General features: G+C 31.5%; 9 protein-coding genes, 1 long non-coding RNA gene and 1 pseudogene across 28 annotated transcripts in view; 6 read left to right on the top strand and 5 right to left on the bottom strand.

Annotated features, from left to right (window-relative positions):
- LOC111309409 (putative disease resistance RPP13-like protein 1) overlaps positions 1–9,874 on the top strand; it is a 17,001-nt gene extending 7,127 nt beyond the window's left edge. For 3 of the 6 annotated variants that reach the window (XM_089748862.1, XM_089748864.1, XM_089748866.1), the window contains exons 5-8: positions 3,397–7,637; positions 8,629–8,957; positions 9,345–9,534; positions 9,691–9,874. In XM_089748862.1, coding sequence (XP_089604988.1) covers positions 3,407–7,606 — 4,200 coding nt within the window. In that variant the 5' untranslated portion in view covers positions 3,397–3,406 and the 3' untranslated portion in view covers positions 7,607–7,637; positions 8,629–8,957; positions 9,345–9,534; positions 9,691–9,874. Of the gene's footprint in view, positions 1–2,944; positions 7,638–8,628; positions 8,958–9,344 lie in introns of those variants that run through there. The other 3 variants (XM_022908475.2, XM_089748861.1, XM_089748863.1) reach the window with 2 other exon arrangements.
- Positions 9,875–14,254: 4,380 nt separating this feature from the next.
- Positions 14,255–37,036, top strand: LOC111309407 (putative disease resistance RPP13-like protein 1). 2 transcript variants are annotated; one of them, XM_089748859.1, is made up of 8 exons: positions 14,255–14,415; positions 16,305–16,440; positions 16,564–16,707; positions 29,757–34,090; positions 35,064–35,378; positions 35,792–35,910; positions 36,321–36,426; positions 36,519–37,036. In XM_089748859.1, the coding sequence occupies exon 4, from the start codon at positions 29,767–29,769 to the stop codon at positions 34,057–34,059; it is 4,293 nt and encodes a 1,430-aa protein (XP_089604985.1). In that variant the 5' UTR covers positions 14,255–14,415; positions 16,305–16,440; positions 16,564–16,707; positions 29,757–29,766; the 3' UTR covers positions 34,060–34,090; positions 35,064–35,378; positions 35,792–35,910; positions 36,321–36,426; positions 36,519–37,036. The 2 variants fall into 2 exon arrangements, with proteins under 2 accessions (XP_089604985.1, XP_089604986.1); XM_089748860.1 differs by lacking the exons at positions 14,255–14,415; positions 16,305–16,440; positions 16,564–16,707 and having other exon boundaries at positions 29,689–34,090.
- Positions 37,037–63,870: 26,834 nt separating this feature from the next.
- Positions 63,871–67,750, top strand: LOC149513557 (putative disease resistance RPP13-like protein 1; annotated as a pseudogene). The gene is made up of 2 exons (XR_016330469.1): positions 63,871–64,392; positions 65,167–67,750. The product of XR_016330469.1 is annotated as a putative disease resistance RPP13-like protein 1 (transcript).
- Positions 65,407–72,010, top strand: LOC149513556 (uncharacterized). Of its 4 annotated transcripts, XM_089748857.1 has the most exons (6): positions 67,779–69,352; positions 69,770–69,854; positions 70,344–70,658; positions 71,089–71,200; positions 71,425–71,507; positions 71,636–72,010. In XM_089748857.1, the coding sequence occupies exons 1-2, from the start codon at positions 68,069–68,071 to the stop codon at positions 69,773–69,775; spliced, it is 1,290 nt and encodes a 429-aa protein (XP_089604983.1). In that variant the 5' UTR covers positions 67,779–68,068; the 3' UTR covers positions 69,776–69,854; positions 70,344–70,658; positions 71,089–71,200; positions 71,425–71,507; positions 71,636–72,010. The 4 variants fall into 4 exon arrangements, with proteins under 4 accessions (XP_089604984.1, XP_089604983.1, XP_089604982.1 ...); XM_089748856.1 differs by lacking the exon at positions 71,425–71,507; XM_089748855.1 differs by having other exon boundaries at positions 71,425–72,010.
- Positions 72,011–73,196: 1,186 nt separating this feature from the next.
- Positions 73,197–75,545, bottom strand: LOC111309645 (cytochrome P450 83B1-like). Its single transcript, XM_022908644.2, has 2 exons — positions 74,601–75,545; positions 73,197–73,961 (listed from the first exon to the last, which is right to left on the bottom strand). The coding sequence occupies exons 1-2, from the start codon at positions 75,495–75,497 to the stop codon at positions 73,350–73,352; spliced, it is 1,509 nt and encodes a 502-aa protein (XP_022764379.2). The 5' UTR covers positions 75,498–75,545; the 3' UTR covers positions 73,197–73,349.
- A 2,132-nt stretch (positions 75,546–77,677) lies between these two features.
- LOC111309971 (putative disease resistance RPP13-like protein 1) lies at positions 77,678–92,577 on the top strand. Of its 9 annotated transcripts, XM_089748852.1 has the most exons (7): positions 77,678–77,874; positions 80,807–80,906; positions 85,898–90,002; positions 90,419–90,503; positions 90,904–91,223; positions 91,649–91,766; positions 92,192–92,577. In XM_089748852.1, the coding sequence occupies exons 3-4, from the start codon at positions 85,908–85,910 to the stop codon at positions 90,422–90,424; spliced, it is 4,101 nt and encodes a 1,366-aa protein (XP_089604978.1). In that variant the 5' UTR covers positions 77,678–77,874; positions 80,807–80,906; positions 85,898–85,907; the 3' UTR covers positions 90,425–90,503; positions 90,904–91,223; positions 91,649–91,766; positions 92,192–92,577. The 9 variants fall into 9 exon arrangements, with proteins under 9 accessions (XP_089604978.1, XP_089604979.1, XP_089604975.1 ...); XM_089748853.1 differs by lacking the exon at positions 80,807–80,906; XM_089748849.1 differs by lacking the exon at positions 90,419–90,503.
- Positions 92,578–95,748: 3,171 nt separating this feature from the next.
- Positions 95,749–98,025, bottom strand: LOC149513555 (cytochrome P450 83B1-like). Its single transcript, XM_089748854.1, has 2 exons — positions 97,089–98,025; positions 95,749–96,453 (listed from the first exon to the last, which is right to left on the bottom strand). Exons 1-2 carry the CDS (start codon positions 97,980–97,982, stop codon positions 95,842–95,844), a joined length of 1,506 nt encoding a protein of 501 aa, XP_089604980.1. The 5' UTR covers positions 97,983–98,025; the 3' UTR covers positions 95,749–95,841.
- A 3,722-nt stretch (positions 98,026–101,747) lies between these two features.
- Positions 101,748–103,330, bottom strand: LOC149513554 (uncharacterized). The gene has a single exon (XM_089748844.1). The coding sequence runs from the start codon at positions 103,125–103,127 to the stop codon at positions 102,717–102,719; it is 411 nt and encodes a 136-aa protein (XP_089604970.1). The 5' UTR covers positions 103,128–103,330; the 3' UTR covers positions 101,748–102,716.
- A 3,464-nt stretch (positions 103,331–106,794) lies between these two features.
- On the top strand, positions 106,795–113,708 carry LOC111309422 (putative disease resistance protein At3g14460). The gene is made up of 8 exons (XM_089748709.1): positions 106,795–106,856; positions 107,838–107,896; positions 107,995–108,144; positions 108,351–109,234; positions 109,391–111,031; positions 111,449–111,533; positions 112,022–112,334; positions 112,759–113,708. The coding sequence occupies exons 1-6, from the start codon at positions 106,795–106,797 to the stop codon at positions 111,452–111,454; spliced, it is 2,802 nt and encodes a 933-aa protein (XP_089604835.1). The 3' UTR covers positions 111,455–111,533; positions 112,022–112,334; positions 112,759–113,708.
- A 2,732-nt stretch (positions 113,709–116,440) lies between these two features.
- LOC149513553 (cytochrome P450 83B1-like) lies at positions 116,441–118,773 on the bottom strand. The gene is made up of 2 exons (XM_089748843.1): positions 117,807–118,773; positions 116,441–117,168 (listed from the first exon to the last, which is right to left on the bottom strand). Exons 1-2 carry the CDS (start codon positions 118,698–118,700, stop codon positions 116,557–116,559), a joined length of 1,506 nt encoding a protein of 501 aa, XP_089604969.1. The 5' UTR covers positions 118,701–118,773; the 3' UTR covers positions 116,441–116,556.
- A 14,320-nt stretch (positions 118,774–133,093) lies between these two features.
- On the bottom strand, positions 133,094–133,781 carry LOC149513552 (uncharacterized). The gene is made up of 2 exons (XR_016330212.1): positions 133,490–133,781; positions 133,094–133,425 (listed from the first exon to the last, which is right to left on the bottom strand). It is a non-coding gene; the product is annotated as an uncharacterized LOC149513552 (long non-coding RNA).
- Between the last annotated feature and the right edge of the window lie 10,398 nt (positions 133,782–144,179).

Genomic DNA, 144,179 nt, shown 5'->3' with positions numbered 1-144,179 from the left:
GTTTACTCACATAGAAAATTTTTTAAAAAATTCATGCTCATAAATTTCTTAAAATTCAATAATCAGTCAAATTCGCTACTTATTCCCAAATATATTAAACATTATGTGATAAAATACATTTATAATTATCTATTACATTCTTAACTCTTTTATCCTTTTTTATTTTATCAATTAATTTTCTATCAATTTAATTTTTAGAAATAAATGAAAATTCTTTTGTTGATTAATTTTTTATCAAATTAATTTTTTCATTTATATTTTTAAAAATAAATGAAAATTCATAATATTGAAATAATTTTTTAAATTCTACAATATTTTGGTGAAATTTAGAAAAATTCTCACTTAAAAATTTTTTAGAAAATTGCTCACCCTTGAATTTCTTAAAATTTCATTATTAGATTAAATGATGTGTCTATAATTGCTAGTTTTATTTTTTTCACCATAAGAGTATGCAAAAAAAATGTTTGTTTCGTTAAAGTAGTTTGTCATTGAATTAATTAAATTTTTTTAGAAATAATTATTTTATTTTAAAACTATTAAAAATAATATTAATTTATATTTAACATTATTTAATCTTATGAAAATAAAATTTTAAAATTTTATTTTTGTCAAATAATTAAAATATATATTTAAAAATTAAAATTTCAATATGCGTAAAAATAAATAAGTAACAAAAAAATAACAAAAAAAAAAATAAAAGAACTACATGAATTGCTTATTCGGCTTAGTTAACGGCTTAATTGGCTTGTTACACAACTCGGGTTACATATGATCCAAGTCTCTCTAGGTTGAGGCGTGGGTTGTCATGAGTTGGGCACCTCTTAAATGACTCAATTCAACATTTAGTATGGATAGTAAAAAGCAAAGAATTTTGTCAATTCATCAATATTTTTTCTCTTTTCTCTTTATTTTCTGTTTTTATCTCTCTAAAGCTCTCTTTTTTCAAGGGCAATAAAAATAGGACGTCAGAAAACTCAAAGTTTTTATAGATTTCGGCATCGAAAACTTCAATAGTTTGCAACTTTCGACCATAGTATAAATGTTTGGTGTTAAAAAATTCAATCAATCACCAAAAATGTTAAAAAATACCCCAAAATCATAAAACCCAAAACAAGTCATTGAAAACTTGATTGGTGCTGTTGTCCGCCATTGTACGCTAGTGATAAAATTTCCCAAAAATCCTCTCTTGATTTCTTATGATCTCCTCTTTCCTTATTTTAAGTTAGATTTTACAAAATATTTATCCAAAAGTCTAAATCTGTAACCCAAAATAGGCCTCCAAAAAACCTTTCCTTTTCTTTTTATTAACTTAGAAACCCTAAAAAAACCCTAAAAATTAATCAAATCTAAAACTCTAAACACTTGGTGACTGAAAATGTTTTGCCCTATTTCTTTTGCTAATTGTTTGTTTCTTTTGATGATTCTTGTTGTTTTGTGTTCATTATCCATATTGTGATTGCTTGTCATTTGTTTAAATATGGAACTAATCTTCATTGAAGTGGAATTCCAGATTAGAAAAAAATTGCTTCAAAAAATACTTTGCACTTTTATCTCAATCTCGAAAATTTAATCATTACAGGAATTTAATTTGATTCTTTTCCTTTAGGATATTTCTTTAAAAATTTTATGATTTATATACTTTTGTTTATCTAGATTTTCATAATTATTTTTTATTTTTCAATTTTTTGTATTTATTTTATTTTTATTTTTGTTTTGATTGTTTAAAAATAATAAAATATATAAAAAATTTGATAAAAGAAATAAGAGGGGAAATAAAATAAAATGATTTATCATAAGAAGGGAGAATGGACTATGGGTTAGCCCTATTAATCAACTAAAACCCAAAATTAATAATTAGAGACAAATAATAATTCGAACTCAAATTAATTAGTTTATAGTCCAATTAAAAGTTAGCCAAAACCTTCTAAAATTTAAAATTTCAGATTAAATGGGATACTTACAATATTTGATAATAGAATGTTATAAAAAGTGGTTTTTCTTTTTAGATTTCAGAGTTCCGATTTGTTTGTTGTATGCTGGTAGATCAAAATTTTTACCATTTTAATGATTTTTAAAATTTGCTTGATAAAAAAAATTTTCTGATATATGGTCTACCTTTTTTTTTATCAGCCAATTGCTAGTAGAAATGGATTTACCCTTATGTCAAATCAACACAGATACATTTACTTTAAGAAAAACAAAGTTGGAATTTGGTACAGGGTGGTTTTTTATAGTTGCCAATTTTATGTTTTTGATTAAATTTTATCATTTAATTAAATTTTAAAACGTGTTTTGATATAATTTTTTTCCAAAAATTTGAGAAGAGTAATTTATTAAATAAAGTGATTAAAATTTTAATTTGTAAGAAGATATGAGTTCAAATCTTATCAACAATAATTTTTTTAAAATTTTCAAACATCATATTTTTAATTTTATCGAGCATTATAATCGAATAGATGAATAGTACTTAATAATGTTGAAAGTATTTTCAAAATATTAGAAATATTTTTTTGGTATTTTGAATAGTTTTCAAAATTTTTTAAAATTTTATTTTTGGTTTTTAAAAACAACTTGCAAGTTGCAAAATACGGTTTTGGTTTTAATTTCTAAAAAAAATAGAAAAAATATACATATATTGTCTAACTTTTTTTATATTCCAATTTTCATATGTAGACAAACAAATAGTCTGATTGGAATAATAATAAAAACTTAAAGGCAAACGACACAACGGCGCAAAATTTAGGAATCCAACCATCATAGGATTAGGCAAATCATTAGTATGGGTGATGTACTTATGTCAACATCCAACAATTTAATCAATTTATAAAAAAGATATTAAAATGTTTAGAAGGTATATTAAAATATATTGAATGAAATGATAACAAAAAAAAAAAAAAACCAAAAACCCAGGTATACTTGTGGAACATGTACTCTTAACAGAATAGACTTACCATATCAATGAGAAGGAATTATTAGCCATAAAAAGATATCAATTAATGCTTTTGAATTATATATTGTACACACAATTAAAAAAACTAGAACTTACAGAATTAAATATGAATACAGAACAAAAACCAAGCATAGGATACATTAGTCACGAATGTCACCAAAAAATAAATAATCTAAAATTTGCCTAGCCTTTGTTGATTTTTTCTCGCAGAACCATGTGAACTTTAACAACTCACTAATAAAATAATCTTATTAAGGAGTCCATTAACTTTCTTAATTAGTAATGGGAGTATTAGAAAAAATTACCGCGGAGATATAAGCCACATAGAAATATACCAAGATCAGATTCAGTACTGGTGTGGTTGTTGGTTGTGTTCTACTTCTAGTTCAAATCTTTTTCAGTTTATCCCTATATCATTTTTACACATAGTCTTTCTGTTTCTGCAGGTCAAAAGCCATGTCCGTCGTTGAAGCTGCTTTATCTGTGTTCTTTGAAGGGTTGTTTAGTAATTTGGCCTCTTCGGAATTTCTCAACATTGTAACTGAGAAGGAAGTTTGCGGGGAGCTCAACAAGTTGGAAAAGACATTGCGCAATATTCATGCAGTGCTAAATGATGCCGAGGAGAAGGAAATGAATGATGGGCATGTGAAGAGTTGGTTGGTCCAGCTCCAAGACTTGGCATACGATGTGGATGACATATTGGATAAGTTTGCTACTGAAGCTTTGAGACTCAAGTTAACGAGGGAACATCAAGAACACCGCCCAAGGAAGTTACAAAAGCTTGTTGATGCTTGCTTTACCTGGTTCAGGGGTCATAATTTATCATTTAATAAGGAAATGATGTCCGAGATAAAAGAGATCACTGCTAGATTTCAAGATTTAGAAGCAGATATAAGTCTCTTGGCTTTGACGAAAAATGGTGGTGGGAGGCCCAAGAGAACATCGGAATGGCGATCAACCACTTGTTTGGTGAATGAAACTCAAGTCTACGGTCGGGAAAAAGACAAGGAAACAATCCTTGACTTGATTTTTGGGAGTGATGATAGCAATAAATTTTCTGTGATTCCCATCATTGGCAAAGGAGGGATTGGCAAAACAACGCTTGCTCAGCTTGTGTACAATGATAGTCGTGTAGTTAAGCATTTTGATTTTCAAGCATGGGTATGCGTTTCTGACGACTTTAAGATGGAGGAGATAACGAAATCAATTTTGCAATCAGTTAGTCCTGAATCTTTTAATGTTAGAGATGATTTGAATAACCTTCAAATAAAATTGAAGAGGGAGCTGGAGGGAAAGAAACTACTTCTGATTTTGGATGATCTTTGGCATGAAAACTATGATGATTGGACTCGTGTGATGTCCCCTTTTGGCATAGGAGCTACGATTGTTGTGACAACACGTGGTCAAAGTGTTTCATTAATGGTGGGTACTATCCCAGGTTACAAGCTGCCAGAGTTGTCAGATGGTGATTGCTGTTCTATATTAACTCAACATGCATTTGGAGCAAAAGATTTTAGTCAGCATCCGAACTTCGAAGAATTTGGTGTACAAATTGCGAAAAGGTGCAAGGGTTTGCCTTTGGCAGCTAAGACCATCGGAGGCCTTTTGCGCAATGAGGTGGAAATTGGTAAATGGGAAGAGATACTAGGAAGTGAGATTTGGAATTTATCAGAAGAGAGGAGTAACATAATTCCAGCTTTACGATTAAGCTATCATCATCTTCCCGCAGATCTGAAGCGATGTTTTGCTTACTGTGCCGTACTCCCCAAAGACTATGAATTTACCGAGGAAGAAATTGTCTTATTGTGGATGGCAGAAGGCTTTCTGCGAGTGGAAGCTACAAAGAAAAAGGAAGATTTGGGTCATGAGTACTTACAAGAACTTGTACGGAGGTCATTTTTTGATATATCCAACAAGGATGAGTCTCGATATATAATGCATGATGTGATTAACGATTTGGCTCAATCAGTTGCCAAAGATATATGCTTCAGAGTGGAGGGTGACAAGGGTCATGCCCGCCATTCATCTTACATTGGTGGTGGGAAAGACAGATTTAAAAATTTCCAAGTCTTCAAAGGAAAGAAGGGTTTAAGAACCTTCCTACTGTTGAAGATGCCTGAATGGTGGTCGAATTTCTATAATCAAGTTCTCAGTGAGTTGTTGCCAGAATTTAAACACTTAAGGGTGTTATCTTTACAAGGGCGCTACCTGATGGAGGTTCCCAATATTATTGGAGATTTGGTGCATCTGCGTTATCTAAATTTTTCTGGCACTAAAATCAAAACTCTACCGGATTCAATATGCAAGCTTTACAAGTTAGAGACCTTGCTGTTGCGGGGGTGCTATTTGCTTGAAGAGTTTCCTTCTGAAATGAGATTTTTAATTAACCTAACGCATCTTGACATTACAGGTGCAGATTCAATAGAAATGATGCCAATGGGAATCAGTGAACTAACCAATCTCCAAACATTGACAAATTTTGTTGTGAGTCAAAACACTGGCCGTCAGATAAGGGAGATGGGAACTTTGTCTAATCTTAAGGGTAGACTTGTTATTTCAGAATTGCAGAATGTTGTCCAAGCTCAAGATGCATGGGTGGCTGGGTTATGTTATAAGTCGAACCTTCGTGATTTGGCTTTGGAGTGGAGTTATAATTCTGCAGGAGAAGAAAGTCACAAGGACGTGTTGGATTCACTCCAACCTCCTAAAATGCTTGCAAGTCTCACCATCAAATATTATGGAGGTGAAACATTCCCAAATTGGATTGGAGATCCTTCATTTGAAAACCTATCGATTCTGGATCTGGATTACTGTCCAAATTGCACATTATTACCAGCTGTTGGAAGATTACCGTCGCTAAAATCGCTTTCTATGCGGTGGATGAGTAAGGTAAAAAATGTGGGTGCTAATTTTTTTGGAAAGGATCTGTCGATTAACGCATTTCCCTCACTAGAGAGATTACATTTTGAGCACATGCCAGAATGGGAGGAATGGGATCCCTGTGAAGTTGATGAAAATGTAAGGAGTTTCCAACACCTCCAGGAGCTCATCATTCAAGGTTGCCCCAAGTTGTTAGGAAGTTTACCTAATCGTCTTCCTTCCTTGAAGAAGCTAGAGATTATTGGGTGTAAAAAACTGAGAAGTTTACCTAATTGTCTTCCTTCATTGAAGAAGCTAGTGATTTGGTGGTGTTACCAACTGAGAAATCTACCTAGTTGTCTTCCTTCATTGGAGGAACTTGTGATTCAAGAATGTGAGCAGTTGGTAGTTTCACTATCAAGCCTTCCAAAGTTGTCTGACTTAATAATTTATGGGTGCCAAGAGGTGGCGTCTACAAATTGTACAAATTCTGGCTCATTCATGAAAAGTGTCTCTCTTTCAGACATTTCAAAATTCACTTCTCCAATGGAGGGGTTGATAAAAGCAGAACGTCTTTGTATAAGTGGATGCCAGGAGCTGATTTCTTCATGGCAGAACGAGGAAGGACCCTCAACACATTTGAGGCCTATTCGCTTTTTGGAAATTGACAATTGTTCAAGACTTGTTTCCATAGGGGCAGAGGACGAAAAGGAAGAGCATATGCAGTTAGGAATCCCTTGCAATATTGAAGATTTGAGCGTAAAATATTGTGAAAGGCTAGAAAGGCTATCAGAAAGTCTACACAGCTACAGATCCCTTACGGTGCTACGAATTGAAAGATGCCCAGGATTGATTTCAATTTCAAATGGGCACTTGCCTCCAAATCTAAGACGTTTAACCATTAGAGTGTGTGAGAGTTTGCAGTATTTGCTGGATGGAGTAAATAACAACATCAAAAGCACGCCTCTTCTAGAGCACCTGGATATTAAAAATTGTAAGTCTCTGATATCTTTATCCTCAAGGGGCGAGTTACCTATTAGGGTTCAACATGTTGACATTTATGATTGTAAAAAGTTGACATCCTTGTCATCCAATGGCAAGTTACCTATGGGGCTTAGAAACCTCGATATTGGTAGTTGCGGAGCACTAGAGTCCATAGCTCAAGAAATTGAAGAGAACTCTTCCCTTGAATTGATAGCTATCCGCAGTTGTGATAATTTGAGATCTTTGCCTCGTGTATTAACCAAGCTCAGAAAGCTTAGCCTTTCTCAGTGTGAAAAACTCCATGCCTTACCTAACTGCATCCACAACACTGTCTCGATGCGAGAATTGTTCATATATAATTGTCCAAGTGTGATATCATTTCCAGAGGAGGGGTTCCCTCCCAATCTCACTTCACTTGCAATCTCGCAACCCAATATTTGCAAGTCAGTGATCGAGCGGGGTTTGCACAAACTCACCTCCCTTAAACATTTGTGCATCGACGGTGCTTCTCTTGATGTGGTGTCATTCCCATGTGAGGATATGCTTCTGCCCCTCACTCTCACCTTCCTCTCCATCTACGGTTTTCCAAACCTAGAAACTCTATCCTCCAAGGGCTTTCAAAATCTCAAATTTCTTGAATCGTTGGAAATAAAAAACTGCCCCGGTCTCAAATTCCTCCCGGAAAAGGAGATGTTTGACTCACTTTTTCAACTTCATATTGCTGACTGTCCGTTGCTAAGAGAACGATGCAGGAAGGATGAAGGACAAGAGTGGCCCAAAATAGCCCACATACCTTGCATTGATATTTTTTAATTTGTTACCGGAAGAAACGCCCAGAAATCAGGTATATGTCACTTTGCAATTATATGCTACTTATTTGAAGAACATTAAGGCACTATTAAATCAAGTGCTCAAGTGTTTTATATTCTTGATTTTTTTTTTTTATATTTCATAATAAAATGTTCATTAGTTCAATCCATTACATACATAGCTTTTTGTTTAACAATGAAATGGAAAATATATATAAAAAATCTATTTTTAATAAAAATACATGGACTAAATTCATTAAAATTGAAGTTGGACTAAACCGATAGGATTGAGGTAGTAAAGGAATCAAATTCAGACTTTGACCTTTTAAGTTTAACCGTTGATAAAATCCTGCTTGTTAAATTGGGGACAGGTATTTTTGAAGCTCATTTGTTAGAAACGGATGTATCTCTTTTATGCAAAACTTTTAATTGTAGTGTAATCTATATTTGCAGAATTGAGAAAGATGTTCTTCCTTCCATCTTGGAATATAATGGTTTAATTTAAAAGTTATTGTAACTTGCAGATGGTCCTCTCCAAGTTTGATACACAGATTCAATGTTTTCCTACCATTTGAAAAGAAAATTTCAGAATAGTTTCAGAATGAGTAGGTCCTATAGCTGATTTCTATATATATTTTTATCTTGTGTTCATGAATCATTCATGATATCCTTATGTCTTTGGCTGTTCTTTATGTGTATTTCCTTTCTGCCTTGCCTATGATTGATCACAGAAAAGACTGAGTAAGTATGGCATTGGATTGTTTACTAGAAGTTAGAAAATTTAGAAACTTCTTTTTTGTAATCTATGAAACATATTTCTTTCAGTCGTTTGGTAAAAATTCCCTATAGGACAATTTCAAGAACGGAACAGATGTGTTAAATGTTCATATCTATTAATCATTTTGTTTCATTGACTTCTGAGTTTTTTTTTTTTTGCAGAATCATTCAAGAATGGTTTCAATTATTAAATGTTTGTTATCTTCTTATATGCGTGAAGATTAATTTGATATCTAATTTTGGCTTCAGTCAGTTAGAAGTTGCAGAGGCTAGTGAGTAGTGCCTTCATAGGAGCACACAAAGTGGTTTGCAAAAGCAGATGGAAAGACCTGAAAAAGAAGAATGCTGTTTACTTAGCTGAAGTATGCATTGCCTTCACTGCGGTCAAATTGACCATATGGCAGCCTGAATGGGTCAATACCAAAATCTCTGCCTCAATTCCATTGAGAACTCAATTTCTGATGAATGATGAGATATTAAAGATTTATTGCCGGCAATAGCAGTGAGGACTGAGGAGTGACGACAGTGTCAGTGGCGCTAAAATTCCCCCATGGGAAACATTGTTTCCTATGAAAGAGGTAATCTTACTACTATACACAGGCTGCAAAGAAAAAATAGTTATTTAAGAAAAATCAATTATATTTTATGTTTAATGTACCATATTTATGTCTTTTAAACTGAATAAGGTTCTCTTCCAGAACCAGCAATAAGTGCCTTGAACATTCCATATCCGTGAATCATGTTCCACCATCCATAATCCATATGTTATACTCTTGAGTATATAGATTCCTTGTTTGTGATCAGAAGCCATATATTATAAGAAATCATCGTACTTAGCATAATGAAAACTTCCAGCCTTGTTAGGATTACTTTCTCCTTTTTTTTTTCTTCCCTTTTTGGTGCTACCATTTTTTATCTCAAATGCTTCAAAACAAAACTCTGATGTTGTGGAACTTGTTTGACAGGACGAAAGAACTTCAATTCATTGGTGGTTTCCAAGTTGTTCTGGCAGCAGCTCCTTTCCTACAACAGAAATCTTTCCTCCTCCGTGTCAGGGGTGCAAGCAGAAATGATAAGATAGGGTGAGAACTGCATCAAGCAGGTAAAATTAGCTGAGCTGGGAACGTGTGTAAAAGCCAAATTGATATTCTAAATGTAAGTATTAAAATTCTTTATAATATTATTCTGTTGTGCAATGATGTTGGAAGTTTCATTCCACTGTAGCTCAATTCTTCATATAGATGCATAACATATCCTTTCCATAAAGCATTGATCAACAGCCCTTGTTTTTCCGATGATTGTATCTTTCAGCTCGGTGTAGCCACAAGTTAAAATCTTTGCCTGGATTGAGCTTTTGAAGAATCTGAGGTTGTATGATAAACAATGTAAAGCAGCACAGCTTCATGTCGTTTTCTTTTATAGTTGCTTTGAAAACTGTTTGCCTTTATGTATGAAGTTTTAACTATTTATAATAGTGACTAAACATTTTGATATGCTTCGTAGATCTTTATAAGCATTCTGGCTGGGCATAAAGAAACATCTACGTCGATTGAGACAAAGTGCTTCAGCTGCTGAGCTGGAGTATTGGTTTGAGTGTTGGAAAAATTACCTCAGTTTTGATACCACTTTTTAAGTTAAAAAGCTTCAATCCAATCATATCAATAGAAGTATAATCAAACAATGAATCAAATAAATAAGAGATAATAACTTAACGTGATTCAGTTTAATTAATTTACATTCACGAATGAGAAATAAGATTTACTAATTGTAAAGAATTATAAACATACAAATCAAATTTTTAATCTCACTCAGTAATTAATACTTATAAGATATTTTTAATTTTTTTTTATTTTATGAAGTATTATCAATCTAAATAAACACATATTCATGTGTATCTTTTTAACAAAATCAAATACATATCTATATGTACTCATACATCATACTTATATGGATCTTTCAGTCTTTTTTAGTTCACTCACAAATAAACATACATATTTATAAGACGTAAAGCCCTAATGCTTCTTTGGGATGTCTATTTTACAAAATCCTATAACTCTCTTACATATTTTTCTCATACCTAACCCTGTAAAGACTTTATTTATTTATAATCATACAAACTTGCTTATTAAAAATTTATTTTCTTTTAGAATTCTTCTCTTGCAAGTTAAACTTACCGATTAAGAATTTTTTTTCTCTTAAAAATTTTTTTTTATAAGTTTTATTATCCATCAAACAATATCTGATCAATCTCAAAAAAATCTATTATAGGATTTAAGTCATTATTCTCAATATTGAGGAGCTCATTTCAATCATCAAATCAGGGGTGTGTCTTGTCTTGACATGAAAGAACACAAACTCAAGCATCCATTTATTCTGCAGAAGCTTATAAATAACTATTCTCAATTTATTCTGCAGAATTTCAGCTCAATTTCAAGTGAAAGGAGCTTGCGAAAAAGGCCTGTTTCCAAAGGAGTCTAAATTGAATCAGAATGCTACTCCAATAACTGTCTCATACATTATGCAAACCCTCAATAATACTTCCTTCAAAATGAACGCAAAAACATCAAAGATTATTTTAGGCAATTTTTGGAGCTTGAATTTCTAATGCAACCCATAATTATTGCTATGTTCAAACAACTGAACTCGGGATATCAGTATTTGTCAACTGGCCACAGTGGATCACAATTCTAGCATGTATCATGCTTTTATGGAGGAAGACCATCCCTTACTAGCTTAAACTTTTCCCATTGTATCATGCTTTTATGGAGGAAGACCAAATGACCTCTCAAGACAACCATAGTTAGTAGACGCTATAGTTAGTAGACGCTGCATAAAACAGATGGACTCAATCATTTTCTAATTAAATATCATTTTGATTATAACAATACAATCATTCCCCAAGATTGGATTTTATCATTTTGTCAAAGTGAATGCATATAATCTATCAATTAAATTATAAAGTGATAATACACAAACACAAGTACAAACCTCTCTTCCATAAGCCATATATATTCAAATATATAATTAAGATTAATATAATTAATGTAATTAATTTTTTCGCTAGGAAACATATATTATTTTTATGTAATTAATTGAATTTGAATATTTTTATAACTTATCAATTTCTATCAGTCATCTTTGGGATTCATATTTAAGAGTGATTAAAACTTTAGTATGTTTATTATATTGTATCAGTTTCTATTTTTTTAGTATAAAATTAGCATAATTAAGTCTTGCATATTTATTTAATCGAATTTTATAATTTTAAAAAAGCAAAATTATTTTTAAGTGAAAAATATGTCTGATTTTGTGTTTAAAATAAATAGACTAATTTAGTAGAAACTAAAAGTTTGGGGTAGAAAAATAGAATCTGTAGCAATTCTAAATAGTTGAACTAAATTTATTTAATGCTGAGTATTTGATTTTAATTATATAGTTAAACATTTAAATTGAGTCAAAGAAGATGATTTCAATCAATTTTCCATTTTTTTTTACGACCTACCAACAAAACCAAGGTAATAGTTGGAGTAGGTGAGTCACAACCAAAGCCCCTTAGGTCCTATTTAGCATAGCAATGAAATTCACTGTAGAGAAAATAAAAACAGTGGTGATATTGAGATTGATCATCCAACGATGATTATGAGAGTTGATGGATAAGATTCAAACTAGTGATGGAGCAACTTCGTCAAAAACATTTATGGCAGTGAAATGAAAGAAAAAAAAATATCATTAAAGACTTTAAAGTTTTTTAATAAAAATAATAACATAATTATTTATATATTAATTAATAAAAATAATTAATAGTTACAAGTTATTAAAGAACAATTATTTTATATGTAAAAAATTTTCTATGAGAATTATTACATACTTTTTCTGTTTCATTTTCTTTATCCATATTTTCTTTTTGTAATATCTTAAAATTATATTCTATTTTTAAAATATTTAAAATATTTCCTTTTTTATATTTAAAATTTACTTTTTTACTTTTTAATATTAAAAATCATGAAACTTTAATTTTATAAAAAAATTTATTTTAATATTAGATACATTAAAATCAAATTTCTTTTTTTAAATTTTCAGGAAATTCAATACCATAAAGCAATTTGGGATGGAGGGAATATTTATGAATTTATATAAGAATTTACTTTATTTTTGCTTTTTCACTATTAATTATTACAAGTTATTAAATAAGGATTGGTTTTGGTATTTCTTGGACTTCTTAATATCAAGTAGCACCAAATTTTAGTGTGAATTTTGTTTCGCACCTTCAAAATGAATTCTTGAATGATTATGCCATTAATTTTTTTTAAAATTTTTTTATAAGGGTGAGTTGTTGGAGTCTAAAGGCCAAATAATGTGATTTTTTTAGTAAAAAAAATACAGTTTGAAAATAAAAAATGTATAAATATTAAAGTTTGAATTTGATTTATTAAACTTAATCTCATAAAATAATTGCATAAAAGAAAATCAAATGAATTAAATTTAAAATTTTAAAAATCCATTGTTAGTCATCCACAATAATTCAATTAGAATATAAAAATATAATTAAATCTATGGGCCTTGTCACTCTGTGTGGTTAATATAATTTATATGCCATTAAACAACTTTTACTATCAAATTAATATGTTCTAAGTAAAAGTGTTTTTCTTTCTTTTTTTTTTTTTTCTTTTTAATCAAGTAGCATAAAACGTAGAGAATATCGGTATTCTTGGTGTGCCAACTGTCAAGGACTGCTTAAGGAAGAGGTGAAGAAGCTACTCACAATTAAAGAAGGTCAATTCATAGCAATTATATTGTCAACACACGTTCTTCCATTTTTCAAGAAAACACAGTCTAAGCTGTTTTCCATCCATGATTTTTCTCATGATGTTACATGCCTTAGTTTTCTTATATACCCTTTAAATATATTGTATTAGAATGGGGTTGTCACACTTCAGGTAATCCACAATCAGCTGCAGTGTGATTATTTTATTTTATATAAAAAATAACAGTATAAAAATAAAAAATTATAAATATTAAATATTAAATATTAAATTTATTAGATATTTTTTAAAAAAATAATAATATATTTTAGATTCAATTGTCTTCTGCATTTTAGAATATAAACTACAATTGGCCTACCTCCTAAATTTCACCAATTTTTAATTGGATGACCATATGTAATTAATTGATTATAAATTAATTCAGTTGACAGAAACTTTTCTTTTGATTCTATAAATAAAACTGATAGAAGTACATTTTGGTTATATTATTTTAATGAAATTGTTACAACTGGAGGTATATGTAAATATAAATTAAGTGTATAAATGTCAATAAAATTAACACAAGTGATTAAAATTTAAATTTTGAACTTAAAATATTCAGATTTAAATTTTCATAATTTTTTATAAATAGATAATTAATAAATTCAAAATTTTTTTAAAAATTTATAAGTCTCTTTACGATTTAACAACTTATCATGATGTTAAAAATAAAATAACTTTCTCTATTCTTAAATTTTTTTTCAATCAAAAAAATTAACTGCATAAATTCAAAATATAAACAATGATTTTTTTATAAACAAAGTTGTAGTTTGAAATAAAAAATATTATAAGTATTATTTTTTAAAAATAATTTTATAAATTAATTAAATTAAATTTTAAATTAATATTTTCGTTTAAAAATAACTTTTTACATCATTACTTACATCAGATATTTAAATAATTGATTCTCTCTTATTTTCACAGCTATATGTCATTATAAACGAGTGGTTCAAGGAGCTCGAAAATACCTTTTTCTTTCTGACTAATCTTTTTGCCATAATATTTTCAAACTAATTTGTTGAAACTTTATTAAAACTTTTTATTAATTTGCAAAGACCGCAGTCCAAGTCTTTGAACGATAAACTTGTCCGTACTTTCTTTGCTTTGACTCTTTCTTTCCTTAGCTCTTCTTTTTTCTACCTTCTCCATCCAAATCCTCCATAAACCAAAGCCTTTACTCATTCTTCCGTAGTTCACCATTTTCCCTTCGTTCGACCTACTCTCATTAGCAATTGTAAGAAAAATTTTCTCTTAAGTCTCTTGAAACTGTAATTGCTTCTCTCTTTTTCTAGCTTCATGTATGTTTTATTTTTTTGTTTTACAATTTATTTTAAAATAATATATATTTTTCTAGGTATAATAGTAAAACTTGCTTGAAAGCATGTGATACTTTCCATTTACATGGTAATTGCTAGTTATTAATTTTTTTTTTTGTTATTTAATTGATACCTTTCTATGGTGCGTTGGAATTTTTCTAGTTAGCAACGTTTCTTATTTACAGTTTTCTTTATCAACTTAGTAGAAATTGGGTATCATATCATGGTTGAAAGTTTTGCTTGAAGAAGAGGTTTAATTTCTTTAAAGTTCTTAATGTTGCAAACTTTTCTAAAAATGTTTTAAAGAGGTGTTCTGCTTTTGTTGAAGTGAATAAAATATTAAAATGGAAATCATATGTTTGTAAAAAGATTTAAAATTGATAATCAATTAGGTGACTCTAACTCATTAGAATTGATATGTGAGCTAAAAGAACAATAGCACCTGCAATGACATAGCAGAGGAGGAGAGAGAGGAGAAGGGAGCGATCTGGTCTCACGTCTCATGGCTTCGCCCACTGTATGTCTACAAAGCATGGACGTGCGGCTACTCTTTTTGTATCGATGTTGTATTCGTGTTTGACACGAACACATTGTCAACACAGTAAAATACATACATACCAAGCTAGGACACGATAAAAAAAAAAAAAAATTTAGTTGCACACCATCTTGACAGGTTTTTTTTAGATTTAGCTTTTTTTTTTTTGAAAATCTTGTTAGATAAGAAGAAAAAAGAAGGTTAGATGCATTTACCGATAGTTTTTGAATAATTTTTCAATATCGATGGGCAATAGCCGATAGTGGTTATGATGACAAAGCGGTTGTCAAAAACTGGTAGGAGCTAGGGAAAGAAAATAGGAAAATAAAAAAAGCAAAAAAAAAAAAAAAAGAAATGCAAAAAAGAATGGGAAGAAAAGAAAAAGAAAAATAAGGGATAGTGTGGGTCTCTCATGGGAGGGGTAGGCATGTTTTAGTAGACCAAACATGATTTTTGGCTTTTTGTTTTTATACACCAAAAAGTAAAAAAAAAAAAAAAACCAAGCAAAAAAAAGAAATTAGAAAGTAATTTTTTGAGTTATATTGTTATTTCATCATTTTGAAATAATTAATATCTTGTATGTATTTAAAAATAATTTTTTTCTTATATAATTAAGAATTTTTATATATTAGAAAATATAATTTTAAATTGAAAAATAATGAAACATTTAAAAATTGATATTTACATATATATTGAGTATTTTAATGTAAAAATATATAAAAGAATTATTATTATTGTGTTTTATCATATTCATGTCTTTTTTTTTTTTTTTAAATTATTCTGCCATCTTATTCGTGTTTGTGTGGTATCTCATCCTTATTGCATGTTTGTGTTCCTGTTTTAAACTGTATAATATGTCATAATACTGAAGTTGTTGCCCATTATAGGGAAAGAAAAAAAAACTAAACAATAGACAATATGCCAAAAGAGAAATCGATTATACTTTATTTTAGTATATTAATCCTTATACCTATTTACTTATAAAAATTTTGAAGTCAATAAATCTTGCAATGAAGCACCAGAGCAAATGAATTAGCAACAATAAAACTTGGTTTCCTTATAACAATAAATTTTATTTGATTTTTAATACTTATAAATTTATTTTTGAATATATATTTCATTCATATTGGCTTTGTTGTCCATTTGCATGGTACTTCCATATTGTTAACGTAAGTAGGTCTAGTTATTTTTTTATTTTGTAATACTTGTTGAACATATATTTTGCTTCATGCTTTGAATACCTATCTCTGACTATTATGTTTCAATTTCTAGTTTATATTAGGTATTATTACAACCAGAAGAAGAGTCGTTGGCAACACAATCTTTTGAGTTTTTGAACTTAACTCGAAAGAGTTTTAGGGTTCATTATAGCAGGAGATTTAGGAGTTAACGGCAGAATTTCTTTTATGTGAGAAGCTTTTTTCCTCCTCCTCAAGTTCTTGTTACTGTTTTATTTTGTAATGCTTGCTGAACGTATATTTTGCTTTACGCTTTGAATACTTATCTCTGATTATTATGTTTAAATTTTTAGTATACATCAAGTATCATTGCTACCAGAAGAGGAGCTATTGGAATACAATCTTCTAAGTTTTTGAACTTAACTCGTGCAGCAAGAAATTTAGGAGTTGACGGCAAAATTTCTTTTGTTTGAAAAGCTATTTTTCCTCTTCATCAGGTTCTTCTTCTCTCTTTCTTTTTGGTTCTTCTCGATTTAAATTGAAGAATTTTATTTTAGTTTGCTATATGTTTTTATTTAGAATTCACAATGAGCCAATTACGGAAAGGTTAGATTTGCGAGATAGAAGAAATTAAAATCATTTTGTTGACATTAATATTTGAGTCATGGAATTGATGATTAGTTTAGCCCCTTACATCTTTTTAAGGTTGGAGAACTAGCTTACTAAGAGAGTGACCTTTAAGGAGAAGAGTATTTATGAGGTTATTATAAAAATTGATGCTAACCTTATTAACACCTCCAAATCTTTTCACTTTGGATAAATTAATTTTGAGACTAAAAAATCTGCATGAGAATCATATCAAACACATTTATTTTGAAGAAAAAAAATACTCACTAGATAAAATTTTTACCCATAAAATGGAGAAACGATAACTATTGACCCCATTCATGAGATCCAAATCTTCTTGCTTCAAAATCATTAAAGATCAGAATAATCACTTTTTCCATCTATATTGAGAAATTCTCTTTTTTATTAGTAAGCAATATTATAATTATTAAACCAATGATGATTATATCTGTAATAACATGTGAATTTGTGAATTTAATCACAAATATCAATAAAGTAATTATCAAGAATTTTTTTATTAGGTATGATTGATTACTTAAATAAATCTATTCTTTTAAAATGATTTTAAGTTTGACTAAGGGATCTTAAAAGAATAGGTTTTGGTTTACATTATAGAATTAAGTTTATAGGGATGGTGTTAACATTCTCATAGTGACCATTAAAGAATGATATTAATTAATCTTATATTATGTTTAATAGCCTTAATTAAATTGGTCTTTATTCTTAATATTTCTCATTACTTTATTTATTATTTAAATATAAAAATTTTTCTTATATTTTCTCCAACATTTTGATCGAACCTCTAAATAATTTTTTCACTTCAATAGTTTTCAAGAAAATACGTCCGTTTCTTTCAAAAGGCTTCATCATTATAGTAATTAAATATTTTACAAAATAATTCATTTTTATTTTTAAAACATTTTAAATTAATTTTAATATTTTTCCGTTAATTTTGTTATTTTGGAAATAAAGTGGAAATCTTTGATATTCTAATGTTTTAAATTGTTTAGTCACATAAAAAATTTTAAGAAATAAAAAATTTTTAAAAAATTTCACGCTCAGAAATTTCTTAAAATTTCATAATCAGGCAAATTCCCCACTTATTCCAAAATTTATTAAGCATTATGGGATAAAGTACATTTACAATTATCTATTACATTCTTAACTCTTCTATCCCTTTTTTATTTTATCAATTAATTTTCTATCAATTAAAATTTTTTTATTTTTAGAAATAAATTAAAATTCTTTTGTTGATTACTTTTCTATCAATTTAATATTCGTAATATTAAAATTCTAAATTCGTAATAGAAATAAATGATTTTTATTTATACCTAATCTATATGACAAGATTTTACAACACATTCTAGATATGAGTTTACATTGCAAAAATTGTCACCGCCTTTAACAAGAAAATAAGTCCTAATTATAACTAAATGGTATACATTACGCATGCCTAAGACTACATAATATTTGATCATAAAGGATATGTCACTTGCACATAATTTAATAAGAGCTCTATGATGTCTAAAGATTTTAGGAATTATACCTTAGAAGATTGTCCTAATACAAAGTCCAATAGGGCAACTAGAGGTCTGGGCTTGTGAATTGGGTTTAGTGTAGCTATGTTTCATCTTGACTAGGTTAAGATCGAGCTTTAGCTAGATTAAGCCTTTTGAAAGAATTTTAGTCTAACATGGACTTTTCGAACAAAATTTTGGTGTTGGGACTCTTTAGAGCGTTTTGGTGAAATAGTAACTTTTAAGGTTGAGTTTTGGTTGGATTAAGATCTTTGAGTACAGTTTTGATTTGATTGGGCTTTTTGGACAAAGTTTTGGTTGGACTTTGACCATTTAGACAGAGTTTTGGTTGGATTTGGAAAGATGATATGGTTGAGATGATGTGGTCGGATGATATGCCTAGTGATGTGGGAAGTGATGTGAATTTAGGTGAGAAGGCAAGGTGATGTGGTGAGTGATAGTAGGGTATGCTTATTGACTGACTATGACAGATTAGGTTTTTCAAGGTTTTCACAAAAAGTTAGACGGAGGTTTGTAATAAGTTGGAAGTTTTGATCGCGGTTTTAGGCTACTCCGGTGGCTATGGACTCATAAGAAAAGTGTTTTGGAGGTTCGAAATGGGAGAGATGATGAGATTTCCTCTAAAATTTAAGAAAAAATTTGAAGAAGGTTTAGAATTGACTTTCTTAAAGAGGGACAAGAGAATTACTTGAGGTGTGTTGAATGAAGATTTGAAGGACTTAGGCTTAGAATTCATTTGGGAAATAAATTATGCAGGAATTTATATTCAAACAATTGCAAACAAAATTAAGAGAACTAAAGATTTATTGCCTATAACATTAAAATGCAAACTTTAAAAAATATGGAATGTTCCTACAAATTGAAAGTTTGAGAGGATAATCCACACCCTCAAATTTCATAATGGAAATTTAATCTACATCAGGGCAAATTTCCTTTGTTTTATAAGTTCCCTGAGTGAAGGCGCAACTATTAATAGGTGCTTTAATCTTTTCTTTCAATTGGTTGTTTCTAATGTGATAATTGCATTTGTTATTTGGCTCATACTTATTGATGGATTTAGAGTTATTTTCAAAGGTACAACGTAAGGTATTGAAGTTTTACTAGTAAAGGCAAAAGATTAGGAATTGGAATTGAAAATTTTTCTTGAATGTTTCTTTGTCATCTTCAGTTACTCACTGATTGGATAATAGATTAAGAGATAAGAGTAAGTGTAATTATTTGAAAGCAAGGGTTTACTTGAAAGGTTAATTGTGGGATTGGTTGATAAAGATAAAGACTTTTGAAAGATGTTATATATGGTTTGATGGTAAAATTGGTTTATCTGATAAGAATGGTGTAGAGTAACAACCTACTACCCGTTGCCCTTCACAAATCATTGATTGAGCATCTCTTTCTTTTTAGATGCAACACCTTTTTTTGCCTCATCTTTTTCAAGTTTTTCACTCTTAATTGTATTTTCTATTATCTCTTTAGAAATTACTATTTCATTAGAATTAGTTTATATTATCTTTAATAGCCTGAGTTAAAATAATATCTATAATTAACATTTTTCATTACTTTTTTCTTATTATTTTATTATTTAAATATTAAAAATTTTTCTTAGATTTTTTTTAACACCTTGGTTGAATCCCTAAAAAAGTTTTTCATCATAAGAGTATTCAAAAAACATTCTTGTTTTTTTAAAGAAGTTTTGGCATTGGATTAATTAAATATTTTTAGAAATAATTTTGAAAAAAAATTTGAGTCATGGAATTGATGATCATTATAATCCCTTATATCCTTTTAAGGTTGGAGAACTAGACTACTGAAGAGTGACCTTTAAGGAGAAAAATATTTATGGCTTTCAAATCTTTTCACTCTGGATAAGTTAATTTTAAGATTGAAAAATCAGTATGAGAATCATAACAAACACATTGATTTTGAAGAAATAAAACTCATTGGATAGAATTTTTACCCATGAAATGGAGAAATGATAACTATTGACCTCAATGTGATTCATGAGATCCAAATTTTCTTATTTCAAAATCATTAAAGATCGGAATAATACCATCTCTTGTATCAATAAATTCTATTTTCTATTAGTAATCAATATTATATTTATTAAAGAAATGATGATTATATCTTTTATAACATGCGAATCTATGAATTTGACCACTAAATATCAATAAAGTAATTATCACAAATTTTTTACTTAGGTGTGATTGGTTACTTAAATAAATTTATCCTTTTAGAATAGTTTTAAGCTTGATTAAATGACTTTAAAAGAACAGATTTTTGGTTTATGTTGCAGAACTAAGTTTATAGGGATGGTATTAACATTCTCACAATGAACATTCAAATGATGATATCAATTAATCTTATATTATCTTTAATAGACTTAATGAAAATGATCTCTATTCTTAATATTTTTCATTTTTTATTGTTTAAAAATAAAAATTTTTACTAGGTTTTCTCCAACACTTTAGTCGAACATCTAAATAATTTTTTCACTTCAATAGTTTTAAAAAAAATACGTCCGTTTTTTTTTTCAAGAGGTTTCGTCATTAGATTAATTAAATATTTTATAAAAAATAATTCATTTTTAAAAATATTTTAAATTAATTTTAACTATTTCTTTTAATTTTATTGTCTTGAAAATAGAGTGGAAACCTTTTATTTTCTAATTTGTTTTTAACTTGATTAATGTTGTGGTAGAATCTAAAGAAGTTTACTCACATAGAAAATTTTAAGAAAATTTCATGCTCATAAATTTCTTAAAATTCCATAATCGGTCAAATTTGCCATTTATTCCAAAATTTATTAAACATTATGTGATAAAATACATTTACAATTATCTATTACATTCTTAACTCTTTTATCCTTTTTTATTTTATCAATTAATTTTCTATCAATTTAATTTTTGTCATATTTATTTTTAGAAATAAATGAAAATTCTTTTGTTGATTACTTTTCTATCAAATTAATTTTTGCATTTTTATTTTTAGAAAGAAATGAAAATTCGTAATATTGAAATAATTTTCTAAATTCTCCAATACTTTGATAAAATTTAGAGAAGTTCTCACTTAAAAATATTTTAGAAAATTGCTCACCTTTGAATTTCTTAAAATTTCATCATTAAATTAAATGATGTGTCTACAATTACTAGTTTTATTTTTTTACCACAAGAGTATGCGAAAAAAAAAAAAAACATTATTGTTTTCTTAAAGTAGTTTCATCATTGAATTAATTAAATATTTTTAGAAATAATTATTTTATCATTTTAAAAATATTTTAAATTAATTGTAATATTTTTCTCTTTTATTTTGTTATTTTAGAAATAAAATATTATTTTTTAAATACCCCAATATTTTGATGAAATTTTAAAAAGTTTTTTTGCCTTGAAATTTCTAAAAATTTACAAGTCCGTTAATTTTTTTTGAATTCCATCATTAGTCATATTCCCAATTTATTTGAAAATTTATCAACTATTATGGAGTAAAAATATATATACAATTGTCTATTACATTTTTAACCCTTTTATCCTTTTCTATTTTAACGATTAATTTTCTATTAATTTAAATCTTTTCATATATTTTTTAAAATAAATGAAAATACTTGATATTGAAATTATTGTTTAATTTCTCAATCATTTTGGTGGAATTTAAAGAAGTTCTCGCCCAAAATCTTTCAAGAAAAATTGCATGCCTAAAATTTTTTGAAATTTAATCATTGGTTCAATTTTTACTTATTTTAAAATTATTAAAAATAATATTAATTTATATTTAATATTATTTAATATTATGAAAATAAAATTTTAAAATTTTATTTTTATCAAATAATTAAAATATATATCTAAAAATTAAAATTTCAATATACATAAAAATAAATAACAAAAAAAAGAGAAAAAAAAAACTACATGAATTGCTTATTCGGCTTGGTTAATGGCTTAATTGGCTTGTTACACAACTTGGGTTAATTATGATTCAAGTCTCTCTGGGTTGAGGCGTGGGTTGTCATGAGTAGGCACCTCTTAAATGACTTAATTCAATATTTAGTATGGATAGTAAAAAGCAAAGAATTTTTGTAATTCATCAATATTTTTTTCTTTTTTTCTCTTTTTATCTCTTTAAAACTCACTTTTTACAAGGGCATTAAGAATAAGATGCCAAAACTTCAAAGTTTTTATAGATTTTGGCATAAAAAACTTCAATAGTTTGCAACTTTCGACCATAGTATATGTTGCGCCTGAAGCAATAATCACAACAATACAAAAGCAATAGACAGCAATCAATAATCAAATACGCAGGAAAAATAAAGCACACTAAGATTTACGTGAAAAACCCTCCAGTGTAGAGGGAAAAAATCACGGGCCACCAGAAAAATCTTCACTATCAAATAATAGTTATACAAAGTTCTTCTCTAGCTAAAACTAGAGCTAATCAACAACTAGAGAAACAATTGGAGAAATCTCACCAAATAAGTGACTCAACAAATACACCCTGAATTTATTCCTAGAGAGCTTCAAACCTGATCTTCACCGTTCAGAATGTAGAACTCTGAATCATAAACCTCCTGACAAGGTTCCAACTCAATCAAACCACGGATTGACTTCCGTTCAACCAACTCTCCCTTCTCTTTTTTCTCTCTCTGCTTTTCCTGGCTTTTCTTTTTTTTTTGCTTGGTTTTTGACACACACCTATAACAACCCCACCTCTTTTTTTTTTTAAGTAGCTAGGGCTCTGTGTAAAATAAAAGATCAAGGCCCATGGCCTTTACTTAGTTCAAAACCACTTACATGGGACTGGACCCCATTTTCCTAACAATCTCCCCCTCCAGTCCCATTAGAAGGAAATTCATCACCATAGCAATTTCATTTGGAACTTACCTTGGCTAGGGAACTCATTCCGGCCAAGTTACTGCAAAGCTCAAGCTTTTTCCTGAGAAGTATTTTCGTCAACATATCTGCTACATTCTTATCAGTATGGACTTTCTTCAATAACATCTGCTGTTCTTCAATCACTGAATGTAACCAATGATATCTAACATCAATGTGCTTTGTTCTAGCATGGTACATGGTATTCTTACTCAAATCTAAAGCACTCTGGCTATCACAAAATACCACATACTCTTTCTGATTCAATCCCAATTCAAGAAGAAAATGTTTCATCCAAAGCATTTCTTTACATGCTTCAGTTGCTGCAATATACTCAGCTTCTGTAGTTGACAAAGCAACATACTTCTGTAACTTAGACTGTCAAGATACAGCTCCTCCTGTAAAAGTAAATAAATACCTTGAAGTAGATTTCTTACCATCAAGATCGCCTGCCATGTCAGCATCAGTAAACCCTTTTAGAACTGGTTGTGAAACTCCATAAGTCAAGCACATTTTTGAGGTACCCCTCAAATATCTAAAAATCTATTTCACTGCTTCCCAGTGAACCTTTCCTGGATTAGAAAGAAATCTGCTCACTACACCAACTGCATGAGCAATGTCAGGCCTTGTACAAACCATAAGATACATTAAAGAACCGATTGCAGAAGAATAAGGAATGCTAGACATAACTAGTTGCTCTTCCTTAGACACTGGACAAGATTTCTTACTTAGATGAAAATGGTTGACAAGTGAACTGCTAACTGATTTAGCATGTTGCATGTTGAATCTACCAAGCACTCGTTCAACATACTTTTCCTGTGACAATCACAGCTTTTCAGCTCTCCTATCCCGGATAATGTCCATACCAAGAATCTGCTTTGCTGGACCTAAATCTTTCATATCAAAGGACTTAGACAATTGTTCTTTTAAACTGCAAACCATACTAGCATCTTGTCCTACAATCAACATATCATCAATATATAATAATAGGATAATGAAGTTACCATTAAGAAATTGTTTAACATACACACAAGAATCCGTTGCTGTTCTTTTATAGTTATGACTCACCATAAAAGAATCAAACTTCTTGTACCACTGTCGCGGAGCTTATTTCAAGCCATACAAGCTTTTCTTCAATTTGCAAACTAAGTGCTCATTCCCTTTCACTTCAAAACCCTCAAGCTGATTCATATAAATGTCTTCCTATAAATCACCATGCAAAAAAGCAGTTTTAACATCAAGTTGCTCAAGTTCAAGATTCAAACTAGCTGCCAATCTCAATACCACTCGAATAGAACTCATTTTTACAACTGGAGCAAAAATCTCATCAAAATCGATGCCTGATTTCTGAGAAAAATCTTTTACTACCAATCGAGCTTTGTACCTTACTAGTTTGTCACCATCTTTTTTCAACTTGAACACCCATTTATTTTTTAATGGCTTCTTCCCTGTTGGAAGTTTAACAAGATCATAAGTACCATTCTTTCGTAATGACTCCATCTCTTCTTTCATTACTTTTAACTAGTGCTTTCTATCCGGAGTAGCCTGCACATCTTGAAAGCTTTTTGGCTTCCCTTCACTGGTAACTAAAATAAAATATGAACTTGGATACCTGGTAGATGGCCTGCGCTCTTTAGTAAATCTCCTGGGCTGAGACTCTACATCACTTGATGCTGAAGGTAGCTCCCCCTGCTCAACACTCTCAGGTAGAGAGGATTGCTCCCCCTGCTAAAAAATAATAGCATCTAGCTCATCACCAATTGTGGTTGGCTCATTCATATCCCCAAGTTCTGTTTCTGGCTCATTTTCACCATCTGTGGCTCTTTCTTGTGAAATCTCTGTCGGTGTTGAAACATCACACTCAACAGTAACTCGTGTAGTCTTCTCATTTTTCTCAAGATCTGCTATGGTTTCTTTGTCATGAAAGACTACATCTCTGCTTCTGACTGTCTTTCTCTTTACTGGATCCCATACCCTGTAACTAAATTCTTCATCACCATATCCTACAAACACACACTGTGTAGCTTTACTGTCAAGCTTTGACCTCTATTCTTTTGGCACATGCATGAATGCTTTACACCCAAAAACTTTCAAGTGAGAGTATGAAGTATCTTTTCTTGTCCACACTCTTTCTGGAATGTCAAAGCCCAAAAGAACTGATGGTGACCTGTTAAGTAAATAACAAGTTGTCTTGACTGCTTCACCCCAAAATGGCTTTGGTAATTTTGCCATCCTCAACATACATCTGACTTTTTCCACAATGGTGCGATTCATTCTTTTAGCTATACCATTATGCTGCGGTGTTCCAGGTTATGTCCTCTCATGCCTGATCCCATGCTTTCAGCAATACTCTTCAAAATCTTTAGATGTATATTCCTCACCATTATCAGTTCGAATACACTTCAAGGGTAACCCTGTCATCTTTTCAACCATGGCATAAAATTTTTAAAAATACTGTAGTACCTGACTTTTGTATTTCAACATATACACCCAAGTCTTACGTGAAGCATCATCAATAAAAGTAACAAAATATCTGCTACCACCTAATGACTCAACCTCAATGGGACCACATACGTCAGAATAAATTAATTCCAATCTATTTTCTTTTCTCTGAGAACTTTTACGAAAAGAAACTCTATGATGCTTACCAAACAAACAATAATCACATGAATCGAGAGACATACCTTTGGTCAAGGGAATGAGAGAGTGCATTGCCAAAACCTGTAACCTCTTTTCACTCATGTGTACTAGCCTCCTGTGCCACAAGTTTGCTGAAACATCATTTTCAACGGTATTTACCTGATTATCGTTCAATTGCATCCATGTCTTATACATTGTGTACCATAGTTTTTCCCTTGCAACTACCATAGATCCTTTGAGAAGCTTCCACTGTCCATTCTTTTGTCGGCTTTTATATCCCTCCTTATCAAGGACATTAATAGCAAGCAAGTTTATTCTCATATCTGAAATGTGTCTGACATCCCTCAAAGTCAACATGCAGCCTGTACTAGTTTGTACAATAATATCATCAATCCCAACAATCTACGACACACTCTTGTTTCCCATCTTGGTACAACCAAAGTCTCCTGCTTTGTAAGTTGTAAACAACTCTCTCTTAGAAACACAATGATATGCCGTTTCTGTGTCAACTATCCACTTAATGCCGGGATCACTAACATGATTACAATCACCATGTGTACAAATCAAAGTAACTGAATCACTATCTGAATTCACTGCTGCAACATTGCCATCATCTGAACTCTTGCTTTTCTCATTTTTTCGCTCTTGCTTTAAGATTCTACAGTTTCGTTTTATATGAACCGTCTTACCACAATGGAAACACTTCACTTTACCTCTAGATTTGGATCTATGTTTAGACTTACCACGACTTTTTGAGTCCTGACCTCTGTCGATGTTTTTACCCCTATTCTCTATGACTAGAGCTTGATTCCCAAGGTCTACATCTTTTCGCCTCGCTTCTTCATTAAGCATACTATCATTTACCATCTCCAATGTCATCTTATAATCAGGAGCTAAATTAAGAACAGTCACAACTAGAGTATTCCAACTGTCTGGCAATGAACCCAAAAGAAATAATGCCTTCATTTCATCATCCATCTTAAGCTCCATAGTAGTCATTCGATTAAATATATCTTGAAAATCACTCAAGTGTTCTGTAACAGATCGTCCATCCCTGTACTGTAAAGTTGCAATCTTTTTAACAAGTATAGTTTTATTCATACCTATTTTTCTCATACAATGCTGCCAATTTTTCCCAAACAATGTAAGCATCTGATTCCTGCACTACTTGATGGAACACGCTGATATCAACCCATTTTCTGATTGTAGCCAGCGTTTTTCTACCTAGCTTCTTCCAGTTTTCATCTTTCATATCCGCTAGTTTAGCCGAATCTCCCAATACTGACTCATACAAATCTTTGCAGTATAGATGATCTTCTATCATAGGCTTCCAAATTGAATAATTCGATGCTGTCAATTTTATCATGAAACCTGTATCACCCTCCATGATCTTAAATAGAATTTACTTCTATCCTGGGTTGCTTCTGTATCGATGTCTCAAAATAACCCTCGCTCTGATACCACTTGTTGCACCTGAAGCAATAATCACAACAATACAGAAGCAATAGACAGCAATCAATAATCAAATACGCAGGAAAAATAAAGCACACCAAGATTTACGTGAAAAACCCTCCAGTGTAGAGGGAAAAAACCACGGGCCACCAGAAAAATCTTCACTATCAAATAATAGTTATACAAAGTTCTTCTCTAGCTAAAACTAGAGCTAATCAACAACTAGAGAAATAATTGGAGAAATCTCACCAAATAAGTGACTCAACAAATACACCCTGGATTTGTTCCTAGAGAGCTTCAAACCCGATCTTCACCGTTTAGAATGTAGAACTCTGAATCATAAACCTCCTGACAAGGTTCCAACTCAATCGGACCACGGATTGACTTCCGTTCAACCAACTCTCTCTTCTTTTTTTTCTCTCTCTGTTTTTCCTGGCTTTTCTTCTTTTTTAGCTTGGTTTTCGACACACACCTAAAACAACCCCACCTCTTTTTTTATTAAGTAGCTAGGGCTCTGTGTAAAATAAAATATCAAGGCCCATGGCCTTTACTTGGTCCAAAACCACTTACATAGGATTGGACCCCATTTTCCTAACAGTATAAATGTTTGGTGTTCAAGAATTCAATCTGTCAAATAATACCCTCAAATCATAAAATCCAAAAAAAGTCATTGAAAACTTCATCGGTGATGTTGTCTGTCATTTTATACTAGTGATAAAATTTTTCAAAAATCTTCTTTTTAATTTCTTATGATCTCCTTTTTGCTTATTTTAAGTTAGACTTCACAAAATATTCATCCAAAAGTCTACATCTACAACCCAAAACAGGCCTCCAAAAAACTTTCTTTTTCTTCTTATTAACTTAGAAACTCCAAAAAAACCCTAAAAATTAATCAAATCTAAAACTGAAAACACTCAGTGACTAAAAATGTTTTGCCCTTTTTTTTTTTTTTGCTAATTGTTGTTGCTTTTGACGATTCTTGTTGTTTTGTGTTCATTTTCTGTATTGTGATTGCTTTTCATTTGTTTAAATATGGAACTAGTCTTCTTTGAAGTGCAATTCCATATTAGAAAAAAAATTGCTCTAGAAAATACTTTGCACTTTTATCTTAATCTCGAAAATTTAATCATTATAGGAATTTAATTTGATTCTTTTCCTTTAGGATATTTCTTTAAAAAATTTATGATTTATCTACTTTTGTTTATCCAGATTTTCATAATTATTTTTTTTATTTTTTGTATTTATTTTATTTTTATTTTTGTTCCAATTGTTTAAAAATAATAAAATATTTAAAACTTTGATAAAAGAAATAAGACGAGAAATAAAATAACATGGTATATTATAAGAAGGAAGAATGAACTATTGGTTTGAGTCTTATTAATCAATTGAAACCCTAAATAAATAATTAAAGACAAATAATAATTTGGACTCAAATTAAAAGTTAGATAAAAACTTTTGAAATTTAAAATTTCTGATTAAATATTTAATAACAGAATGCTATAAAAAGTGTTTTGTTTTTTTTTTTTTAGATTTCGGAGTTCCAATTTGTTTGCTACTATTGGTAGATCAAAGATTTTCACCCTTTTAAAGATTTTTAAAGTTTGCTTGATAAAAAGAAAAAAATTCTGATATATGGTCTACCTTTTTTTTTTTTTGTTCAGCCAATTGCTAGTAGAAATGGATTTACCCTTATGTCAAATCGACACAAATACATTTACTTTAAGGAAAAAAAAAAGTTGAAATTTTGAAACAGGGTGGTTTTGTATTGTTGCCAATTTTATGTTTTTGAATATTTTATTTTATTTTAGTTTTTATCATTTTATTAAATTTTAAAAAGTGTTTTGATATAATTTTTTTCCAAAAATTTAAGAAGAGAAATTTAATAAAAAAAGTGATTAAAATTTTAAATTGTAAGAGGATATGAGTTCAAATCTTATCAAGAATAATTTTTTTTTAATTTTCAAACATTAGATTTTTAACTCTAACAAGTATTATAATCGAATAGATGAATAGTATTAAGATAATAATGTCGAAAATATTTTCAAAATATTAGAAATATTATTTTTGTATTTTTAATAATTTTCAAAACTTTTTAAAATTTTACTTTTGGTTTTTAAAAACAACTTGCAAGTTGCAAATCACGGTTTTGGTTTTAATTTCTAAAACACTTGAAAAAAATAAATACATTGTTTAAGTTTTCCGATATTCCAATTTTCATCTATAGTCTAACAAATAGTCTGATTGGAATAATTAATTAACTTTCTTAATTAGTAATAGGAGTATTAGAAAAAATTAACGCGGAGATATAAGCCACAAAGAAATATACCAAGATGGGGTTCAGTACTGGTGGGGTTGTTGGTTGTGTTCTACTTCTAGTTCCAGTCTTTTTGAGTTTATCCCTATATCATTTTTACACATAATCTCTGTGTTTTTGCAGGTCAAAAGCCATGTCCATCGTTGAAGCTGCTTTATCTGTGTTCTTTGAAGGGTTGTTTAGTAATTTGGCCTCCTCTGAGTTTCTCAACTTTGTAACTGAGAAGGAAGTTTGCGAGGAGCTCAACAAGATGGAAAAGACATTGAGCAATATTCACGCAGTTCTAAATGATGCCGAGGAGAAGGAAATGAATGATGGGCGTGTGAAGAGTTGGTTGGTCCACCTCCAAGACTTGGCATACGATGTGGATGACATATTGGATAAGTTTGCTACTGAAGCTTTGAGACTCAAGTTAACAAGGGAACATCAAGATCACCGCCCAAGGAAGTTACAAAAGCTTGTTGATGCTTGCTTTACCTGGTTCAGGGGTCATAATTTATCATTTAATAAGGAAATGATGTCCGAGATAAAAGAGATCACTGCTAGATTTCAAGTTTTAGAAGCAGGTATAAGTCTCTTGGCTCTGACTAAAAATGGTGGTGGGAGGCCCAGGAGAACATGGGAATGGCGATCAACCACTTGTTTGGTGAATGAAACTCAAGTCTACGGTCGGGAAAAAGACAAGGAAACAATCCTTGATTTGATTTTTGGGAGTGATGATAGCAATAAATTTTCTGTGATTCCCATCATTGGCAAAGGAGGGATTGGCAAAACAACGCTTGCTCAGCTTGTCTACAATGATAGTCGTGTAGTTAAGCATTTTGATTTTCAAGCATGGGTATGTGTTTCTGACGACTTTAAGATGGAGGAGATAACGAAATCAATCTTACAATCAGTTAGTCCTGAATCTTTTAATGTTGGAGATGATTTGAATAACCTTCAAATAAAATTGAAGAAGAAGCTGGAGGGAAAAAAACTACTTCTGATTTTGGATGATCTTTGGCATGAAAACTATGATGATTGGACTCGTCTAATATCCCCTTTTGGCATAGGAGCTACGATTGTTGTGACAACTCGTGGTCAAAGTGTTTCATTAATGGTGAGTACTATCCTAGGTTACAAGCTGCCAGAGTTGTCAGATGGTGATTGCATTTCTATATTAACTCAACATGCATTAGGAGCAAAAGATTTTAGTGGGCATCCGAACTTAAAAGAATATGGTGTACAGATTGTGAAGAGGTGCAAGGGATTGCCCTTAGCAGCTAAGACCATTGGAGGCCTTTTGCGCAATAAGCTGGACGTTGGTGAATGGGAAAAGATACTAAGAAGTGAGATTTGGAATTTACCAGAAGAGAGGAGTAGCATAATTCCAGCTTTACGATTAAGCTATCATCATCTTCCTGCAGACCTAAAGCGATGTTTTGCTTACTGTGCCATACTTCCCAAAGGCTATGAATTTTCCGAGGAAGAAATAGTCCTATTATGGATGGCAGAAGGCTTTCTGCGAGTGGAAGCTACAAAGCGAAATGAAGATTTGGGTCATGAGTACTTTCAAGAACTTGTACGGAGGTCATTTTTTGAAGTATCCAGCAAGAATGAGTCTCGATATATAATGCATGACCTGATTAATGATTTGGCTCAATCAGTTGCCAAAGATATATGCTTCAGAGTGGAGGATGACAAGGCATTGAACGTTTCCCGTTATCCTCGCCATTTATCTTGCATTGTTGGTGGGAAAGACAGAATTAAAAATTTCCAAGTCTTTAAAAGAAAGAATTTAAGAACCTTCCTACCGTTGAAGATGCCTGGAGGGTGGATGAATTTCTCTAATCAAGTTCTCAGTGAGTTGTTGCCAGAATTTAAATACTTAAGGGTGTTTTCTTTACAAGGTTTCTACCTGACGGAGATTCCCAATATTATTGGAGATTTGGTGCATCTGCGTTATCTAAATTTTTCTTACACTCTAATCAAAATTCTGCCGGATTCAATATGCAAGCTTTACAATTTAGAGACCTTGCTGTTGCGGGGCTGTTCTAGTCTTGAAGAGCTTCCTTCTGAAATGGGATTTTTAATTAACCTAAGGCATCTTGACATAGCAGGTGCAGATTCAATAAAAACGATGCCAATGGGAATCGGTGAACTAACCAATCTCCAAACATTGACAAATTTTGTTGTGAGTCAAGACAATGGTCGTCCGATTAGCGAGATGAAGAATTTGTCTAATCTTAAGGGTGAACTTTTTATTACAGAATTGCAGAATGTTGTCGAAGCTCAAGATGCATGGATGGCTGGGTTACGTCATAAGTCGAACCTTCGTGATTTAGCTTTGGAGTGGAGTTATAATGTCGCAGGAAAAGAAATTCACAAGGACGTGTTGGATTCACTCCAACCTCCTAAAATGCTTGAAAGGCTCACCATCGAATGTTATGGAGGTGAAACATTCCCAAATTGGATTGGAGATCCCTCATTTGAAAAGCTATCGATTCTGAATCTGTATGACTGTCCAAATTGCACATTATTACCACCTGTTGGAAGATTACCGTCGATAAAATCGCTTTCTATCCAGAGGATGAGTAAGATAAAAAATGTGGGTGCTAATTTTTTTGGAAAGGATCTGTCGATTAATGCATTTCCGTCACTAGAGAAATTACGTTTTAAGGACATGCCAGAGTGGGAGGAATGGGATCCCTGTGAAGTTGATGAAAATGTAAGGAGTTTCCAACACCTCCATGAGCTCATCATTTCAAATTGCCCCAAGTTGTCAGGAAGTTTACCTAATCGTCTTACTTCCTTGAAGAAGCTAGAGATTAATATGTGTGATCAACTGAGAAGTTTACCTAGTTGTCTTCCTTCCTTGAAGAAGCTAGAGATTATTTGGTGTCTACAACTGAGAAGTTTACCTAATCGTCTTCCTTCCTTGAAGAAGCTAGAGATTAATTTGTGTCAACAACTGAGAAGTCTACCTTGTTGTCTTCCTTCATTGGAGAAACTTGTGATTGAAGAATGTGAGCAGTTGGTAGTTTCACTCTCAAGCCTTCCAAAGTTGTCTGACTTGGAAATTTATGGGTGCCAAGAGGTGGCGTCTACAAGTTGTACAAAATCTGGCTCATTCATTGAAAAAGTCTCTCTTTCAGACATTTCAAAATTCACTTCTCCAATGGAGGGGATGATGTTAGGGTTGATAAAAGCAGAACGTCTTTATATACATGGATGTGAGGAGCTAATTTCTTCATGGCAGAACCAGGAAGGACCCTCAACACATTTGAGGCGTCTTCCCTTTTTGGAAATTGACAATTGTTCAACAGTTTCCATAGGTGCAGAGGACGGAAAGGATGAGCATAGGCAGTTAGGAATCCCTTGCCGTATTGAACATTTGAGCATACATCGTTGTGTAAGGCTAGAAAGGCTATCAGAAAACCTACACAGCTACAGATCCCTTAGGGAGCTACAAATTGAAGGATGCCCAAGATTGATTTCAATTTCAAATGGAAACTTGCCTCCAAATTTAAGACGTTTAACCATTAAGGAGTGTGAGAATTTGCAGTACTTGCTGGGTGGAGTAAATAACAACATCAACAGCAGGCCTCTTCTAGAGCACTTGGTAATTGAAAATTGTAAGTCTCTGATATCTTTATCCTCAAGGGGCGAGTTACCTATGGGGCTTAAATACCTCACTATTAATAATTGCCGAGTACTAGAGTCCATAGCTCAAGAAATTGAAGAGAACTCTTCCCTTGAATTAATAACTATCGGCAGTTGCAATAATTTCAGATCTTTGCCTCATGGATTAAACAAGCTCAACCATCTTGGGGAGATTGTTATTTGGGGTTGTCCAAGTTTGATTTCCTTCCCTGGAAGTGGGTCATTTACCACTAAACTCAGAAAGCTTCACCTTTCTAGGTGTGAAAAACTACAGGCCTTACCCAACTGCATCCACAATATCGTCTCTATGCGAGAATTGTTCATATTGGATTGTCCACGGGTGATATCATTTCCAGAAGAGGGGTTCCCTCCCAATCTCACTTCACTTAAAATCTCGCAACCCAATATTTGCAAGTCAGTGATTGCGTGGGGTTTGCACAAACTCACCTCCCTTAAACATTTGTACATCAACGGTGCTTCTGTAGATGTGGTGTCATTCCCATGTGAGGAAATGCTTCTGCCTCGCACTCTCACCTCCCTCACCATCTTCGGTTTTCCAAACCTAGAAACTCTATCCTCCAAGGGCTTTCAAAATCTCAAATTTCTTGAATCATTGGATATCCGAGGATGCCCCAGGCTCAAATTCCTCCCAGAAGGGGAGATGTTTGACTCACTTTTTCATCTATATATTATTAACTGTCCATTGCTAAGAGAACGATGCAAGAAGGATGAAGGACAAGAGTGGCCCAAAATAGCCCACATACGTTGCATTCTAATTGGTTAATTTGTCACCGGAAGAAACGCCAAGAAATCAGGTATATGTCACTTTGCAATTATATGCTACTTATTTGAAGAACATTAACGTACTATTAAATCAAGTGCTCAAGTGATTTATATTTTTTATATCATAATAAAATGTTCATTAGTTCAATCCATTCCACACATAGCTTTTTGTTTTACAATGAAATGGAAAATATATAAAAGAAAAGTCTACTTTTAATAAAAATACATGGACTAAATTCATTAAAATTGAAGTTGGACTAAACCGATAGGATTGAGGTAGTAAAGGAATCAAATTCAGACTTTAACCTTTTAACCATTGATGAAATCCTGCTTATTAAATTGAGGACAGGTATTTTTGAAGCTCATTTGTTAGAAACGAGTGAATCTCATTTATACAAAACTTTTAATTGTAGTGTAATCTAGATTTGCAGAATTGAGAATGAGGTTCTTCCTTCCATCATGGAGTGTAATGGTTTAATTTAGAAGTTATTGGAACTTGCACATGGTTCTCTGCAGGTTTGATACATAGATTCAATGTTTTGCTGCCATTTTAAAAGAAAATTTAAGAATAGTTCCAGAATGAGTAGGTCTTATAGCTGATTTCTGTATATATATATTTTTCTTGTGTTCATGAATCATTCATGATATCCTCATGTATTTGGCTGTCCATTATGTGTACTTCCTTTCTGCCTTACCTATGATTTTTCACAGAGAAGAATGAGTAACTATGGCATTGGATTGTTTACTAAAAGTTAGAAAATTTTAGAAAATTCATTTTTATAGTCTAAACATATTTCTTTCAGTCTTCTGATAAAAATTTCCTATAGGACAATTTCAAGAACAGAACAGATGTGTTAAATGTTTATATCTATTAATCATTTTGTTTCATTGACTTCTGATTTTTTTTTTCTTTTGTAGAATCATTCAAGAATGGTTTCAATTATTAAATGCTTGTTATTTTCTTATATGCGTGAAGATTAATTTGATATCTAATTTTGGTTTCAGTCAGTTGGAAGTTGCAGAGGCCAGTGAGTAGTGCCTTTATAGGAGCACACAAAGTGGTTTGCAAAAGCAGATGGAAAGACCTGAAAAAGATGAATGCTGTTTACTCAGCAGAAGCATGGATTACCTTCACTGCTGTCAAATTGACCATATGGCAGCCTGAATGAGTCAATACCAAAATCCCTGCCTCAATCCCATTGAGAACTCAATTTCTTATAAATGATGAGATATTAAAGATTTATTGCCAGACTTAGGAGTGAGGACAGTGTCAGTGACGCAAAAATTCCCCCAAGGGAAACATTGTTTCCTATGAAAGTGGTAAGTTATTACTTAGTTATTACTTATTTCCAGGGTTCTGATATCTTTGCAAAACGTTCTCCTTTTATAGCGAAGGAAAATCATTTGTACTTTATGTTTTATGTATAATATTTGTGTCTTTTACTCTGAATAAGGTGCTCTTCCGGAGCCAGCAATAATTGCCTTGGACATTCCGAATCCTTGAACCATATTCCACCCTCCATAATCCCTATATCATACTCTTTGAGTATATAGATTCGTTGTTTATGATCAGAAGCCATATATTAAAAGAAATCATCATTCTTAGCATAATGAAAACTTCCAAGCTTGTTAGGATTGCTTTCTCTTTTTTTATTCTACCCTTCTTTGGTACTACCATTTTTATCCCAAATGCTTCAAAACAAAAATCTGATATTGTGGAACTTATCTGACAGGATGAAATAACTTCAATTCATTGGTGGTTTCCAAGTTGTTCTGGCAGCAGCTCCTTTCCTACCACAGAAATCTTTTTTCTCCTCCATGTCAGCGGTGCAAGCATAAATGATAAGATAAGGTAAGAACTTTATCAAGCAGGTAAAATTGGCTGAGCTGGGACCTTCTGTAAAAGCCAAATTGATATTCTAAATGTACGTGTTAAAATTCTTTGTAATATTATTCTGTTGTGCATTAATGCTTGGAAGTTTCATTCCATTGTAGCTCAATTCTTCATATTGATGCATAACATATCCTTTCAGTAAAACATTGATCAGCAACCTTTGTTTTTCCGATGATCATTTCTTTCAGCTCGGTGGAGCCACAAGTTAAAATCTTTGCCTGGATTGAGCTTTTGAAGATGTAAAGCAATGCATCTTAATGTGTTTTTCTTTTATACTTGCTTTGAAAACTGTTTGCCTTTATGTATGAAGTTTTAACTATTTATAGTAGTGACTAAACATTTTGGTATGCTTCTTTGATCTTTATAAGCATTCTGGCTCGGCATAAAGAAACATCTACGCTGATCGAGACAAAGTGTTTCAGCTGCTAAGCTCGAGTTTGGTTTGAGGAGCTCATTTCAATCATCAAATCAGGGGTATGTACTGTCTTGACATAAAAGAACACAAACTCAAGCATCCATTTATTCTGCGGAAGCTTCCAAGTAACTATTCTTAATTTATTCTACAGAATTTCAGCTCAACTTCTTCATGTGAAACGAGCTTGCAAAAAAGGCCAGTGTTTCCGTAAGGAGTCTAAATTGAATCATCAACCTTCTCCAGTAACAGTCTCATATATTATGCAAATCCTGCATAGTAATTCCTTCAAAATGAACGCAAAAAACATCACAGCGTATTCTAGGCAATTTTTGGAGCTTGGATTTCTGATGCAACTCACAATTATTGCTATGTTCAAACAACTGAACATCTTAAGTCGGGATATCAGTATTTGTCAACTGGCCACAATGGATCACAATTCTAGCATTTGTCATGCTCAATTATGGAGGAAAACCTTCCCTTAATAAGCTTAAAATTTTTCCATTGTATCTAAACTTTTGTTTGCTGTTGGTAATTTTCATTTTCTCTCTTTATTTTTCATGTTCACGTTCTGTTTCAGCACAGAACTGGGTTCTAAAATGTCATTGAGTATCAAAACTTGAAACAAAAAGAAACCATAAATATTTAAATGCTGGAAAGTTATGTTGTCTCACAAGTCGTGCAACCTATCCGAATGCCTGTGAACCGAAATATATCATTTTTATAAACCGAATGCCTGTAAACCGAAACTTATCACTTTCATCAAGTGGACATAAAATAAAATGACAGAAAACACAGGAAGCACTCAACTTCTAAATGTACAAGGTAATACTTTATACCTCTTGCGTTTGAACTTCTTGCGTACTCCTGCTGTATTCGTGTTCGACACTTTAACGCTTCTGACATACATACCAGAACATGTTGGAATACTATTGAATTTGACCAGATACGGCAAAGATTAAGAAAGAAGAAAAAGAAAATTTCCATGCGGGTAACGGCATTCTATGTTCTTTTATTGCCATATTTACATTAGTTTTTCTTTATAAAGGTAATTGATTTTTAAAAATCATCCCAATATTTATCATGTATTCTTAACTGACGATTACAATATATAAAAGATATTTTTTTATTATCATGTCTTGCTGTATTCCTATTCTTATATTTTAGAAATTATCATGATGTTGTTTTATCCGTAACGTATCGTAAACATGTCCCTGCATAAGATTCCAAGCATTGCCTGTGAAATAAATCATAAGAACAACTTAATAAAAATCAAGAATAAATGTATGGATTTTTTACCCTTTAGAAAGAGGAAGGAAAAGTTAGTTATACTAGTCTTGATGATATAAGTGAAATTCAGTTTCAGGACACAAGGCATTGTCAGCTTTTTATTACCACAACTATTGCCTAATAGATAAAATGACCTCTCAAGACAACCAACTGCAAAAAACAGATGGACTCAATCATTTTCTAATTAATTATCATTTTGATTATAACAAATCAATCATACCCCAAGTTTGGATTTTATCATTTTGTCAAAGTGAATGCATATAATCTATCAATTAAACCATAAAGTGATAATACACAAACACAAGTACAAACCCCTATTCCATAAGCCATATATATTCAAAGATATAATTAAGATTAATGTAATTAATGTAATTAATTTTTTTGCTAGGAAACATATATTATTGTTATGTGTTCAATTGGATTTGAATATTTTTGTAACCTATCAATTTCTATCAGTCATCTTTGGGATTCATATTTAAGATCGATTAAAACTTTAGTATGTTTATTATATTGTATTAGTTTCTATTTTTTTAGTATAAAATTAGCATAATTAAGTCTTGTATATTTATTTAATTGAATTCTATAATTTTAAAAAAGAAAAATTATTTTTAAGTGAAAAATATGTCTCATTTTGTGTTTAAAATAAATAAACTAATTTAGTAGAAACTAGAAGTTAGGGGTAAAAAAACACTTTCTATAGCAATTCTAAATAGTTGAACTAAAATCGTAGTTTAATGGTAAGTATTTGATTTTACTTATATATAGTTAAACATGTAAAAAAAAATCATAGATACTTGTATTAAAATTAATTAGGGTTCTAGCTAGATATGAAATACTAAAATTGATCTTAAAAAGAGTATAATATATATATGAAAATAAATAAAAATATTATTGTTTAATTTAGAAAAAGCTTAATAATAAAATATTACAATTAAATTGATGGAGAAAAAATATGCATATAATGATGAATAAAAAATTTTATAGATTTTATATAATTTTTAATATTATTTTATATTTATTTACATCTATTTACAAATAAAATAATTTTTAAAAATTTAAAAATAATGTAAAATTTAATAAAATATAATTTTATTTGAATAATTTCAAATTTTACTCCATGAATCAAAAACCAAATCGAACAAAAGCATTCAAGATTAGAAGCTGAAACGAATACAACAAAAAAACTCATTTAAATTGAATCAAATAATATAATTTCAATCGACTTTTTTATTTTTATATTTTCAATCCTACCAATAAGAATAAGGTAATAGTTGCGAAAGTCACAACCTAAGCCCCTTAGATCTTATTCAGCATAGCAACGAAATTCACTGTAGAGAAATTGAATACAGTGGTGATATTGAGATTGATCATTCAACGATGATATTGAGAGTTGATAGATAAGACTGAAACTAGCGATGAAACAAATGCGTCAAAAACATTTGTGACTTTGAAATGAAAGAAAAAATATCATTAAAGACTTGAAAGTTTTTTAATAAAAATAATAACATAATTATTGATATATTGATTAATAAAATAGTTACAAGTTATTAAAGAATAATTATTTTATATGTAAAAAATTTTCTATTAGAATTATTACATACTTTTTCTGTTTCACTTTCTTTATCCATATTTTCTTTTTGTAATATCTTAAAATTATATTCTATTTTTTAAAACTTTTAAAATATTTATTTTTTTATTTTTTAATATTAAAAATCATGAAACTTTAATTTTATAAAAAAATTTATTTTAATATTAAATACATTAAAATCAAATTTTTAAAAAAAATTCCTGAAATTCAATACCATAAAGCAATTTGGGACGGAGGGAATATTTATGAATTTATATAAGAATTTACTTTATTTTTACTTTTCACTATTAATTATTACAAGTTATTAAATAATGATTGCTTTTGGTATTTCTTGGACTTCTTAATATCAAGTAGCACCAAATGTTAGTGCGAATTTTGTTTCTCATCTTCAAAATGAATTCTTGAATGATTATGCCATTAATTTTTTTTTATTTTTTATAGTGGTGAGTTGTTGGAGTCCAAAGGCCAAATAATGTGATTTTTTTAGTAAAAAAAATACAATTTGAAAATAAAAAATTTATAAAAATTAAAGTTTGAATTTGATTTATTAAACTTAATCTCATAAAATAATTGCATAAAAGAAAATCAAATGAATTAAACTTAAAAATTTTAAAATCCTTTGTTAGTCGTCCACAATAATTCAATTTAGAATATAAAAATATAATTATAATCTATGGGCCTTGTCACTGTGGTTAATATAATTTATATGCCACTAAACAACTTTTACTATCAAATTAATATGTTCTAAGTAAAAGTGTTTTTCTTTCTTTTTTTTTCTTTTTTTTTAATCAAATAGCGTAAAAGGTAGAGAATATCAGTATTCTTGATGTGCCATTTGTCAAGGACTGCTTAAGGATGAGGCGATGAAGCTACTCACAATTAGGAATGTAAATGATATATTAGTACTCGTAAGTTATTCGAATTTGATTTGAATAAAACTTAAATTCGACTTGATTATTATCGAGTCGAGCTAAAACTCGAGTAACTTAACTTATCAATTGAATCGAGTTCTAGCATTTTTATGCATGACTCGAGTTACTCGTAAGCCTAATCTAGCTTTTATATTTTAATATATTTTAATTATTTTAATTGATAAAATATTTTGCACTCGACTTCGCAGTACAAATAATTGAATTTTTGTCGAATATAAGAATCAAGCTTATTTTTACATATTAATCGAACCTAATCGAGTAAGCTTAAATAGCTTAATTTCTATCTTATATCGAATTCAAGCTAAAAAGATAAAACTTGATCAAGTTCAAGTCTAATTTTGAGCTTCAAATTTGAAATCGAGCTTGAACTTGAGTTTAATACTATATCAATTTGAACTTGATCAATTATATCCCTACTCACAATTAAAGTAAGGTCAATTCACAGCAATTATATGTCAACACACATTCTTCCATTTTTCTACAAAACATAGCCTAAACTGTTTTCCATCTTATAGGCTTTAGTTTTCTTGTATATGTCATAACGTCTAGATCTGGAGATCTATCGCTTGATATTGACTTGATGAGTTACCACTAATCTTTTTTTATTTAAGTGCGATTGGCCACTTGACTGAATCTGTCCCTTTTTAAAGAGAAATCATAAGTTTGACTTAGGTATCTTTAAAAGGTAGATTCAATGCCTATGAAACTAGAATTAGGTTCGGGAGTACGATTATATATAAAGAAGGTTATAGCACTCCCACACACCTATCGAAAGATGGTATCAGCTTGATTTTATGTTATCCATTAAGCCTTAAAACTTTATCAAGTAATTAATTATTAAAAATTATTCTTAATTGACTCCAATACTTTTGAAAGCAAATTAAAAAAATTCTCTCACTTCAAGAGTATACAAGAAAACTATCATTTCTCTTACAGAGGCTCTGTCGTCAAATTATTTTATACTAAAAATTTTCAAGAAATATTAGGACTTTCAACTTTTGCTCAAACAAACATTTCCTGAAAGTTTTATTTTAAAGGAAAATTGATACTTCCAACTTTCCCTCCAAAATATATTTTTTGAAAATTTTATTTAAAAAAAATTGATACTTTCAACTTTTCCTTAAAATTATTTTTTTGAAATTTTTATTTTCAAGAAAAATTGATACTTTCAACTTTTTCTCAAAAATCCCTTTTTGAAAACTTTATTTTCAAGAAAAATTGATACTTTCAACTTTTTCTCAAAAATCCCTTTTTGAAATCTTTATTTTCGAGAAAAATTGATACTTTCAACTTTTCTTTAATGTTTTTTTTGAAATCTTTATTTTCAAGAAAAAATTATACTTTCAACTTTTCTTTAAAAAATTTCTTTGAAGTTTTTAATTTTTTAAAAATCATTGAAAATTTAAGGATGTTTAATTAAGTAAATAAATTTTAATTTGATCAGTAAATAGATAAGCAAAAAATAATACTAATAATAATGTTAATAAACAAATAAATAATAAAACTAAATGAATAAAACCTTGGCATGTCTCGACTGGGTTCAGTTGAGACGCGGCTCCAAAGAGGGACATCGCTAGACCAGTTCAATGTGTAGTTCAGCTAGTGGCTCACTAGAGGTTGAGTGAAACGAGAAACGAGTTAATTCATTACGGGTCAGGTCGAACTTAGGGCGATATGCAGATCCTATCTGCTTTTGGCTTCTCAAAATGGCGTCATTTCACCCAAGTATAAAAGGTAAAAAAAAATTTTCTCATATGCTTCTTCTCTTTTCTCTCTCTTCCCTTCAATTTTCTCTACGTTTAGAGAACACCAATGAAATTCTCGTCGATTTTTGGGTTTTATCACCAAAAACTGGGTTTTTCATCGAAAAAGTCGTCGAAAAACTTGAATTTCACCAAAAAATTCATCTAATTTTGGAAATTTCTAAAAAATTCCTAAAAAATTAAAAAAAAAAACAAAAAAACCAATTAAACCACAAATTCCCCAAAAGCTTTCCTAAAAAAATTTTACTCGGATCATTCATGTTTTCTTTCCTCATTTCTTCTGTGTCCTTTTTTATGTGATTGCTGGGATTTATATAGGGCAGGGTACTAGGTTAAATGAAGGTTTTGAAAATCAAATTCCCTTTCATTCAATTTGTTTATCCCTCATTCAAAACCAAATCCTTGATCTTGTTTTTCAAAATTTAAACTCTTAATCTTAGAGTTTTACCAGGATTGAAATTTTACTTTTATTTATTAAATTATACTAACCTTATCTAAAACTCATCGAGAAACTAAATCCAAAAGTGGGTGTCTACAGTTGCCATTCTTTGCATATTTTTTGTGAAACAGAGATTATGCAAAGACGTAGACACCCATTATGACCTTATTTAAGAAAGACAACACTTTAGCATAGATTGGATCGAGTTTGAAATGGAATGACCCGAAAATAGATCAACACAAGTCAAAATCCAACATAAAATAACCTGGACCGAATTGTAATATGAAATGAATAACTTGATTGAGCTGAAGAAAGATCTGACATAAGTCAAAATTCGAAGACAAAACGACTTGGATTAAACCGAAGTCTGAAATGAATAACTTGGACTGAGCCAAAGAAAGATCAGGCATAGGTCAAAATTCGAAAACAAGATGTCTTGGATTGAATCGAAGCCTATCTTTACAGCAATTATGAATTTTCAAAACTTCAAAAGTTTACAATTTGAAGCATTCAAAAATTTCATTATCGAAAATTCCCAATGCAAGTTAAAGATCAAAGATTCGCAATTGAGCTAAAAAAAATCACAAATTTGGAATTCAAAAGTTTGCAATTCAAAGATTCGCAGGATTCAAAATTTTGCAAGAATTTCAAATTCTTAAGTTTTAGATATTCGTAAAACATTCAGATTCGCAAGTTTTAGAGATTGGCAAGACATTCAGATTCGCAAGAATTGAAGATTCGTAAAAACTTTCAGATTTGCAAGAATTGGAGATTCACAAAGCTTTCAGATTCGCAAGAATTAGAGATTCACTAAGTTTTTAGATTTGCAAGAATTGAAGATTCACAAAGTTTTCAGATTCATAAGAATTGAAGATTCGCACAGCTTTCAAATTCGCAAGAATTGGAGATTCGCAAAGTTTTTAGATTCGCAAGAATTGAAGATCTGTAAAATTTTCAAATTCACAAAAATTGAAGATTCACAATGTTTTCAGATTTGCAAGAATTGAAGAGTCGCAAAACCTTCAGATTCGTAAGAATTGAAGATTCATAAAATTTTTAAATTCACAAGAATTGAATATTCGTAAAGTTTTCAGATTCGTAAGAATTGAAGATTTGTAAGACTTTCAGATTCGCAAGAATTGGAGATTCACAAAGTTTTTAGATTCGCAAGTTGAAAAAACTTCTAAAGATTCATAATTAGAATTTCAAAGGTTCTCATTCAAAAATTTTAGAATTTCATCCAAAATTTTCAAGATTCTTATTCAAAAACTTTGAGTATTCACATCAAAAAAATTTTAAAACTCAAAGATTCTCATTTAAATTATTAGAGATACGATTGCTTTCTTAATGATGCCAATGCAACAACCCAAATTCTTACAACAACGTAGATGTCATACTCTAAACCATGATTCACATGTTCACTACATGATGCAAATGCATGATTAAACCATGATGCAAATGCGATATAATGCAAATGTCACTAAAATCAACACCATGACATTCTAATTGACTATGGTAATAAGGTTCTCAAGACTCCACCATTTCACATTTCCTTTTTAACTTCTCAGTAGTAACATTTTCAAAATTAATTCATCAATTTTGCTAACTGATCCATGTTATTTTCAGCATTTGATCACAACTCACATATTATAGCGGTTGATCCATCACCATATTCACCACTTGGGTACCACATTTGTCTTTTTAAATCAACTTCTCAGCCTTTCTTCATAGTTTTTATTTTTTCATTTTTTTGCCCCTGTCATCTTGGATTTTCTTTCAAAGAATCTTTTATGAATATTGTCATTCATTGATTATCATTTTAATTCATGACAAGCACAATGCAATCATATATTTTCTTGATTTATTCTGGAGATGCAAAAAATGAATGAAGATAAAGTGAATTGAGAGAAAAGGGAATCAATAAACAAGCCTGGTATAAAAATAAATGGATCAAAGAATAAATTCAAAGCATATCACTAGGGTAAGTGTTTAAATGGTATAATAATATCCAAATAATGAATATTCAAACAATTTCTAACATTAATCATGGATTCTTTTCCAAAAACTCATTCCATTGACTTTTAAAATCATTTTGAGCCCTCACACTTTGCCCTAATTTCAGAAGCTCTTCAAATGAGATTGATCTTCCATATATTAAGCTGTTATTGGTTTTCAGCTCAAATGTCTTTCTACCCAAATCGCCATTTTGGGTTTTCAATTTAAGTTTTCCTTTTTTTTTCATTTTCATCTTTCATTTTTTATTTTTCTTATCCTTTTATTTTCTCATTTTTCTTTTTTTTTTTTCATTCTTTTTCCTTTCTTTCATTCTTTCACCCATCATTGATATCTTTTTCACTTCAATCTCTAGAGTAATGAAACATAATTCTGTCATTCCATCACAAGTATGCCTTAGTCTAACATATGGTCATTCAATTCGAGCATTTACATTTGATCTAAATAGACTTTTAAAGGTTGTAATGTAGGCCATGGTGAGGGGTCATGAAAGAAATGAATAAAATAGACTTAAAACATGTGTTTAAGGGTTCAAAACCAAAGGATCATTTCTCATCATTTGATGCAATTTGGTATTTTACCCTATTTCTCATCATTTAACTACCTTTTTTTCATTTATCTTATTCTTCACAAAATGATTCTCACTATTTTACCTCGAATCATGTGTGACATTCATTTTCTTTTTTCTCTTTTTTTTATCTTTCTTTCAATTTGAGACCCTTTACGATCTTTTGCCTCCTTTCTTTTTTAAAAAATTACCCCTAGTGAAAAAGTTGATCCTTGGTCAAGGTTATTTAGGAAAAAAATCATAATAGGCTCAAAATGGATAGCAATGAATGGTTTTTCAAATGGTAAAAAGATGGCCATTTTTTATCTTAAATGTGAATGCCTTTTTTGAAGATCATATTTTGAACAAAGATAAACTAATTAGATGCCTTCAAGAAATATTTTTTTCATGAATGATATTTGCTCACAAATTACCTTTTTTGCTCAAATAATCTCTACAGATCAATATGAATGAGTTTTCAAAATTAAATCCTAGAATTATTGTTTATCATTGTCCAAGCATTCACCATTTGAAATTTGAGAAAAAGGATAAAATGGGCATAAAAGGTAACAAAAATAATGACTTAGATGGAAGAGAAAATGTAATGAAATGCATCAACTTGCCTTTTATTAAAATGATAAAAAGTGAAATCTTATTACATAAAAAAAATCTTAGCATTTCTCTAAAAAAAATCCAAGCAACTTTTAGCCAATACCAATATCCTTGTCTTCCCAAGATTATGCCTTCGTATGATCAAGTAAAGGATTTTTACTGTCATATGATTTTTCTCATTCATCGAAGCTTACCAAGCTTTTTTGGATCAAACTTTGTACCTTATGCTTGAAAGCAAGGCAAGTTTCTATATAATGGCCTACATTCTCATTATGGTAATCACATGTGATATTAGCATCATATCATTAGGGATATGGTGGCTTTAATGGTTCTAGAATAATATGAGATACTAAGTTATTTTTAACCAATTTTGGGAATAACTTAGTGTAAGTCATGGGGATAGGGTCAATGTGTGCCATTTCTTAATTATTTTGATATTTCTTTAAACCATCTGCTTGGTTATTAGGCATTGAATCTAGTGTAGTAGTAGGAGTGGGCCTATACGTGGGTGTTTGAAAAGTTGGTAGAAAGGCTGGGTGTGGAATATGATGGTAAGATACTGGTGTAACATGATTAATGGCCGGATAATAGGCAGGATATACTGGTTGTGGGTATAAGGCATAACTTTTGAACTGCTGTCTTTCAAACTCACAGCTTGAGCTTCACTTTATTTTTTTTTTGGACATCCCACCTTTCTTTATATTTGAGGTATCTTCCTCTTCAAGCTTGCCACTCTTAATGGCATTTTCTATCATTTCCCTGGAGATCACCATATCGATAAAAGTTTTAGTGGCATTTCCAATCATTTTATCATAATATGAAGGCTTCAGAGTACTTACAAATAAGATGATCATTTTTTTTTCAATGAAAGGTGATTGAACTTGAGCAGCTACATCTCTCCTCCTCTGTGCATTCTCTTTGAAGCTTTTAGAAGGTTTTTTTTCATATTTTATAGAGATAGATGATCTTGAGCTAACTTTATAACGTGTCGAATTGGGTGATGAATGCCTTTGCCAAATTATTTCAAAACTAGATATGGGTTCGGTCTAACTAGACATACAACCTCATAACTGAACTAGTGAGACTATCTTAAAACACATACATCAATAGTTTCTTATCATGAGCATGACCAACCATTTTATGGCAATACATGGTAACATAAGTTATCGGGCATTTTATCCCATTATATTTTTTAAATTCGAGGACTTTAATTTTGGTGGAAAGACCACATCTAGAACTAAGCATAGTTTAGCTGCATCTACAGAGCCAAAATAATCCATTCCTTGGATAGCTTGCACTCTCTATTTTAAAAGGTTCATTTATTGCATGCTCAGGTCTTTCATGACCTTAGAAGTCTTCATTTTCAACCTTTCTTTCTCTTTAGGATCATCAAAATTAGGAACCTTAATTGGGTTTGCTATCTTTACCCCAAATGTGGGGTTAGTATAACTACTATATGGCACTTCAAAATAGGTGTAAGCATATGCCCTAAAAAATGGTATGTGTAGGGTTTGTGTCTTTTGAGAAGATTGACCTTAGTTTGGACCGAACCCATGAAGGTATAAAAGATCCACAATATCTTGTCTTTCATTCAAATTAGGGGTCTCTTCTATTATTTTACCGTTATCCAATTTTTTCAACATTTCCATCATCTTGGTCAACTCTTTTTTTAATCTCTTCCTAAGCCTTCTCGATCTTGTCCATATGGGTATTTTGTTCTTGTTTCATTTATCTTACTCATGATCGAATATTATACGAGTGACGTGTAGGTTAACTTGAATTTGTCGACGATCGAGCTATCCTTGAACCTTTGATTATCATAAATTAAGATACTTGCATTACTACATGCTCATGTCATGAAAGAAAGACTATAAAAATAATCTCAATATGATTTCAAGCTAACATACGCGAAATGAATGCCAAAAATATATGCAGCCCAATGTTATCCTACTTTAAGTGAAAGAAAAATATATGAAAAAAGAAAAAATTAACTAACATGCATCTTATCATGACAATTCATAGAACATGACAACAACAGTTAATTTCCACTCAAGAAAAATCAATCATTGCAAAAATGTAACTTAGCTGTTGGATTTTTCTATAGAAAGGAAAAGTAAGGCTCTAACTACGGATTAGGTTCCTCATGCTTACTATATGTGGTTTAAAGTTGACAGTCTAAAGGTTCTCAAATTGTTTCTTACATCTTTGTCCATCAAAGACTAGTAAGGCACCCTAATCCTCACCCATTATAGGCTGCAAGCGAAAAAAGTTCAATTTGAGTAGGAGTATTTCGCTAGTCACTGCGAAGGTGTTAGAACTTCACAAAAAGCATAGGTACTTTACTTTTTCCTAGAAGGACAAAGCTCAGGTATAGAGCTCATGTTATGCATATGCATATGAATGGCATAGTTAGCAACATAAATAAATAAAATGAACGAAAAAGAAAAAAATTCTTACAAAGAATTTAGTTTTATTAGGCTTTTTGGATAACACGAATTTATTTATTGGCCTGACTCTCGACTTATCCCTAGTAGAGTCACCAAAATATCATAACATCTAGATCTTAGGATCTATTGCTAGACATTGACTTGAGAAGTTGCCACTAATCTTTTTTATTTAGGTGCGATTGGCCACCTGACTGAATCTATCCCTTTTTAAAGAGAAATCTTAAATTTGACTTAGGTATCTTTAAAAGGTAGATTCAATGCCTACGAAACTAGAACTAGGTTTTGGAGTATGGTTACTTTTGAGAAAGATTATAGCACCCCCACAATGCCTATCGAAAGATGGTACTAGCTCGATTTCATGTTATCCACTAAGCCTTAAAACTTTACCAAGTAATTAATTATTGAAATTTGTTTTTAATTGACTTCAATACCTTTGGTAGAAAATTAAGAAAATTCTCTCACCTCAAGAGTATACAAGAAAACTATAATTTCTTTTACAGAGGCTTCGACGTTGAATTATTTTACACCAAAAATTTTCAAGAAATATTGAAACTTTCAACTTTTCCTCAAACAAACATTTCTTGAAAGTTTTATTTTAAAAAAAAAAATTGATACTCTTAACTTTCCCTCAAAAATATATATTTTTTGTCATAACGTCTAGATCCGGGGATCTATCGCTAGACATTGACTTAAGGGAGTCGCTACTAATCTTTTTTATCTAGGTGCGATTAGCCACCTAAAGAATATGTCCTTTCAGGGGACACCTAAGTTTAAGGGTCCCTAAAAGATTAGGTTCAGGTCTGATAACCAGAACATGGTTCGAGAGTTCGGTTACGTGTGAGGAAGGTTATAGCACCCTCACAACACCCATCAAAAGATGGTACCAGCATAATTTGGTGTTATCCAATAAGCCTTAAAATTTTACCAAGTAATTAATTGTTAAAAATTATTCTCAATTGACTCTAATACTTTTAGCAGAAAATTGAAAAAATCCCCTCACCTTAAGAGTATGCAAGAAAAACTACTGTTTCACTTGCAGAGGCTCCATCGTCGGATTATTTAAAGAAAAATCAAAATCAAAATCAAAATAGAAAAGAAGGAAAGAATTATTGTTCTTGTGTAGGAAAAATTGATACTTTCAACTTTTCCCCAAAAATATTTTTTGAAAATTTATTTCTAAGGAAAATTGATACTTTCAACTTTTTCTCAAAATATTTTTTTTTGAAACTTTGATTTCCAAGGAAAATTGACACTTTTAACTTTTTCTCAAAAATCCTTTTTTGAAAATTTATTTTTTAAAGAAAATTGATACTTTCAACTTTTCCCTAAAAATATTTTTCGAAAATTTTGATTTTCAAGGAAAATTGATACTTTCAACTTTTCCCCAAAAATATTTTTTTGGAATTTTATTTTTTTTAAGGAAAATTGATACTTTCAACTTTTTCCCAAAAATATTTTTTTGGAATTTTATTTTTTTTAAGGAAAACTGATACTTTCAACTTTTCCTCAAAAATATTTTTTTTTGGAACTTTGATTTCCAAGGAAAATTGATACTTTCAACTTTTTCTCAAAAATCTTTTTTTGAAAATTTATTTTTAAGGAAAAATTGATACTTTCAACTTTTTCCCAAAAAATATTTTTTGATTTTTTTATTTAAAGGAAATAGAACAAAATAAAAGTGAAAATAAAAAAAATAAAGAAAAGTAAAAAAAAAATAAAAATAAGATAAAGATAAAAATATTAAATAAATCTAATATAATAAATAAATAAATAAAACAAATAAATAAATAAATAAAAAACCTGGAACGGCTCGACTATCGGCTCGGCTCGGCTCAAGGAAGAAAAAACGGCTCGAAGAAGCAGCTTTGGAGCGCGACTCGGCTCAACTCAGCTCGGAGGGGGGCAGATACACGCGAGTCAGATAACGGGTCGATGCCCGGGTCGGGTCGGATTTCGACAAAACGTGCGGATTCTCTGGTCACTTAAGGCCAAAAAGACGTCGTTTTGAGAGGGTATTTAAGGTTCTTCCCTCTGTTTTTTGACAGAAAGCTCCTTTCATCTCTCTCTCTTCTTTCCTTTTTCTCTCCCTTCTCTCTAAAAGCTGAAGAACTCCGGTTGAATGTTCACCAGATTCTGAAAAATGTCACCAGAATTTGGAAAATTTTATCGGAAGTTCGTCAGAAGTTAGTCGAAAGATCACCGGTTTCTAGGATTCTTCGTCGGAAACTGGGCAGGTCGTCGGAAACTTCAAAGTTGGAAGGAATTTTAGTTGAAAAATTCAAACTTCGTCAAAAAATTCAATCGGAATCTGGAATTTTCCAGAAATTCCCAGAAAAAAATCACCAAAAATCTTCAAAAAATTTTTGCTAGCTCCGAGAACACTCCTAAACCTTTTCTTAGCTTCCTATACGCCTCTTTTTCTCTCAAATCAGTAGCTTTGCTCACTGTTTTTTATTCTGTGTTCTTCATTCTGTTCCAGGAGGTCCCTTTTATAGGGATTGATCAGGAGTTTCTGATCAATCCCAATTCCTCTTTGGACGGGGATTCAATCTTTGAATTCAATCTGGACTCTTCTGATTGAATCCCCATTCCCAGTAGGATTCTTCAGTTTCAATCTCAACCTTCCAAAAGAAAAATCAAATAAAATAAAAAATAATAATAGATAATTAGAAAAGATAAATAAAAAAATATTATAGGATAAAAAAATAATAACAGATATATAATTAGATAAATAAAAATACAAAAATAAATAAAATATAAAATAATAATAAGAATAATAAATAAATTATAATATAATAATAAATATATAACTATATAAATAAAATACATATAAATATTAACAGAAAGAAAATAACTAAATAAATAAAAATATACATATATTAATACATAGTAATAATAAATAAATAATAAAATACATAAAATATAAAAGAAATAAAAATAATACAAAATAGGAATCGAATTAGGCTTACTCATTTGGGCCAGGCCCAATTGATCTGGACCTGGACCAAATTGGGTGTCTACAGCTGCCCCTCTTTGCACATTTTCTGTGAAACAAAAATTACGCAAAGACGTAGACACCCAATCAAGATTCAACTCAACATTTTCATTTTTTTGATTTTTTTTATATTTTTTTTGTTTGCTTTTGTTTTTGTTTTTATTTTTTTTTAACCAAAGCTCCTCTAAACAGAGGCTCAATAACTTTGAAAAAATAAATTGCTTCTCTAAACAGAGGCACCACAACTTTGGAAAAGTAAATTGCTCCTCTAAACAGAGGGACCACGACTTTGAAAGGTAAATTACTCCTCTAAACAGAGGCATCACGACTTTTGAAAAGTAAATTGCTCCTCTAAACAGAGGCACCACGACTTTTAAAAAATAAATTTCTCCTCTAAACAGAGGCACCATGACTTTTGAAAAGTAAATTGCTCCTCTAAACAGAGACACCACGACTTTTAAAAAGTAAATTTCTCCTCTAAACAGAGGCACCATGACTTTTGAAAAGTAAATTTCTCCTCTAAACAAAGGCACCACGACTTTGGAAAAGTAAATTGCTCCTCTAAACAGAGGCACCACGACTTTGGAAAATAAATTGCTCCTCTAAACAGAGGCAATGAAACTTTGGAAAAGTAAATTGCTCCTTGACAATCATGTCCAAAGGAGTTGAAAGTTGTGTTTGAAGGAATTTCAGGAGATTATGCCCAAAGGTCTTATAAATCAACCCTGATACCAAAAGACATCCTATTTCAAGGATTAGGAACTTACCTAACAAGCTTTTTCTTTTTCAATTTTGAAAAAATATCTTCATATCTGTCTTCTCTATGTGGGATGTTGGAACACCCCTGCTTCTTGAATTTGTACACTATACTTTTCTGAAAGTAGTGTATGCTATGCAAATGCATATGAATTTCAATGCATGCTATGCAAATGTTGGCCAATTAATTCCTGTTCAATGTATGGTACTCAAGTTTCTCAAGCTTTCTCTTGGGCATCAAGCCTTTTGATTCTTCAGAGATCCAATTACACTGCTCTTCTAAGATCGAACCAGTGTAGCTCTTAATTATTTTTTTTCCACTCACATTCTTCCTTGTTCAGTTTCTCAATACTTTGGAATAAGCTTCATCAATCGATCATCACTTGACCATCATTCAATGAATTTTTCAGCACTAACAAATTTCAAAATAAGTTCCATCCACTATCACTGGGTCATTACTCATAGGTGTCTCAGCATTAACCATTCCAAAACAAACTTTATCCACTGATTGTTCTCATCATTCAATCATAACTTGCAAATCATATCGACCAATTCATCATTGTACTCATCACTTGGTTATACCACTTTTCAAAATTTGCCCCATCATATTCTCTATTTGGTCACATCATATATCCTTCCAAATCATCTCTTTTAGGTCTCTACCATTTCTTCATTTTGTCTCCACCATCATCTTAGATTTCTTTTCAAATGAATACAAGACTCTTTTAAACACATATTCATTCATTCATTATCATTTCAAATCCTGACAAATACAATGCAATCAAGCATTTTCTCAATTCATTCTAGGGGTGAAACAATAAGAGAACACAAGGTGAATTATGGTAAAGATAATCAATGAAGATCTATTTTGGTACAAAATAAATGGGAAACGAAATAAATTGGATACATGTCATTGGGATGAATGGTATGTCCAAATGATGAATATTCAGACAATTCTTAACATTAATCTAGGATTCTTTTTCAAAAACTCATTCCATTTACTGTTGAAGTCATCTTGAGCTTGGCGAACTTTGCCCCAGTCTTTAAGGAATCTTTAGATGTCTTTGATCTTTCATTCATGTGAGCCATTTGACCTGGATCTTTTTCTACCAAAATCACATTTTCAGGTTTTCAATTTGAATCTCTTTTTTCATTTTTTCATTTTTTCTTCTTTCTTTCTTTTTTTTCTTTTTTTCATCATCTTCTTTTTTTTTCTTATTTTTCATCTATTGTTGATATCCTTCATACATCAAACTTTATAGTAATGTAGCATGATTCCATTACTTCATCATGAGCATGCCTTCGCTCAACATATGATCATTCAAGTTGAGTATTCACACTTGATCCAAATGGACTTTTCAAGATTGTAATGTAGGCCAAGGTGAAGGGTCATAAAAAAAATAGATATAATAGGCTCAAACATGTATTAAAAAGGTTCAAAACCAAAGGATCATTTGATACAACTTGGCATTTTGCCCCACATCGTTTCACTACTTTTTTTTTTCTTCACACACAGGATTCTCATTACTTTGCCCTAAGTCATGTGTGGCATTTATTTTATTTTTTTTTCTTTTTTATTTTTTTTTATTTTTGAGACCTTTTGTGAAAAAAATTTTTTTTTCAAAAATTGTCCCCCAGTGTAAAGGGTGATCCTTGGTTAGGGTTCTTCAGAAAAAAAATCATAATAGGCTCAAAGGGGTAGCAATAAATGGTTTTTCAAATGGTAAAAGAAAGATGGCCATTTTTCATCTCAATTGTGAATACCTTTCTTGAACATCATCTATTGAACAAAGCTCATAAATCTGTAAAAAAGGTTACATATCTTCAAGACATATCTATTTCACCTCCGGTAACAGCTTATTTTTGTTCAAATCATCTTCTCATATTAATATAGATGAGTTCTCAAAATTAAATCTCAGAATTATTGTTATCATTGTCTAAATATTCATCATCTGAAATTTAAGAATGGGAATGTAAAGTTATGAAAGGTAACGAAGCATGGAGTAATGGTCAAGTGAAATAGAAAAATGTAATGAAATGCATTGACTTGCCTTTATTAAAATGATAACAAGTGAAGTCATATTGCAAAAAGAAATCTAACATTATTTGAAAAAAAATCCTAAAATGACAGAAGAAACCTTCTACCAGCCTTATCTCCATTTTTTAAAATTGTCTCCCTATGCGATCAGGTGAAGAATCTCTATTGACATCTTGCCCCTCAATTCATTGTGACTCTCCAGACCCTTTCTGTTCTTGACTTTCACTCAGAGCGCTAACATTAGATGTTGTTGCTTTTTCTTGATCAAAACTTACCATTCCATCATTGATCAACCATTGTACCTTATACTTTAAAGCAGTGCAATTTTTAGTAGAATGGCCAGTAATTCCATAGTGATAGTCGCAGTGGGCTGTACGATCATACCACTTTAGGTAGGGTAGTTTAAGTGGCTCCACATGGCCGGAGGCAATCAAATGGCTATTATAGAGTTCTCGATATAACTCTGTATAAGTCATAAGGATTAGATCAAATACAAGTTTTTTTTCGAGTAGTTCGTTGTTCTCGTGAACCATTTGCTGGGTTAATAGGGCGAATTTGGGTTCTTGCAGAAGCTTGAATGTTAAGGCTGTATGTAAGATCTTGGGGGCTAAAAATTGATTGACGTGTAGATGAATAAGGTGGTTGTGGAGCTAGCTGGTATGGGTAGGATGAGGCATTATTCACAGCAAGATAGTATGGAGAATAACCTTAGGATGGATAGGGTTGATAACCCCTGAATTGTTGTCTATCAAAGCTCACAGCTTGAGCTTGAGCTTCTTTCTTTTCTGATGTCTTCTTGGTTTTTCCTCTTTTTAACTTGTCATTTTTTATGGCACTTTCAATAATTTCTCCAGAGATTACCATGTCAGCGAAATTTTTTATTGCATTCCCTATCATCTTTTCATAATAAAGAGACTTCAAAGTGCTGACAAATAACACTGTAGTTTTTTTCTCAGTCAAAGGAGGTTGTACTTGAGAAGCAACATCTCTCCACCTCTGGGCATACTCTTTAAAAGACTCGTTTACCTTTTTTTTCAGATTCTATAAAGATAAACGATCAGGGGCCAAATCGATAATATGTCGATACTGATCGATGAAGTCATGTGCTATATCGCTCCAAGAGCGAATGTGGGTTCTATCCAACTGAACATACCATCTGGCCGCAGAGCCAGTAAGACTGTCTTGAAAAACATGCATCAAGAGTTTTTCATCATGTGTATGAACTGCCATCTTCCTGTAATACATGGTGATGTGGGTTTTGGGGCACTTTGTACCATCATTTTTTCAAATTTTGGTACTTTAAACTTATGAGGGATAACCACATCAGGAACTAGGCAGAGCCCAGCAGCATCAACTGACCCATAAAAGCTAAATCCTTTAACGGCCCTTAGCCTTTGCTCTAGCATACTAATCTTAGAACTTTTTTCAACCTTCACTCTCATCTTTTCTTTTTTTTTCTCTTTTAAATCATCTAGATCAGGAATTGGTTCTGTTGCCTTTTCAGTGAAGATAGGATTTATATAGCTATTATACTACCCTAGATTGAAAGCTGATGGCATTTCAGGATATGTTGGATATGCGAAGTGTTGTGGCGGGACCTCTTGGGCAGACTGGGCTTGAGGTGGGCCAAAACTTGAAGGGTACAAAGGATCAACCACTTCTTGCTGACTTGTATTTCCTTCAACCCCTTTTCTTTTATTCATGTTATTAAGAGCTTCCAGAATCTTGCTTAGCTCACTTTCAATCTTCTCTTGTGCTTTTTCTATCTTTTCAAATCTATGGAAATTTTTTTGCTCTATTTACCTTGTTTTGGATCTTATGTTGAATCGATGGACAGGGTTTTCGCTAGATGAAGCTATTCTGGAACCTTGAGTACCATATCTTAGAATTAGTAAATTTGTATGATCATCACATGGTTAAAGTGTAATGAATGAGAATGCAATGAATGAAAAATGCATGTATGCAGAGAACATTTACCTTAAAATAATATTCAACTAAAAAATTTTATTTATTCCAAAAAAATTTTGATCTACATTGAGTTTATCATCCTAGAATTATAGCTATAAAATTGTTTGATCTGTTCATACTGGGCCTTGGCTTCTTCAATGAAATTTAACAGATGCTGTCCATGTTCTCCTACTGGGGCCACTACTTGTTTTAATGCCTCAGCCTCTTCCACCATCTCTCTTGCCTTATGCACCCCTTTATGAATTTGGGTTGTTAAGTGCTCAATGTATTTCTGTCTTCCTAGGTTCTCTCTTTTACCATACCAAACTTGGTATGATAATTCTCTGTGTTCTCTAACCAATACAGTGATGTGGTCTCCTTGTTCTTTCAACCTTTGACTTAGCCCGTTCAAATAACTGTTTAGCATGTTAATTTTTGCCTGTGCTTCAGTACTTTCTTCTTCCAACTCAGCATACTCTTGTTTCAATCTTGTATTTTTCTCAGTCAGCTCGGTAATGGTTATCCCTTTGGCTCTTTCTCTCACACATAGCCTTTTATGCTCCTGGTGTAACTTTGCTAGATCTTCAGTAGCTGTATCACGTTCTCTAGCAATCTTATGAACTTTAACTTCATAACTTTCAGCTCTATCTTTCCACTGGGCTTTTTTTTCTTGAAGTTCCTGAATCTCTTTCTTTAACTTGATCTTTTCAAACTCAAATTCTTTTGTTGCCAGCTCTAACTCTGATGGTGTCTCTTCAAGCTTTTCTTCTGTTGATGGTTGAGAGATTTCATAAGTGAATACCATTTCTCATCTTCTTTTTGCTCTCCAAACCAAATAACCTGGGGTGACTTTTTCAGTGAATGGTCCAGGACTCACTCTTTGGAGATTTTTTCATGCTTTGATCATTTCATTCATCCTCTGAAATGCTTTAGGCTCACTGTAAGAGAAATCTAACTGATGAAGCCCATAAGTCATAGGAATGAACTGTTCTTCCCCCAATTGCCTTCTCACTAGGAGTGGTGCATAATTCGTCACTGTACTATCCCCACATTGGTATAACATAGGCTCACAATTCATCTATGGGGCCAACCATCTCACCCTGGTACTTTTTAATTTTTGTAAGAAAGTTATCCATTATTGTTTAGACTTCCGCTTTGACTATCCACTTTCGTAGAATTCCTTGATTGGAAAACGATTACGGATGTAAAGCTTTGAGAAAGTGCTATTTTTTTGTTCAAAATGACTTTTCATCTATCAGTATAATAACTGTATACATCTTATGAAGTGCCCTCCATTCCGACGATAATAACTCAAAGATCTGATAGTCTCTGCTAATATCACCGTTGAAGGATTACAGCCATTGATCACACTTTCGAAGAAATCAACCACCGCTATCTCAATATGTCCCAAAACCTTTGGAAAGATTACCAGTCCGTATATAGCCAAGGTAAATATGTCTAACCCCCGTTCTTTATTGACGTGTTGCATCAGAAACTCATGAAAGAACTTTCAAGGTAGGCAAACCTGTTCTTATTTCTTCTTTGTATAAAAATCCACAACTTCTTTGTCTATCCTCATGAGTTGAGCCAGACTTTTACGAAATCTTGACTTATGCTTTTTGACATATATCTTGTCAGGAGTCTTGAGATGCAAACCTACCAAGACCGAATATTCTTCTATGGTGGGAGTCATATCAGCTTCATTAAAGATGAAACATTTGTATGCAAGATCCCAGAATTGTGATGCAGCTTTGATTAGTTGATCATCAACAATCACTGCTAGAAGGTGTGCTATATGCCCATGTTTCTGACAAAACTGTTCTTGTCTTGACGAACTCATCTTTTTCCAGATATCAACCAAATCTTCTAAATTATTCTGTTTGAGGAGGATATATGTTTCTTGAGACAGAATAGACTCATACCCAATTGGCAAGCAATCTCCCATCTTCAGTTGAGTCTTTTTTGACATGACCCTTACTTCATTAGGTGTCCCACAGGGTGCTAATATTGATGAAAAGCAAACTAAGCGTTTATTGGTGTCTATGAAAAAAATTGTTGAAGATCATTTTTCAGGCAAATTTTCTTTATGCAACTTTATGATATGCGCATGAACCAATGCAAAAGAAAAAAAAAAGGTTAGTATACCCAAAAAAAGAATAAATAACTAAATAAATTTAAACATCACACAAAGTAAAAGGGATGAATCTTATGCTTTTGGTTAATTCTATCAGGGAAGTGATGGCTCTATCTATGGGTTAGGCACTCTTAAGGTTCACTATATGTGGTTTTAAGGGTCAAAGTCTAAAGGTCCTCAAATTGTTCCTTACATCCTTGTCCATCACAGACTAGTAAGGCACCCTAATCCTCACCCATTACAGGCTACAAGCGAAAAAGGTTCAATTTGAGTGAGAGTATTTCGCTAGTCACTGCGGAGGCATTAGACCTCACGAAAGCAATAGGTACTTTACTCCCTCCTAGAGGGACGGAGCTCGGGTATAGAGCTCATGTTATGCACATGCACATGAATGACATAATCAATAAAGTAAATAAACATGAATGAATAATAATACATATATACAAAAGGGTTTAATTTTATTAGGCTTTTGGATAACACAAATTATTTGCTGGCCTGACTCTCAAAGTCCCCAGTGGAGTCGCCAAGCTATCATAACGTCTAGATCTGGAGATCTATCCCTAGACATTGACTTAAGGGAGTCGCCACCAATCTTTTTTATCTAGGTGTGATTGGCCACCTAAAGAATCTGTCCTTTCAGGGGACACCTAAGTTTAAGGGTCCCTAAAAGAATAGATTCAGGTCTGCTAACCAGAACAGGATTCAGAAATTCGGTTACGTGTGAGGAAGGTTATAGCACCCTCATAACGCCCATCAAAAGATGGTACCAGTATAATTTTGTGTTATCCAATAAGCCTTAAAATTTTACCAAGTAATTAATTATTGAAAATTATTCTCAATTGACTCTAATACTTTTAGCAGAAAATTGAGAAAATCCTCTCACCTCAAGAGTATGCAAGAAAAACTACTATTTCACTTGCAGAGACTCCATCGTCGGATTATTTAAAGAAAAATCAAAATCAAAATAGAAAAGAAGGAAAGAATGATTGTTCTTGTGTAGGAAAAATTGATACTTTCAACTTTTCCCCAAAAATATTTTTTAAAAATTTATTTCTAAGGAAAATTGATACTTTCAACTTTTCTTCAAAATATTTTTTTTGAAAATTTATTTTCAAGGAAAAATTGATACTTTCAACTTTTCTCCAAAAAATATTTTTTGATTTTTTTATTTAAAGGAAATAGAACAAAATAAAAGTGAAAATAAAAAAAATAAAGAAAAGTAAAAAAAAAATAAAAATAAGATAAAGATAAAAAATATTAAATAAATCTAATCTAATAAATAAAATAAAATAAATAAATAAATAAATAAAACCTGGAGCGGCTCGCTTATCAGCTTGGCTCGACTTAAGGAAGAAAAAACAGCTCGAAGAAGCGGCTTTGGAGCGCGGTTCGGCTCAGCTCGGAGGAGGGCAGACAACGCACGGGTCGGATTTCGGGTCGACGCCCGGGTCAGGTCAGATTTCGACAAAACGCGCGGATCCTTTGGTCACTTAAGGCAAAAACGATGTCGTTTTGAGAGGATATTTAAGGTCCTTCAGAAAGCTCCTCTCCTCTCTCTCTCTTCTTTTTTTTTTCTCTCTCTTCTCTCTAAAACTGAAGAACTCCGGTTGAATGTTCGTCGGATTCTAGAAAATGTCATCGAAATCTGAAAAATTTCACCAGAAGTTGGCCGAAAGATCATCGATTTCGGGGATTCTTTGTTGGAAACTAGGCAAGTTGCCGGAAACTTCAAGGTTGGCCAGAATTTTAGCCGAAAAATTCAAACTTCGTCAGAAAATTCAACCGAAATCTGGAATTTTCCAGAAATTCCCAGAAAAAAATCGTTAAAAATCTTCAAAAAATTTTTGCTAGCTCTCAGAACACTCATAAACCTTTTATTAGCTTCCTATATGCCTCTTTTTCTCTCAAATCAATAGCTTTGCTCACTGTTTTTTGTTCTGTGTTCTTCATTTTGTTCCAAGAGATCCTTTTTATAGGGATTGATCAGGAGTTTCTGATCAATCCCAATTTCTCTTTGGACGGGAATTCAATCTTTGAATCCAATATGAACTCTTCTGATTGAATCCCCATTCCCAGTAGGATTCTTCAGCTTCAATCTCAACCTTCCAAAATAAAAATCAAATAAAATAAAAAATAATAATAGATAATTAGAAAAGATAAATAAAAAAAATTTATAGGATAAAAAAATAATAACAGATATATAATTAGATAAATAAAAATATAAAAATAAATAAAATATAAAATAATAATAATAATAATAAATAAATTATAATATAATAATAAATATATAACTATATAAATAAAATACATAGAAATATTAACAGAAAGAAAAAAAATAAAGATATATATATTAATACATAGTAATAATAAAAAAATAATAAAATACATAAAATACAAAAGAAATAAAAATAATACAAAATAGGAATCGAATTGGGCTTACCCATTTTGGCCAAGCCCAATTGATCCGGGCCTGGATCAAATTAGGTGTCTATATTTTGAAATTTTTACTTTTAAGGAAAATTGATACTTTTAACTTTTCCTTTAAATTATTTTTTTGAAATTTTTATTTTCAAAAAAAATTGATACTTTCAATTTTTTCTCAAAAATCCCTTTTTGAAATTTTTATTTTCGAGAAAAATTGATACTTTCAACTTTTCTTCAAAAATATTTTTTTGAAATCTTTATTTTCAAGAAAAATTGATACTTTCAACTTTTCTTCAAAAACATTTCTTTGAAGTTTTTTATTTTTTAAAAATCATTGAAAATTTAAGGATATTTAATTAAGTAAATAAACGATTTTAATTTGATCAATAAATAGATAAACAAAAATAATACTAATAATAATGTTAATAAACAAATAAATAATAAAACTAAATGAATAAAACCTTTGCACGGCTCGGCTAGGTTCAGCTGAAACGTAGCTCCAAATAAGGACACAACTAGAGCGGCTCAGTGTATGGCTCAGCTTAACGGCTTGCTAGAGGTTGAGTGAAGCGAGAAACGGGTTGATGCACTATGGGTCGGGTCAGACCTAGGGCGACGTGCGAGTCCTATATGCTTTTTGCATCTCAAAACGACGTCGTTTTCGTCCAGGTATAAAAGGCAAAAATTTTTTTTTTCTTAAATGCTCATTCCCCTTTCTTTTTCTTCTGTTCAATTTTCTCTGTGTCTCTCTCTAGACGCAAAGAACACAGGTGAAATTCTTGTTGGTTTTTAGGTTTTATCGCCAGAAACTTGGTTTTTCGTAGAAAAAGTCACCGAAAAACTTGAATTTTACCAGAAAATTCATCTAATTTTGGAAATTTCCAAAATATTCCCAGAAAATTCAAAAAAAAATCTCAAAAAAACCAATTAAACTATAAATTCCTCGAAAACTTTTCTAAAAAAATTTTACTCGGATCACTCATGTTTTCTTTCCTTCTTTCCTCTGTGTCCCTTTCTATGTGATTGCTGGGATTTATATAAAGCTGGGTACTAGTTTAAATAAAGGTTTTGAAAATCAAATTCCCTTTCATCCGATTCATTTATCCTCCATTCAAAAACCAAATCCTTGATCCTGTTTTTCAAAATTTAAACTCTTAATCTTAAAATTTTACCAGGACTGAAATTCCACTTTTATTTATTAAATTATACTAACTTTATCTAAAACCCACCAGGAAAATAAATTCAAAAGTGGGATCTACGGTATACCTTTAAAATATAGTGTATTAGAATGGGGTTGTTACACTCCAAACAATCCGCAATTAATGTGATTATTTTATTTTATATTAAAGAAATGACACTATAAAAATAAAAAAATTTTAAATATTAAATTTTAAATTTTAAATTTATTAAATATCATTTTTTTAAAGTAATAATATGATCTTTTGCAATATTATCCTTGAATATTTCAAGATGATATTCTAAAAAGACTTATTAGAATGTAAGTATCCTTAGTTTAGTTTACAAGTACTTTTCATATCAGACTCTATCATAGTGGAATATTAGAAAAAATCAGAAAATAAGGAGACTAAACACAACACATGACATTCTTTAAAGGAAACAAATTAAAGAATTACTTTAAAAAAATTTTTTTTGGTCGAAATTACATGAAAAATTTCACTTTATGCTTAGTAAACTTCTTAGAGGATAATAAATAAAGCAGCTCATAATTTGGCCAGACGTGCACTTTAATTTCAAATAGAGAATTTTATATATAGCAATAGCAAGGATTTTTTTTTTCTCTTAATAACTTTTTTTATAGTAATGTAAGCATGAATAAGATCGAATTAAATTTGATTTTTTTAAAATAATATATAATATTATAAAATTTTAAAATTTAATTAGAATATAAATCAATAATTTTTTAAAATTGATTCAATTCGATTTATTAGTTTTTAAATTTAAATTTTTTATTTTTATATATTATTTGAATATAATTTTTAATATATTTAAATAGATTTATATATAGAATGATTCTTTTTATTTTATAAAAAATTTAAAATATGTATAAAATTTAATAAAAATATTTAATTTAATTTAATTTAATTCATTTTTTTATTTTTTTATATTCTGATTTGAAATTTAATCTAAATTTAATAAATACAATTAATATCTAAATTTATTTCAAACTGAATAAAAAAAATTTTATCCAAATCAAATCAAATAAATTCAAATCAATTTTTAATTTTTTTTCTCACCTCTTACTTTTTAATTATAATTCTTATATATTCACTTTTATTTTAGATAAAAATTATGACCCGAGATGGATCATGGAAAAGAGTTTGAAGGGACTTGCCCTCCAAAGTAAGTTATTAAAAAAAAGTAACATTATACATTAAAAAAGAGAAGCTGTTAAAAATTGATTATAAATTAATTCAGTTGACAGAGACTTTCCTTTTCTGTTTTAATGAAATTGTTGCAACTGGAGCTATATGTAAACACAAATTAACTCTATAAATGTCAATAAAATTAATATAAATGATTAAGATGTAAAATTTAAATGTAAAGTATTAGATTCAAATTTTCATGATCTTTTATTAATAGACAATCAATGAATTCAAAAAATTTAAGAAATTTAGTAAATTTCTTTATAAATTAACAATTTATTTTAATCTTAAAAATAAAATAATTTCTTTTATTTTAAATTTTTTCTACCATAAAAATTAATTGTATAAATTCAAAATATAAACAGTAATTTTTGTATAAAGAAAATTGTAGTTTGAACTAAAAATATATATAAATATTATTTTTTAAAAATAATTTTATAAATTAATTAAATTAAATTACAAATTAATATCTTCGTTTAAAAGATAACTTTTTACATCATTGCTTACATCAGATATTTAAATAATTGATTCTCTCTTATCTTCACAGTTGTATGTCATTATAAATAAGTGGTTAGCGCGAAACCACCTTTCTCTTTCTGACTGTAGGTTTGGTACGACTGTGAATTCTACTTTCTTCATTAGGTGGCACTAAATGTCCATAATTATGATCAAAGAAGTCAGATAATTTGATAGTCTTTGAAAAAAATTTAGATAAAATTATTTAAAATTTGTAAAACTTTTTATTAAAAATAATTAAATAAAAATTTAAATTAAAAAATTTTATTATATAGGTCAAATGTGCTCAATTTGATAAAATTAATCAATTAATTAATCCGAAAAACTCAATATTAAAATTTTTTCACTGTATTTCAATTTTATTATTTTTTTTATCATAATGCTTTCAAATTAATGTGTTGAAACTTTATTAAAACTTTTTATTAAATTCCAAAGACCGCCATCTAAGTCTTTGAGCAACAAACTTCCTCTTACTTTCTTTGCCTAATCTTTTTCTTTCCTTAGCTCTTGTTTTTTCTACCTTATCCACCCAAATCCTCCATAAGCCAGAGACTTTACTTATTCTTCCATATTTCACCATTTCCCTGTCGATCCATCTATCTTCACTGGCGATCGTGAGAAAAATTCTCTTAAGCCTCTTGAAACTGTAATCTCTTCTCTCTTTTTCTGGCTTCATGAATGCTTTTTCCTTTTCATTTACAATTTATTTTAAAATAATTTTAGATTCGCAAGAACTCTTCAAACAAAATTTGGGTGTTGGGACTCTTTTAGAGCACTTTGGCGAAACAATAACTTTTAAGGTTAAGTTTTGGTTGGACTTAAACTCTTTGATTAGAGTTTTGATTTGATTGGACTTTTTGGACAGAGTTTTGGTTGGACTTTGACCTTTTAGATAGAGTTTTGGTTGGATTTGGAAAGATGATATGGTTGAGATGACGTGGTTTGGATGATATGCCTAGTGATGTGGCAAGTGATGTGGATTTAGGTTCTTCCGGGTTTCCGTGAAAAGTTAGATAGAGGTTTGTAATAAGTTGGAAGCTTTAAGTGAGGTTTTAGGCTACTTCGGTGGTTATCGATGGATAAGGGAGGTGTTTTGGACGTTCGAAATCGGAGAGATGATGAGATTTCCTCTAGATTTAAAGAAAAATTTTGGAGAAGGTTTAGAATTGAGTTTGTCAAAGAGGGACAAGAGAATTGCTTGAGGTGCGTTGAATGAAAATTTGGAGGCTTTAGGCTTAGAATTGATTTGGGAAATAAGTTATGCGGGAATTTATATTTGAACAATTGCAAACAAAATTAAGAGAACTCAAGATTTATTGCCTATAACATTAAAATGCAAACTTTAAAAAATATGTAATGTTTCTACAAATTGAATGTTTGAGATGACAATCCACATCCTCAAATTTCATAATGGAAATTTAATCTATATCAAAGCATATTTCCATTGTTCTATAAGTTCTTTGAGTGAAGGGGCAACTATTGATATGTGCTTAAATCCTTTCTTTCAATTGGTTGTATCTCATATGATAATTGCATTTATTGTTTGGATCACAACTCTCTACTGATGGATTTAGAGTTATTTTCAAAGGCATAGGGTCATGTACTGATGTTTTACTAGTAAAGGCAAAAGATCAGGAATTAGAATTGAAAATTTTTCTTGATTGTTTCTTGGTCATCTTTAGTTACTCATTGGTTGGATAATAGATTAAGAGACGAGAGTAAGTGGAATTGTTTGAAGGCAAAGGTTTGCTTGAAAGGTTAATTGTGGGATTGGTTAATAAAGATAAGGCCTTTGAAAGAAGTTATATATGGTTAGATAGTAAAATTAGTTCATCTGATAAGAATGGCGTAGAGTAAAGCCTACTACCCATTGCCCTTCTTAAATTACTGATTGAGCATCTCTTTCTTTTTGGATGCACCACCTTTTTTTCCCTCATCTGTTTCAAGTTTATACACATAATCTCTGTGTTTTTGCAGGTCAAAAGCCATGTCCGTCGTTGAAGCTGCTTTATCTGTGTTCTTTGAAGGGTTGTTTAGTAAGTTGGCCTCTTCTGAGTTTCTCAACTTTGTAACTGAGAAGGAAGTTTGCGAGGAACTCAAGAAGTGGGAAAAGACTTTGCGCAATATTCATGCAGTGCTAGATGATGCAGAGAAGGACCGGCATGTGAAAAGTTGGTTGGTCCAGCTTCAAGACTTGGCATACGATGCGGATGACATATTGGATGAGTTTGCTACAGAAGCTTTGCGACTCAAGTCAAAGAGGGAACATCAAGATCACAGCGCCAGTAAGGTACAAAAGCTCGTTCATACTTGCGTTACCAGGTTCAGCAGTCATTTATCATTTAATAAGGAAATGATGTCCAAGATAAAAGAAATCACTGCTAGATTTCAAAATTTAGAAGCACAAAAAAGTGTCCTGGCTTTGACTAAAAGTGGTGGTGGGAGGCGAAAAAGAGCATTGGAATGGCGATCAACCACTTGCTTGGTGAATGAAACTCAAATCTGCGGTCGCGAAAAAGACAAGGAAGCAATCCTTGAATTGATTTTTGGGAGTGATAATAGCAATATTTTTGGAGCTTCTGTGATTCCCATCGTTGGCATGGGAGGGATTGGCAAAACAACGCTTGCTCAGCTTGTCTACAATGATAGTCGTGTAGATAATCATTTTGATCTCAAAGCATGGGTCTTTGTTTCTGAAGACTTTAAGATGGAGGAGATAACGAAATCAATTTTGCGATCAGTTAGTTCTGAATCTTCTAATGCTGGAGATGATTTGAATAAGCTTCAAACAGAATTGGAGAAGAAGCTGGTGGAGAAAAACTACTTCTGATTTTGGATGATTTTTGGCTTCAAAACTATGATGATTGGAGTTGTCTAATATCCCCTTTTGGCGTAGGAACTACGATTGTTGTGACAACACGTGATAAAACTGTTTCATCAATGGTGGGTACTATCCCAGATTACAAGCTGCCAACGTTGTCAGATGATGATTGCATTTCTATATTAACTCAACTTGCATTAGGAGCAAAAGAATTTAGTGGGCATCCAAACTTGGGAGAATTTGTTGTACAGATTGCGAAAAGGTGCAAGGGTTTGCCCTTGGCAGCTAAGACCATTGGAGGCCTTTTGCGCAAACATTGGTAAATGGGAAGAGATACTAAAAAGTGAGATTTGGAATTTACCAGAAGAGAGGAGTAACATATTTCCAGCTTTACGATTAAGCTATCATCATCTTCCTGCAGATCTAAAGCGATGTTTTGCTTACTGTGCCTTACTCCCCAAAGACTATGAATTTACCGAGGAAGAAATAGTCTTATTATGGATGGCAGAAGGCTTTCTGCGAGTGGAAGCTACAAAGCAAAATGAAGATTTGGGTCATGAGTACTTTCAAGAACTTGTACAAAGGTCATTTTTTGAAATATCCAACAAGGATGAGTCTCGATATATAATGCATGATCTGATTAATGATTTGGCTCATTCAGTTGCCAAAGATATATGCTTCGGAGTGGAGGGTGACAAGGCATTGAACGTTTCCAGTCATGCTCGCCATTCATCTTACATTGGTGGTAGGAAAGACAGAATTAAAAAGTTCCAAGTCTTTTACGGAAAGAAGGGTTTAAGAACCTTCCTACTGTTGAAGATGCCCGAAGGGTGGAGGTATATCTCTAATCAAGTTCTCAGTGAGTTGTTGCCAGAATTTAAATACTTAAGGGTGTTTTCTTTACAAGGGTGCTACCTGACGGAGTTTCCCAATATTATTGGAGATTTGGTGCATCTGCGTTATCTAAATTTTTCTGGCACTCTAATCAAAACTCTGCCGGATTCAATATGCAAGCTTTACAATTTAGAGACCTTGCTGTTGCGGGGGTGTTCTCGTCTTGAAGAGTTTCCTTCTGAAATGAGATTTTTAATTAACCTAAGGCATCTTGACATTAGAGGTGCAGATTCAATAAAAATGATGCCAATGGGAATCGGTGAACTAACCAATCTCCAAACATTGACAAATTTTGTTGTCAGTCAAGACAATGGCCGTAAGATAAGGGAGATGGAGAATTTGTCTAATCTTAAGGGTGGACTTGTTATTTCAGAATTGCAGAATGTTGTCAAAGCTCAAGATGCATGGGTGGCTTGGTTATGTTATAAGTCGAACCTTTGTGATTTAGCTTTAGAGTGGAGTTATAATTTTGCCGGAGAAGAAATTCACAAGGACATCTTGGATTCACTCCAACCTCCTAAAATGCTTGAAAGGCTTACCATCGAATGTTATGGAGGTGAAACATTCCCAAATTGGTTCGGGGATCCTTCATTTGAAAAGCTATCGATTCTGGATCTGTATTACTGTCCAAATTGCACATTATTACCAGCTGTTGGAAGATTACCGTCGCTAAAATCGCTTTCTATCCAGAGGATGAGTAAGGTTAAAAACGTGGGTGCTAATTTTTTTGGAAAGGATCTGTCGATTAATGCATTTCCGTCACTAGAGAGATTACGTTTTCAGGACATGCCAGAATGGGAGGAATGGGATCCCTGTGAAGTTGATGAAAATGTAAGGAGTTTCTAACACCTTCATGAGCTCATCATTTCAAATTGCCCCAAGTTGTTAGGAAGTTTACCTAATCGTCTTCCTTCCTTGAAGAAGCTAAAGATTAATTTGTGTCAACAGCTGAGAAGTCTACCTAGTTGTCTTCCTTCATTGGAGAAACTTGTGATTCAAGAGTGTGAGAAGTTGGTAGTTTCACTCTCAAGCCTTCCAAAGTTGTCTGACTTGGAAATTAATGGGTGCCAAGAGGTGGCGTCTACAAGTTGTGCAAATTCTGGCTCATTCATTGAAAGAGTCTCTCTTTCAGACATTTCAAAATTCACTTCTCCGGTGGAGGGGATGATGTTAGGGTTGATAAAAGCTGAACGTCTTTATATATGTGGATGTGAGGAGCTAATTTCTTCATGGCGGAACCAGGAAGGACCCTCAACACATTTGAGGCCTACTCGCTATTTGGAAATTCATAATTGCTCAAGACTTGTTTCCATAGGGGCAGAGGACGGAAAGGAAGAGCATATGCAGTTAGGAATCCCTTGCCATATTGAACATTTGAGCATACACTGTTGTGAAAGGCTAGAAAGGTTAGCAGAAAGCCTACACAGCTACAGATCCCTTACGGTGCTACGAATTGAGGGATGCCCAAGATTGATTTCAATTTCAAATGGAAACTTGCCTCCAAACGTAAGACGTTTAACCATTAAGGAGTGTGAGAATTTGCAGTACTTGCTGGATGGAGTAAATAACAACATCAACAGCACGCCTCTTCTAGAGCACTTGGTGATTGAAAATTGTAAGTCTCTGATATCTTTATCCTCAAGGGGCAAGTTACCTATTAGGCTTCAACATGTTGACATTTTTGGTTGTGAAAAGTTGACATCCTTGTCATCCAAGGGCAAGTTACCTATGGGGCTTAAATACCTCGATATAAGGAGATGCAGAGCACTAGAGTCCATAGCTCAAGAAATTGAAGAGAACTCTTCCCTTGAATCGATAATTATCTGCGGTTGTGATAATTTGAGATCTTTGCCTCGTGAATTAAACAAGCTCAGATTTCTTAGCCTTTCTCGGTGTGAAAAACTCCATGCCTTACCTAAATGCATCCACAACATCGTCTCTATGCGAGAATTGCTCATATTTGATTGTCCAAGTGTGATATCATTTCCGGAAGAGGGGTTCCCTCCCAATCTCACTTCACTTACAATCTGGCAACCCAATATTTGCAAGTCAGTGATCGAGTGGGGTTTGCACAAACTCACCTCCCTTAAACATTTGTCCATCAACGGTGCTTCTCTAGATGTGGTGTCTTTCCCATGTGAGGAAATGCTTCTGCCCCGCACTCTCACCTCCCTCACAATCTTCGGTTTTCCAAACCTGGAAACTCTATCCTCCAAAGGCTTTCAAAATCTCAAATTTCTTGAATCATTGGAAATCCGAAGCTGCCCCGTGATCAAATTCCTTCCGGAAAAGGAGATGTTTGACTCACTTTTGCAACTAGATATTGTTGACTGTCCACTGCTAAGAGAACGATGCAAGGAGGATGAAGGACAAGAGTGGCCCAAAATAGCCCACATTCCTTGCATTCTAATTGCTATTTTGTTACCGGAAGAAACGCCCAGAAATCAGGTATATGTCAACTTTGCAATTATATGCTACTTATTTGAAGAACATGAACGTACTATTAAATCAAGTGCTCAAGTGATTTATATTCTTGATTATTATTTTTTTTATTTCATAATAGAATGTTCACTAGTTCAATCCATTACACACATAGCTTTTTGTTTTACAATGAAATGAAGTATGTATAAAAAATCTATGTTTAATAAAACTAAATGGACTAAATTCATTAAAATTGAAGTTGGACTAAACCGATAGGATTGAGGTGGTAAAGGAATCAAATTCAGACTTTAACCTTTTAAGTTTAACTATTGATAAAATCCTGGTTATTAAATTGGGGACAGGTATTTTTGAAGCTCATTTGTTAGAAACGAGTGAATCTCTTTTATGCAAAACTTTTGATTGTAGTGTAATCTATATTTGCAGAATTGAGAAAGAAGTTCTTCCTTCCATCATGGAGTATAATGGTTTAATTTAGAAGTTATTGGAACTTGCAGATGGTTCTCTCGAGGTTTGATGCATGGATTCAATGTTTTGCTACCATTTTAAAAGAAAATTTAGGAATAGTTTCAGAATGAGTAGGTCTTATAGTTGATTTCTATATATTTTTTTTTCTTGTGTTAATGACTCATTCATGATATACTCATGTCTTTGGCTTTTCTTTATGTGTACTTCCTTTCTGCCATACCTGTGATTGGTCACAAAAAAGACTGAGTAACTATGGCATTGGATTGTTTACTAAAAGTTAGAAAACTTTAGAAAATTCTTTTTTGTAGTCTATGAAACATATTTCTTTCAGTCTTCTGGTAAAAATTCCCTATAGGACAATTTCAAGAACAGAACAGATATGTTAAATGTTTATATCTATTAATCATTTTGTTTCATTGACTTCTGATTTTTTTTTTTTTGGCATAATCATTCAAGAATAGTTTCAATTATTAAATGTTTGTTATCTTCTTATATGCTTGAAGATTAATTTGATATCTAATTTTGGTTTCAGTGAGTTGGAACTTGCAGAGGCTAGTGAGTAGTGCCTTCTTAGGAGCACACAAAGTGGTTTGCAAAAGCGGATGGAAAGACCTGAAAAAGAAGAATGCTGTTTACTTAGCTGAAGCATGCATTGCCTTCACTGCTGTCAAATTGACCATATGGCAGCCTGAATGAGTCAATACCAAAATCTCTGCGTCAAACCCATTGAGAACTCAATTTCTTTTAAATGATGAGATATTAAAGATTTATTGCCCGACTTGGGAGTGAGGACAGTGTCAGTGGCGCCAAAATTCCCCCAAGGGAAACATTGTTTCCTATGAAAGTGGTAATGTTACAACTATACACAGACTGCCAAAAAAATTAGTAATTTCCAGGGTTCTGAAATCATTTTGAAAGGTTCTTCTTTTATAGTGAAGGAAAATCTTTTATATTTTATGTTTAATTTACCATAATTTTGTCTTTTAAACTGAATAAGGTGCTCTTCCAGAACTAGCAATAAGTGCCTTGAACATTCCATACCCGTGAATCGTGTTCCACCATCCATAGCCCATATATCATACTCTTTGAGTATATCGGTTCCTTGTTTATGATCAGAAACCATATATTATAAGAAATCATAGTACTTAGCATAATGAAAATTTCCAGCCTTGTTAGGATTCCTTTCTCTCCTTTTTTTTTCTCCCCTTTTTGGTACTGCCATTTTTATTCCAAATGCTTCAAAACAAAAATCTAATGTTGTGGAACTTGTCTGACAGGACGAAATAACTTCAATTCATTGGTGGTTTCGAAGTTCTTAGGGCAGCAGCTCCTTTCCTACAACAGAAATCTTTTCTGTGTCAGCGGTGCAAACATAAATGATAAGATAGGGTAAGAACTGCATCAAGCAGGTAAATTTGGCTGAGCTAGGGCCTTCTACAAATGCAAAATTGATATTCGAAATGTAACAGTGTTAAAATTCTTTGTAATATTATTCTGTTGTGCAATAATGTTTAGAAGTTTCATTCCACTCTAGCACAATTCTTCATATTGATGACATAACATATCGGATCCATAAAACATTGATCAAAAGTCTTTGTTTTTTCCGATGATAGTTTCTTTCAGTTTGTTGGAGCCACAAATGAAAATCTTTGCCTGGATTGAGCTTTTGACGAACCTGAGGTTATATGATAACAATGTAAAGCAACAGAGCTTCATGTGGTTTTCTTTTATACTTGCTTTGAGAACTGTTTGCCTTTATGTATGAATTTTAACTATTTATAGTAGGCACTAAACATTTTTATATGCTTCTTTGATCTTTATAAGCATTCTGGGTCGGCGTAAAGAAACATCTACGTTGATCGAGGCAAAGTGTTCCAGCTGCTAAGCACAAGTATTGGTTTGAGGAGCTCATTTCAATCATCAAATCAGGGGGATGTCCTATGTCTTGACATAAAAGAACACAACTCAAGCATCCATTTATTCTGCAGAAGCGTATAAATAACTATGCTCAATTTATTCTGCAGAATTTCAGGTCAACTTCTTCATGTGAAACGAGCCTGAGAAAAAGGCCTGTGTTTCTTTAAGGAGTCTAAACTGAATCAGCATGTTACTCCAAATATTGTCTCATAAATTATGCAAACCTTGCATTGTACTTCCTTCAAAATGAATGCAAAAAACATCACAGCTTATTTTAGGCAATTTTTGTAGCTTGAATTTTTTATGCGACTCATAATTATTGCTATGTTCAAAAAACTGCAAATCTTAAGGCGGGATATCAGTATTTGTCAACTGGCTACAGTGGATCACAATTCTAGCATGTATCATGCTCAATAATTTTAAAAATTTTAAAATATCAAATTTAAATATTTGATCTTTTATTTGAATTTCATAAATTACATAATTTTTGCTATCCTATCTTCTGCGTTCTTGGTTTTCAAACTTCCACTTTAATTAAAAATTTTGATTTTCCTGTTAAGCTTTAATTTGGTTGCTTAGGATGGTGGATTAGCCACCATGACCCTGAACAAGGTGATCACGGGAGGGAAGAGTGAAGCTGCAGGGGGAGGCTGGCAGCATGAAATCGACAGCCAGCCGCTCTCTTCGGATGGTGCCATTCACGGCAGCATCACATCACTGCCACCAATTTTTTATTTCGATTTTCCTCCTTTTTATTTACTTTTTAAAATTAAATGAATAAAACTTAATTAATATAAAAACTTGGATCCCGAATGTTGGGCTATACATTGGGTTTCGGGTTTTCAAACCCAAATAAATTAAATTACGGATCTTTTAAATCCAAACACCCATATAAATAATTTGATGCAATTAGAACCTAAATAAGTTCAATTGAACTTTTAAATATGCTCACAAATTATTTGAATAAATTTAAGTATTTATAAAATTTCATAAATTACATAATTTTAGTTATTTTATGTATCATGAAAATAAATTATTGATATAGACATCTACGTTAGCATATTTTATCAGGCAACTTCTATATCTTATTTAATACATATATATTTATATATAAAGTAATCATATGCTTGAAAATTTTCATTATTAAGAAAACACTTGCCCTTATGCCTGAACTTAGTACAATTTAGAATATTATCATTTAATTTGAATCAAATTAGGAGAGTAGATCATATTATGTAAGAAAAAAATTATAATTCCAAGAGTTTTTATCCCATGGATTCAGTTTGGTGGAAGTTACAATGGAATTTTTACGTGACTTAATCATAGTCACAAAATTGTAACTCCTAATAAATGGATAGAATTTTGTTTTAAATATTTCAATTGGTTAAATTTGGTTTTTATTAATAAATCTAATCTCAATTTGTATTTTTTTGGTTGTGGTTTAACTACTTCAAAATTATGTAATAACTTCCACAAAATCAAGTCTATGAGACCATAACTCTTCATAACCAACACATGTGGACATTGATTTTATCATAAAATACACTCAAAACACAAAATGTAATTGAAACACTCCAAACCATAGCAAGCAGCAAACTAATTTAACCTTACATGCATCGAATCAAACATTAAACTTCCTAGCTACAAGGAAAAGAGCATTTTTTTTGTGCATAGCAAGACCAGGCATCACATCAAAGTCTAAGTCATCCTTGTCCGTCCCAACCGGCATTTCCCAATCAAATTTGCAAAGCAGATTGGCAAGGGCAAGCTCTACAGTTGCAACTCCCATATGTATTCCAGGACAGCTCCTTCTTCCAGCACCAAATGGTATGAGCCCAAAGTCATGTCCCTTGAAGTCGATGGAGCTGCCAATGAATCTCTCAGGATAGAACTCTCCAGGGTTTTCCCACGCTTCAGGATCTCTTCCTACTGCCCATGCATTCACGAAAACTAGTGTTTTGGCAGGTATTTCATACCCGGCTATATTGCACTTCCTAATTGTTTCTCGTGGCAGTAATAATGGAGCCGTTGGTTGCAATCTGAATGTTTCTTTTATCACAGCTTTAAGATATGGCAAACCTTGAATATCATCTTCATCTACGAAACCTTTGTTTCCATTGAGATTTCTGATTTCCTCTTGAACTTTTTTCATAGACCTAGGATTCTTCATTAGGAAGGTCATTGCCCAAATCACGGTTGCAGCACTGGTGTCGGTCCCACCAACAAATACATTCTACATAAAAAGAAAACAAAATGGGTAACAATCGTACTCCTACTAGGAAGTTAGAAAATTAATGATAACCCTGAATAAATGAGTACATTTTATTTGAGAATTTTTAAAATATATTGTTTCATTTCAGCCTTAAACTAAAACTTTCATGTTTATCATTATTAATTTTGTTTTTCTTTTTTCTTTTTTTTTTAAAGAGGGCTGTAGTTTGAAAATGAGAAAAAAGGTTAAATTATATACTGAAATATAAATCCCAAATTTGTAATAAATAATTATGTAAATCAACTTAATTAAATTTCGAATTTTCATCCGTGATCTTTTAAATTATTCCAAATACATGCTTCCTCCTCCATCAATTAATGTGACATTAAATTCTTGACAATATTTAACAGACAATTAGTGCCATGTGTATTTAAATTGTGGATTGATTGATCATTTGAACATTCACATGGAACAGAAGTGCCTAATTGCATCAAGCTTCTAACATTTGACTGCCAAAAAAAATGAAATTTGAAACAATTTTAAATTGTCAAGGGAGATTTTTAGGTTAATGATGAACACGAAACATTTTTTAAAAAATCGTGATATGAATAAAATTTACTAAAAAATAACTAAAATAAGTTTTGAGTGAAGATCGATTACCATCAGCACAGCTTTTATGTGATCGAAAGTGAGATCAACTTGAAACACACGATCCTTCCATATTTGTATTAGAACATCAAGAAAATCCTCTTGCTCGGGTTTTGGCCGATTTGGATCAAGATGTTCATCAATGAGTTCTTGATGAAAGGTATCAAAGTCTTTGAAATTTTTTTCTAGACGACCAAGTAAACCGGAGAGTCTATCGACCCAACCCATGAAAGGGATATAATCAGAAAAGAAGAAGCTCCCAAGCATGGCCTGAGTTTCCTTAAGCAACGCATCGAATCTACTTCTTTCAGTTCCTTCTTCTTCATATCTCTTGCCGAAACTTACTCTATAAATTATTCTACTCGTAAGACACATCAATGCCTCACTCAAATTGATTGGTTTCGAACCGACTGATGCTTTGGATACCTTTTCGATCATTTGAGCAACTTCATCTTCTCGAATGGGACGATGAAGTAACACTCTATTAGGGTTAAAGAGATGGACGACGCATATTTTCCTAATCTCTCTCCAATAAGAATTATAAGGTGAAAAAACCAAATCTAAGCCATTATAAGATAACTTTTGCTGGCCACATAAAGTAGGCCTGCTACAAAAATCGAGGTCATGGGTTTTCATGATCTCTTTGGCCATGTTTGCCGAAGAAATTACTAGAGTTTGTCTATGACCAAGTTGCAAGGACATTAAAGGACCATATTTTTGAGAGAGCTCCCAAAGATAAATATGAGTAGCCGCTGAGCTATTAAGCTGGAGTAAGCTGCCGATCAAGGGAAGACCAGGTGGGCCAGGGGGATGAAGAAACTTGGCAGCATTTTTGTTTCTATGTTTTTGGAGAAAGAAGAGGATGAAGCTAGGAAGGAATAGAAGAACAAAGAAAAGCGACAATCCCATTGAAAATTTCTAATTTAGAGTAATCCACTCAATATTTGACCAACTTGTGAAAATCTGGAAGAAGAGTGTTCCCTTATATAGACTTTAGCCGACAAATGTGTCCAAACATTTCAGGAAACAAACAATAAGCTGCAGATTCATGCATGATAACCATCCCGCATGCGCATGTATTGTTTCGTTAATTTGACTCTCATTTGAATTAAAATAATGTTTTTAAATATAATAATTTTGATTTAAATGTTCCAAAAAAGTATAAGAATTACATTATTATAAATTAATTCATACTCATATATATATATATATATATAAAAGGAATTAATTTACTCTAATTTAAAATTTTTTAATTTTACATAACTTTTTAATCATTGATTTTAATAAATTTAGGGGATGCGATTCAATCATTTTCTTCTCTTTTTGAGTTATCACGATAGTATAAAATTTTTTAATTTTACATTAGTTTCTAACATTGATTTTAATAAATCTAATGATAAAATTAAATCATTTTTCTTTTTTGAATTATGTCTTTCTTTTTTAAGATTTATTAAAATTTATAATTAAAAAAATGTAAAACTACAAAGTTTTATATTAATGCAAATGAATCCTTTCTCATATATATATATATATATATATATATATATATTGGTTACAAAAGTAAAACAAAAATACTAAAAGATTTTAAATTCCGATGGAATTGTGCCCATGCATCTACGAAAATTAAACAACCTACAATTACTCTCGGAATTATTTAACCAAAAAAGGAATTTATACTTTTTTTATTGTTCTATTAATTTTTTCCTTATATAAAAAATAATAAATTCTGTTTTTATAGAAGTTTTTTTTTTAATTGGGGAGCGGATATTCAAATTTTGTTTTTAAATGGAGGATAATGCACCAAACAATTAAGTCAAATTATGGGTACAATAGTTTTTATCTCAAAACTAAAATAGCTAAGGAAATTTAGTTATATTCTGATTTAAAATTTAATCCAAATTTAATAAATACAATTAATATCTAAATTTATTTCAAACTAAATAAAAAAAATTTTATCCAAACCAAATCAAATACTATAAATTCAAATCAATTTTTAATTTTTTTAATTTTTTTCTCACCTCTTACTTTTTAATTATAATTCTTATTTGTTCACTTTTATTTTAGATAAAAATTGTGACCCGAGATGGATCATGGAAACTGTTATTAAAAAAAAGTAAGTTATTAAAAAAAGTAACATTATACATTAAAAAAGAGAAGCTGTTAAAAATTGATTATAAATTAATTCAGTTCACAGAGATTTTCCTTTTTTTATTTTAATGAAATTGTTGCAACTGGAGCTATTTGTAAATACAAATTAACTCTATAAATGTCAATAAAATTAATATAAATTATTAAGATTTAAAATTTAAATGTAAAGTATTGGATTCAAATTCCCATGATTTTATTAATAGACAATCAATGAATTCAAAAAGTTTAAGAAATTTAGCAAATTTCTTTATAAATTAACAATTTATTTTGATCTTAAAAATAAAATAATTTCTTTTATTTTAAAATTTTTTCTACCATAAAAATTAATTTTATAAATTCAAAATATAAACAGTAATTTTTGTATAAAGAAAGTCGTAGTTTGAACTAAAAATATATATAAATATTATTTTTTAAAAATAATTTTATAAATTAATTAAATTAAATTACGAATTAATATCTTCGTTTAAAAGAGAACTTTTTACATCATTGCTTACATCAGATATTTAAATAATTGATTCTCTCTTATCTTCACAGTTGTATGTCATTATAAATAAGTGGTTAGCGCGAAACCACCTTTTTCTTTCTGACTATAGGTTTGGAACGACTGAAATTCTACTTTCTTTGTTAGTTGGCAATAAATGTCCATAATTATGATCAAAGAAGTCAGATAATTTGATAGAGTCTTTGAAAAAAATTTAGATAAAATTATTTAAAATTTGTAAAATTTTTTATTAAAAATAATTAAATTAAAAAATTTTATTATATAGGTCAAATGTGCTCAATTTGATAAAATTAATCAATTAATTAATCCGAAAAACTCAATATTAAATTTTTTTCACTGTATTTCAATTTTATTATTTTTTTTTATCATAACACTTTCAAATTAATTTGTTGAAACTTTATTAAAACTTTTATTAAATTCCAAAGACGGCCATCTAAGTCTTTGAGCAACAAACTTCCTCTAACTTTCTTTGCCTTATCTTTTTCTTTCCTTAGCTCTTGTTTTTTCTACCTTATCCACCCAAATCCTCCATAAGCCAGAGACTTTACTTATTCTTCTGTATTTCACCATTTCCCTGTCGATCCATCTATCTTCACTGGCGATCGTGAGAAAAATTCTCTTAAGCCTCTTGAAACTGTAATCTCTTCTCTCTTTTTCTGGCTTCATGAATGCTTTTTCCTTTTCACTTACAATTTATTTTAAAATAATATATTTTTTTCTTGGTATAGTAGTAAAACTTGCTTGAAAGCATGTGATACTTTCCATTTACAAGATAATTGCTAGTTATTAATTTTTTTTGTTATTTAATTGATACTTTCAATGGTACGTTGGAATTTCTCTAGTTACCAACTTCTTTTATTTATGGTTTTTTTTTTTTTTATCGATTTCGGCTCCTATTGTTTTGCAAATAATAATTTTTGAAAAATAATTTTTGAAAATAATTTATATTTTTTAATTGAAAGAAAAAATTTTTTTTGTTTGAATAAATTAGTGAAATATATTTTTGTTTTTTAATTATTTTTAATTAATATTAATATAATTATTAAAATATTAAAAATTATTTGTTATTAAAATTATTAATATTAAAAAATAATTATATTTTAATAATAATACTTAATATTAAAATATTATATTAATATAAAATATTTAAAAATAAAACTATTTATTTTTTATATTATTTATTAATATATTAATACATTATTTTTAAATATTTATTATATTATTATATTAATAATATGTTATTTATTAATATGTTATAATAATATTTATTAATATAATAATATTTATTGATATAGTATTATATTATTTATTAATATAATATTATTTATAAATAATATTATATTAATAAATATTTTTAAAATATATATTTTTAAAATTTATAAGATAATTTTCAAAAGTAATTTATTATTTATTTATTAATAAATTATTTTTCGTTTATTAATCAATTTTTCATTAAATATACATTTAAAAATATAAAAATTATTTTTCACGAAACAAATTAAGTCTTATTAAAAATTATATATCATATCATAATTTAAAGTTTTGCTTCGAGGAGAGGTTTTATTTTTTCAAAGTTCTAAATGTCGCAAAATTTTCTAAAATTGTTTTAAAGAGGTTTTTTGCTTTTGTTGAAGTGAATAAAATATTAAAATAGAAATCATATATTTGTTATAAAAAAATTTAAATTGATCATCGATTAGATGACTCTAATGCTCTAACTCATTAAAAGTGATATGTGAGCTAAAAGAATAGCAGCACCTGTAATGACAGAGTAGAGGAGGAGAGAAAGAAGAAGGGAGCGATCTAGTCCCACGTCTCATGGCGTCACCCACTGTTTGTCTATAAAGCGCGGACATGCGGCTACTCTTTCTGTATCAATGTTGTATTCGTGTTTGACACGAACATATCATCGATACAGTAAAATACATACTAACCAAGCTAGGACACGATAAAAAAATAAAAATCTAGTTGCGCACCATCTCGACAAGTTTTTTTTTAGATTTAACTTTCCGTTTTTTTTTTTTTTGAAAATCTTGTTAGATAAGAAAAAAAAAGAGTAGATGCATTTACCTATAATTTTTTAATAATTTTTCAATATCGATGGGCAACAACCGATAGCAGTGATGATGATAGAGCGGTTGAGCAGGGAAAGAAAGCAGGAAAATAACAAAAAAAAAAAAAAAAAAGCAAGAAAAAGAAGAAATGCAAAAATCGGTAAGGCATGTTTTAGAAGACCAAACATGATTTTTGACTTTTTTTTATAAACCAAAAAGTAAAAAAAAAATAAAATAAAATTAGAAAGTAATATAACTTGTCGCATTTCCTGAAAGATTATATACATTATTTCATTGTTTGAGCTATATTGATATTTCATCATTTTGAAATAATTAATATCTTTTATATATTTAAAAATAATTTTTTTCTTATATAATTAAGAATATTTTATTTATTATAAAATATAGTTTTAAATTGAAAAATGAAATATTAAAAATTGATATTTACACATACATTGAGTATTTTAACATAAAATATATAAAAAAATTTTATTATTCATATCCATGTCTTTTTTTAAAAATTATTTTATTGTCTTATTCGTGTTTGTGTAGCATCGCTTCTTTATTGCATGTTCGTATTCCTGTTTTAAAGTGTATTATATGTCATAATATTATAGCGAAAAAAAATCTAAACAAAAACAATGTGCAAAAAGAGAAATCGACTATACTTTATTTTAGTATATTAATCCTTGTACCTATTTACTTATAAAAATTTAGAAATCAATAAATCTCACAATGAAGCACGAGAGCAAATGAATTAGTAACAATAAAACTTGGTTTCCTTATAACAATAAAATTTGTTTGTTTTTTAATACTTATAAATTTATTTTTAAATAAATATTTCATCCATATTTGGCTATGTTGTCCATTTGCATGGTACTTCCATTTTGTTAACGAAGGTAGGTCTAGTTATTGTTTTATTTTGTAATACTTGTTGAACATATATTTTGCTTCATGCTTTGAATACCTATCTGTGATTATTATGTTTCAATTTCTAGTTTATATTAGGTATTATTACAAGAAGAAGAGCTGTTGGCAATACGATCTTCTGAGTTTTAGGAATTAACTTGGAAAAGTTTTAGGGTTCATTATGGCAGGAGATTTAGGAGTTAATGGCAGAATTTCCTTTATGTGAAAAGTTCCTTTTTCCTCATCATTAGGTTATTGTTACTGCTTTATTGTGTAAGCTTACTAAACTTTTATGTTGCTTCATCTTTTATATACCTGTCTTTGACCATTACGTTTAAATTTCTAATTTATACTAGGTATTATTGCAACAAAGATGAGCTATTGGCAACACAATCTTTTGAGTTTTTGAACTTTAACTTGAAAGAGTTTTAGGGTTCATTATAGCAGGAGATTTAGGAGTTAAACAACAGAATTTCCTTTGTGTGAGAAGATTTTTTCCTCCTCATCATGTTTTTGTTACTGTTTTATTTTGTAATGCTTGCTAAATATATATTTTGCTCTATGCTTTGAATACTTATCTCTGACTATTACGTTTAAATTTTTAGTAAATATCAGGTATCATTGCTACCAGAAGAGGAGCTATTGGAATACAATCTTCTAAGTTTTCGGACTTAACTAGTGTGCCAAGAAATTTAGGATTTAATGGTAAAATTTCTCTTGTTTGAAAGGCTATTTTTCCTCTTCATTAGGTTCTTTTTCTGTCTTTCTTTTTGCTTCTTCTCGATTTGAATTGAAGAATTTTATTTTAGTTTGCTATATGTTTTTATATAGAATTCACACTAAGCCAATGACCAAAGGGTTGGATTTGTGAGACTGAAGAAATTAAAATCATTTTGTTGACATTAGTATTTGAGTCATGGAATTGATGATTAGTTCTGTCCTTTATGTCCTTTGAAGGTTGGAGAACTAGACTACCAAAGAGTGACCTTGAAGGAGAAGAGTATTTATGAGCTTATTATAAAAATTGATGCTAACGTTATTAACACTTCCAAATCTCTTTACTTTGGATAAAATAATTTTGAGAGTAAAAAATCAGCATGAGAATCATATCAAACACATTTATTTTGAAAAAAATAAAACTCATTGGATAGAATTTTTACCCATGAAATGGAGAAATGATAACTATTGACCCCAATGTGATTCATGAGATGCAAATCTTCTTGTTACAAAATCATTAGTGATCAAAACAATCACTTTTCCCATCTCTTGTATTAAGAAATTCTCTTTTCTATTAGTAGGTAGTATTATAATTATTAAACCAATAATGATTATATCTGTAATGTGCAAATCTGTGAATTTGACCATTAAATATCAATGAAGTAATTATCAAGAAATTTTTAATTAAGTGTGATTTGTTACTTAATTAAATCTATTTTTTTTTAATGACTTTAAGTTTAACTAAAAAATCTTAAAAGAATAGGTTTTGGTTTACATTACAGAATTAAGTTTATAGGGATAGTATTAACATTCTCATAGTGATCATTCAAAGGATGATATTAATTAATATTATATTATCTTTAACAGCCTTAATTAAATTCATCTCTATTTTTAATATTTTTATTGCTTTTTTTATTATTTAAATATAAAAAATTTTCTTAAATTTTCTTCAACATTTTCATTGAACCTCTAAATAATTTTTTCCCTTCAATAGTTTTCAAGAAAATAATTCTGTTTTTTTCAAGAGGTTTCCTCATTAGATTAATTAAATATTTTATAAAAATAATTCATTTTTATTTTTAAAACATTTTAAATTAATTTTAATATTTTCCTTTAATTCTGTTATTTTGGAAATAAAATGAAAATCTTTGACATTCTAATTTTTTAAATTGTTTACTCACATAGAAAATTTTAAGAAAATTTTACGCTCACAAATTTCTTAAAAGTTTCATTAGTCAAATTCCCCACTTATTTCAAAATTTATTAAGCATTATGTGATAAAATGCATATACAATTATCAATTACATTCTCAACTCTTTTATCCCTTTTTTATTTTAACAATTAATTTTCTATCAATTTAATTTTTTTCATTTTTATTTTTAGAAATAAATGAAAATTCGTAATATTGAAATAATTTTCTAAATTCTCCAACACTTCGATGAAATTTAGAAAAATTCTCATTTAGAAATTTTTTAGAAAATTGCACACTTTTGAATTTCTTAAAATTTCATCCTTGGACTAAATGGTGTGTTTACAATTGTCTATCATCGTATATTTTTTGTGAAATAGAAATTGTGTGAAGACATATAAACAATTATTACATTGAGGTTTGGTTTGTCTGAAGAACTTTAAAATTTTATTTATTTTATTTTATTTTTTAATGCTCCTTTAAACAAAGGTGTGAGTGATGTGGGTTTCACCTCTAGTACTCTTCTTAGTGTTGAAAACTAAGATTGATAATGAGTCATTAATCGATTTATTTATATTTCAGGAATCAATACTGATTTCAATATCACAATCGTATTTATCAAAAAGCTTAGTTCGAAAATAGTAAACAAGATATTAGAAGAATTAAAGCTCTAAACCTTATTAGGGATAAACCTAGCATTTACTTATCCATTTCAAACCAACATCCTGACTTGCTTATGGATTAAAGAGCATGCCTTTCCTTTTTATTCTTGATGACAAGCAATTTGTATAAAGAAATTATATGTTACGTGCAGTCATGCATACATCTAATGCATGCATCTAGAAAAATACCTGTGGGTTGATAACCTTGAGTTCTTTATCAATCATTAAATAATGCAAATAATGTGTTATCGAACAATTGTATTAAATTAAGTAGTTCATCCCATTATATTACAAAGACAATAAAGACTAACTAAAAAAACATGTAATGTGATCTAGTATAAATGACATACTTAGATGATAGTACAAGAATATGCCTCGAGGGCATATTTAGAACATTCCGTTTTATGCCTAATCTATATGGCAAGATTTTACATCACATGCTAGACATGAGTTTACATTGTAAAAATTTTCACCGTCTATAACCCAAAAAAAAAAAAATCCTAATTATAACTAAATGGTATGCATTATGCATTCCTAAGACTACATGATATTTGATCATGGAGGATATGTCACTTGCACATAATTTAATGAGAAGTCTAAGATGCCTAAAGATTTTAGGAATTATACCTGAGTAGATTGTCTTAATACAAGATCCAATAAGACAACTATAGGTCTGAGCTTGTGAGTTGGGTTTAATGTAGCTGTGTTTTATCTTGATTAGAACTGTTCGGGTTAAGACCAAGCTTTAGCTAGATCAAGCCCTTTGAAAGAATTTTAGATTGGTAAGAACTCTTCAAACAAAATTTGGGTGTTGGGACTCTTTTAGAGCACTTTGGTGAAACAATAACTTTTAAGGTTAAGTTTTGGTTGGACTTAAACTCTTTGAGTAGAGTTTTGATTTGATTGGACTTTTTGGACAGAGTTTTGGTTGTGTTGGGAATATTGACTCAAATCCTATAAGAGATTTGAGACATGGGAAGAAGCAAGTCCAGAGAAGCTCGATTCAAGAAAAGAGTTCAAGTTCAAGTTTTGAAGATTGAGGATTGGTTTGTATGAAGCGTGAAGACACAAGAGAAGAGAAGATGATTGTAAGAGTTCCATTGCAGGTGGAGCCAAGCATGTCTAGCATAAAGACAGATGATTGATGGAATTTGAGTCAAGGTGGAGATTGTTGAGAATATTGACTCAAATCCCGTAAGAGATTTGTTTGAGATTTGTTAAAAATTTATTTGAGATTTGTCAGATATTGCTTGATGGACAAGAAGACTTGCAAATGAAGAATTCCAAGAGAAAGAGGATTCTTAATAGGTAAGTTTAACTTGCAAGAGAAGAATTCTAAAAGGAAAGGGATTCTTAATAGGCAAGTTTGACTTACAGAAAAAGAATTCTAAGAGGAGAGGGATTCTGAATGGGCAAGTTTGTATGGTTATAAATATACGAAGTCTCTACAGGGTTAGGTATGAGAAAAAAGATGTAAGAGAGTTGTAGGATTTTGTGGGATAGACACCTCATAGAAGTATTGGGGCTCTACGTCTTATGGGTGTGTATGTTTGTTTGTGAGTGGACTAGAGGAGATTGAGAGGGTCCACATAGGTATAATGTACGGGAGCATATGGGTATGTGTTTGGTTATGTTTAAAGGGTGGACAAGGATTTGGGTTTGTGTTTAGTGGACTAGAGGAGATTGAGAGGGTCCACATAGGTATGATGTATGGGAGCATATGGGTATGTGTTTGGTTATGTTGAAAGGGTGCACAAGGGTTTGGGTTTGTGTTTATTTGGGTTGAGAATACTCCATAGGACTAGAGGAGATTGAGAGTGTCTTATTAGTATTGATTGTTGAGTGAGGTTGATGATATGATGTATGTTTGTAATTCTCTACAACTAGTTGATCTTGTTTCTCATCCGTGGATGTAGGTCAGTTGAATCGAACCACGTTAAATTGTTGTCTCTTATGTGTTTGATTTATTGTTTGATTTCGCTTTCGCTGGTGTGATTGGATTGAAGGCTTTTAGTCCAACAGGTTGGACTTTGACCTTTCAGATAGAGTTTTGGTTGGATTTGGAAAGATGATATGGTTGAGATGACGTGGTTGAGATGATATGCCTAGTGATGTGGCAAGTGATGTGGATTTAGGTTCTTCAGGGTTTTCGTGAAAAGTTAGATAGAGGTTTGTAATAAGTTGGAAGCTTTAAGTGAGGTTTTAGGCTACTTCGGTGGTTATGGATGGATAAGGGAGGTGTTTTGGACGTTCGAAATCGGAGAGATGATGAGATTTCCTCTAGATTTAAAGAAAAATTTTGGAGAAGGTTTAGAATTGAGTTTGTCAAAGAGGGACAAGAGAATTGCTTGAGGTGTGTTGAATGAAAATTTGGAGGCTTTAGGCTTAGAATTCATTTGGGAAATAAGTTATGCGGGAATTTATATTTGAACAATTACAAACAAAATTAAGAGAACTAATGATTTATTGCCTATAACATTAAAATGCAAACTTTAAAAAATATTTAATGTTTCTACAAATTGAATGTTTGAGATGACAATCCACATCCTCAAATTTCATAATGGAAATTTAATCTATATCAAAGCATATTTCCATTGTTCTATAAGTTCTTTGAGTGAAGGGGCAACTATTGATATGTGCTTAAATCCTTTCTTTCAATTGGTTGTATCTCATATGATAATTGCATTTATTATTTGGATCACAACTCTCTACTGATGGATTTAGAGTTATTTTCAAAGGCATAGGGTAATGTACTGATGTTTTACTAGTAAAGGCAAAAGATCAGGAATTAGAATTGAAAATTTTTCTTGATTGTTTCTTGGTCATCTTTAGTTACTCATTGGTTGGATAATAGATAAAGAGACGAGAGTAAGTGGAATTGTTTGAAGGCAAAGGTTTGCTTGAAAGGTTAATTGTGGGATTGGTTAATAAAGATAAGGCCTTTGAAAGAAGTTATGTATGGTTAGATAGTAAAATTAGTTCATCTGATAAGAATGGTGTAGAGTAAAGCCTACTACCCATTGCCCTTCATAAATTACTGATTGAGCATCTCTTTCTTTTTAGATGCACCACCTTTTTTTTCCCTCATCTGTTTCAAGTTTTTACACATAATCTCTGTGTTTTTGCAGGTCAAGAGCCATGTCCGTCGTTGAAGCTGCTTTATCTGTTTTCTTTGAAGGGTTGTTTAGTAAGTTGGCCTCTTCTGAGTTTCTCAACTTTGTAACTGAGAAGGAAGTTTGCGAGGAACTCAAGAAGTTGGAAAAGACTTTGCGCAATATTCATGCAGTGCTAGATGATGCAGAGAAGGACCGGCATGTGAAAAGTTGGTTGGTCCAGCTTCAAGACTTGGCATACGATGCGGATGACATATGGGATGAGTTTGCTACTGAAGCTTTGCGACTCAAGTTAAAGAGGGAACATCAAGATCACAGCGCCAGTAAGGTACAAAAGCTTGTTCATACTTGCGTTACCAGGTTCAGCAGTCATTTATCATTTAATAAGGAAATGATGTCCAAGATAAAAGAAATCACTGCTAGATTTCAAAATTTAGAAGCACAAAAAAGTGTCTTGGCTTTGACTAAAAGTGGTGGTGGGAGGCCAAAAAGAGCATCGGAATGGCGATCAACCACTTGCTTGGTGAATGAAACTCAAATCTGCGGTCGGGAAAAAGACAAGGAAGCAATCCTTGAATTGATTTCTGGGAGTGATAATAGCAATAATTTTGGAGCTTCTGTGATTCCCATCGTTTGCATGGGAGGGATTGGCAAAACAACGCTTGCTCAGCTTGTCTACAATGATAGTCGTGTAGATAATCGTTTTGATCTTAAAGCATGGGTCTGTGTTTCTGACGACTTTAAGATGGAGGAGATAACGAAATCAATTTTGCGATCTGTTAGTTCTGAATCTTCTAATGCTGGAGATTATTTGAATAAGCTTCAAACAGAATTGAAGAAGAAGCTGGTGGAGAAAAAACTACCTCTGATTTTGGAAGATTTTTGGCATCAAAACTATGATGATTGGAGTCGTCTAATATCCCCTTTTGGCGTAGGAACTACGACTGTTGTGACAACACGTGATAAAACTGTTTCATCAATGGTGGGTACTATCCCAGATTATAAGCTGCCAACGTTGTCAGATGATGATTGCATTTCTATATTAACTCAGCATGCATTAGGAGCAAAAGATTTTAGTGGGCATCCAAACTTAGGAGAATTTGTTGTACAGATTGCGAAAAGGTGCAAGGGTTTGCCCTTGGCAGCTAAGACCATTGGAGGCCTTTTGCGCAATAAGGTGGACATTGGTAAATGGGAAGAGATACTAAAAAGTGAGATTTGGAATTTACCAGAAGAGAGGAGTAACATATTTCCAGCTTTACGATTAAGCTCTCATCATCTTCCTGCAGATCTAAAGCGATGTTTTGCTTACTGTGCCATACTCCCCAAAGACTATGAATTTACCGAGGAAGAAATAGTCTTGTTATGGATGGCAGAAGGCTTTCTGCGAGTGGAAGCTACAAAGCAAAATGAAGATTTGGGTCATGAGTACTTTCAAGAACTTGTACAAAGGTCATTTTTTGAAATATCCAACAAGGATGAGTCTCGATATATGATGCATGATCTGATTAATGATTTGGCTCAATCAGTTGCCAAAGATATATGCTTCAGAGTGGAGGATGACAAGGCATTGAACGTTTCCAGTCATGCTCGCCATTCATCTTACATTGGCGGTAGGAAAGACAGAATTAAAAAGTTCCAAGTCTTTTACGGAAAGAAGGGTTTAAGAACCTTCCTACCGTTGAAGATGCCCGAAGGGTGGAGGTATATCTCTAATCAAGTTCTCAGTGAGTTGTTGCCAGAATTTAAATACTTAAGGGTGTTTTCTTTACAAGGGTGCTACCTGACGGAGTTTCCCAATATTATTGGAGATTTGGTGCATCTACGTTATCTAAATTTTTCTTACACTCAAATCAAAACTCTGCCGAATTCAATGTGCAAGCTTTACAATTTAGAGACCCTGCTGTTGCGGGGGTGTTCTCGTCTTGAAGAGTTTCCTTCTGAAATGAGATTTTCAATTAACCTAAGGCATCTTGACATTAGAGGTTCAGATTCAATAAAAATGATGCCAATGGGAATCGGTGAACTAACCAATCTCCAAACATTGACAAATTTTGTTGTCAGTCAAGACAATGGCCGTCAGATAAGGGAGATGGAGAATTTGTCTAATCTTAAGGGTGGACTTGTTATTTCAGAATTGCAGAATGTTGTCAAAGCTCAAGATGCATGGGTGGCTGGGTTATGTTATAAGTCGAACCTTCGTGATTTAGCTTTGGAGTGGAGTTATAATTTCACCGGCGAAGAAATTCACAAGGACGTGTTGGATTCACTCCAACCTCCAAAAATGCTTGAAAGGCTTACCATCGAATGTTATGGAGGTGAAACATTCCCAAATTGGTTCGGAGATCCTTCATTTGAAAAGCTATCGATTCTGGATCTGTGTTACTGTCCAAATTGCACATTATTACCAGCTGTTGGAAGATTACCGTCGCTAAAATCACTTCTTATCCAGAGGATGAGTAAGGTAAAAAATGTGGGTGCTAATTTTTTTGGAAAGGATCTGTCGATTAATGCATTTCCGTCACTAGAGAGATTACGTTTTCAGGACCTGCCAGAATCGGAGGAATGGGATCCCTGTGAAGTTGATGAAAATGTAAGGAGTTTCCAACACCTTCATGAGCTCATCATTTCAAATTGCCCCAAGTTGTTAGGAAGTTTACCTAATCGTCTTCCTTCCTTGAAGAAGCTAAAGATTAATTTGTGTCAACAACTGAGAAGTCTACCTGGTTGTCTTCCTTCATTGGAGGAACTTGTGATTCAAGAATGTGAGCAGTTGGTAGTTTCACTCTCAAGCCTTCCAAAGTTGTCTGACTTGGAAATTAATGGGTGCCAAGAGGTGGCGTCTACAAGTTGTGCAAATTCTGGCTCATTCATTGAAAGAGTCTCTCTTTCAGACATTTCAAAATTCACTTCTCCAACGGATGGGATGATGTTAGGGTTGATAAAAGCTGAACGTCTTTATATACGTGGATGTGAGGAGCTAATTTCTTCAAGGCAGAACCAGGAAGGACCCTCAACACATTTGAGGCCTATTCGCTTTTTGGAAATTCATAATTGCTCAAGACTTGTTTCCATAGGGGCAGAGGACGAAAAGGAAGAGCATATGCAGTTAGGAATCCCTTACCATATTGAACATTTGAGCATACACTGTTGTGAAAGGCTAGACTTGCCTCCAAACGTAAGACGTTTAACCATTAAGGAGTGTGAGAATTTGCAGTACTTGCTGGATGGAGTAAATAACAACATCAACAGCACGCCTCTTCTAAAGCACTTGGTGATTGAAAATTGTAAGTCTCTGATATCTTTATCCTCGAGGGCCGAGTTACCTATTAGGCTTCAACATGTTGACATTTATGGTTGTGAAAAGTTGACATCCTTGTCATCCAATGGCAAGTTACCTGTGGGGCTTAAATACCTCGATATAAGGAGATGCAGAGCACTAGAGTCCATAGCTCAAGAAATTGAAGAGAACTGTTCCCTTGAATCGATAATTATCTGTAGTTGTGATAATTTGAGATCTTTGCCTCGTGAATCAAACAAGCTCAGATATCTTAGCCTTTCTCGGTGTGAAAAACTCCATGCCTTACCTAACTGCATCCACAACATCGTCTCTATGCGAGAATTGTTCATATTTGATTGTCCAAGTGTGACATCATTTCCGGAAGAGGGGTTCCCTGCCAATCTCACTTCAGTTACAATGTGGCAACCCAATATTTGCAAGTCAGTGATCGAGTGCGGTTTGCACAAACTCACCTGCCTTAAACATTTGTCCATCAACGGTGCTTCTCTAGATGTGGTGTCTTTCCCATGTGAGGAAATGCTTCTGCCCCGCACTCTCACCTCCCTCACCATCTTCGGTTTTCCAAACCTGGAAACTCTATCCTCCAAAGGCTTTCAAAATCTCAAATTTCTTGAATCATTGGAAATCCGAAGCTGCCCCGGGATAAAATTCCTTCCGGAAAAGGAGATGTTTGACTCACTTTTGCAACTAGATATTGTTGACTGTCCACTGCTAAGAGAACGATGCAAGGAGGATGAAGGACAAGAGTGGCCCCAAATAGCCCACATTCCTTGCATTCTAATTGCTAATTTGTTACCGGAAGGAACGCCCAGAAATCAGGTATATGTCAACTTTGCGGTTATATGCTACTTATTTGAAGAACATTAACATACTATTAAATCAAGTGCTCAAGTGATTTATATTCTTGATTATTATTATTTTTTTATTTCATAATAAAATATTCATTAGTTCAATCCATTACACAACTTTTTGTTTTAGAATGAAATGAAATATATATAAAAAAATCTATGTTTAACAAAACTACATGGACTAAATTCATTAAAATTGAAGTTAGACTAAACCGATAGGATTGAGGTAGTAAAGGAATCAAATTCAGACTTTAACCTTTTAAGTTTAACTATTGATAAAATCCTGGTTATTAAATTGGGGACAGGTATTTTTGAAGCTCATTTGTTAGAAACGAGTGAATCTCTTTTATGCAAAACTTTTGATTGTAGTGTAATCTATATTTGCAGAATTGAGAAAGAAGTTCTTCGTTCCATCATGGAGTATAATGGTTTAATTTAGAAGTTATTGGAACTTGCAGATGGTTCTCTCCAGGTTTGATACATAGATTCAATGTTTTGCTACCATTTTAAAAGAAAATTTAAGAATAGTTTCAGAATGAGTAGGTCTTATCAGCTGATTTCTATATTTTTTTTTCTTGTGTTAATGACTCATTCATGATATCCTCATGTCTTTGGCTGTTCTTTACGTGTACTTCCTTTCTGCCATACCTATGTTTGGTAACAGAAAAGACTATGGCATTGGATTGTTTACTAAAAGTTAGAAAATTTTAGAAAATTCTTTTTTGTAGTCTATGAAACGTATTTCTTTCAGTCTTCTGGTAAAAATTCCCTATAGGACAATTTCAAGAACAGAACAGAACAGATGTGTGAAATGTTTATATCTATTAATCATTTTGTTTCATTGACTTCTGATTTTTTTTTTCTTTTTGCAGAATCATTCAAGAATAGTTTCAGAGGCTAGTGAGTGGTGCCTTCATAGGAGCACACAAAGTGGTTTGCAAAAGCAGATGGAAAGACCTGAAAAAGAAGAATGCTGTTTACTTAGCTGAAGCATGCATTGCCTTCATTGCTGTCAAATTGACCATATGGTAGCCTGAATGAGTCAGTCCCAAAATCTCTGCCTCAAACCCATTGAGAACTCAATTTCTTTTAAATGATGAGATATTAAAGATTTATTGCCAGACTTGGGAGTGAGGACAGTGTCAGTGGCGCCAAAATTCCCTCAAGGGAAACATTGTTTCCTATGAAAGTGGTAATGTTACAACTATACACAGACTGCCAAAAAAATTAGTTATTTCCAGGGTTCTGAAATCATTTTGAAAGGTTCTTCTTTTATAGTGAAGGAAAATCTTTTATATTTTATGTTTAATTTACCATAATTTTGTCTTTTAAACTGCATAAGGTGCTCTTCCAGAACCAGCAATAAGTGCCTTGAACATTCCAAATCCGTGAATCGTGTTCCACCATTCATAACCCATATATCATACTCTTTGAGTATATAGGTTCCTTGTTTATGATCAGAAACCATATATTATAAGAAATCATAATACTTAGCATAATGAAAATTTCCAGCCTTGTTAGGATTCCTTTCCTTTTTTTTCTCCCCTTTTTGGTACTACCATTTTTATCCCAAATGCTTCAAAACAAAAATCTGATGTTGTGGAACTTGTCTGACAGGACGAAATAACTTCAATTCAATTCATTGGTGGTTTCGAAGTTCTTAGGGCAGCAGCTCCTTACCTACAGCAGAAATCTTTGTCCGTGTCAGTGGTGCAAGCATAAATGATAAGATAGGGTAAGAACTGCATCAAGCAGGTAAAATTGGCTGAGCGAGGGCCTTCTATAAATGCAAAATTGATATTCGAAATGTAACAGTGTTAAAATTCGTTGTAATATTATTCTGTTGTGCAATAATGTTTAGAAGTTCATTCCACTCTAGCACAATTCTTCATATTGATGCCATAACATATCCGATCCATAAAACATTGATCAAAAGTCTTTGTTTTATCCGATGATAGTTTCTTTCAGCTTGTTGGAGCCACAAATGAAAATCCTTGCCTGGATTGAGCTTTTGACGAACATGAGGTTTTATGATAAACAATGTAAAGCAACAGAGCTTCATGTGGTTTTCTTTTATGCTTGCTTTGAGAACCGTTTGCCTTTATGTATGAATTTTTAACTATTTATAGTAGGCACTAAACATTTTTATATGCTTCTTAGATCCTTATAAGCATTCTGGGTCGGCATGAAGAAACATCTACGTTGATCGAGACAATGTGTTCGAGCTGCTAAGCACAAGTATTGGTTTGAGGAGCTCATTTCAATCAGCAAATCAGGGGGATGTCCTATGTCTTGACATAAAAGAACACAAACTCAAGCATCCATTTATTCTGCAGAAGCTTATAAATAACTATGCTCAATTTATTCCGCAGAATTCAGATCAACTTCTTCATGTGAATCGAGCTTGCGAAAAAGGCCTGTGTTTCTTTAAGGAGTCTAAACTGAATCAGCATGCTACTCCAAATATTGTCTCATAAATTATGTAAACCCTGCATTGTACTTCCTTCAAAATGAATGCAAAAAACATCACAGCTTATTTTAGGCAATTTTTGTAGCTTGGATTTTTTATGCGACTCATAATTATTGCTATGTTCAACAACTGGACATCTTAAGTCGGGATATCAGTATTTGTCAACTCGCAACAGTGGATCACAATTCTAGCATGTATCATGCTCAATAATGGAGGAAAACCATCCCTTACAAGCTTAAAATTTTTCCATTGCATCAGAACTTTTGTTTTCTGTTAGTGATTTTCATTCTCTCTTTATTTTCCATGTTCACATTCTGTTTCAGTACAAGAACTGGGTTACCAGAACTTGAAACAAAAAGAAACCATAAATATTTAAATACTGGAAAGTTATGTTGTCACCACAAATCATGCAGCCTATCCAAATGCCTGTGAACCGAAACATAACATTTTGATAAACCGAATGCCTGTAAACTGAAACTTATCACTTCTATTAACAGAACATAAAATAAACTGGCAGGAAAGACAGGAAGCACTCAAACTTCTAAATTTACAACGTAAAACTTTGTCATGGATGGGTTAGATTTCAATTATGAAGTAAGGATACGTTTGAACCTCTTGCATATTTGTGTTACATTTGTAACACTTTAATGCTTTCGACATACGTACCAGCGGGCCATGTCAGAATACATTACATATCGAACTTGATCGGATGCGATGAAAAAAAAGGAAAAAGATGAAAATCAACCTGATATCTATTATATATTTTTAATATATGATTAAATATATAAAAAATACTCTTTTTTTATTATCTATCTTGCCATATTCGCATCCTTAATTTTTACAAATTATCATGATGTCACCATATACATATTACATCGTAAAAATGTCCGTGTCTATGCTTCGTAGGATTCCATATAAATCATAAGAACATCCTAATAAAAATAAAAAACAAATATCTGGAATTTTGACCTTTTAGAAAGATGATGGACAGTTAGTTATACTAGTCTGGATGATAAGTGAAGTTCAGTTTCAGGGTACGAAGCAATTTCAGCTTTTTACTACCACAACTATAGCCTAATAGATCAAATGACCTCTCAAGACAACCATAGTTGGTAGATGCAGCATAAAACAGATGGACTCAATCAATTTCTAACTCATACCCCAAGATTGGATTTTATCATTTGTATCCAAGTGAATGCATATAATCTATCAATCAAATCACAAAGTGATAATACACAAACACAAATAAGTACAAACCTCTCTTCCATAAGCCATAAATATTCAAATATATAATTAAGATTCATGTAATTAATGTAATTAATTTTTTAAAAAACATTTTTTGCTAGGAAATATATCTTATTATATATTTAATTGGATATAATTTTGATAAAAAAAAATGCATATAATTTTGAATATAGAATATTAAAAAACAAATTAAATTTAATGGAAAAAATTAGAGTAATAATTTAAAAAGATTGTCTCTTATTCCACTATGTCTTTGGTAAGTTTCATATAAATTTTATTTTTTTTTTTAATATATAATTATATTTTTATTCTTTTTTTTTTTTCTTTTTTTTTTATTTTTTTTTTTTTTCTTTTTTTTTTTATTTTTTTTTTCATTTTTTTTTTTTTTTATTTTCTTTTTTTTTTAATTTTTTCTTTTTTTTTATATATTTTTTTTTTATTTTATTTTTATTTTTTTTTTTTTTTTCTTTATTTTTTTTTTTTTTTTTTTTTACTTTATTTTTTTCTTTTTTTTTTTTTTTCTTTTTATTATTTTTTTTTTTTTTTTTTTTTTTATTCTTTTTTTTTTTTTTTTCTTATTTTTTTCTTTTATTTTTTATTAATTTTTTTTTTTTTTTTTTTATTTTTTTTTTTTATTCTTTTTTTTATTCTTTTTTAATTTTTTTTAAATTTTTATTTCTTTTTTATATTTTTTTTATATTTTTCTATTAATAAGAGAAATATAATCTTATTATTCTATATTTAATTGGATATAATTTTGATAAAAAAAAGATGCATATAATTTTGAATATAAAATATTAAAAAACAAATTAAATTTAACGGAAAAAATTATAGTAATAATTTAAAAAGATTATGTCTCTTATTCCACTATGTCTTTGGTAAGTTTCATAATTTTAAAAATTTTAAAATTTAAAATTTAAATATTTGATCTTTTATTTGAATTTCATAAATTACATAATTTTTTGCTATCCTATCTTCTGCGTTCTTGGTTTTCAAACTTCCACTTTAATTAAAAATTTTGATTTTCCTGTTAAGCTCTAATTTGGTTGCTTAGGATGGTGGATTAGCCACCATGACCCTGAACAAGGTGATCACGGGAGGGAAGAGTGAAGCTGCAGGGGGAGGCTGGCAGCATGAAATCGACAGCCAGCCGCTCTCTTCGGATGGTGCCATTCACGGCAGCATCACATCACTGCCACCAATTTTTTATTTCGATTTTCCTCCTTTTTATTTACTTTTTAAAATTAAATGAATAAAACTTAATTAATATAAAAACTTGGATCCCCGAATGTTGGGCTATACATTGGGTTTCGGGTTTTCAAACCCAAATAAATTAAATTATGGATCTTTTAAATTCAAACACCCATATAAATAATCTGATGCAATTATAACCTAAATAAGTTCAATTAAACTTTTAAATATGCTCACAAATTATTTGAATAAAATTAAGTATTTATAAAATTTCATAAATTACATAATTTTAGTTATTTTATGTATCATGAAAATAAATTATTGACATAGGCATCTACGTTAGCATATTTTATCATACAACTTCTATATCTTATGTAATATATATTTATATATAAAGTAATCATATGCTTGAAAATTTTCATTATTAACAAAACACTTGCCCTTGTGCCTGAAACTTAGTACAATTTAGAATATTATCATTTAATTTGAATCAAATTAGGAGAGTAGATCATATTATGTAAGAAAAAAATTATAAATTCCAGGAGTTTTTATCCCATGGATTCAGTTTGGTGGAAGTTACAATGGAATTTTTACGTGACTTAATCATAGTCACAAAATTGTAACTCCTAATAAATAGATAGAATTTTGTTTTAAATATATCAATTGGTTAAATTTGGTTTTTATTAATAAATCTAATCTCAATTTGTATTTTTTTGGTTGTGGTTTAACTACTTCAAAATTCTGTTATAACTTCCACAAAATCAAGTCTATGAGACCATAATTCTTCATAACCAACACAGGTGGACAATGATTTTATCATAAAATACACTCAAAACACAAAATGTAATTGAAACACTCCAAACCATAGCAAGTAGCAAACTAATTTAACCTTACATGCATCGAATCAAACATTAAACTTCCTAGCTACAAGGAAAAGAGCATTTTTTTTGTGCATAGCAAGACCAGGCATCACATCAAAGTCTAAGTCATCCTTGTCCGTCCCAACCGGCATTTCCCAATCAAATTTGCAAAGCAGATTGGCAAGGGCAAGCTCTACAGTTGCAACTCCCATATGTATTCCAGGACAGCTCCTTCTTCCAGCACCAAATGGTATGAGCCCAAAGTCATGTCCCTTGAAGTCGATGGAGCTGCCAATGAATCTCTCAGGATAGAACTCTCCAGGGTTTTCCCAAGCTTCAGGATCTCTTCCTACTGCCCATGCATTCACGAAAACTAGTGTTTTGGCAGGTATTTCATACCCGGCTATATTGCACTTCCCAATTGTTTCTCGTGGCACTAATAATGGAGCCGTTGGTTGCAATCTGAATGTTTCTTTTATCACAGCTTTAAGATATGGCAAACCTTGAATATCATCTTCATCTACGAAACCTTCGTTTCCATTGAGATTTCTGATTTCCTCTTGAACTTTTTTCATAGACCTAGGATTCTTCATTAGGAAGGTCATTGCCCAAATCACGGTTGCAGCACTGGTGTCGGTCCCACCAACAAATACATTCTACATAAAAAGAAAACAAAATGGGTAACAATCGTACTCCTACTAGGAAGTTAGAAAATTAATGATAACCCTGAATAAATGAGTATATTTTATTTGAGACTTTTTAAATATATTGTTTCATTTCAGCCTTAAACTAAAACTTTCATGTTTATCATTACTAATTCTGTTTTTCTTTTTCTTTTTTTTAAAGAGGGCTGTAGTTTGAAAATGAGAAAACAGGTTAAATTATATACTGAAATTTAAATCCCAAATTTGTAATAAATAATTATGTAAATCAACTTAATTAAATTTCGAATTTCCATCCATGATCTTTTAAATTATTCCAAATACATGCTTCCTCCTCCATCAATTAATGTGACATTAAATTCTTGACAATATTTAACAGACAATTAGTGCCATGTGTATTTAAATTGTGGATTGATTGATCATTTGAACATTCACATGGAACAGAAGTGCCTAATTGCATCAAGCTTCTAACATTTGACTGCCAAAAAAAATGAAATTTGAAACAATTTTAAAATGTCAAGGGAGATTTTTAGGTTAATGATGAACACGAAACATTTTTTAAGAAATCGTGATATGAATAAAATTTACTAAAAAATAACTAAAATAAGTTTTGAGTGAAGATCGATTACCATCAGCACAGCTTTTATGTGATCGAAAGTGAGATCAACTTGAAACACACGATCCTTCCATATTTGTAGTAAAACATCAAGAAAATCCTTTTGCTTGGGTTTTGGCCGATTTGGATCAAGATGTTCATCAATGAGTTCTTGATAAAAGGTATCAAAGTCTTTGAAATTTTTTTCTAGACGACCAAGGAAACCGGAGAGTCTATCGACCCAACCCATGAAAGGGATATAATCAGAAAAGAAGAAGCTCCCAAGCATGGCCTGAGTTTCCTTAAGCAACGCATCGAATCTACATCTTTCAGTTCCTTCTTCATATCTCTTGCCGAAACTTACTCTATAAATTATTCTACTCGTAAGACACATCAATGCCTCACTCAAATTGATTGGTTTCGAACCGACTGATGCTTTGGATACCTTTTCGATCATTTGAGCAACTTCATCTTCTCGAATGGGACGATGAAGTAACACTCTATTAGGGTTAAAGAGATGGACGACGCATATTTTCCTAATCTCTCTCCAATAAGAATTATAAGGTGAAAAAACCAAATCTAAGCCATTATAAGATAACTTTTGCTGGCCACATAAAGTAGGCCTGCTACAAAAATCGAGGTCATGGGTTTTCATGATCTCTTTGGCCATGTTTGCCGAAGAAATTACTAGAGTTTGTCTATGACCAAGTTGCAAGGACATTAAAGGACCATATTTTTGAGAGAGCTCCCAAAGATAAATATGAGTAGCCGCTGAGCTATTAAGCTGGAGTAAGCTGCCGATCAAGGGAAGACGAGGTGGGCCAGGGGGATGAAGAAACTTGGCAGCATTTTTGTTTCTATGTTTTTGGAGAAAGAAGAGGATGAAGCTAGGAAGGAATAGAAGAACAAAGAAAAGCGACAATCCCATTGAAAATTTCTAATTTAGAGTAATCCACTCAATATTTGACCAACTTGTGAAAATCTGGAAGAAGAGTGTTCCCTTATATAGACTTTAGCCGACAAATGTGTCCAAACATTTCAGGAAACAAACAATAAGCTGCAGATTCATGCATGATAACCATCCCGCATGCGCATGTATTGTTTCGTTAATTTGACTCTCATTTGAATTAAAATAATGTTTTTAAATATAATAATTTTGATTTAAATGTTCCAAAAAAGTATAAGAATTACATTATTATAAATTAATTCATACTCATATATATATATATATATAAAAGGAATTAATTTACTCTAATTTAAAATTTTTTAATTTTACATAACTTTTTAATCATTGATTTTAATAAATTTAGGGGATGCGATTCAATCATTTTTTTCTCTTTTTGAGTTATCACGATAGTATAAAAATTTTTAATTTTACATTAGTTTCTAACATTGATTTTAATAAATCTAATGATGAAATTAAATCATTTTTCTTTTTTGAATTATGTCTTTCTTTTTTAAGATTTATTGAAATTAATAATTAAAAAAATGTAAAACTACAAAGTTTTATATTAATGCAAATGAATCCTTTCTCATATATATATATATATATATATATATATTGGTTACAAAAGTAAAACAAAAATACTAAAAGATTTTAAATTCCGATGGAATTGTGCCCATGCATCTACGAAAATTAAACAACCTACAATTACTTTCGGAATTATTTAACCAAAAAAGGAATTTATACTTTTTTTATTGTTCTATTAATTTTTTCCTTATATAAAAAATAATAAATTCTGTTTTTATAGAAGTTTTTTTTTTAATTGGGGAGCGGATATTCAAATTTTGTTTTTTAAATGGAGGATAATGCACCAAACAATTAAGTCAAATTATGGGTACAATAGTTTTTATCTCAAAACTAAAATAGCTAAGGAAATTTAGTTATATTTCAAAGGAAAAATGATGACAAAGAAAACCTGACCTTGGATGGAAGCTCCTTTTCTTTATCGGCTGCGAGTCGGCTATTGGAAAAGTCAATAATAAAAACAAGATATTGAATTTATATTCCATACATTGTCTTCATATAGAACTATATTTATCTATGTATGACACTTCAAAAAAATTAATTTTAAAATTTTAAAATCTCAAAAAGCAAATACACTTAATTTTAAAAATATGTTTAAAATTAATTTTTTATAAAATATCATTGTGTGATTCACTTCTAATATATAACATTTATACACATAATGCATCAAATATAAATCTTTAAATCTTTAAATGTTCATAGTTGTTGCTGGTTCTTATTTTATCTAATCGTACACATTTAACACTAATAGCTTTTCTTACCTTCATGCCATATGTGGGTGGAAGAGAGAAAAATATAATTAAATAGAAATAATATGGCAAGTTTTTTATTATTGCACGAAAATTTAAAAAATCATTCAAAACATGGATATAATAATAATAATAATAATAATTTTAGTAAATGCGAATGGTGTGATTATCCTCACTTTTATATTTTCTTTACCATTTGTATTTCTTTGATTTCTCCATGCAACAGTATTAATCAAACTTATAATGAAAGGAAAAAAATGCAAAAAATAAAGTTGGGCATTACAATGATTTTTGTGTAATAATCAAACAAAGATAGTCAAGGACGGAAAGCATCAAGAAAGAAAAATGAGCTTGGATGCATGCACGCATGCATCAATAATTCCTTAATTGTCGAATTAACGCGTTCTGTATCAGCCTATAAGTTTGATTTTACAAGAAAGAGTAGATGAATATAAGGATGATAAAACAACATGTATGTGATAGATTTCAATATGTCATAATTCAATAGATTCATTTTTATTTCTTTAAATAATGGATTCATTTTTATTTCTTTAAATAAAAATTGAGCTAAGTATTATCTTTTTAAACTATTTAGGTCAAGATAACATAATGTTTGAGGCGCTCTGTCCGACACTTTTAAAGATATATAAAGAATATTTTTTATTATTTATTTAATTTTATTTATATATATTATACCGATAAAGATATTATTTAATATTTTAATTTAATAAAAAACATATATTTATATATAATTAATTTGTAATTTATAATAAAAAATAAATACTCTTATATTTATCTATATGTTGTCTTCCTTTAAAACATGACATGAAAAAAATATATCCAAATCAAATCAAATACTATAAATTCAAATCAATTTTTAATTTTTTTAATTTTTTTTCTCACCTCTTACTTTTTAATTATAATTCTTATATATTCACTTTTATTTTAGATAAAAATTATGACCCGAGATGGATCATGGAAAAGAGTCTGAAGGGATTTGCCCTCCAAAGTAAGTTATTAAAAAAAAGTAACATTATACATTAAAAAAGAGAAGCTGTTAAAAATTGATTATAAATTAATTCAGTTGACAGAGACTTTCCTTTTCTGTTTTAATGAAATTGTTGCAACTGGAGCTATATGTAAATACAAATTAACTCTATAAATGTCAATTAATATAAATGATTAAGATTTAAAATTTAAATGTAAAGTATTGGATTCAAATTCCCATGATCTTTTATTAATAGACAATCAATGAATTCAAAAAATTTAAGAAATTTAGTAAATTTCTTTATAAATTAACAATTTATTTTGATCTTAAAAATAAAATAATTTTTTTTATTTTTAAATTTTTTCTACCATAAAAATTAATTGTATAAGTTCAAAATATAAACAGTAATTTTTTATAAACAAAGTTGTATTTTGAACTAAAAAAATATATAAATATTATTTTTTAAAAATAGTTTTATAAATTAATTAAATTAAATTAGGAATTAATATCTTCGTTTAAAAGAGAATTTTTTACATCATTGCTTACATCAGATATTTAAATAATTGATTCTCTCTTATCTTCACAGTTATATGTCATTATAAATAAGTTGTTAGCGCGAAACCACCTTTTTCTTTCTGACTATAGGTTTGGTACGACTGTGAAATTCTACTTTCTTCATTAATTGGCAATAAATGTCAACTGATCTGGACCTCAAGGATAATGACATTGCAACAAAGCCTATCCAAAATGGGATAATTGCTAAGCTTTGAGTTGATCTTCAGCTCGGATGTTAGGGCGATTATACTCTGCAGTATGCAATATGTTCATCAAAGATCAAATAATTGAGCCATTGGCCTCACATTATTATGTACTAAATCAAGTATCTAGATTTGTATTTGTACGGGATAAGGTTTATTACCCCATGTTTGAACTGCCTTTAAATCATGCAATCTATTGGACTGTTACAGAATCATAATGTACTTTGAACCTCTGAATAAAAGAATTCTTGCTTGATTAGGTTGCTTGATCTGGACCTCAAGGATAATGACATTGCAACAAAGCCTATCCAAAATGGGATAATTGCTAAGCTTTGAGTTGATCTTCAGCTCGGATGTTAGGGCGATTATACTCTGCAGTATGCAATATGTTCATCAAAGATCAAATAATTGAGCCATTGGCCTCACATTATTATGTACTAAATCAAGTATCTAGATTTGTATTTGTACGGGATAAGGTTTATTACCCCATGTTTGAACTGCCTTTAAATCATGCAATCTATTGGACTGTTACAGAATCATAATGTACTTTGAACCTCTGAATAAAAGAATTCTTGCTTGATTAGGTTGGTTTTCATGAAGATCATCGCTCCATTTTTATTAATGCTGGTGGAATTATTTTATTGCTCAATAGCTTCGCTGATCAAATTTGATTGTGTTGGAGGCTGCTTAGACAAGAAAGACAAATTGTCAGTTTTAAGAATAAAACAAAAAAAAAAAAAAAATAGCCTGGTTGACATGCGGATTCTGAGGATGGATGCCTTCAATTTGAAATCTCTTTGGAAGAAAAGTAAACGCAGAAAATATGGGATTTACAAGAGAAGTTAAATGACATGACGTATGCCCCTTCCTTCGATATCCTAATCTCATTGAAGATTATTTATATTGTGCTTTAAAACAATATAATCAACAAAAAAAAAAAGAAAAAAAAAAAAAAAGAGGTTTGAAGAGAGTCATATGTAGAAATGTAGATTGCAGCATGACCTGTAATAAGCAATAAAATTATTAAAGAAAGAAATGGGTTGCCCCTTCGGCTTTGGCTTTGGCTTGTAAATTTGCGTGGTCAACAGCCACTGAAATTTCTATCATCTTTTTACAACAATGGGGCAATAGGGCAACAAGAGGCGGGCTCATCAAGATTGACTGGAAAAGTGCACCTTTCATTGCCAGATTCCATAGGTTTAAGGCAAGAGCTTGCAAGTGGGATGGGCCAGTGAGTATCAATCAATGTGCCTTCAGATGCCCAACTTACTGATGGACTTCCCCTACTTACAACCAGTTGAGCAGTATCAAGATTGGTCAGATGAAGTGGGTCAGAGATAACTTCATGATCTATAACTACTGCAAAGATACTAAAAGATTCAATGGACAGATGCCTCCTCCTGAATGTTTTAAACAGCATTTCTACGTTCCAACCCATATAAACAGCAATCTACCAGTATGAAGAGACCCTCACAAAGTTTCCAAAGGGATGAAAATTCAGGAATCCCATTTCTTTCCCACTACATAAACAAAAATGAAATAATAACTTCATGTCTTCAACAAAATACAATAACAGAAAATGGGCTTTTTAAAAGTTAGTGACAGTCTTAGAGAGCATAAATGGCAAAGCAGATGCAGATCAAGTGATACAAAGCCAAACACCCAAAACGATAAAACCCGTACCCAATAGAGCATAAGCGACCCGGGTCTCCTCACCCAGCAGGATTCCAAACACCGCGGTGGCAGCAAACGTCGTTGCATTGGTGACGGGGACGGCGAGCGAAATCGGGGCCTCACTTAACATAGCGAAAAAGGTGGCGGATGCGGAGAGGTTGATGAGGAAAGGGAGCGAGTATTGCCAAAAGACAAGGAGGGTTAGCCAATTGGATAAAGTATTTAGGAGCTTTTGGTGGAGTTTGTGAGTTGGGTTGCCTGAAGTTGGAGTGGATTTGAGAGATTGGCCCCAGAGGAGGGCGCCGCGGCGCATTGCGGCGTTGGTGGCGCCCCAGATTAGGCCCACCGCCAGCATTTTCTCCACGTCTCCGATCATTGTTTCTGATATCGTGGGTTGGGCTGGGTTGTGCTCCGAAAAGGTACAAAATAGTCTCGTAAGAAGCAACCGCAATGCATGATAAAACGTCTTCGTTTTTGTAAGATGGGATGATTTATGCTGCGTTTGGACCTGACAGAGATCCCGTTTCGGGCGTTTACCCTATTTTTTGGTACAATTGAACCACGATAAGTAGTGTGAATGTCATACCATTGGGTAACATTTGATACAGGCTAATCACTTCAAAAATAGTGGTGAATTACACATGATGAATAGATAATTGTGATTGATAAATTATTGATGATTTTATGTGATAATAATTTTAGATCATCGAAAATGATCATATAATTATGTAATTTTAGATAATCAAAAATGATTATATAATTATCTTAGAGAGTGATTTAATGCACGTTTAAAATTATAAAAAAAAATTTATTAATAAGATGAAGTGATATATAAAATTAATATCAATATTACTTATTTAATATATAAATTAAAATTTTGATTCCTTTTAAAATTGTAATTATTTTATATTATAAGTTTTATATTTTTCAACTAATATTCATTATAACAAGTTTAAAAATAATTTGTGTTTTTTTTTTTTACTTTTTCTAATATTTTATATATAATATAATGTCTTTGTTTTTTTGTTATGATTTTAATATATTAGTTTTATTTTCTAATTCAAATTTTTTTACATAAATTATATTATAAAAATTAGTTTACTTAATAAATAAATATATTTATTAATTTAATTATATTTATTATGAAATAAATAAAATATTCCAATGTTTTATGAATTATTATCTTTAAACAACATTTAAATCATTAACTTGTATAACTATTATAATAAAGATGTTATTTTTGTATTTTTAAATAAAATAATATTTGATTTTTAATAATACCAAACACAATAATTTTTAATTCGTAAAAATTAATGATTATTAACTAAATAAAATGATTACAAATCATAAGTGATAAGATCACTTCATTAATATTATTACCTCTTTAATTATATTACATGATGATCTTAAAATGATACCCAACATTATCTCAGCGTAATTGAATGAAAAGATTCCATTGTATCTCAACATTTTCATTGGAGGGAAGGGTATTTCGTGAGAGTTTTCATTATGAAGTGATATAGATACACTATCAAATTTTCTTTATACATCACCAAAATTCTCTTCCCAAAATACTCACTTATCAAATGCCAATTCTAACATTTAGTAAATGATAAAAATACCCTTAATAGCTTATACATCCAAAAATCATCTTGTATTTTTTAAAAATGAATTTTCGAGAGTTATATTATGTTTTTAAAAATTTATTTTCAAGAAAATAACGTAATTATCATAAATAGATTATGGAGAACAAAACACACATTTCAAAAATAGATGTTTAAAAGTCATCTGTATTTTTAAAAATTTGATTTGGAGAATACATAAATTTTTTAAAAATATATATTTAATTATAAACTCTTGATACGGTAAAATCTAAATCTCTAACCTTTGAACCATTAAAAAATATCATCAATAGACCAATAAATCCAATAGTAAAGATTGGTGGTCGAAAAATTATTATGAAATTTCTTCATAATAATAATAATAATAATAATTTTAGTAAATGCGAATTGTGTGATTATCCTCACTTTTATATTTTCTTTACCATTTGTATTTCTTTGATTTCTCCGTACAACAGTATTAATCAAACTTATAATGAAAGGAAAAAAATGCAAAAAATAAAGTTGGGCATTACAATGATTTTTGTCTAATAATCAAACAAAGATAGTCAAAGACGAAAAGCATCAAGAAAGAAAAATGAACTTGGATGCATGCACGCATGCATCAATAATTCCTTACTTTTCGAATTAATGTCTTTTGTATCAATCTATAAGTTTGATTTTAAAAGAAAAGTAAATGAATATAGGGATAATAAATCAGCCCATATGCAATAGGTTTCAATTCATCATAATCTAATTGATTCGTTTTTTAAATAAAAATTGAGTTAAGTTTTATTTTTTTAAACAATTTGGGTCAAGACAAGATAATATTTGAGGTGCTCTGCCCTCTTCGGGATATATAAAGAATATATTTGATAATTTATTTAATTTTTATTTATATATGTATTATATCAATAAAGATATTATTTAATATCTTAATTTAATAAAAAAATATATTTTTATATATTATTAATTTGTAATTTATAATAAAAAATAAATACTCTTATATTTATCTTTATATTGTCGTCCATTAAAACTTGACATAAAAAATTTACTTCTCTCACATATTTGAAACATAATTTTAAAAAATTAAAATAATCCTGTAGAAAAATATGGTTCCAATTCTAATCTTTAATGTAAATGTTACAGATGAACTGTGCCTTACGTCAGCTTCTGTTTTTTTTTTTATTTACTTTTCCTTTATTTAATTTATATTTAACGTTTTTTTTTTTACTTTTTCTATTTTATTTATTTGTTCTTTTTATTTACATTTAATAATTATTTATTTATTTTTATAAAAACTCAATTTTTTCTTTTGTTTGCTTTTTTTTTTTTTAAATATTTTGAAAAAATAGAGTCAAAAGATGTGTAAACATGATACTCTATATCACTTTTTTCTTGCCTATCATCTATTTTGTTTTTTGTTTTTTAATTATATGAATTTTGAAACAAAAGAAACTAGTAAATGCATTTTTTAATTAAGAAAGATGTTAGTAAAGGTATGGATAACAAAACAACCTACATCTGTTTTGCTTCATTTTGATCTAATAAATGCATTTTTTTTTAAATTCAAAATCGGCTTGAGAATTTTTTCAAAAATTGTCATTAGGGTGGATACAAATTTAAGATGTTTTGTCTAACTCATACATATAAATATATATGAGTTCTTTATCAATCATTAAATAATGCCAACAATGTGTTATCGAACAATTGTATTAAATTAAGTAGTTCATCCCATTATATTACAAAGACAATAAAGACTAACTAAAGAAACATGTAATGTGATCTAGTATAAATGACATACTTAGATGATAGTACAAGAATATACCTCGAGGGCATATTAAGAACATTCTGTTTTATACCTAATCTATATGACAAGATTTTACATCACATGCTAGACATGAGTTTACATTGTAAAAATTTTCACCGCCTATAACCAAAAAAAAAAAAAAAAATCCTAATTATAACTAAATGGTATGCATTATGCATTCCTAAGAGTACATGATATTTGATCATGGAGGATATGTCACTTGCACATAATTTAATGAGAAGTCTAAGATGTCTAAAGATTTTACGAATTATACCTGAGCAGATTGTCTTAATACAAGATCCAATAAGACAACTATAGGTCTGAGCTTGTGAGTTGGGTTTAGTGTAGTTGTGTTTTATCTTGATTAGAACTTTTTGGGTTAAGACCAAGCTTTAGCTAGATCAAGCCCTTTGAAAGAATTTTAGATTGGCAAGAACTCTTTAAACAAATTTTGGGTGTTGGGACTCTTTTAGAGCACTTTGGTGAAACAATAACTTCTAAGGTTAAGTTTTGGTTGGACTTAAAACTCTTTGAGTAGAGTTTTGATTTGATTGGACTTTTTGGACAGAGTTTTGGTTGGACTTTGACCTTTTAGATAGAGTTTTGGTTGGATTTGGAAAGATGATATGGTTGAGATGACGTGGTTGGATGATATGCCTAGTGATGTGGCAAGTGATGCGGATTTAGGTTCTTCAAGGTTTTCATGAAAAGTTAGATAGAGGTTTGTAATAAGTTGGAAGCTTTGAGTGGGGTTTTAGGGTACTTCGGTGGTTATGGATGGATAAGGGAGGTGTTTTGGACGTTCGAAATGGAGAGATGATGAGATTTCCTCTAGATTTAAAGAAAAATTTTGGAGAAGGTTTAGAATTGAGTTTGTTAAAGAGGGACAAGAGAATTGCTTGAGGTGTGTTGAATGAAAATTTGGAGGCTTTAGGCTTAGAATTCATTTGGGAAATAAGTTATGCGGGAATTTATATTTGAACAATTGCAAACAAAATTAAGAGAACTAATGATTTATTGCCTATAACATTAAAATGCAAACTTTAAAAAATATGTAATGTTTCTACAAATTGAATGTTTGAGATGACAATCCACATCCTCAAATTTCATAATGGAAATTTAATCTATATCAAAGCATATTTCCATTGTTCTATAAGTTCTTTGAGTGAAGGGGCAACTATTGATATGTGCTTAAATCCTTTCTTTCAATTGGTTGTATCTCATATGATAATTGCATTTATTATTTGGATCACAACTCTCTACTGATGGATTTAGAGTTATTTTCAAAGGCATAGGGTAATGTACTGATGTTTTACTAGTAAAGGCAAAAGATCAGGAATTAGAATTGAAAATTTTTCTTGATTGTTTCTTGGTCATCTTTAGTTACTCATTGGTTGGATAATAGATTAAGAGACGAGAGTAAGTGGAATTGTTTGAAGGCAAAGGTTTGCTTGAAAGGTTAATTGTGGGATTGGTTAATAAAGATAAGGCCTTTGAAAGAAGTTATATATGGTTAGATAGTAAAATTAGTTCATCCGATAAGAATGGCGTAGAGTAAAGCCTACTAACCATTGCCCTTCATAAATTCCTGATTGAGCATCTCTTTCTTTTTGGATGCACCACCGTTTTTTCCCTCATCTGTTTCAAGTTTTTACACATAATCTCTGTGTTTTTGCAGGCCAAAAGCCATGTCCGTCGTTGAAGCTGCTTTATCTGTGTTCTTTGAAGGGTTGTTTAGTAAGTTGGCCTCTTCTGAGTTTCTCAACTTTGTACTAAGAAGGAAGTTTGCGAGGAACTCAAGAAGTGGGAAAAGACTTTGCGCAATATTCATGCAGTGCTAGATGATGCAGAGAAGGACCGGCATGTGAAAAGTTGGTTGGTCCAGCTTCAAGACTTGGCATACGATGCGGATGACATATTGGATGAGTTTGCTACAGAAGCTTTGCGACTCAAGTTAAAGAGGGAACATCAAGATCACAGCGCCAGTAAGGTACAAAAGCTCGTTCATACTTGCGTTACCAGGTTCAGCAGTCATTTATCATTTAAAAAGTGTCTTGGCTTTGACTAAAAGTGGTGGTGGGAGGCCAAAAAGAGCATTGGAATGGCGATCAAAGGTCATTTTTTGAAATATCCAACAAGGTTGAGTCTCGATATATAATGCATGATCTGATTAATGATTTGGCTCATTCAGTTGCCAAAGATATATGCTTCAGAGTGGAGGGTGACAAGGCATTGAACGTTTCCAGTCATGCTCGCCATTCATCTTACATTGGTGGTAGGAAAGACAGAATTAAAAAGTTCCAAGTCTTTTACGCAAAGAAGGGTTTAAGAACCTTCCTACCGTTGAAGATGCCCGAAGGGTGGAGGTATATCTCTAATCAAGTTCTCAGTGAGTTGTTACCAGAATTTAAATACTTAAGGGTGTTTTCTTTACAAGGGTGCTACCTGACGGAGTTTCCCAATATTATTGGAGATTTGGTGCATCTGCGTTATCTAAATTTTTCTGGCACTCTAATCAAAACTCTGCCGGATTCAATATGCAAGCTTTACAATTTAGAGACATTGCTGTTGCGGAGGTGTTCTCGTCTTGAAGAGTTTCCTTCTGAAATGAGATTTTTAATTAACCTAAGGCATCTTGACATTAGAGGTGCAGATTCAATAAAAATGATGCCAATGGGAATCGGTGAACTAACCAATCTCCAAACATTGACAAATTTTGTTGTCAGTCAAGACAATGGCCGTAAGATAAGGGAGATGGAGAATTTGTCTAATCTTAAGGGTGGACTTGTTATTTCAGAATTGCAGAATGTTGTCAAAGCTCAAGATGCATGGGTGGCTGGGTTATGTTATAAGTCGAACCTTCGTGATTTAGCTTTAGAGTGGAGTTATAATTTCGCCGGAGAAGAAATTCACAAGGACATCTTGGATTCACTCCAACCTCCTAAAATGCTTGAAAGGCTTACCATCGAATGTTATGGAGGTGAAACATTCCCAAATTGGTTCGGAGATCCTTCATTTGGAAAGCTATCGATTCTGGATCTGTATTACTGTCCTAATTGCACATTATTACCAGCTGTTGGAAGATTACCGTCGCTAAAATAGCTTTCTATCCAGAGGATGAGTAAGGTTAAAAACGTGGGTGCTAATTTTTTTGGAAAGGATCTGTCGATTAATGCATTTCCGTCACTAGAGAGATTACGTTTTCAGGACATGCCAGAATGGGAGGAATAGGATCCCTGTGAAGTTGATGAAAATGTAAGGAGTTTCCAACACCTTCATGAGCTCATCATTTCAAATTGCCCCAAGTTGTTAGGAAGTTTACCTAATCGTCTTCCTTCCTTGAAGAAGCTAAAGATTAATTTGTGTCAACAGCTGAGAAGTCTACCTAGTTGTCTTCCTTCATTGGAGAAACTTGTGATTCAAGAATGTGAGAAGTTGGTAGTTTCACTCTCAAGCCTTCCAAAGTTGTCTGACTTGGAAATTAATGGGTGCCAAGAGGTGTCGTCTACAAGTTGTGCAAATTCTGGCTCATTCATTGAAAGAGTCTCTCTTTCAGACATTTCAAAATTCACTTCTCCGATGGAGGGGATGATGTTAGGGTTGATAAAAGCTGAACGTCTTTATATATGTGGATGTGAGGAGCTAATTTCTTCATGGCGGAACCAGGAAGGACCCTCAACACATTTGAGGCCTACTCGCTTTTTGGAAATTCATAATTGCTCAAGACTTGTTTCCATAGGGGCAGAGGACGGAAAGGAAGAGCATATGCAGTTAGGAATCCCTTGCCATATTGAACATTTGAGCATACACTGTTGTGAAAGGCTAGAAAGGTTAGCAGAAAGCCTACACAGCTACACATCCCTTACGGTGCTAGGAATTGAGGGATGCCCAAGATTGATTTCAATTTCAAATGGAAACTTGCCTCCAAACGTAAGACGTTTAACCATTAAGGAGTGTGAGAATTTGCAGTACTTGCTGGATGGAGTAAATAACAACATCAACAGCACGCCTCTTCCAGAGCACTTGGTGATTGAAAATTGTAAGTCTCTGATATCTTTATCCTCAAGGGGCGAGTTACCTATTAGGCTTCAACATGTTGACATTTATGGTTGTGAAAAGCTGACATCCTTGTCATCCAATGGCAAGTTACCTATGGGGCTTAAATACCTCGATATAAGGAGATGCAGAGCACTAGAGTCCATAGCTCAAGAAATTGAAGAGAACTCTTCCCTTGAATCGATAATTATCTGCGGTTGTGATAATTTGAGATCTTTGCCTCGTGAATTAAACAAGCTCAGATATCTTAGCCTTTCTCGGTGTGAAAAACTCCATGCCTTACCTAAATGCATCCACAACATCGTCTCTATGCTAGAATTGCTCATATTTGATTGTCCAAGTGTGATATCATTTCTGGAAGAGGGGTTCCCTCCCAATCTCACTTCACTTACAATCTGGCAACCCAATATTTGCAAGTCAGTGATCGAGTGGGGTTTGCACAAACTCACCTCCCTTAAACATTTGTCCATCAACGGTGCTTCTCTAGATGTGGTGTCTTTCCCATGTGAGGAAATGCTTCTGCCTCGCACTCTCACCTCCCTCACCATCTTCGGTTTTCCAAACCTGGAAACTCTATCCACCAAAGGCTTTCAAAATCTCAAATTTCTTGAATCACTGGAAATCCGAAGCTGCCCCGTGATCAAATTCCTTCCGGAAAAGGAGATGTTTGACTCACTTTTGCAACAAGATATTGTTAACTGTCCACTGCTAAGAGAACGATGCAAGGAGGATGAAGGACAAGAGTGGCCCAAAATAGCCCACATTCCTTGCATTCTAATTGCTAATTTGTTACCGGAAGAAACGCCCAGAAATCAGGTATATGTCAACTTTGCAATTATATGCTACTTATTTGAAGAACATGAACGTACTATTAAATCAAGTGCTCAAGTGATTTATATTCTTGATTATTATTATTTTTATTTCATAATAAAATGTTTACTAGTTCAATCCATTACACACATAGCTTTTTGTTTTACAATGAAATGAAATATGTATAAAAAATCTATGTTTAACAAAACTACATGGACTAAATTCATTAAAATTGAAGTTGGACTAAACCGATAGGATTGAGGTAGTAAAGGAATCAAATTTAGACTTTAACCTTTTAAGTTTAACCATTGATAAAATCCAGGTTATTAAATTGGGGACAGATATTTTTGAAGCTCATTTGTTAGAAACGAGTGAATCTCTTTTATGCAAAACTTTTGATTGTAGTGTAATCTATATTTGCAGAATTGAGAAAGAAGTTCTTCCTTCCATCATGGAGTATAATGGTTTAATTTAGAAGTTACTGGAACTTGCAGATGGTTCTCTCCAGGTTTGATACATAGATTCAATGTTTTGCTACCATTTTAAAAGAAAATTTAAGAATAGTTTCAGAATTGAGTAGGTCTTATAGCTGATTTCTATATATATTTTTTTCTTGTGTTAATGATTCATTCATGATATCCTCATGTCTTCGGCTGTTCTTTATGTGTACTTCCTTTCTGCCATACCTGTGATTGGTCACAGAAAAGACTGAGTAACTATGGCATTGGATTGTTTACTAAAAGTTAGAAAACTTTAGAAAATTCTTTTTTGTAGTCTATGAAACATATTTCTTTCAGTCTTCTGGTAAAAATTCCCTATAGGACAATTTCAAGAACAGAACAGATATGTTAAATGTTTATATCTATTAATCATTTTGTTTCATTGACTTCTGATTTTTTTTTTTGGCATAATCATTCAAGAATAGTTTCAATTATTAAATGTTTGTTATCTTCTTATATGCTTGAAGATTAATTTGATATCTAATTTTGGTTTCAGTGAGTTGGAACCTGCAGAGGCTAGTGAGTAGTGCCTTCTTAGGAGCACACAAACTGGTTTGCAAAAGCGGATGGAAAGACCTGAAAAAGAAGAATGCTGTTTACTTAGCTGAAGCATGCATTGCCTTCACTGCTGTCAAATTGACCATATGGCAGCCTGAATGAGTCTACCAAAATCTCTGCCTCAAACCCATTGAGAACTCAATTTCTTTTAAGTGATGAGATATTAAAGATTTATTGCCCGACTTGGGAGTGAGGACAGTGTCAGTGGCGCCAAAATTCCCCCAAGGGAAACATTGTTTCCTATGAAAGTGGTATTGTTACAACTAAACACAGACTGCCAAAAAAATTAGTTATTTCCAGGGTTCTGAAATCATTTTGAAAGGTTCTTTTATAGTGAAGGAAAATCTTTTATATTTTATGTTTAATTTACCATAATTTTGTCTTTTAAACTGAATAAGGTGCTCTTCCAGAACCAGCAATAAGTGCCTTGAACATTCCATACCCGTGAATCGTGTTCCACCATCCATAGCCCATATATCATACTCTGAGTATATAGGTTCCTTGTTTATGATCAGAAACCATATATTATAAGAAATCATAATACTTAGCATAATGAAAATTTCTAGCCTTGTTAGGATTCCTTTCTTTCCTTTTTTTTCTCCCCTTTTTGGTACTGCCATTTTTATTCCAAATGCTTCTAAACAAAAATCTGATGTTGTGGAACTTGTCTGACAGGACGAAATAACTTCAATTCATTGGTGGTTTCGAAGTTCTTAGGGCAGCAGCTCCTTTCCTACAACAGAAATCTTTTCTTTGTCAGCGGTGCAAACATAAATGATAAGATAGGGTAAGAACTGCATCAAGCAGGTAAATTTGGCTGAGCTAGGGCCTTCTACAAATGCAAAATTGATATTCGAAATGTAACAGTGTTAAAATTCTTTGTAATATTATTCTGTTGGGCAATGATGTTTAGAAGTTTCATTCCACTCTAGCACAATTCTTCATATTGATGCCATAACATATCCGATCCATAAAACATTGATCAAAAGTCTTTGTTTTTTCCGATGATAGTTTCTTTCAGTTTGTTGGAGCCACAAATTAAAATCTTTGCCTGGATTTAGCTTTTGACGAACCTGAGGTTATATGATAAACAATGTAAAGCGACAGAGCTTCATGTGGTTTTCTTTTATACTTGCTTTGAGAACTGTTTGCCTTTATGTATGAATTTTAACTATTTATAGTAGGCACTAAACATTTTATATGCTTCTTAGATCTTTATAAGCACTCTGGGTTGGCGTAAAGAAACATCTACGTTGATCGAGGCAAAGTGTTCCAGCTACTAAGCACAAGTATTGGTTTGAGGAGCTCATTTCAATCATCAAATCAGGGGGATGTCCTATGTCTTGACATAAAAGAACACAAACTCAAGCATCCATTTATTCTGCAGAAGCTTATAAATAACTATGCTCAATTTATTCTGCAGAATTTCAGATCAACTTCTTCATGTGAAACGAGCCTGAGAAAAAGGCCTGTGTTTCTTTAAGGAGTCTAAACTGAATCAGCATGCTACTCCAAATATTGTCTCATAAATTATGCAAAACCTGCGTTGTTCTTCCTTCAAAATGAATGCAAAAAACATCACAGCTTTATTTTAGGCAATTTTTGTAGCTTGATTTTTTTATGCGACTCATAATTATTGTTATGTTCAAACAACTGCACATCTTAAGTCGGGATATCAGTATTTGTCAACTGGCTACAGTGGATCACAATTCTAGCATGTATCATGCTCAATAATGGAGGAAAACCATCCCTTACAAGCTTAGAATTTTTCCATTGCGTCAGAACTTTTGTTTTCTGTTAGTAATTTTCATTCTCTCTTTATTTTCCCTGCTCACATTCTGTTTCAGTACAAGAACTGGGTTACCAGAACTTGAAACAAAAAGAAACCATAAATATTTAAATACTGGAAAGTTATGTTGTCTCCACAAATAATGTAACCTATCCAAATGCCTGTGAACTGAAACATATCATTTTTATAAACCGAATGCCTGTAAACCGAAACTTATAACTTCTATTAACAGAACATAAAATAAATTGGCAGGAAAAACGGGAAGCACTCAAACTTCTAAATATACATGGTAAAACTTTGTCATGGATAGGTTAGATTCCAATTATGAAGTAAGGATACGTTTGAACCTCTTGCGTATTTGTGTTACATTTGTAACACTTTAATGCTTTCGACACACTTACCAGCAGCCCATGTCAGAATACATTACATATCGAACTTGATCGGATACGATGAAAAAAAAAAAAAAAAAGATGAAAATCAATCCGATATCTATTATATATTTTTAATATTTGATTAAATATATAAAAAATACTCTTTTTCTATTATCTATCTTGCCATATTCGCATCCTTAATTTTTACAAATTGTCATGATGTCACCATATACATATTACATCGTAAACATGTCCGTGTCTATGCTTCGTAGGATTCCAAACATTGCCTGTAAAATAAATCATAAGAACAACTTAATAAAAATAAAAAACAAGAGTCTGGAATACCCCTTAGAAAGATAATGGGCAGTTAGTTATACTAGTCTGGATGATAGAAGTGAAGTTCAGTTTCAGGACACGAAGCAATTTCAGCTTTTTACTACCACAACTATAGCCTAATAGATCAAATGACCTCTCAAGACAACCATTGTTGGTAGATGCTGCATAAAACAGATGGACTCAATCAATTTCTAACTCATACCCCAAGATTGGATTTTATCATTTGTATCAAAGTGAATGCATATAATCTATCAATCAAATCACAAAGTGATAATACACAAACACAAATAAGCCATAAATATTCAAATATATAATTAAGATTCATGTAATTAATGTAATTAATTTTTTAAAAAAGATTTTTTGCTAGGAAATATATCTTATATTATATATTTAATTGGATATAATTTTGATAAAAAAATGCATATAATTTTGATAAAAAAATGCATATAATTTTGAATATAAAATATTAAAAAACAAATTAAATTTAATGGAAAAAATTATAGTAATAATTTAAAAAGATTGTCTCTTATTCCACACTGTCTTTGGTAAGTTTCATAATTTTAAAAATTTTTAAATTTCATAATAAGAGAAATATATCTTATTATTATATATTTAAATGGATATAATTTTGATAAAAAAAAATATGCAAATAATTTTGAATAGAAAATATTAAAAAACAAATTAAATTTAATGGAAAAAAATATAATAATAATTTAAAAAGATTGTCTTTTATTCCACTATGTCTTTGGTAAGTTTCATAATTTTAAAAATTTTGAAATTTCAAATTTAAATATTTGATCTTTTATTTGAATTTCATAAATTACATAATTTTTGCCATCCTATGTTCTGCGTTCTTGGTTTTCAAACTTCCACTTTAATTAAAAATTTTGATTTTCCTGTTAAGGTCTAATTTGGTTGCTTAGGATGGTGGATCAGCTACCATGACCCTGAAGAAGGTGATCACCGGAGGGAACAGTGAAGCTGCAGTGAGAGGCTGGCAGCATGAAATCGACAGCCCAGCCGCTCTCTTCGGATGGTGCCGTGCACGGCGGCATCACATCACTGCCACCAATTTTTTATTTCAATTTTCCTCCTTTTTATTTACTTTTTAAAATTAAATGAATAAAACTTAATTAATATAAAAACTTGGGTCCTCGAATGTTGGGTTATACATTGGGTTTCGGGTTTTCAAGCTCAAATAAATTAAATTACAGATCTTTTAAATCTAAACACTTATATAAATAATCTGATGTAATTAGAACCTAGATAAATTCAATTGAACTTTTAAACACGCTTACAAATTATTAAAATAAAATTAGGTATTTATAAAATTTCATAAATTACATAATTTTAGTTATCTTATGTATCATGAAAATAAATTATTGACATAAGTATCTACGTTAACATGTTAACATATTTTATCAGACAACTTCTATATCTTATTATATATATATATATATATATATAAAGTAATCATATGCTTGAAAATTTTCATTATTAACAAAACACTTGCCCTTGTGCCTAAAACTTAGTACAATTTAAAATATTATCATTTAATTTGAATCAAATTAGGAGAGTAGATTATATTATGTAAGAAAAAAAATTATCATTTCAAGAGTTTTTATCCCATGGATTCAGTTTGGTGGAAGTTACAATGAAATTTTTACGTGACTTAATCATAGTCACAAAATTGTAACTCCTAATAAATAGATAGAATTTTGTTTTAAATATTTCAATTGGTTAAATTTGGTTTTTATTAATAAATCTAATCTCAATTTGTATTTTTTTGGTTGTGGTTTAACTACTTCAAAATTCTGTAATAACTTCCACAAAATCAAGTCTATGAGACCATAACTCTTCATAACCAACACATGTGGATATTGATTTTATCATAAAATACACTCAAAACACAAAATGTAATTGAAACACTCCAAACCATAGCAAGCAGCAAACTAATTTAACCTTACATGCATCGAATCAAACATTAAACTTCCTAGCTACAAGGAAAAGAGCATTTTTTTTGTGCATAGCAAGACCAGGTATCACATCAAAGTCTAAGTCATCCTTGTCCGTCCCAACCGGCATTTCCCAATCAAATTTGCAAAGCAGATTGGCAAGGGCAAGCTCTACAGTTGCAACTCCCATATGTATTCCAGGACAGGCCCTTCTTCCAGCACCAAATGGTATGAGCCCAAAGTCATGTCCCTTGAAGTCGATGGAGCTGCCAATGAATCTCTCAGGATAGAACTCTCCAGGGTTTTCCCAAGCTTCAGGATCTCTTCCTACTGCCCATGCATTCACGAAAACTAGTGTTTTGGCAGGTATTTCATACCCGGCTACATTGCACTTCCCAATTGTTTCTCGTGGCACTAATAATGGAGCCGTTGGTTGCAATCTGAATGTTTCTTTTATCACAGCTTTAAGATATGGCAAACCTTGAATATCATCTTCATCTACGAAACCTTTGTTTCCATTGAGATTTCTGATTTCCTCTTGAACTTTTTTCATAGACCTAGGATTCTTCATTAGGAAGGTCATTGCCCAAATCACGGTTGCAGCACTGGTGTCGGTCCCACCAACAAATACATTCTACATAAAAAGAAAACAAAATGGGTAACAATCGTACTCCTACTAGGAAGTTAGAAAATTAATGATAACCCTGAATAAATGAGTACATTTTATTTGAGACTTTTTAAAATATATTGTTTCATTTCAGCCTTAAACTAAAACTTTCATGTTTATCATTACTAATTCTGTTTTTCTTTTTCTTTTTTTTTTAAAGAGGGCTGTAGTTTGAAAATGAGAAAAAAAGTTAAATTATATACTGAAATTTAAATCTCAATTTTGTAATAAATAATTATGTAAATCAACTTAATTAAATTTCGAATTTCCATCCGTGATCTTTTAAATTATTCCAAATACATGCTTCCTCCTCCATCAATTAATGTGACATTAAATTCTTGACAATATTTAACAGACAATTAGTGCCATGTGTATTTAAATTGTGGATTGATTGATCATTTGAACATTCACATGGAACAGAAGTGCCTAATTGCATCAAGCTTCTAACATTTGACTGCCAAAAAATATGAAATTTGAAACAATTTTAAAATGTCAAGGGAGATTTTTAGGTTAATGATGAACACGAAACATTTTTTAAGAAATCGTGATATGAATAAAATTTACTAAAAAATAACTAAAATAAGTTTTGAGTGAAGATCGATTACCATCAGCACAGCTTTTATGTGATCGAAAGTGAGATCAACTTGAAACACACGATCCTTCCATATTTGTAGTAAAACATCAAGAAAATCCTCTTGCTTGGGTTTTGGCCGATTTGGATCAAGATGTTCATCAATGAGTTCTTGATAAAAGGTATCAAAGTCTTTGAAATTTTTTTCTAGACGACCAAGGAAACCGGAGAGTCTATCGACCCAACCCATGAAAGGGATATAATCAGAAAAGAAGAAGCTCCCAAGCATGGCCTGAGTTTCCTTAAGCAACGCATCGAATCTACTTCTTTCAGTTCCTTCTTCATATCTCTTGCCGAAACTTACTCTATAAATTATTCTACTCGTAAGACACATCAATGCCTCACTCAAATTGATTGGTTTCGAACCGACTGATGCTTTGGATACCTTTTCGATCATTTGAGCAACTTCATCTCCTCGAATGGGACGATGAAGTAACACTCTATTAGGGTTAAAGAGATGGACGGCGCATATTTTCCTAATCTCTCTCCAATAAGAATTATAAGGTGAAAAACCCAAATCTAAGCCATTATAAGATAACTTTTGCTGGCCACATAAAGTAGGCCTGCTACAAAAATCGAGGTCATGGGTTTTCATGATTTCTTTGGCCATGTTTGCCGAAGAAATTACTAGAGTTTGTCTATGACCAAGTTGCAAGGACATTAAAGGACCATATTTTTGAGAGAGCTCCCAAAGATAAATATGAGTAGCCGCTGAGCTATTAAGCTGGAGTAAGTTGCCGATCAAGGGAAGACCAGACGGGCCAGGGGGATGAAGAAACTTGGCAGCATTTTTGTTTCTATGTTTTTGGAGAAAGAAGAGGATGAAGCTAGGAAGGAATAGAAGAACAAAGAAAAGTGACAATCCCATTGAAAATTTCTAATTTAGAGTAATCCACTCAATATTTGAGCAACTTGTGAAAATCTGGATGAAGAGTGTTCCCCTATACAGACTTTAGCCGACAAATGTGTCCAAACCTTTCAGGAAACAAACAATAAGCTGCAGATTCGTGCATGATAACCATCCCGCATTAGCATGTATTGTTTCGTAAATTTGACTCTCATTTGAATTAAAATAATGTTTTTAAATATAATAATTTTGATTTAAATGTTCCAAAAAAGTATAAGAATTACATTATTGTAAATTAATTCCTACTCATATATATATATATATATATATAAGGAATTAATTTACTCTAGTTTAAAATTTTTTAATTTACATAATTTTTTAATCATTGATTTTAATAAATTTAGGGGATGGGATTCAATCATTTTTTCTCTTTTTGAGTTATCATTATAGTATAAAAATTTTTAATTTTACATTGGTTTCTAATATTGATTTTAATAAATCTAATGATGAGATTAAATCATTTTTCTTTTTTTGAATTATCTCTTTCTTTTTTAGATTTATTGAAATTAATAATTAAAAAATGCATAAAACTACAAAGTTTTATATCAATGCAAATGAATCCTTTCATATATATATATTGGTTACAAAAGAAAAACAAAAATACTAAAAGATTTTAAATTCTGATGGAATTGTGCCCATACATCTACGAAAATTAAACAACCTACAATTACTTTAGGAGTTATTTAACCAAAAAAAAGAATTTATACTTTTTTATTGTTCTATTAATTTTTTCCTTATATAAAATATAATAAATTCTGTTTTTACAGAAGTAGTTTTTTTTTTTTTTAATTGGGGAGCGGATATTCAAATCTTCTTTTTTAAATGGAGGATAATGCACCCAACAATTAAGTCAAATTATGGGTACAATAGATTTTATCTCAAAACTAAAATACCTAAGGAAATTTAGTTATATTTCAATGGAAAAATGATAGACAAGAGAAAACCTGACCTTGGATGGAAGCTCCTTTTCTTTATCGGCTGCAAGTTTTTGACGTTTTTTATTAGGTAAATTTTATAAGAAAAAATCAATAAATGCAAGGATGACAAAACAATCTTATCTCATGAGTTTCAATTTATCCATCCAATATACAAGGGTTTTAAAAAATTTTGGATAGGGTCAAAGTTTTTTTTTTGTAGACACCTAATTTTATTTGGGTTAAACGTGATTTTATTCAAAACATTTTATTTTTAATTAAAAATTAATCCAAAAAAAAAAAATCTTACAGCCTAGTGCCTTACACGGCACCACTAAGACCTTTACCCATGTATACCCACGAGCCTCATTTGGTGCCCAATCCCCTTCTAGCCTTGCTAAACAACCTTTATTAAAGCCAAGCCACCCTTATAGCAGAAAATTTGGCAGGTTTTCTAGTTGCTAGCAACATCATCAAAAGTCCCACTGCCCTATAACACAAGGGATTCGAAATCCCATTTTGGCTCTATAAAATGAGCCATTGTGGCTTGACAAAAAAGATTAGGGGTTAAATTCAAACACCAAGGACGCTGCCAAAAAAAAAAAAAAAACCCTATGCCACCTTCACCCACCATCCACCAACAACATTACAATCAAGACCATTTCCTTCACCATTCCTCACTATTGCCAAGAGACCCAAGCAAAACTGAAAAATCATCTCGTCTAGTAGCCCTACTGCGTACAATCGAAACTTACCAGTGTAAACCCAAAGGGAAATAAAAAATAAAAAAATAAAACCTATCCTACCAAATAACTAAAACCCATAAAAAATCACATATAAAAACTACGTCTCATAAAGAAGAGAGCAGTAGCACCATAAAGCTAAAAAAAAAAATACAAAAAAAATTTGAATCGAAAAAAATAAGCTTTCTGTTTGGGCAATTTTAGGAGTTTTAAAGCATAATTTTTAAAAGAAAATAAAAGGCTATAGGTAGTGGATAAACACAGTGAGAAACAGGGTTCATAGGAGTGGCGAAGCTTAGGCTTTTAGAAATGCAAACTATTAGTTCTAAGCTCAAATCTGGGCTTTTTAAGGCTATTTGAGTTTAAATAGAGGTTGGATTCGTGACGAGGGTGTTGAGAAAAACATACGGTAAAATTTTAGGCCACAAAGAATGTCGACAGATAGCGATAGCAAGTGGCCAAAATCTAAAAAAGATGGTGGCAGACTAATTTTTTTTAGAGCATTTGAGTTTTTTTTTTTTTTTTTTGGTAAGTTAGATTGGAAATTGAACAAAAAAAACTTTGGATTTTATAGATTTGAAAAAAAAATTAGGTAGACCTACGTGTGAACCCGACCCAATCTGGTGTCCGCGCACCTGACCCAAGGTAGGAAGCTGTTGCCAACCTTAGTCCAGTCCAACTAGACCAGTAGCAAACTAGTCCAACCAAACCAGATTGAATCACTTTCTTTACTATCAGTTTTCCTTCTAATTTGAGGTCGATTTATTTGAACCAGATTAAACATTTTCAAACCATTTTCAGACCGACTGATTCAGTTATATTTTCATTTTTTTACATTTATTTATTTTATCAATTTAATTTTTTTATTATTTTATTTATTTAGACATGTTTAAATTTCAAATTTTCTAAAATAAATATGCATTGCTTTTTTAAAAAATGGTAATATTAAATTCCACCATTTTTATTTAAATAATTAAAAATAATAAAAAATAAGAGAAAGAAAATTTTATCCAATGATGAGATTTTAAGAAAATCTGTGTAGTGATTCATACGAAATCTCTATGTGAGAAAATTTTTTAAAAAAACTACTAGCATATTAAAGTATCTATAAAAAAATTTTTCAATACAATAAAAATTTTCCTTTTCTTTTAAAGTTTTTTGAAAAATATAATAAAAAACCAATTAGCAATTAAAAAAAGGATAAATAAAACATGCACACTAATATTTAATCAGGTGCATCGAATGCATATCGTTTAATTTTTTTAAAATAAATACCAGTCTCCGAAGATGAGATTATAAGAAAATTCAAGTAGTGATTCATAAGAATCCCTAAGTGAGAAAAATTCTTTCAATGTTATCAATGTATTAAAATATTTTAAGAGAATTTTTGATAATAAAGTTTTAATTTATCTTTCTTAAACAAAATGTATTAATCTTTAAAATATAAAATAATAAAAAAGAAAAAATTTGTAAAAAAGAAAAAGGGTGAAATAACGAAAGTGGAAATGAAAATAGTCAAGGAAATTATTTTCTAAATACCAAAATTAAGATTATTTTGTCAAAACTTAAAGATAATACATAATTAATTGGTAGTGTTTTTTAACGGGTGCTGTGGAGATGGTAATCTTACCCCACATGTAATCGATCCCAAACCTAGACTATTTTCACATACCTAAAAATTATATTTTTAATACATTTTAATTAATTTTAAGATTTTATTAAAAAGGTAAGTTACATTTTAATTACTTTTTTTATTTATTTTTTTATTTAATTTATATTTAATGTTCATTTACTTTGTCATTTTTATTTATATTTAAAAATTAATATATTTTTATTTTTTATAAAAAAAACTCAACTTTTTTCTTTTTGTAAATTTTTTTTGCTTTTCATTTAATTTTTTTAGTTTTTTTTCTTTTTTAATTATATCAATATTTAAAAAAAAAATCAAAAGATGTGTATGCTTGATATCCTATATCACTTTTTGCTTTTATCTATTTTTGTTTTTTGTTTTTTCAATTATATGAATTTTGAAACAAAAGAAATCAATAAATGAATTTTTTGAATTAAGAAAAATGTCAATGAAGGTGTAGGTGACAAAACAACCTACGTCTAATAGGTTTTGATTCCTTCTAATCCAATAAATATGTTCTTTTAAAGTTTGGGTTCACCTTGAGGTTTTTCCAAAAATCATCATTAGGTTAGATGCAAGTTTAGAGTATTTTATCCGGCTCAGATATATATTTTATTGTTTATTTGATTTTATAATTATATATATTATATTATTAAAGTTACTACGTTACTTCCCTATTTAACTTATTTTTCCTATCATTTCTTTTTTTTTTTTAGTTTTTAATTTTTTTAATTAGATAAATGTTGTAAAAAAAAAATCTATGGATGTAGGGTTGGCAAAACAACCCCTTATCTCATGAATTTTTTATTTGCCTCAATTCAACACGTGCGGGTTTTTAAAATTTCTAGATAGGATTAAAGTTTTTTTTTTTTTAAATCAAGATCAAGTTAGATCTTACATTTAGATCTAAATTCGATCTAAACTTAATATATATATTTAATAATCAAATTTGATTCAAATTAAATAAAAAATAATCTAAATCAAACTAAATATTATAATTTTAAATAAATTTTTAATTTTTTCACCCCTAACATTTTTATTGTAATTCTTAAGTATTCACTTTTATTTTACATATAAAAATTGTGACCAAGGACGAATCATGGGAAAGAGTCTAAAGGGACTTGCCTTCCAAAATAAATTATTAAAAACAATAACATTACGATATTAAGAAAGTAAGGTGTTAAAAATTGATTAAAAATTAATTCAGTGGGCAAAAACTTTCCTTTTGATTCTATAAATAAAATTGAAAGAAGTACATTTTGATTATATTGTTTTATTCAAATTGTTATAACCGGAGGTATATGTAAATATAAATTAATTGAATAAATTTCAATAAAAATTGGTTAAAATAATTAAAATTTAAGGTTTGAATATAAAATATTCAAATTGAAATTTTTATGATATATTGTTAGATAATATGAAATTTTAAAAAATTTTACAAATTTTATAAATTTTCTTATAAATTGATGATTTATCTTAATTTTAAAAATAAATTAATCTTTTTTAATTTTTAATTTTTTTCAACAAAAAAAAGTAACTGTATAAATTCAAAATACAAACAGTGGTTTTTTTATAAGCAAAGTTTAATTTTGAACTAAAAAATGTAATAAATATTTTTTTAAAATAATTTTATAAATTAATTAAATTAAATTTTGAATTAATATCATCGTTTAAAAGAAGATGTTTTATATCATTACTTACATCAGATATTTGTCGTAACGGTTTTAGGAGCGCCAGACGTGAAAGAGTTTTAAAATCGAAATAAATAAGAAAAGTCGCTACCATTTTTTGTTAGGGTGTGATTGGCCACCCAAAAATTTATCTTTTTAATAAAACTATAAAAACGGATTTAAAGTTTATCAAAAAGATAAATTTTGGCCTACGAAAAATCAGGTTGGGTTCGGAAGTCAGTTACGTGTGGGGAAGGATTAGCACCCCCACAACGCCTATAAATTGGTACCATTTAATTACGCACTATTTTTAGAGTTGGATAAAAATGGTTTTAATTTAAAATTTAACAATAATTCCCTTCATCTGAAAAAATAAAATTTTGCTAAAATTTTTATTTAGAAATATTGAGAAAATCTTTAAGTTAAAGAATTATATTAAAATTTTTCAATATCTAGACAAAATTTAAAATAACTCTTTTTGCTTAAGATTTAATACAATAATCCTTAAAACGAAATAACAATCTTTATAGAAGATAAATGTTAGTGACTCTCTAACATCTTTATACAATTATTTTTTTTCGGAATGTTATTTTTATTTTATTTTATAATATCATAATTTTTTTAAAAAAAAGGTATTATTTTTTTTAATTATAAAATATTTTATCATCAAATAGTAAATAAAAATTAAAGACAAAATAATGTAAATAATTACCAATGATAATACGCAAACGTATGTATGCCAATGAGTATTATGTAGGATGAGATGCAATTTTAAAGTTAGATTCTTAAGTATAATGAGACCACCACAACTCTCCAATATCTAGGTAGAGCTTAGGTGCTACTGTTTATATTTAAGATCTCAATTTACTGTTGTACTTTTATTAACTAAACTTATTATTAATGCGAATTAAAAAATCGTGTGAAAAGACTTAACGAAATAAAATTTACTAAATACCCCATTATGTAGGCGGCATTCGAGAACAAATTGCTTCAAATAGAATTTTCACATGTGTCATTAAGATTTTTAGGAGGTTTTGAGTAAAGGCTTGAGTAGAGGTTTTGAAGGTTTGGTTTTAATGGTTAGAGGGTTTTAAAGCTTGAATTTTAGGAATTTTAGATTTTGGGATTTTAATTTAAGAGTTTAAAGGTTTGAAATTTTGAATTTTGGGGGGCTTTGGATTTTAGGGGTTTCAGATTTTATAAGGTTTGGATTTAAGGGATTTTAGATTTTTAGGGGTTTTAGAAACCTAGGATTTTAAAAATTAAGAATTAGCGTTTAAGATTTTGTTTTTAAGAAAATACGAACATCTTTAAAAAAATCCCTAACATCTAGACGAATTTTCAAAGCAGGTTCGATTTTAATAATTTTTGAAAATTAATTTAAAATTTTCTTATTATTTTTTTTATGAAAATCTATTAATAATAACCCCCCAACATCTGGCAAAATTATTTCTTTTAAAAAAATTTTTATATTCCCTCCAACATCTAGGGAGAAAAAATAATTATTATTATTATTTTATTATTATTTTTTAAAGCATTTTATTATATATTTAATTATCATCTTACTTATTCTCATTTTTATTATTATTAAAATAATTAGAAAACTTATCCTAACAAATTTAAAACTTATCATGCATAAATATATAAAAAAAATACTTAAAATAACAAAAATAATAATATATAAAAAATTCAAAAAAAAAAATTTTTTTTTACTTGAACCGGATCACTCAACGACGATTCGGTTGAACCGAAAAAGGTTTGGCTCAGTGGTGGTTCGGTTGAGCCAAGTGAAGTGCGGTCCAAGCTGATCCAGGGAGTGGTTCGATTTGATTTGATCAACCCGGTTCATAGCCGTTGAGAAGTCGGGTTAACGAGTAGGTTATGCGGACCCCAGGTCAGGTCCGGGTCAACGTGCGGATCATCCTTGGCATAAATGACACCGTTTTGGGCATTTATCGAAATGACGTCGTTTTGGTTTTCACCGTTTATATAAAATGTTCAAAAAAATTTTTTCGATCATTTTTCTTTCTTTTCCAACAAAAAATGATTGTTTTTTTGTTCGTTTCTTCTTCAGTCGAATGCCGGCCGATAGGCCTCCGTCGCCGTCGTTCGTTGGTCATCGACCGTCGTCTCCAGTGGTCGAAAAATTTCCAAAAACACTAAAATATTTCTCTCTACCTCCTAAGTTTAGATCTGAGGTCCTTTTCACCAAAAAGAATCCCCACTTCCCCAGATTTACTTTCGAAGTTTCGGTGAGACTCTTTTTTTTGTATTCTAAATCTTTTTTTTTTTTTAAACTGACCCCTTTTTCTTCTTGCAGGAAGCTTGGCGCTGGGTTCCTCCCTACGGGGAGGACTGTGTGAATTTTTGTTTATTTTTTTTGTTGTTTTTTGGCAGAATCTCCTTCCTCCCTTTTTCTCTCTTTTTTTTTTTTTTTGGTTTGGCTAAGAGCTCTATTTATAAAGCTCCAGCCGTGTGTGTTTGGGTGAGAAAGGCATGTGGTTCGACATAGGGTATGAGCACGAGCCTCATACCTCTTTTATTTCTTCTGTATTTTTTGGTAGTAGGATAGGATGAATAGGGTATGGGTAAGGGATGGGTGGTGGGCCTGGTGGTAGTGGTGCTAGGGATGGCACCACTGCCATCCTCAATTTTTTTTTGTTTTTTATTTTTCTTCCTTTTTTTTATATTTTGTATTATTTTTTTGTATTTATTTTTTGTATTTTATATTTTTGTATTTAATAATATTATTATTTTTATTTTTTTGGGATAAAATTGATGTCCACAATTACCCTTCTTTGCACATTACTGAGAATCAGGAATAAAGTAAAAACAAAGACAACGATTTTATCCGAAAGTAAATCGTGGATTTTTTTTAAAAATAATAAATCGATCGAGATAACACTGAGAATCAAATTTATGTCCGAAGATCTTAGAAATCATGCCTGTAGGTCTTAAGAATCATGCTCGGAGGTCTTACAGAATCGACTGGGATAACATCGTAGTCAAAAGATAAGAAATCGATCGGGATAACACCGTGAATTGAAATTATATTCGAAGGTCTTAAAAATCATGTCCGGAGGTCTTACAGAATCGACTGGGATAATATCGTAAGTCAAAAGATAAAAAATCGATCAAGATAACACTTGGAATCAAAATTATGTCCGAAGGTCTTACAGAATCGACTGGGATAACACCGTAAGTCGAAAGATAAGAAATCGATCGGGATAATATCAGGAATCGAAATTATGCCTGGAAGTCTTACAGAATCGACTGAGATAACATCGTAGTCAAAAGATAAGAAATCGATCGAGATAACATCGCGAATCAAAATTATGCCTGGAGGTCTTAAAACTCATGTCCGGAGGTCTTACAGAATCAACTAGGATAATATCGCAAGTCGAAAGATAAGGAATAATCGAGATAACACAGCGAATCGAAATTATGCTCGAAGGTCTTACAGAATCGACTGAGATAACACCACAAGTCGAAAGATAAGAAATCGATCGGGATAACACCGTAAATCAAAATTATGCCCAGAGGTCTTAGAAATCATGTCCGGAGGTCTTACAAAATCGATCGGGATAATATCGTAGTCGAAAGATAAGGAATCGATCGGGATAATACCGTGATTCAAAATTATGTCCGGAGGTCTTACAAAATCGACTGGGATAACACCGTAAGTCAAAAGATAAAAAATCGATTGGGATAACATCTCGAATCAAAATTATGCCCGAAGGTCTTATAGAATCGACTGGGATAACACCGTAAGTTGAAAGATAAAAAATTGATCGGGATAACACCATGAATCGAAATTATACCCGGAGGTCTTAGAAATCATGCCCGAAGGTCTTACAAATTTCAAAATCTTTGAATGCTCCTCATAATCAGAGGCAATGAAACTTTAAAAATTTGAAAATCTTTTTAAACATGATTTTCACCTGATTAGAGATTTTTGAGACTCTAAAGATCTTTTTTGAGAAAGGTTCCCTCTAAACAAAGGCTTTGAAATCTTGATTGAAATTGGTTCCTTTTAAACAGAGGCTTTGAAATCTTGATTGAGAACGGTTCATCTTAAATAGAGACTTTAAAATTTTAAAAACATGCCCCTTTTCTTTCTTTTTTTTTTTGTTTTTAATACTTACAAAGTTGATAAATGCAAACATGATACAAATGTCTATTCTCATCAAATGATGCTAATGAAAATGTCAATACAAATGTCAATGCCAACGTAAGAATGCAAATGTTTGATACATTTAACTTTTCATAATGCAAATGACAATGTTCTTTTCATGTAGATGCCCCTACAAATACCTTTTCTTAGGATGCAGATGCCATGATGCAAATGCAAATTCTTCTTATAGTGTGAATGCAAATGTTTTATACAAATGCCAATGCAAGTGATGCAAATAAGAATATCTTTTCTTATGATACAGATGCAAATGCAAATGAAAAATTTTTGTTTAAATTTTCATTGTTTCATTTTTATCCAAAAATGATCTCAATATTATGTATAAAATGCTTAAATAATCTCTGAAATTTTTAAAAGTGATCAAAAATTACCCCACATAAAGTATCTTTGCAATTGAATGAAAAAATTTTAAACTCAAGACTTTTGAATCTCTTGAAAATTGATGATTACTATTTAGAAAGCTTATGGATGGGAGGGTAATTAACAATTCAACTCCTTTTACTGGTGGACATATCTCTTGGAAAGCTCGACGAGAGTTGCAAGGATTTCTCTTGGGCTCACAAAAGAGATAATTTAAAAAAAAAAAAAACACTTCTTTTATTGAAAACGTGATACTCCAATGTGAGTCAAAACTAGTCATTACTTTTCAAACACAATTTGAGAAGAAGATAAGGCTGGGTTTTTTTTTTTTTTTTAAAGAGAAGGTCTTTAATGGGTACTAGTCCTTCAAAAGGATTTGTATCGAGACCTTTTATTTTGAATAGAACTTTAGAACTCTGAAATTCATTATGAGGCCTCAAAAATGATTTTAGCTCTAAACTGCCCTTTTAGGGTTTTCACTTTGGAGCTATATATATATATATATTTTTATCAATGAAAAATTCAACAAGTATATACAAATTCAAGGATGTTGTTCTTCAATCCAAGTATTCACATTTGATCAAAGTGGGCTTTCCAGGGTGTATAATATAGGCTGAGGTTAAGGGTTCTGAAAGAAAGGATACATAGGCTCAAAATATGTTATTCAGGGTGATTAGGCCAAGGATCCTGATGAGCATTCTCTAACTTTCTTCTTTTGTCCCCCCTTTTTTTTTGAAACATTTGGCTTTAATTTCAGCAACTTTACTCATCATTTTTTTTGCCTTGAATTCTCATTTTTGAGGTACATATTTTTTTATTTTTTTATTTTTAATTCTGATTGAAGCCTCAGATTCTTATCTCTAAAGTTTCTTTACTCTTTCTTAGAAATACCCAACTTTATCTTTAGTTGTTCACTTTCCTTGAATCTTAAAATTTTAATTGAAGCCTTGTTCACTTTTTATCCCAGACTTTCACTTTCGAGGGGTAGGTTAGACGTTTTCAATATCGGATACTTTTCTCAAAGTTAATCTTGAATGTATCCTAATTTTACCCCCTAATGTAGAAAATGATCATTGGCTAGGGTTTATTTTGGAACAAAAAAAAATTTAAGAGGCTCAAATGGGTAGCAAATGGATAATTTTTATGTATGAGAAGGATAGAGAAAGATGATCATTCATCATTTCAAACATGTTCACTTGGCTAGAAGAGTAAATAATTGAATATGTCCCTTTTGTTTATTTTTTTTCTCTTTTTCTCTCTTTTTTTTTCCCTTTTTTTTTATGCCCCATCTTTTTTTACTCAAGGTTCTAATGATAATCAAGTCGTATAGGATCGATCGCATAGTTCAAAAAGGCTCTTTGGGCTCTAATTTTTTTGGCATTTTCTTGGTGAAAGAGAGAGAAAAGGTATAAAGGTATGAAATAGTCTTAGGCAGAAAGGGATTTTTTTTTTTCTCAATGTGTCTTAAAACATGAAACAAATGTTATTTAAGAAAAAGGCTTAAGCATTTTTGTATCTATGGTCATAGTAAAATTTTGACACACATTGAATTATCAATTGAAAATTTTGAAAGAGTATCTAATTTTTGAAATTCAAAACAAACTTTCAAAAATAATCTCTTTTATTCTTTGCTTAAGAAGAGATTATCGGCCTTTTAAGGTATGAATTCAAGCTCACATTCCCTAAAGCGTTATGGTTGATGAGTCCAATCATTTGAGTGATTAGGGACATAAAAGTATTTGAAAGGTTATTGAGGTATTTGATGAGCTTTTTCCTAATAGTAATTATCATTTCCTTTAAGAATCCTTCCATCTTTATTGCAAAATAAAACTTTTTTTCTTTTTTTTCTTTTTTTTATTTTTTTTATTTTTTTGAAATCTTGAAAGTTACTTATGCGAGACTTTTATTCAAACAAATGCACAAAGAGAAAATTTCATGAAAAAGATCTAAAGTATTCGATTCTTCCAAAATAAGTTAGATAACTCATAGAGATACAATGTACATGTCATACGTGCATAGTAAAAAATCAAAAAGAAATCATCATATCCTGATTTTTAAAACTTGACACCTCCCTCTTCATCTCAACTTCTCACATTTGACAATTGAATGGAGTCAACAACTTTCATTGTTTTATTACCTCCGAAGTCAGAATACCATTCTTGATAAGATCTTTAACCTTTTCTTTCAACTGCCTATATGTTTCAGTTAAGTAGCCAATTGCCCCCATATGATAATCACACTTATCATTAGAATTGTAACTCCTTGCTGATGGATTTAGTGTTATTTTCAAAGGCACAAGAGTGAGATATCGACCTTCTATTAGTAAAGATAAAATGTGAGAAATAGGGATGGATAATTTCTCTTGATCATTCTTTTATCTCTTTCGATTCTTTGTCAGTCAGGTGGTGGATTCAAATATAGGAACAAGATCATGAATGACCATTTGAGGATGGAAATTTACTTGAAAGCCCAAATGCTGGCTTGGTTGGCAAAGATATGGGTTTTGAGAGATATGACTTATGATAGGGTGATGAGGTTGAGAAACAAGATAAGGATTGTAAGGGATAAAGCTATTAGGTAGATGCCCCTCCATTGTGACTGCTTGCACCTTTCTTTTGTTCTATTCTGATGTACTTTCCTCTTCAATATTTTTTGTATCTTTTAACTTAATCATGTCACTCTTGATTGTATTTTCTATAATTTCACCAGAAATTACGATGTCTAAAAAGTTTTTGGAGATATTCTCAATCATTCTTTCATAATAGAGAGTGTCCAAAGAATTGACAAATAAAACAGTAATTTTTTTCTAACAAGGGTGGTTGTACTTGAGCTGCTATATCTTTCCATCTATGTGCATATTCTTTGAATGTTTCAGTTGATCTTTTCTTCATGTTTTGCAAAGATAACTTATCTGGCACCATATCTTTAACATGCTTGTATTTTGCTAAGAAAGCCCTAGCCAATTCATTCTAAGAGCAAATCTTACATCGGTCTAACTGAGCATACAATCTTACTGTAAGTTTAGTGAGACTATCTTGAAACTAATGGATCAATAATTTATCATCATGAGTGTAGTCTGTCATCTTTCGATAATACATGGTAATGTGTGTTAAAGGGTATTTCATTTCATCGTACTTCTCAAAACCTAAGACTTTGAATTTTGATGGAATAACAAGATCAGGTACTAGACTAAGTTCACTGGCGCCAATATTTTCGTACACATCATAGCTTTCAATTGCTTTCAATCTCCCTTCCAACAGATCATACTTATCTTTCATCATTATATCTTCTGATTGATCTGGCCCCCTGTTTAATTTTTTTAAATTTTTTATGATCATCCACATTAGGCACAGTGGTGAAGTCGTGAAGAGTATGCCCAAGATTGACATTTGTCTGAACTGATGATAACTTGGAAAAATGGCCAATATGAGGTTGATCAGTTGTTGGAGGTGCTTGTGACACATGGGGATCTTGAACATATGTAAACCTAGATAGATACAATGGTGTCTCGATAGCTATTTTCTCTCTTGTGCTGTGCATCTCAACAGCTCCTTTTCTTTTTGTCAATTCCACTATCATCTTTTTTAATTCTGCCAGTTGTCTGTTCATGTTTTATTGCATTCTTATAACTGTTTCACTGATCTCTCCTTGGCCCTTGTCCATTCGACTGGCATCTTCATTTTTCATGATTCTGATACTAACTCGAGTGCTAGAAGTGTGTAGACTCAATTGATCTCGTTTCCTAGGATAACTATCTTTGAACCTTTTATTAATTACCAGAAGTCAGAAATGTATGGCATGAATTCTATTATATAAAAGAAAATTGCTTCGAAAGTTTGACAAAAGTATATTTACAATTATCATTCTTTGTCCTTAGCTGGCATAAAAAGCAATGAATTCAAGTAAATGATACATGATATGCAAGTCAAATTTTTTATTTTGGTGATAGGAAACTTGAATTTTATCTTATATTCAAAATGGGTCATCTAGATATATCCCTTCTATCTCAAAAGTTTAGTGAAGACATACTTGCAACCATAATTCTTTCTTATGCTATTTTAGGAACGTCAATAAAATAAACAGATCCATCAATTCATAGAAAATTTAGGTCAAAAGAAGTTTCAATTTATTCCAAAAGTATCAAGTTTACACATCATAAACCATTCTAGGGCTGGGGTAAAAAAAAATACCAGACCTGCTCCCACTTCCCTTTTTCTCACTTAAAAAATAGTTGACTATGATTACTAGGGAGGATAACTCTTTACTTAAAAAGCTTTTTATTAATCATCTTGACTAACCCTACTGTTACCTGCAGCATTGCCTACCATCTTGGCATGGATCAAATAAGGGTTGTCGTGAATAAGTGGCTTCATCTTGGCATCAAAACTCAGATATCTAGCTTTCATCAGTCCTTACACCCTACGTTTCAAAGCTGTGCAATTTTCCACAAAATGCCCAATGATGCCAAAATGGTATTCACATCGAACATTGGGGTGATATCATTTGAGGAAAGGTAGTTTGCGAGGTTCAACAGGGATAGGGGCAATGAGATAATTTTTTAAAAGTAATGGGTACAACTCTGTGTAAGACATAGGTATCAGATCAACAGAGATTTTTTCTTTGGTGTTACCGAAGTTTTTCTGTCCTATGATTGGTTTGTTTTGCTGAAAAGATGATAGCTTAGTATTGAAAAACTTTGGGTCGAAGATTGGGTTCAAAAGGTAGTGACCGTATAGCATGCTGAACAGACGATTGTGAAATATGAGTGTAGACACCGGTTTTGTCTGGATCTACTGTTTTTTTAATAATAATAATATTTAACAAAACAAACAAAAAACAAAAAAATAAACAAACAAAAGAAACAGAAATAAAACAAAAGTCAAGGGGTTGGTTCGGCGCCGAACTGGCCCGACCAACTACCCGATCAGCCTCCCGACAAGCCACCAATCACGGACGGTAGGTATGATTTTTCAGTTGAAAAATGAGATTCAAATCTCAGAAAATCTGAGATTTGAATCTCAACAAGCTCTATAAATAGAGCTTGCAAACCAGAAAAAAAAAAAAACGGAGAAAAAAAGAAAGAAGAAGGCAGCTTCTGTAAAAAAAAAAATTCTGCAAAAACACAAAAAAAAAAACAACAGTCCCCTGGAACGGGGAACCCAGCGCCAGAAAGTCACCTGAAAAAAAAAGAGAGAGATCAGCAGATTCAAAAAAAAAAAAAAAAAAAAAAAAAAAGGAGACCGAAACTTTGAGCCCCGATCTACGTCGATCAGGGCTGTTTTCGGTAAAAAGGACACCGGATCTGGAAAGATCGCGTCGAAGAGAACTTCCAGAAGAATTTTCACTTTTCCCGGTCATCGGAAACCACCGTCCAAGACTGCCGGCGGCGAGCCAGACGGCGGCCGGCACGGTGCTCCGGCAACCGACCGGCGACCCTCCCCCAGAGCTCTCTCTCTCCCTCTCTCCCTTTTTTTTTTCTGAAACAGAAGCCAAATGAACCAAAAAAAAAAAAAAACTTCAGCTATATATAGTAAAGCAAAAACTCAAAACGACGTCGTTTAGAGAAAGACCCAAAACGACGCCGTTTCAGCCAAGGAGGATCCGCGCGTCAACCCGCGACCCGACCCGAGATCCGCGCACCCGACCCGCAACCCGCTCCTTTATCAGCTCTGACCGGTCTGTCTAGACCGAACCGAACCGTCGGACCGAATCGAACCGCCGAACCAACCAGACCGAACCGAACCGGTCGTTGACCGGACCGTTGACCGGTCCGGTTCAGGTAAAAAAAAAAATTTTTTTTTTTGAATTTTTCTTATTTTTTATATATTATTTTGTTAATATTTATACATATTAAAATATCTATATTTGTTAGACTAATTGATGAAATTGTGGTTAAATTTTTTTTTTAATAAACTTTAAAAACAATAACATAAAAAATAAATTTAATAATAATACTAAAGTAGTAAAAAAAAATGAAAGAAAAAGAAAATTTTTATCCGACGATGAGATTCAAAGGTATTCCGAGTAGTGATGCCTACGAAATCTCTAGGTGAGAAGATTTTTTTTAAAGTACTACCAGCGTATTGTAGTATTTATAAAAAATTTTCAATACAGTAAAGATTTTCTTTTTTTTTAAAAAATAATAAATAAAAATTGATTAATAAATAAAAAAATATAAGTGATAAAAATAAGAAGCAAAGAAATTTAATCCAATGATGAGATTCTAAAAGTATTCCGAGTAGAGATGCTTTAAGAAATCTCTAGGTGAGAAGATTTTTTTGTAAAATATTACCAGCGTATTGAAATATTTATAGAAAATCTTCAATATGATTAAATTCCTTTTTTTCTTCAAAATTTTAATTAAAATTAATAAAATTAATAAAATAATTAATAAAATTTTTGAATGAGAATAAAATGTGTGCATAAACACAAAAATATTTTGCATGGCATGCATAACATAATTTCTTACGAAAAGTAAATTTAGACCTCCAAAGATGAGATTCTAAAAGTATTCCGAGTAGAGATGCTTTAAGAAATCTCTAGGTGAGAAAGAGTTCCTTTAATGTTACCAACGTACTGGAACATTTTAAGAATTATTTCAATAAAAAGGTTTTGATTTATTTTTCTCGAGAATAATTTTAATAAATAAAAAAATTAAAGAAATTATTTTTCGAATACTGAAAATAAGACTGTTTGTATCAAAATCAAAGGATAACACGTTGTTAATTGGTACCGTTTTTTAACGGGCGTTGTGGGGGTGCTAATCCTTCCCCACACGTAATCGACTCCCGAACCCAGACTGTTTTGCAGACCGTAAAATTATCTTTTTAATAAATTTTAATTAATTTTAAGATTTCATTAAAAGGATATGTTTTAATAGGTGGCCAATCGCACCTAGCCAAAAAAGATTGGTGGCGACTCCATTATTTTTATTTCGTTTCCAAATTCGTCGGGCGGACACAAAACCGTTACGACAGCTTGGCGACTCCGCTGGGGAAGCCTTTTGTTTTCGAGAGTCAGGCCAAAATTAACTACTTGTTATCCTCAAATTTTGATTTAAATAGTCTTAATCAATTTCTTAGTAAAAAAAAGATAAAAAAGAAAAACCAAACAAAACAAAACAAATCAACAATAAAAAGCAAAAAAATTCACATACATTTATCTTACTATGCCTCTTATGTTTTATTTTATATATTGCTTTCAATAAATTAGGATATATTTGCACACAATGGCACGATGCATCTCATACATGAGCTCTATACCCGGGCTCCGTCCTTTATAGGAGGAAGTAAAGTACCTATTGCTCTCGTGAGGTGATAACCTCCGCAATGGCAAGCGAAATACTTCCACTCGAATTGAACCCTTTCCGTTCGTAGCCTGTAATGGGTGAGGATCGGGGTGCCTTACTAGTCCAATATGGACGACAGTGAGGAACAATTTGGGAACCTTTAGACCCTGTCAATCCAAACCCAGCATATAATAAGCCTAGGAAACCAGCCTTATATAGAGCCCCATCTACTTTCTTGTAGAAAATACCTAAGAATAAAAGTTGTGTATAATACGAAACAAAAAAAAAATCTCAAAAACATTAAAAAACAAAAAAAAACAAAAAATGTTTTTTTCAAATCACACTAACTCAATTTTGCATTAATCATATCATACAGTTTTGCATCGAGATATTTGCTCAAGGACACATTTCTCCTAAGAAGTTTCATGGATCCCATAGAACTACAGATTTGCTCATCCTCGGTTAGTGTGCCATGTGAGTCGTATAATGAAGTACATGTCTGGTCAAAAGAGGCTCAACAAAAGAACGGAGATTGTTTGCCTACCGGTTATGTGTCTGAGTTACCCGAAAAAGTGCATTTAGATCTCACACAGAATGATTTAAAAGAGTTAGCTGCTATCTGGGGTCAGTTAAGTGAGGAAAGAAAAGAAAGCTTTTGTAAAAAGTATGGGCAGATTGCATCCCCCATTTCAATAGTGATTGATGAACAGCTGGTCAAAGCAGCTATACAATTTTGGGATCCATCCTATAGATGCTTCACTTTTAATCAGGAAGATTTGGTGCCAACTATCGAGGAGTATTCAATTTTACTCGGGATAGAACTACAATGTCCAGATAAAGTATTTACTCGAAAGCCAAAATCAGGTTACCGTAAAAAGTTAGCCAAGCTTATGGGGGTTAAAGTAGAAACCATTGATTCCTTTGTAAAGTCTAAAGGTGAACATCTCGGCATTCGTTGGGACTTTCTCCGAAACTTCATTCAGGAGCATTTGGATAACGATCAAGGTATGGATGTGTTTGCTCTAGCATTGTATGGCATGATAATCTTTCCAAAGACTTTGGGTTATATTGAGATAACTGTGGTAGACTTTTTCGAGCAAATCAAAACCCAGGCAATTAATCCTGCTCCAGCAGTCCTAGCCGAAACTATCAGATCATTGAATTTCTGTCGACGAAAGGGGAAAGGACGATTCATAGGATGTGCATCTCTATTGTATATATGGGTCAGAAGTCATTTCAAATGTGGGAAGAGTGCATTTTCAAAACCATATCTTCGAAACAAGGTACCAATCGAAGAGTTTTGTAAAAGCCAATGGCCGACGTTAAAGACTAAGGAAGAATGGGTCTTTTTCTTGCGAAAGCTTACTGGGGATAAAATTGAATGGATGGCGCCTTGGATGCCTCGTGTGCCCTTGTTGTATCGTGGAGGAAATGAGCCATGGATTCCGTTATTAGGGCTATGGGGTGTTGTAAGCTACGCTCCATTGATGGTACTTAGGCAATTTGGTGCGAAACAGTTTGTTCCTGCTACTTATGGCCTGGTCCAAGTAGAATTCATTTACGAAGAATCGAATCCATCAAGAACCCCAGAGCAGTTGATCCAAGCATGGAAGAGAACACAAAGAATGAGGTTAGGGCCTCTCATCGATAAAGTCACTTCTGATTACCAGATTTAGAAGGCAATGCGCCTTAGAGATATAGTACTCCCTCCAGATGATAGCTCATATCAATTGGTTAATCTTTCAGAAGAAGTGCAATTATCAGAAGTTGAGCTTATCAAGAAAGAATTAGAAGCTGAAAAAGAAGAAATAAGAAGGGAAAATTTGAGACTTCGCGAGAAGGTAGGGCAATTGAAATATGAAGCGGAGATACAAGGGAGCAAATTAGAAAAAGTCATAAAAGAGCGAGATCTGGCTAATAGTGATTTGAAAAATCTACACCAAGAAAATAAGAGGCTACGAGTTCAATTCAAAACTGGAAAAGTTACCAAGTCTTACCTTAGTCGACAACGAGAAATGGATGAGCTCCGAGAGGGAATAAACCAATGGAAGGGCAAAGCTCAAGAAAAGCAAGAGGAGACCACCAGAATTTTTCAAGAATGTCAGAATTGGAAGGGATTATACTCTACAACTTCAGCAAGATTGGTGGAATGCCAAAATGAAAAGGAAAGGTTGAAAGTCATGCTTGCAAAAGAGAGAAGAAAGCATTTTGAAGTACTGAATGAAAAAGAATCACTTCACCAGGTGATCCAAGGGTTAGAGATAGAACTACAAGACCACAAGAGCCATATTTCAGTAATGATAGATGAGTGGCATAGAAGGGAAAAAGATTGGATCTTTATATGTGATTCAGAGAGGGATGCCCACATGAGATGGAAGGCAGAAAGCCTAGGGAGGCAACAGTACATAGATCACTTGACTAATCAAGTTTGCAAGGCAGTGAAGAAAGCATGGGAGATGGTTGAAAAGGTAGAAGCATTAAGAAAAGAAGTCAATCCCATAGGAGAATATGGACAGCGCCTAGTGAACTTTCTAGATGAGACGAAAGACCATTATGCGCAAGTTAAACGCTTTTATGGATATAACTCTAGGATGTTAAATCCTATGTAATGACAGTTGTATAGGATCAATAAAAATTTCTAATGTTGAAGTTCGTCCAAAAGCAAATATCTCCCACTTGCATTCATGCATCATATGCATCATTTTTCAACACATAACATTCTAATTTTTTTTTTCTCTCAAAACAAAAATTTTGTGGTAATAAAGGTTCAAGAATAGCTCGCCCATCAAAAATTTCGGTCCAACCTACTCGTCATTCATACAATACCAGGACACAGACAAGAATCATGGAGCAAGAACAAGCCAGTAGATTTGAGAGAATTGAAAAAGCTCAAGAAGTACTAAAAGGAGATCTTAGCGTAATAATGGCTATGCTCAAAAAGCTTGACAAGGCAAAAGCAGTGGAAGAAAATCCTAGCCTTCAAGAGCAATCACCAGATATGGTCGATCCTGTCTATCCTCCAGGGTTTGAACCACGACTGAACCAACCTTCACAAGGAACTAGACTACCAGTTCCTACTCTTGGTGGATATCCTAATCCTTATCCAGGAATAACATCCACACCTGCTCCAGGACAATTTCAAAATTTTGTTAATCCCATTATGATGGAAAAACCATCTGAGCCAATCTTAGTACCTGATTTGGATGATCCCAAGGAAAGAGAAAAGCTAGGGATCCAGACACCTGAAAAGGTAGAAGATACTAGTGCCCGGGAGAAGATGAAGTTATTGGAAGAAAGGCTTAGGGCTGTAGAGGGAATGAATTTTTATGGCTCCACAGATGCGGCTGACCTTTGTTTAGTTCCAGACATGGTAATTCCAACTAAATTCAAGGTCCCTGAATTTGAAAAATATGATGGCACAAAATGTCCAATGACCCACATCATCATGTATTGTCGAAAAATGGCAGCATATGCTCGAGACGAGAAGTTGTTAATGCACATATTTCAAGATAGTCTCACGGGTTCTGCAGCTAGATGGTATGTCCAACTAGATAGAACTCGTATTCATTCTTGGCAAGAGCTTACAAAGGCATTCCTTACACAATATCGTCATGTCACGGATATGATTCCAGATCGTCTATCTCTTCAAAGCATGGAAAAGAAAGCAACTGAAAACTTCAAGGAGTATGCATAAAGGTGGAGAGATGTGGCTGCACAAGTCCAACCTCCTCTCACTGAAAAAGAAACAACTATTTTATTTGTGAACACCTTGAAAGCACCATATTATGAGAGATTGATAGGCAATGCAACCAAGAACTTTACAGATATGGTGATATCAGGAGAGATCATTGAAAGTGCCATAAAAAATGGTAAGCTTGATGTGGGAGAGACAAGTGGAGCAAGAAAGAGTGGAGCTCCTAGAAAGAAAGAGAATGAGGCCCAAGCAGTAAATTTTGTGGGGCAACAATTCAGAGGTTTCACACCCTACTCTGTACCAGTCTACCAAACCCATTACCCTTCTGTAAACCATGTTACATCCACCCCCCATTCATATCAACCATACCAGTCATTACCACAACCAGCTTATTCACCTCATTTTCAACCATCATTTCGAACACCCACTTATTCCTATAACCGTCCTGTTGTACCTACAAGACCAGACTGGAGACCTAATAGTAGTCCACGAGCCCCAAGAAATATCCAAGAAAAATTCACTTTCGATCCCATTCCCATGACATATACAGATCTGTATCCTCAACTTGTTGAGAAACATCTGCTTGCTCCTGTTATCATTGAACCTATGAAACCTCCGTTTCCCAAATGGTATGACCCCAATGCACATTGTGATTATCATTATGGGAATCCAGGTCATTCCACTGAGAACTGTACTGCTTTAAAGCGTAAAGTGCAGGGGTTAATCAATGAAGGAGTATTAAATTTTGATACCAGCCAACAAGGGACTCCAAATGTCAATGGGAACCCTCTACCGAATCATACCAGACCATCAATAAATGCTTTGATTGATGGGCAAACAAGCTATGTGAAAAGAAGAATAGAAGAGGTCAAAACTCCTATGGCTAAGGTGTTCGAAGTATTGGTCAAAACTGACATGTTGAAGCCAATAGAACCTCAAAATTACTCTGAAATAATAAACTCAACTGAAAGCTGCAATTATCACAGAGGTGTTCTGGGGCATTCTATCCAGAATTGTCATCAATTTCGTCAGGAGGTGCAAAAATTGATAGATGAAGGTCGAATGGAGTTTTATCAAGAAAGAGGAGAGTTGGTGAAAACTGAAGTGTCTACCATTGATTCAAAGAATAAGTTTGTACATAGACCGGTAACTATCTATTATGATGAAAAGCCAACATCAAAGCTAGAAAAACCCGTCTCTCGACCAGTGGTGACAATTAAAGTTCCTGGCCCTTTTTCATATCAGAATGATAAAACAGTACCTTGGAAGTATGATTATGATGTCGTAGTTAACCCAGATACTGCCAACATAACGGGTGTAGGAGGCATAACTCGAAGTGGGAGGTGTTATACCCCAGAAGCTCTAGAAAAAGCTAGAAAGGAGAAAGCCAAAGTAGGAGAAGAAAATGAAAATCAGAGTGGTCTTGACACAACCCTAGAAAAAGAATGGCAGAAGCCAGTATCTGAAAGTGAAGCAGGTGAATTTTTGAAGTTAATAAAACATAGCGAGTATAGCGTGGTAGAACAGCTGAACAAGATGCCAGCTAGAATTTCGCTATTGTCATTATTGCTCAGTTCAGAGTCACACCGTAATGCTTTGCTGAAAGTGCTAAATCAAGCATATGTGTCTCACAATGCTTCTGTTGAATATGTGGAACAGCTTGTTGGCAATCTGACGATTTCAAACTATATCTCTTTCAGTGATGAAGAGATTCCTCCTGAAGGTAGAGGAAGTACCAAGGCTCTTCACATTACTGTGAAATGTAAAAGTCATATAATGGCTAAGGTTTTGATTGATAATGGTTCATCCATCAATGTTATGCCTGTGACTACTTTGACAAAACTTCCTGTTGATGGATCTTATATGAAACCTAGTCATATGATAGTGAGAGCCTTTGATGGAACCAGAAGAGAGGTGCTAGGAGATATAGAAGTGCCATTGCAAATTGGCCCATGCATTTTCAATGTGAAATTTCAAGTTATGGACATCTCTCCTTCATACAGTTGCTTATTGGGTAGGCCGTAGATCCATATGGCAGGTGCTGTTCCATCCTCATTACATCAAAAAGTCAAATTCATTGTTGAAGGGAAGCTAACATGTGTGGCAAGAGAAGAAGATTTATTGGTAACTCAACCGATAAATACTCCTTATGTGGAATCGACAGATGAAGCTTTAGAATGCTCTTATAGATCCTTCGAGATTGCCAATGCAACATATATAGCTGAAGGATCTAAATTATATTCACCACACTTATCTACGACTACTAAAATGGTAGTCAAACAGCTTACCAAGATGGGATGGCGACCTGAAGCTGGACTTGGGAAGAACTTGCAAGGAATCACGAAGTCATCAGTCATATATGAAAAGAGAGACAGATTTGGCTTGGGATATAAACCAACAAGAGGGGACAGAACAAGAATGGTGAATGAGAAAAGAGATAAGAGGATAGCTAATCTTAAGGGATATGAGCTGGAGTCAGAGCCTATAGTCATTCCACACCTCTATGATTCTTTTCATTCAGGAGGATACATTTATTCAGATTTACCGAGAGCCTCAAGTGCAGGATTCACGGAAAAATTTTCAGAGCTGGCCATTCAAATGGTGGATGATGGGGAAAAGAAGAGTCGAAGTGAAGAGTTGTTCGTGTACCCTTGTCCTTCAGATTTTGAGCTGGATAATTGGAAAGTTATGGAGCTGCCTGTTATTTTTAAAACTTTGGAAAAGTAATGTGAAACTTTAAATCCCTAATTACTTTTTATTAGGAGATCTTTTATGGTGTGTTTATGTTTGTCATTTTAATAAAAGACTTAGAAGATGCATCCATATTTTTTCTATTGTTTTTATCTTCATTTTACCTTTCATTCTTTTCTTTCCTACATTTTCTTGTCATTCCATCTTTGTGTGCCAATATTTTCTTCATCTTACCCTTTGCAGGGTCCCAAACAATGAACATGAAGATAATCATGGCAATAATCTCGGATTTGATTTTGAAAACTTAATTCATGTTGATGAACTTGATAATGAGGAAGATTCAGATAACTACACATTGCCTCTTGATTTGTTAAAATTAATAGAACATGAAGATAAGCCAATTGAACCCCACCAAGAAATTACTGAATCAGTAAATTTGGGAGGTGGTGAGAACAAAAGAGAGGTCAAAGTTGGTACATCTCTTTTACCAGCTGAAAGACAGAAGCTAGAAGAGCTACTCCGAGAATATGTAGATGTGTTCGCATGGACTTATCAAGATATGCCAGGACTCAGCACTGATATTGTAGAGCACAAGTTACCTTTAAAATCAGGATGTAAGCCGATACAGCAAAAGCTAAGGCGCATGAAACCAGAGATGCTGCTGAAAATTAAAGAGGAAGTGAAGAAACAATTCGATGCTGGATTTTTGGAAGTGGCAAAATATCCTGAATGGATAGCCAACATAGTGCCAGTTCCTAAGAAGGATGGAAAAGTGAGAATGTGTGTCGATTATCGAGATCTGAATAGAGCAAGCCCTAAGGATAACTTTCCTTTACCTCACATCGATACTCTAGTGGATAATACTGCTAGGCACTCCACGTTTTCCTTTATGGATGGTTTCTCAGGCTATAATCAGATCAAGATGGCTCGAGATGATATGGAGAAAACTACATTTGTGACCATGTGGGGAACATTCTGTTACAAAGTCATGCCTTTTGGGTTGAAAAATGCTGGTGCTACTTATCAAAGAGCAATGGTGACTCTTTTTCATGACATGATGCATAAAGAGATAGAAGTGTATGTGGATGATATGATTGCAAAATCTCGTGAAGGAGAGGATCATATCGTCAATCTCAAAAAGCTGTTCGACAGGTTGAGGAGATTTCAGTTGAAGTTGAATCCTGCCAAATGTACATTTGGAGCCAAATCAGGAAAACTATTGGGCTTTGTAGTCAGTGAAAAAGAAATCGAAGTGGACCCGGAAAAGATACAAGCCATCCAAAACTTATCTCCTCCTCATACCTCAAAAGAAGTGCGAGGTTTCTTAGGGAGATTAAATTATATTGCTCGCTTCATCTCTCAACTCACTTATAAGTGTGATCCTATTTTCAAGCTTCTCAGAAAACATGATCCTGGAGAATGGAATGACGAATGCCAAGAAGCTTTTGATAAGATCAAAGAATACTTGTCAAATCCACCTGTGTTGGTGCCACCAATGCCAGGAAAACCTTTGATTTTGTACTTGACAGTGCATGAAAATTCAATGGGATGTGTGCTGGGGCAAAGAGATGAAACTGACAGGAAAGAACGAGCAATTTACTACTTGAGCAAGAAGTTCACTGATTATGAGTCAAAGTATTCACCATTAGAGAAGATGTGTTGTGCATTAACCTGGACAGCTCGAAGGCTGAGACAATACATGCTTTATCACACTACTTGGCTCATAGCAAAACTGGATCCTATTAAGTATGTCTTCGAAAAGCCCTCATTGACAGGAAGAATAGCACGATGGCAAGTTATGCTTTCAGAATATGATATCATTTACGTGACTCAAAAAGCTATTAAAGGGAGTGCAATAGCTGAATTCCTTGCTGATCGTGCAGTCGAAGATTATGAGCCAATGAAATTAGATTTTCCTGATGAGGATGTGATGGCCATTGAAAAAAATGAACCAGTTGAAAAATCATGGAGGATGTATTTTGATGGAGCTGCTAATGCTTTGGGTCATGGTGTTGGGGCAATTTTGATATCTCCTGATGGACATTATTACCCCATCACAGCCAGATTAAATTTTAATTGCACAAACAATGTGGCTGAATATGAGGCCTGTGTTATGGGTCTACAAGCAGCAATTGAAAAGAAGATCAAAGTGTTAGATGTGTTTGGAGATTCAGCTTTAGTCATCTATCAGTTACGAGGTGAATGGGAAACAAGAGACTCTAAGTTGATTCGGTACCATAAATACATCTCTGAGTTGG

This window comes from Durio zibethinus, chromosome 19 (assembly GCF_047325235.1).
Source record: "Durio zibethinus cultivar Kanyao isolate XHJ-2024 chromosome 19, ASM4732523v1, whole genome shotgun sequence".
Lineage (NCBI taxonomy): Eukaryota > Viridiplantae > Streptophyta > Magnoliopsida > Malvales > Malvaceae > Durio > Durio zibethinus.
The sequence above is the reverse complement of the archived record's forward strand: the minus strand, read 5'-3'. Positions and strand labels throughout refer to the sequence as shown.

Coding starts and splice junctions, on each gene's coding strand:
- LOC111309407 (XM_089748859.1), top strand. CDS start 29,767: ATGTCCATCGTTGAAGCTGCTTTATCTGTGTTCTTTGAAGGGTTGTTT.
- LOC149513556 (XM_089748856.1), top strand. CDS start 68,069: ATGATGTTAGGGTTGATAAAAGCTGAACGTCTTTATATATGTGGATGT.
- LOC111309645 (XM_022908644.2), bottom strand. CDS start 75,497: ATGGGATTGTCGCTTTTCTTTGTTCTTCTATTCCTTCCTAGCTTCATC. Junction 73,962..74,600: donor ACATAAAAGCTGTGCTGATG/GTAATCGATCTT, acceptor CTTTTTATGTAG/AATGTATTTGTTGGTGGGAC.
- LOC111309971 (XM_089748845.1), top strand. CDS start 84,043: ATGAAGAATTCCAAGAGAAAGAGGATTCTTAATAG. Junction 84,078..85,897: donor AGAAAGAGGATTCTTAATAG/GTAAGTTTAACT, acceptor GTGTTTTTGCAG/GTCAAGAGCCATGTCCGTCG. Junction 90,003..90,903: donor AAGGAACGCCCAGAAATCAG/GTATATGTCAAC, acceptor TTCTTTTTGCAG/AATCATTCAAGAATAGTTTC.
- LOC149513555 (XM_089748854.1), bottom strand. CDS start 97,982: ATGGGATTGTCGCTTTTCTTTGTTCTTCTATTCCTTCCTAGCTTCATC. Junction 96,454..97,088: donor ACATAAAAGCTGTGCTGATG/GTAATCGATCTT, acceptor CTTTTTATGTAG/AATGTATTTGTTGGTGGGAC.
- LOC149513554 (XM_089748844.1), bottom strand. CDS start 103,127: ATGATCGGAGACGTGGAGAAAATGCTGGCGGTGGGCCTAATCTGGGGC.
- LOC111309422 (XM_089748709.1), top strand. CDS start 106,795: ATGACGTGGTTGGATGATATGCCTAGTGATGTGGCAAGTGATGCGGAT. Junction 107,897..107,994: donor GTTCTTTGAAGGGTTGTTTA/GTAAGTTGGCCT, acceptor ATATTCATGCAG/TGCTAGATGATGCAGAGAAG. Junction 108,145..108,350: donor ACATCAAGATCACAGCGCCA/GTAAGGTACAAA, acceptor TGGCTCATTCAG/TTGCCAAAGATATATGCTTC.
- LOC149513553 (XM_089748843.1), bottom strand. CDS start 118,700: ATGGGATTGTCACTTTTCTTTGTTCTTCTATTCCTTCCTAGCTTCATC. Junction 117,169..117,806: donor ACATAAAAGCTGTGCTGATG/GTAATCGATCTT, acceptor CTTTTTATGTAG/AATGTATTTGTTGGTGGGAC.